Below are 118291 nucleotides of genomic sequence, written 5' to 3' on the forward strand. Positions count from 1 at the left end.
CAGAGACTGATAGCCAAGTTCCACACACATGAGGACGGTCTCAACAGGGATCTTGGGTTCATGTCGCACTATCTGTAACCCCCGTGACTTGCCTGGATTTGCAAAACCTCACTTACTGTACTGTCTGGAGACAATACACATCTCTGTAAACTGTGATCAGTGCTCCTTCCACTCATATTGTCAGCCACTTCAGGTCTTGAACAGCAGGTTAGGTGTAAGGATTCGCATTCTAATCAGTAATCTCTAAACTGTGCTTTATATGCTCTGTCTGAGGCCAGAACTCTCCATTCACCTGACGAAGAGGGAAGCCTCAAAAGCTTGTGAGTCTATTATCAAATAAATCGGTTGGACTAAAACCTGGTGTTGTCAGACTTTTTACGATGAAGAAAGCTACAGGTATGCTGGCCTTCATAGCAAGAGGATTTGAGTATAAGAGTAGGGATGTCTTGCTGCAGTTATACAGGGCTTTGGTGAGGCCACACTTTGGGTATTTGCGTGCAGTTTTGGTCTCCTAGCCTGGGGAAAGACATTCTTGCTCTTGAGGGAGTCCAGCGAATGTTCACCAGACTGATTCCCAGAATGGCAAGACTAACATATGAAGAGAGACTGGATTGATTGGGCTTGTGCTCACTGGAAGTTAAAAGAATGAGGGGATCATGTAGAAACATATAAAATCTTGATCGGATTGGACAGGCTAGATGGGGGAAGAATGTTCCCGATGTTTGGGAAGTCTAGAACTAGGGGTCACAATCTAAGAATAAGGGCTAAGCCAAAAAGCCTGAGATGAGGAAGAGCTTCTTCACTCAGAGAGTTGTGACCTTGTGGAATTCTCTACCACAGAAAGCTGTTTCAGTCATTTCATTAGATATGTTCAAGAGGGAGCTGGATGTGGCCCTTGCAGCTTGATCAAGGGGTATTGATGGAAAACGGAAGTGGGATACTGAAAGTGCATGATCAACTGTGATATTGAACGGCGGTGCAGGCTTGAATAGCCGAATGGCCTGCACCTATTTTCTATGTCTCTATGGACAAAATAATTGAACTCTAGCAGAACTGGAATAAATGGGAATCGGGGAAAACTCTCACTTTTTGGAGTCATAGTTAGCACAAAAGAAAATGGGTGTGGTGGTTGGAGATCAATCATCTCAATTCCAAGACATCACTGCAGGTGTTCCTCAGGGTAGTGTCCTAGGCCAAACCAACTTCAGATGGTCCATCAATGACCTTCCTTCCAGAAGTCTAAAATAGGAACAGTCGTTCATGACTGCAAAAGGTTCAGCACCATTCGCAACTCCTCAGATTCTGAAGCAGAGCACATCCAAATGCTACCTGGACAATATCCAGGCTTGGCCTGACAAGTGGCAAGTAACATTCATGCCACACATGTGCCAGACACTGACCACCTCCAGAAAGAAAGAATCTAACCTTGACATTCAATGACATTACCATTGTTGAATCCCCCATTGTCAACATTCAGGGATTACCCTGAATGGAGTTTAGGGGCGGCACAGTGGCACAGTGGTCAGCACTGCTGCCTCACAGCAGTAGGGACCCAGATTTGATCCCGGCTTGGGTCACTATCTGTGTGGAGTTTGCACATTCTCCCTGTGTCTGCATGGGTTTCCTCTGGATGCTCTGGTTCCCTCCCACAGTCTGGTTTGGTGCATTGGCCTGCTAAATTCTCCCTCAGGAGCATGGCGACTAGGAAATTTTTCACAGTAACTTTATTGCAGTGTTAATGTAAACCTATTTGTGACTAATAAATACATTTTAAAACTTTACCATTGACCAGAAACTGAACTAGACTAGCCATATAAATACTGTGGCTACAAGAATAGGTGAGAGGTTAGGAATTCTGTGACGAATAGCTAATCTCCTGACTCCACAAAGCCTGTCCACCTTCACAAGGCGTAAGTCAGGAGTATGATGGAATACTCACCACTTTATTAGATGAGTGCAGCTCCAACAACACTCAAGAAGCTTGACACCATCCAGGACAAAGCAGACTGCTTGATTGGCACTCTATCTATAAACATTCATTCCCTGTACCACCAATGCACAATGGCAGCAGTGTATACCAGTTGGAAGATGCACAACAGGAACTCACGATGGCTACTTAGGCAGCACCTTCCAAACCGATGACCATTACTATCTGGATTCTAGAAGGACAGGAGCAGTAGATAAATGAGAACACAGGTTACTTTAGGTTACCTTCCAACTCACTCACCATCCTGACTTGGAAATATATCTCCATTCCACCACAGTTGCTGGGTTGGGAATTCATTCCTAACAACACTATAGATGTACCTACACCATATGGAATGTAATAATTCAAGAAGGCAGCTCATCTCCACATTCTCAAGGGCAGTTAGTGTTGGTAATCAATGCTAGCCCGGCCAGTGAAGTCCACATTGCTTGAATTAATTTTTAAAATTGATAAAACATGTATGTCCAGCAAACACTATGAAAGAACATTTGAGTCCACTCCAGGAATGAACAAAGCACACATTCCCCTTGGAAGGACGGGACAAACCCACAGTGTACAGTTCAACAAATTTTTCTGAGGAAAGGGAACTGATATTTTTTCATGGTTGTGTCAGGCTCTATATACATCACAAGACAGACTTCACAAGAGCAGTTAAGGATTGGCTGTAAATGCTCCCTGTATCCTGCATAATAATTTAAAAAGTATTGGAAAGAGATAGACATAATCTGTAAGATCTGTTCCTCCAATTACCAATTCTGACTTTCCCATGTTCATTACATCAGGTCCTCCAATGACAGGTTCCCTCCCTCCCACTCCTGTTAACTCTATAGGGACAGGCTCTATAATTCGAAGAGCAATTAGATCTGGAAGGAATGAACCTGGGATTGGAGGTCTAGGTGTGGTTATCCTGGCCAGTCCCACTACTGCCATGCTGGAGGTACAAGAGTATTTGACATTTAGGAAGAATTGACAAAGAGGAAAGGAAGCCCAGCAAAGACAACTATGGTCCCATTGCAAAATCTACAATGGGGAATAAGGAAATTGCAAAGAAACTAAATATTTTGTGTTTGTTTTCACAGAGAAAGATACAAAAAAACCCTGAGAAATACCACAGTATAAATAACCACAGTATGAGCAAGAATGAGAAATTTAAAGGAACTAATAGTGGTTCAAAAAAAGTAATGCTGGAGAAATTAGTTGGACTGAAAGTTGATGAATCTGCTGAACCTGATGATCTATGTCCCACAGTGCTGAAAGTGGTGGCTATAGAAATAGTGGATGTGTTGCTGATCATCTTCCAAAATTTGAGAGATTCTGTAATAGTTCCTGCAGATTGAAAAATAGCAAATATAACTCCTTTATTTAAAAAAGGAGAGCGCAAAAAGGAAACAGGGTGGCATGGTGGCACAATGGTTAGCACTGCTGCCTCACAACCCAGATTCAATTCCAACTTTGGATTACTGTCTGTGTGGCATTTGCATGTTCTTCCTGTGTCTGTGTGGGTTTCTTCCAGGTGCTCCAGTTTCCTCCCATACTCTACAGATGTTGAGGGGAATTGGCTATGCTAAGTTGCCCCTCAGTGTCCAAAGATGTGTAGGTTAGGGGGTTAGAGGGGTAAATACATGGGGTTACGGGGCCAGAACCTGAGTAAGATGATCTATCAGTGCAGAGTCGATGGGCCAAATGGCTTCCTCCTGCACTGTAGAGGTTCTATGATTCTACAGACCTGTAGTCTGTTACTAGTAGTCAGGAAAATGCTAAGATATATTATAAAGTATGTGATAACTGAACACTTAAAAAATAATGGTGGGCAAAGTCAACATGGATTTGTGAAAGGAAAATTACATTTGTCAATAAACCTGTTAGAGATTGTTGCAGATGTAACAGACAGAGTAAATAAGTGTGAACCAGTGTTTCAAACATCCTTATTCAAAAGGAAGGAGACAACAAACACGTCTCCTACAGGAGACAACAAACACAACACTATAGGCCAGTTAGCTAAACATCTGTCATTGGAAAGAGGATTACAAAGGATTTAATGGCAGAGCATTTAGAAATATATAACATAATCAAGCAGATTCAGAAACGGGAAATCATGCCTGACAAATTTAATGAAATTGTTTGAGGTGTCAATGAATAGATGAGATAAAGAGGGAAAGGTCCCACACTGGAGGTTAGTAAGCAAAATTAGAGCACAAGGAATTAGGGTAATATAATGGCATGGATTGAGAATTGGTTAACAGACAGGAAACAGAGAGGGATAAACTGGTCATTCTCAGGTTGACAAGCTGTGACTAGTGGGGTAACACAAGGGTTAGTGCCTGGGCCTCTGCCGTTCACAACCTGATTTGATTTGAGGACCAAATGTAATGTACCAAGTTCCTGGTCTCAATGACAGTCTGTTAAAAAGGAGTCAGCAACAGTCAATGTCAGCATGAGGCCAGAGCCTAACCGTTCATAGGACAAATCCAGTAAAACTCTCTGGAAAGCAATTAAAGGTGCCATATAAATGTAAATTGTATTGAGGCAGCAGTCTTGGATTATTTCCCCTCTCCTTGTTCTATGGTTGATGATGCCAATACATATGAACCATCTGGCCCAATCCCCATCAAAATCTTGAACAACTCACAGAATGAAGACATTTATTTAAACCAGATATTTATGCTTTTTGTTGTTCCACTGCATTCAATTCCAGTACAAAACTAAGGCAAGAATGTTACTTTATCTCAATGATGTCTGTCTCACCTCTACTTTGAAACTTGTCAGTTCAAGCTGCACTCCAGACTTGCCTACATAAACCGACTGACATTTAAGTACAATACTAAGGAGAGCTTCAGTGGTGGAAGTGTCAACTTTTGGAGAAGCTGTTAAGTCTGCTGGAATAGGGTGCTGTAAAAGACTCCACACAACATTTTGTCCTGGTTAATATTTATTGTTCAACCAACACCAAAATTAGATTTGGTCATTTATTCCATTGTTGTTTGTAGAAGCTTTGGTTGCACAAATTAGCTGCCACATTTCCTAAAAGACAGCACGATCAGGTTATTGCAAGGATTTAATTGATTGCAAAGTGCTTTTGAACATCCTGAGATCATGAACAGCACTTTACAAATGCAAATCTTACTTTCTAAATTTGGGCTCAATTTATCAATGTAGAAATTGTGAATGAGGAACAAATTGTTACCAAATGAATTTCAATAGCTCTAAAATGTAGCTAGTATTTTTTACAATGGTTAAAAATTAAATAAAATGGTCCTGATTCCCAGTCAACAAATTTACCAGCAAGCTGAAAGGTTGCTATTTTCAAATCCATCAATTCATAATTTACATTCAGCAATAAATTGAGCTGGCCCATACAATGGGTCAATTTAAAAATGAGGTTTTAAATCTATTGCACTGCACATGAGAATCAACTGGGGATGACAATGGGAATATGACAAGTGCAGAACTTATTATGGAATGCAGTGCTAGCAAAGTTGGCAGTAATATTATAAAGCTGATGCAGCAAGCACTGGAGTACTGAAGGTGAACAGTGGCAAACACATAGTTGAACATATCAGTAAAAGTGACGATATGAGACACAATACAAAAATGAAAGGTGATCTTATGATGAAAGGATCCAGAATTTCAAGCTCAGCTCATGATTCATAAGGACCCTAATGTTGTGCATCACTTTGTCCAGCATAAATGAAGAGCTGAGAAGGAAATGAGACTCAAAGGAAATTCCTGTGGATGCTGGAATCTGAAACAAAAACAGAAAATGCTGGAAAGTCTCAGCAGATCTGACAGCATCTATGGAGAAAGTAGAGCCAATGTTTCGAGTTCAGATGATCCTTTGTCCAACTCTAACAACGGGTCATCTAAACTTGAAACATTGGCTCTGTTGTCTCCACAGCCACTTAGATCTGCTGAGATTTTCCAACATCTTTCTGTTTTTGCTCTTAGTTAGACTTGTCCTGCACCTTTCAGCTCTAAATGGTCTCACATTTTAAACTGTTTTAAGTGTGAACTAATAATTGAGTGGTGAGGACATCAGTATATCTGGGACTTTAATGAACTCCAAGGTGAACAGCCCGAAAGACCACCCCCCCAACCCAAGGTGAACAGCATGTCTGAGATAGCCAGTGCAATTTTAAAATTGAGAAAGGAACAGAGGAAGAAGCCATAAAATGTCAAGGATTTTTACAACACTATTTGTCTAAAAGTAGAAGTTCACATCAATTCAAATGATTTCAAAAGATTTATACCTTCAGAGACTTCAATGGCACATTGTGTGGAATAGCAGTGACTTCTGGACTTGCACAGTTAAATGTGCCTATGTGAACTGCAAGCTTTGCAGTTGTGACAATGAGCTCTGGCAGTTTTGTCATCTTTACAACCTAAAATCCAGGCTATTATGTTGTTAAAGACTACTTATGCTCATAAATTTCTGTGGTGAGTTTGATGGATAATTAGTGGGCAAATAAGCAAGTTCTTAAAAGTAACAGAGAGACCAAGGGCAAGATGCTGTTTATGTGAAGTAAACAGAAGAGTGGCATAAATTAACCAACAACATCAGGACATTTAAAGCTCATGGTACAACTCTTGATCCCCTGAACCTGCTAGCTGATTTGCACATGAATGATAGTGTGCACTGTTAAAATGCTGTTACTTTTCTATTAAGATTCAGCCTTACATAACTCATCAACAAGGACAAGGACTGGTCCTTGAAAATCCAGGCAGCATGCCTTAATGACTATCGCCCAGTGGCTCTGACATTCAACATTATAAAGTGCTTCAAAAGGTTAGTCATGGCATGGATTCGACCTCCCAGAATGCCTGGGTCACCTATAGCTGCAACAGGTCTACAGCAGATGCCATCTCCTTGGCCCTACACTCTACCCTGGAACAGCTAAATAACAAAGACACTTATGTCAGACTTCTATTTATTGACTACAGGTCAGTCTTCAATAACATTATCCCTACAAAACTCATCTCTCCTCCCTCTCCTCCCTCTGATCAGCTCCTCCCTCTGAAACTGAATTTTATACTTCCTAACCCACAGACTACAATCAGTAAGGATAAGCAACAACACCTCCTCCACGATTATCCTTAACATAGATTCCCTGCAAGGCTGTGTCCTCAGCCCTTTACTATACCCATACACTGATGACTATGTGGCCAAATTCCACTCCAAATCCATTTTCAAGTTGACTGATGACACCACTCTTATGGGTCAGATTTCAAGCAATGATGAGACAGAGTATAGAAACAAGATGGAAAATCTGGTGAAATGGTGCAATGACAATAATCTCTCCTTGTCAGTAAAAATGTCAGTCCAAAGGTGTACAGGCTTAGTATATTAGCCATGTCAAATTCTCATTCAGTTTACTCAAACAGGCGCCGGAGTGTGGCAATGAGAGGATTTTCACAGTAACTTCATTACAGTGTGAGTGTAAGCCTACTTGTGACTAATAAATAAGCTTTACTTTACTTTAAAATGAAAGACATAGAACATAGAACATAGAACATTACAGCGCAGAACAGGCCCTTCGGCCCACGATGTTGCGCCGACCAGTTACAAAAACAATGACCCACTAGCCTATACCAATCCCTTTTCGTCCATAAACCTATCCAGAGATCTCTTAAACGCCCCCAAACTAGACGCATTTACAACTGCAGCAGGCAGGGCATTCCAATCCCTCACCACCCGCTGGGTAAAGAACCTACCCCTGACATCCGTCCTGTAGCTACCCCCCCTTAATTTAAAGCCATGCCCCCTCGTGCTAGCTTTCTCCATCCGAGGAAAAAGGCTATCACTATCCACCCTATCTAAACCTCTAATTATCTTATATGTTTCAATAAGATCCCCTCTTAGCCGCCTTCTTTCCAACGAAAACAACCCTAGATCCCTCAGTCTCTCCTCATAGGACCTCCCCACCATACCAGGCAACATCCTAGTAAACCTCCTCTGCACCCTCTCCAACGCCTCCACATCCTTCTTGTAATGCGGGGACCAGAACTGCACACAGTACTCCAAGTGCGGCCGCACTAGAGTAGTGTACAGTTGCAACATTACACTGCGACTCCTAAATTCAATCCCCTACCAATAAACGCCAAGACACCGTACGCCTTCTTGACAACCTTATCTACTTGATTCCTAACTTTCAGGGATCTATGTACACACACACCTAGATCCCTCTGTTCATCCACACTATTCAAAGTCCTCCCATTAGCCCTATACTCGACACATCTGTTGCTCCTACCAAAGTGAATTACCTCACACTTCTCCGCATTAAATTCCATCCGCCACCTCTCGGCCCAGCTCTGCAACCTATCTAAGTCTCCCTGTAGACTATGACACCCTTCCTCACAATCTACCACACCTCCAACTTTGGTGTCATCAGCAAATTTACTAATCCACCCAACTATACCCTCATCCAGATCATTAATAAAAATTACAAACAACAGTGGCCCCAAAACAGATCCCTGAGGCACACCACTCGTAACTGCACTCCATGATGAATATTTACCATCCACCACCACCCTCTGTCTCCTATCTGATAGCCAATTCCTGATCCAACTTCCTAGATTACCCACAATCCCATACATCTGCATTTTCTGCAGAAGCCTACCATGGTGAACCTTATCGAACGCCTTACTAAAATCCATGTATACCACGTCAACTGCCTTACCCCCATCCACCTCTTTGGTCACCTTCTCAAAAAACTCAATAAGGTTAGTAAGGCACGACCTACCCGCTACAAAACCATGCTGACTATTTCTAATCAATTCATTACACTCCAAATAACTATAAATCCTATCCCTAATAATTTTTTCTAAAACCTTGCCCACAACAGAAGTAAGACTCACCGGTCTATAATTCCCGGCAAAGTCTCTGTTCCCCTTCTTAAACAATGGGACAACATTCGCTATCCTCCAATCCTCCGGGACTACACCAGAGACCAATGACGACCTGAAGATCTGAGCCAGAGGCTCTGCAATCACCTCTCTAGCCTCCCAGAGAATCCTAGGGTAGATCCCATCCGGACCAGGGGACTTATCTATTTTCAGCCCCTCAAGAATTTCCAGCACATCCTCTTTATCAACCGTAATACTGTCTATTTTACACCCCTGCAACCCAATGTCCTCCTCAGCTATATTCATGTCCCCCTGCGTGAACACCGAAGAGAAATATTGGTTCAATACTTCTCCAATCTCCTCGGGTTCCACACACAACTTCCCCTGCTGTCTGTAACTGGCCCTAATCTTGCCCTGACCAACCTTCTGTTCTTGACATACCTATAGAACGCCTTAGGATTCTCCTTAATCCTATCAGCCAAAGTCTTCTCATGTCCTCTTTTAGCCCTTCTCAACTCACTCTTCAACTCCCTCCTAGCCAATCTAAAGCTTTCTAGTGCACTATCTGAGCCCTCCAATCTCATCCGAACATAAGCCTCCTTTTTCTTTTTAACCATCGACTCAACTCTTTTAGTGCACCACGGTTCCCTAGATCTACCAAATCCACATCGTCTTCACTTTCAGGAAGCATAGTGGAGGACATGCCCTGATTACACCAATGGGAATGAAGTGGAAATAGTCAAGAGATTCAAGCTTATATGTGGCCAGATCACCAACAACCTGTCCTAGTCCCCCCATGCCAACATTATAGTTAAGAAAGACCATCAATGCCTCTACTTTCTCAAGAGGCTAAGGAAATTTGGCACACCCACTACGACTCTCACCAATTTTTACAGATGGACCATATTTCCAGATGTATCACAGCTTGGAATGGCTCCTACTGAGGTCCTATGAGGAGAGACTGAGGGATTGGAGGTCCTATGAGGAGAGACTGAGGGATTTGGGGTTGTTTTCGCTAGAAAGAAGGCGGCTAAGAGGGGATCTTATTGAAACATATAAGATGATTAGAGGTTTAGATAGGGTGGATAGTGATAGCCTTTTTCCTCGGATGGAGAAAGCTAGCACGAGGGGGCATGGCTTTAAATTAAGGGGGGGTAGTTATAGGACGGATGTCAGGGGTAGGTTCTTTACCCAGAGGGTGGTGAGGGATTGGAATGCCCTGCCTGCTGCGGTTGTAAATGCGCCTAGTTTGGGGGCGTTTAAGAGATCCGTGGATAGGTTTATGGATGAAAAGGGATTGGTTTAGGTTAGAGGGTCATTGTTTTTTAACTGGTCGGCGCAACATCGTGGGCTGAAGGGCCTGTTCTGCGCTGTAATGTTCTATGTCCTATGTACTCTGACCAAGACTGCAAGAAACTACAAAGGCTTTTGTGAACGTAGCCCAGTCCATCACGTAAACCAGCCTCCCATCCATTGACTCTGTCTACACTTCCTGCTGCCTTGGGAAAGCAGCCAGCATAATCAAGGACCTCACGGACCCTGGATGTACTCACGTCCACTGTCTTCCGTTGGAAAAAAGATAGAAAAGTCAGTGATCGCGTACACTGTTTAGATTAGCTGCACATCTGTAATGAATTTAATGAGTTTCATGCCTCAGGAATTAAGGTAATCATACTTAAACATTTAATGGATATCCATATCCTTACTTTCTCTCAAAAATATCTTGTATCTGTCACGAGTAAAGTCTGACATTTGGATTCTGTAGTTAACTTTTTTTTTGGAATTATCCATTTTAATGATTTATGCTTTTCATATAATCATTAAATTACATGATTTCTTATTAAAATAAATATGTTTGTACTTAAAACTTAAATAGTCTCATTCACAGAGGTTGGTGAGTGTCTGGAACACGTTGCCAGGGAGGTAGTGGAAGCAGATACGGTAATGACTTTTAAAGGGCGTCTTGACAAATACATGAATAGGATGGGAGTAGAGGGATATGGTCCCTGGAAGGGTTTTAGTTCAGTCAGGCAGCATGGTCGGTGCAGGCTTGGAGGGCCGAAGGGCCTGTTTCTGTGCTGTAATTTTCTTTGCTCTTTGTACAATTTTATGTATCAGAGACTCATGAACCCGACTATTGTTCTCTCTGGGGAATATTTACTGAATATGCACCCAGACCCTTATACTTTTCAGGAAAATTACAAAACTAATCAAAACTAGTTGTAAATAAACCTATCAGGAATAATTCTGCAGACTTCACTCTTTAAACTGAAGTTTTGAGTTGAATTCAGAAAACTCAGTTATGTGTCTTTGGGTCTGACTCCCTCTAGTGGAAGCTGAGGGAGGTGCGTCAGATCTTGGAAAACTTGATATAATGTAAAAGTCTGAAACATTATAGTACAAAAAGTGTGATGTGTTGTATTACATTACGTGTAAAAAGGAAATTTGCAGTTCTATGGGAAAAGGCAGGGACATGGCATGAAGTGAATTTGTCCTTCAGACAGCCAGCACAGACAGGAAGGTCTGAATGGCCTCCTTCTAGGCTATAACCATCCTATAATTGTATAAGAACATAAGAACATAAGAAATAGGAGCAGGAGTAGGCCATCTAGCCCTTCGAGCCTGCCCTGCCATTCAATAAGATCATGGCTGATCTGTCGTGGCTCAGTTCCACCTTCCCGCCCTCTCCCCATAACCCTTAATCCCCTCTCTTATCAAAAACCCATCAACCTGCGTCTTAAAAATATTTAGCGAGGCAGCCTCCACCACTTCAACGGGCAGAGAATTCCAGAGATTCACCACCCTTTGAGTGAAGAAGTTCCTCCTCAACTCCGTTCTAAACCGCCCCCCCTTTATCTTGAGGCTGTGCCCCCTAGTCCTACCGTCTTTTTTGAGCAGGAAGAGTCTCTCCACCTCTATCCTGTCCATCCCATTCATCATCTTATACGTCTCAATGAGATCTCCCCTCATTCTTCTAAACTCCAACGAGTACAAGCCTAGTTTATTCAGCCTCTCCTCATAGCTCAACCCCCTCAACTCCGGTATCAGCCTAGTAAACCTCCTCTGCACTCCCTCCAAGGCCAAAATATCTTTGCTCAGGTGCGGCGCCCAAAACTGCACACGGTACTCCAGCTGCGGCCTCACCAATGCCCTATACAGCTGCAGCAAGACCTCCCTACTTTTATATTCAATCCCCCTCACTATGAAGGCCAGCATCCCATTCGCCTTCCTGACCACCTGCTGCACCTGCAAGCTGGGTTTTTGCGACTCATGCACAAGGACCCCGAGGTCCCTCTGCACCGTCGCCTGCTGCAGTTTTTCGCCACGTAAGTAATAGTCCTTCCCACCATTATTCCTACCAAAGTGGACCACCTCACACTTGCCAACATTAAATTCCATTTGCCATTTCCTGGCCCATTCGCCCAGCCTATCTGGATCCTTCTGCAGACTCTCCGCACCCTCCGCACAATTTGCCATTCCCCCAATCTTGGTGTCATCAGCAAATTTCGACACCCTACACTCGGTTCCCTCCTCCAGATCATCTGTATAAATGGTAAAAAGCTGAGGCCCCAGCACCGACCCCTGGGGCACTCCACTAGTCACCATCCGCCAATCCGAATAGCACCCGTTGACCCCCACTCTCTGCCTCCTATTTGACAACCAATCCTCTATCCACGCTAACACCCTACCCCCAACTCCATGTCCCTCGACCTTCTGCAATAACCTCTTGTGAGGTACTTTGTCAAACGCCTTCTGAAAATCCAGAAAGACCACATCCACCGGCTCTCCTCTATCCACCGTGATTCTATAACAGTGGCTACACTTCAAAAAATGTACCTAATTGGCTGTAAAGTGATTTGAGATGCCTAGTGGTCATAAAATGTGCTATACAAATATAATTATTTTCTTTTTCATAAATACCTAATTTGCTAAGTGACAGCAAACAGAGTAGTGGCAAACGATTATAGCCTGGAGGAAGGAAAGAGAGGTGTTTCTCAGGGTTCAATGCCACTGCTACTGCTTTTCTCAATATATATTAATGATTTGGACTTTGGGGTACAGGGCACAATTTAAAAATTTGACACAAAACGTGCAGGATGGAGATTGTAGACGACTTTAGTACAATTTACTAAGAACCAAAATAAAACACACAATCTGCTATTACGTATATACACAGCAGAACAATCACACCAGCGTGCTCCCACCAACCCAATGAGAACGAACATTACTCTCCACCATCATGCACTGTTGTAACACTGTAAGGGAACATTTAACCATACAACATAGATTCTTAAAAATGCATAACAATGAGGAAGATAGTGATAGACTTCCAGATAGACTGCTGGAATGGATGATGACGCACGGCAAATGAAATTTAATATAAAGAAGTATAAGATGTCATATTTTGGTAAGACAAAATATAAATAGAGGCAATATAAACAAAATGGCGCAATTCTAATGGAAGTGGATGAACTACGGGTATATATTCATAAATCATAAAAGGTAGGGCAAGTTGAGAAAATGTTTATAAAAAACATACAGGATGCTGTGCAGGATAATTAGAATGATGTGGAGGTGCTGGCGTTGGACTGAGATAAGCACAGTAAGAAGTCTCACAACACCAGGTTAAAGTCCAACAAGTTTATTTAAATGTTATTTATTTACATAAACCAGTTGGACTTTAACCTCGTGTTGTGAGGCTTCTAACTGAGAATAATTAGAAGAAGAGAGCATCAAAGCAAGAAGATTATGGCCAACCTGGTTCAATCTCAACTGGAGGACTGCGTGAGATCCTGGCCATTATCATTTTATGAAGGTTTTAGAGGGTACAGAAAAAATTAAAAGAACAGTTCCGCATTGTGGAATTTCAGTTACAAGAATCAATTGGAGAAGCCGAGACTGTTCTCCACAGAGAAGAACATAGAACAGTAGAGACAGTACAGGCCCTTTGGCCCTCAGTGTTGTGCTGAGTTCATCCACCTCCTTTAGAATTGCACCATTTCGTTTATATTGCCTCTATTTATATTTTGTCTTATCAAAATATGACATCTTATACTTCTTTATATTAAATTTCATTTGCCATGCGCCACCATCCATTCCAGCAGTCTATCACTACCTTCCTCATTGTTATGCATTTTTAAGAATCTATGTTGTATGGTTAAATGTTCCCTTATACAGTGTTACAACAGTACATGATGGTGGAGAGATCAAGCTATCCCACTCCCTATAATTCTGGTGTGCTCCATGTGCCTATCTAAGAACTGCTTGAAAGTTCCTAAAGTGTCTGACTTCACTATCACAGCAGACAGTGTATTCCACACCCCAACCACTGAGTGAAGAATCTACCTCGGACATCTTTCCTATATCTCCCACCATGAACCTTATAGTTATGCCCCGAGTAACAGCTACATCCACCCAAGGAAATAGTCTCTGCACGTCCACTCTATCTATCCCCCTCATGTCTTATAAACCTCTACTAAGTCGCCTCTCATCCTCCTCCGCTCTAAAGAGAAAAGCCCCAGTTTTCTCAACCTTTCCTCATAAGACCTACCCTCCAAACCAGGCAGCATCCTGGTAAATTTCCTCTGCACTCTCTCCATGCTTCCACATCCTTCTTATACTGAGGTGACCAGAACTGAACACAATATTCCAAATGTGGTCTCACCAAGGTCCGATATAGTTGCAGCATAACCCCATGGTTGTTAAACTCAAACCCCCTGTTAATAAACGCTAACACGCTAAAAGCTTTCTTTATGGCACTATCCACTTGAGTGGCAACTTTCAGAGATCTGTGGATATGAACTCCAAGATCTCTGTGTTCCTCCACATTCCTCAGAACCCTGCCGTGGACCCTGTAATCTGCACTCAAATTTGTCCTACCAAAATGAATCACCTCGCACTTATCAGGGTTAAACTCCATCTGCCACTTTTCGGCCCAGCTCTGCATCTATCAATGTCTCTTTGCAGCCTGCAAGAGCCCCCCATCTCATCCACTACTTCACCAATCTTGGTGTCAACAGCAAATTTACTGACCCACCCTTCAGCCCCCTCTTTCAAGTCATTGATAAAAATCACAAATAGCAGAGGACTCAGCACTGACCCCTGTGGTACACTGCTGGTAACTGGCCTCCAGTCTGAAAATTTTCCTTCCACCACCACCCTCTGTCTTCTATGAGATACAGTAAAAAGTCTGACAACACCAGGTTTTAGTCCAACCTATTTATTTGATATGTCCAACGCACGCCAGTCCAACGCCGGCATACCCACATCATGACTTCTATGAGATAGCCAGTTCCTTATCCAATCAGCCAAATTTCCTTCTAGCCCACACCTCCTTACCTTCTTTGTGAGCCTACCATGGGGAACCTTATCAAACGCCTTACTAAAATCCATGTATATGACATCAACTGCACTACCTTCGTCTACACACTTAGTTACCTCCTCAAAGAATTCAACCAAATTTGTGAGGCAGGACTTATCCCTCACGAAACTGTGCTGACTATCCCAGATTAAACTGCATCTTTCCAAATGGTCATAAATCCTACCTTTCAGGATGCTTTCCATCAACTTATGGTTAAGAGGCATTTTGATAAAAGGGTTCAAAATCATGAAGGGACTGGACAGTTTTCTCACAAAACAGGATTGAGCTGATGCAGGAGGCCATTTGGCCCATTATGTCTGCACTGGGAAATTAATATCAGGAGTAGGATTTCCGTTGATAGAAGACCAATAGAAGGTGATTGGCAAAAGGACTACAGGTGACTTAGCGAAAAACTTTTTTATGAGTTCCTGAACAGCACTGATTGAGAGCTGTAGTAGGGGTAGATTCAATCGTAGATTTCAAAAGAGGATTGAGCGTGAGGAGGAAAAAAAAATTACAGGGCGACAGGGACAGGTGTGACTGGGTGAGTTGCCAGGGGATTTTCACAGAAACTTCATTGCATGTTAACGTAAGCCTGCTTGTGAAACTAATAAATAAACTTTAAACTTTGCACAGAGCTGGCATGGACATGAAAAGCCGAATGCCTTCCTTATTTGTGGTAGTGGGGCCGCAAAATCTGAGTAGTGAATGACAAAATTAAACTTCAACCAGCAGACGCCAACTGGCTGAAGCATCTGTAAGGCAGTCGTCCACGAGTTCCGTCACGGGGATGTAGCTCAGTGGTAGAGCGCATGCTTTGCATGTATGAGGCCCCGGGTTCAATCCCCGGCATCTCCACTTTTCGTCGGGAAAACAAAAGGATGTAATTTTAAACTTTCCTCCCACCAAAGCAGTATTTTTATTCCGGCTCCATCTGGGACGGGAGTGGAAGGAGGAGAGGACTGCGCAATGTTTCGGCACATCCTTCCCACATCGTCGTCGTTGTTGTCCCGTAGCGGGGCGGCCCGCCATTGCGGACCGAGAGTTCGGCCCTTTGAGCAGCTTGCTTCCCCTCTCCACCCCTTGTCTCTTTAACGGTTCATTTCAAATATAACTAACACCTTTCCTCAAGGGCGCGCGACTCGGAGTGCTCGGTCATAAAGAACCCTTACGTCATAATATATATGACGTATGATATATCACTTTACCTATGACGTTACGTCATTATGGAGGCTGCTTCCGCAGTTCGGGGGGAAGTGAAGGAAGGGGCGTGGCCTAGCGGTAACCAGGGAAACGGCGGCGGGTTCGGATCCGGAGCAGAAACAAAGGAGCCGGGGCCGGGGAAATGCAGCTGAAACACCTGAAAACTCTGCTGAGCCCTCAGGTAACAGGCAGCGAGAGAGGCCGCGGCTAAGTCACATCGCACAGAGTAGCAGTACAGCCCAACCCCTCTCCCCGCCGCCACCTTGGGTGTTTTGTTTTACTGGCCAGGGTGGGAGCGGCTGCCGTTTGTTGCGTGGTTCCCATTTTAACCGTGAATGTGGGTGGATGATCGCAGTATTCTCAGCTCCAGCCCTCCTGGGGGGTGGATTTTGTATTGGCGTGGCGCCTGTCGCAACCTCAAGACGTCCCACAGGCCTCCCAGCCTTTAGCTGTTGTGTGGTTTGAGTTTGTCACTTGCACAGTTGAATTTCACTCACTCTGTGCGGGACTATAACTCCCGGATTAATTACTCTGTTCACTGATCAATCTCACTTTTGTATAAAAACAAAATTCTGTAGATGCTGGAAATATAATGAAACAGGGTCTAATGGATGGTCGTTGAGCTGAAAGGTTAAACATCTTTCTTTCCATAGCTGCCTGTTAAGTATTTCCAGCATTCTTTGTTTTTATTTTGCATTTATGGATGTTTACTTTTTGTTAGATGGACACTCTTTCAATCATGTTTTCTGCCCACCTGATTAGTTCATTGATACCTTCCGACAAACTGCAGCTTTTGAACTCATTACGCAGCCAATGTATGCATCATCAGCAAACTTTTTAATCATGCTCCTTAAATTTAAAGCTTAGTCGTTCTATAAACCATCACTCATCCAGAACATGCCACTTCTACTATTCTCACACCCAACAATCCCTCTTCTCAATTCTCTCACTTTACCGAACCCCCATCACTGCTCATCTTGATCCCAAGACCACATTTCCATAATGATGTTGACACACTTTTCTGAATAGTACCACACATTGTACTTGCAATCTACTTGCTGCATATCTTGCACTATTCGGATATTACACTTGTAAAAATCAAAACCATCTTTAATGAAAAAGAAAGTCATTCAGTCATGCCCTGGAAATTGGCACTTAAAAGCAGGTTAAAGATTGAGAAAGGTTAATTCAGGATCAACATCAAAATAAATATGAAGATGTTTAGAAGTTTTAGTGGATTGCCAGAGAATAGAGATTGAGATGAGGGCCATATTCTCATTTGAACAATTAATGTGAAATTCAGGAAGAACAATGTGAAATGACATTAATACTCTTTTAATGTAGCCCTAACGTGGGAATTTGAGCTTTCTTTTCTCTTCACAGGATGGTGCTGCAAAAGTTACATGTATGTCATGGGCACCCAATAACAGCAAGTTTGCAGTCTGCACTGTGGACAGAGTTGTTCTTCTCTACGATGAAAATGGGGAAAGAAGAGATAAATTCTCTACTAAACCTGCTGATTCTAAGGTTAAAAAAAGCAAATTTTCAAAAGAATTATATGTAATAGCTTAGTGGGTATACAGTTATATGTTCTAGAAAAATGTCTTGACGGCTATACAATCATGTTGTTTTCCATAAATAGACATTAAGAATACCCTCGGTCTCATAAAACGAATATTCTTGTAAACCCAGTATTGGGTATGTCATGACCACTGGAAATTATGACCACTGAAAATTGTAGTAAGAAGTCTCACAACACCAGGTTAAAGTCCAACCAATTTATTTGATAGTAAACTCATAAGCTTTTGGGGTTTGCTCCTTCATCAAGTGAATGGAGAGTTCTGGCCTCAGACAGAGCATATTACAGCACACACAGTTTACAGATTACTGATTAGAATGCGAGTCTTTACAACTAACTTGCTATTCAAGTCTTAAAGATGCAGACAATGTGAGTAGAAACAGCAGTAGGCGTAGGTTAAAGAGACGTATTTTCACGACACACGACAGCGCAGAGTTGCTGAGCAGAGACTGATAGCCACGTTCTGCACATGTGAGGAGGTCTCAACCAGGATCTTGGGTTCATGTCGCACTATCTGTAACCCCCATGACTTGCCTGGGTTTGCAAAACCTCACTTACTGTACTGTCTGGAGACAATACACATCTCCTTAATCTATGCCTAATGCTCTTTCCACTCACATTGTCTGCATCTTTAAGACTTGAATAGCAGGTTATTTGTAAAGACTCTCATTCTAATCAGTAATCTGTAAACCGTGTGTGCTGTTATATGCTCTGTCTGAGGCCAGAACTCTCCATCCATCTGACGAAGGGGCAAACCCAGAAAGCTTGTGAGTTTACTATCAAATAAATTGGTTGGACTTTAACCTGGTGTTGTGAGACGTCTTACTGTGTTTACCCCAGTCCAATGCCGGCATCTCCATATTACTGAAAATTGACCAGACTTCTGTTTCATGATATTTGAATTGAAAAACATTGGACAAGGAAATTAAATGCCAGAGAAAAGTCAGAGTTCTGAACAAGCTATCTTTTCCTTAAAATTGAGTCTTGAATTTAGATGATTAATGATAAGTGGGTGGAATTTTTCTTGTGTAAATTTGGTGAAGACTGATTTTATTAAGCTGCCATTGTACATCTCTCTTGTTTAGTAAAATATTTTTCTTGCATTTATAATTTCACAAATGAAGCCACAATAATAATGTTTTAACTTAGTAGTTAAATATGACAAATGTGTTCCACATCCAAGATGTGTTTAACACCTTCTGGAGTCAGTTAGTACTGTATAAACAATCTCTTGCTCTGCGTGCTCTGCTAGTAATTAACCAGTTCTTTATTCAGCAACCTGTGCTAATATTAGTGATCATAAACTGTTGATACTTGCCCTCTGAATTTGTGATGTGGAGTCTCTTTGTTCAGCACCCATGAAACATATTATCAATAGACTTGGGTTCTTTTATAGCCATTAGTCTGAAGTGAGGTTAGAGACAATGTAAGTTATAAATGATCAGTTAACTGGTTAGCTGTACTTGTGAAATCATAAATTAAGAATGATTATCAGCATTCATCATTATAATGCTCTAAAAGAAATTCTTGTGTTCTGTTCGCACTATTTCACATTAATATTTAGAATAACTATATATCTTTTTACAGTATGGCAAGAAAAGCTATATGGTCAAAGGCATGGCCTTTTCGCCAGATTCTACCAAAATAGCCATTGGGCAGACAGACAGTATTATATATGTTTATAAAATTGGAGAAGATTGGTAAGTTCTATTTTTGTGTAGCTTTTTAATGGACCCACTCAAACTTATTGTTATGTTTTAGTTCATGGAAAGATCCACACATGTTACATTTCTCTTTGGTATATTCCACAGATATCAGGCATGTAGAACCACACAAATAAATGCAGAGGTGCTGCTGCAGTACACCCGCTAAAACATACAATTTTCTAGGCCAGGTCATTTTCCTTCTGCATAGCCAGCTACTACTTTCCCATCCTGTAGAACTTCATACTACATGGTTATTTAGAGCTGAATTTAACAAAAAAAACAGTTTCCAGTCATGTTTCTATGCCTTCCAAGTTCCATTGGTTAACCAGATTGATCAGTATTGTAGGTACTGTTGATATTGTCCTGCTTGATTCAGATATTGGATGACCTTACATGTTGATTAAATTCTGCACTTAATTTAACAAGTACATTGCCACAATTTAAATAGATTCCTCCCCCTAAAGATAGATATCCTTGGTTGTTAGATGTATGTGAGTTGAACTTTGCTCAGTTGGCAATACAAACAGGGAATCCCTCATGAGCAACACAGTGAATAGAACTATTTGATGTAAAACATACTGTCAAGATCAGTTCAATGTTGGGCATTTTTATTGTTTGAAACCACTTTGCAAACACAATAAAGCAGAGGCTGAATTAAATCCACAAGCTGATTTGTTGTTTTAAGCCATTTCTTTTAAACTTGATTACTGATTATTTTGGATTTTTTTTCTCTAGGGGTGACAAGAAGGTTATCTGCAACAAGTTTGTACAGACAGTAAGTGAACTTTCTAATATGAATGATGTGGCTCTTACATTAATTTCTGTATGCAGTTCCAATTTCATGCCAACATGTTGCAGCATTTTTTTTTGTGTGGTAGGAAAATTTATTGATCAGAATAGGCACTTAAAACAATCGTAGAATTAAACTGTTCTGTTTTTGTCTTCGTTTTTCTTATTTTCTTCCTTTAACTAATAGAGGATATTTCAATACAAACTGTCATGCATTTAATCAATCTTTGTTTATTGGTGAATATAGCAATAGTCAAGAATTCTCCCATTTTGAAATATAGTGGCATGGCAGGTGCAGCAAGGTAGCTGTGCAGCAGCTGATGGGAAAACAGGCCAAATCTTCCAACCTTGACCTTATTAATTATGCATCTAGGTGTTTTATGCCTGCTTTAGTGGCGAGGCGGCCTGGATGATGTTGAGTCTGCTGTTGTGATTGGGTGTTATATTGAAAAGACATCCAACATCACAGACCAATTATTGAAGAAAGAAGGTAGACCACCTGAAAATGAAGATTGATCTTCAGTAACATTCTGAGACTGGAAGATGGACCCCTTCTTGTGCACCTAATCTGGAAGGTCCACCTGCAGATGTTCCCCGGCCCACTGCTGTGGTATTCCCAGGTCTGGGTTGACTGCAGCCTTCATCCTGAACTCTGAAGGATGCAAATGAGGTTCATGTCAGCTTCTGGTAGGTTTTTCAATCTGCCATGGCAGACTCAAGCGTAAGGTCCTGCTGTAAATTCACACTGCCATATTCTTCCCCCAAGCTTGCCATTGAGCACACTGGTGAGAGCTTGGGAGAATTCCGCCCCTATTTATGGAGACCAATGTTTAGCAGCTACTGATGTCATCCAAGTTGATAACAGTGACGTTAGCAGAAACTGACAGCAAAATTGGTAACTCCTGAAACTAACAAATTCACATGTCTCAAAGTGGAATCTAACTTTCTATGCAGAAACAGCTATCCCATGTTAGAAATCCTAACCCACCACAGTTTTAATAACCACCTCACATGAATCAAATGCTGCTTTGACATAACTTTCACAAAAATGTAATGCACTAGACTCCAATCAAATGGCCCTACGACATAGAACATAGAACAATGCAGCACAGTACAGACCCTTCGGCCCTCGATGTTGTGCCGAGCTATGTCCGAAACCAAAATCAAGCTATCCCACTCCCTATTGTGGTGTGCTCCATGTGCCTATCCAATAACCGCTTGAAAGTTCCTAAAGTGTCTGACTCCACTATCACAGCAGGCAGTGCATTCCACACCCCAACCACTCTGAATAAAGAATGACTTGCCCACAATGTTGTAAAATTCTATATGGCTCATTTTTCTATGTAATTTGGGTAGAAAACTAGTAGTCATGGATTGGTTCCAACTATAAAGCCTGCTTGTGCAAACTTGAGTGGAGTGTATGACAGCTCATCAGTGTCCTCATGCCGCTTTCCCACCCCTGCCAAAATTGAAAATTAAGCCCCCATGTAGCAAGTCTCCAGAAACAATTTATTTTCAGCTTTACTATGCTGAAAGGGAAGACAGTTCTTTGTCAGAATCTTTCAAACTATGCTTTGCATCCCTTCTTTTACATTTTATTGCAACTTCCCTGCTGCTATTGATATTTTGTGACTTTTCCACTCAATCTCCTGTTAAAAACCAGCATCGACCCATCTATCCCCTCCACAATTAAATGTCACAATTAATATGTAGTAAGTGTAAAGTTTAGTTTAGATGAGACTCTTTATAAAGCTGTGCTTGCCTTGCCGGGTTGGAAAAATGGCAGCATGTCCAGAAGTTATACTTTGGAGTTTTGTTGTGAGTTAATTTGTGCTGGAGGACTGGCAAATTATTATTAATTTTCAAAATGTGAATTAGAGCCAACCAGGCAAACACAGACCAGTTAGTTTAACATTTCTAGTGGGAAAAGCTTTGACATCATTAATTAAAAGTGGAAGTTTTACATCAAAGGTAAAGAGAAAATACTTAAAAGTAGCTCACACAGATTCTGGAAAGGAAACTTGTGCTTGACAAACCTGATAAAGTTCTTTGAGGGGATGACATGTAATGCACAAGGACAATGAAGCGGATATGGTGTATATGGCTTTTTAAAAAGCCTTCAATAACATATTACCAAGGAAATTACTGGAGAAGATGAAGGAGAATGGATGTAGTGGATGGGCAGTAAATTTGATTAAAAGATGGTTGAGAGGAGGAAAAAGAGAGGGGGATTTCTAAAGTGTTTGGTAGTGGGTAACAATGCCCCAAGAAGTCCTGTTCTGCATGTACTTCTGATTATATCGATCAGTGATTTGCATCTAGAGCCAGAGAAGATGGAGTACAATTTTGCAAATGACAGTTGAATTGAAGGATTGAAGAGGATTAGTAAATAGTTCTGACAATCAAAGGAAGCTGAAAGGAAATATTGATAATATGGTGGAATGAGCAAAAATGTGATAGATGGAATTCAATGTCAGTAATTCAATGGGAAGTGGTATATTTTGTTTGAAAGATTGAGGATTGATTCACTAACGAAAAGCAAAGAGTGGGGATAAGTAGATGTTTTTCTGATTGAAGATCAATGACTAGTGGTGTGCCTTGGGACTTCAATTGTTTTCAATTTACATAGATGATTTGGAGTTGGGGACCAAGTGTATTGTGCCCAAGTTTGCAGATGACACAAAGATGAGTGGCAGAGCAAAGTGTGTAGAGCACACTGAAAGTCTGCAAAGGGATGTAGATAGTTTAAGTAAGTGGGCAAGGGTCTGGCAGATGGAGGACAATGTTGGTAAATGTGAGGTCATCCATTTTGGTAGGAATAACAGCAAAATGGACTTTTATTTAAATGGTAAAACATTGCAGCATGCTGCTGTGTAGGGGGATGAATTGCAAAAAGTTGGTTTGCAGGTACAGCAGGTAATTAAGAAGGCAAATGGAATTTTGTCTTTCATTGTTAGAGGGATGCACTTTAAAAACAGGGAGGTTATGTTGCAGCTGTATAAAGTGCTGGTGAGTCCACACCTGGAGTACTGTGTACGGTTTTGGTCTCTTTACTTGAGAAAGGATATACCAGCACTGGAGGGGGTGCAGAGGAGATTCACTATGTTGATTCTGGAGTTGAAACGGTTGGCTTATGAGGAGAGACTGAGTAGACTGGGACAATAGTTATTGGAATTCAGAAGGATGAGGGGCGAGCTTATAGAAACATAAGATTATGAAGGGAATACATAAGATAGAAGCAGAGAGGTTGTTTCCACTGGTGGGTGAAACTAGAACTAGAGGACATAGTCTTAAATCTGCTCTCACTTATTTTGAGGCTGAGTTGAGGAGGAACTTCTTCACCCAGAGGGTTGTGAATCTGTGGAATTTCCTGCTGAGTGAAGCAATTGAGGCTACCTCATTGAATGTTTTTAAGGGAAACATAGATAGGTTTTTGAACAGTAAAGGAATTAAGGGTTATGGTGAGTGGGTGGGTAAGTGGAGCTGAGTCCACGAAAAGATCAGCCATGACCTTATCGAATGGCGGAGCAGGCTCGAGGGGTAGATGGGCTATTCCTGCTCCTAGATCATATGTTCGTAGGTTCTTAAACACAAAATCTACTTTGAATAGGAGAATTTTGAGGAATGTGAAAAAACAAATGGATTGAGGCATTATGTTCACATGATATTAAAAATAGCACCTTCAAATTATTAAGGCCATTTAAAAAAAAGTCTATGAGAAGAGACATGAAATAGAAAAGTTAATTTTAAAAATTTGTATTGATATAGTGCCTTATACTATAGGCACTATATCAGGATCTGTCTATAGTATAAGCACTATATCAAGTGCCGCAGGATGCCACAAAGTTTCACAGCTTAGTGAAGAATTTCTGAAGTTTTATCACTTTAATATTAGGGAAAAAAGGAAGCTAGTTTGCACACATTAATGTGTCTCAGACAGCAATCAGAAGGATATGGGATAACCTTATCTTTGGTGTTGGTTAGGGAAATATTGGCCAGATTCGAGGAAAACCCCTGTCGCTTTTAATATAGTGCCATGAGATCTTTTATATCTCCTTAATGTCCAGTTGGGATCTTGGCGTCATGTTTCATTCAGAATATGGCATGTCCCCCAGTGAAACATTCTTTCAGCATGACATTGTAGTTTCAGACTAGATTCTGTACTCTGGTCTCCAGAGTGGGGCTTGAGCCCACAATCAGTTGTCTCGAAATGGATCCCTACAAAACATTAGTGAGACCATAACTTCCTGCTTTAGGCAAAATGCTGAAGCAATCAAAATAAAGATTATGGCACAGATTCATTTTGATGCTGTCTGGAAATACCAGAATGTGCACTGGCTTTAAAAAATTTTTGTTGGAACTGATGGTGGATGATTTGATGGGGGTATTTAAAATATAAAGAGATTGTAGAAAATGGACTATTTCTAATGGTTAAGGAATGTAGAGTGAGGACATGGACTTGTAAGATTAAGTGGAGCTAATTTAGGACGCAGGAGAATTATTATCCTCTGGAGCATGAAATTGTGATACAATGATAAGTTAGTGTTTGAAGTAGAGTAATTATGTTAACTTGCAAAAGTAGATTTGAAACATGATTTGAAGGATGAGTGAATAAAGAGATATAAGAATAGGATAGGCACATGGAATTCCAATTTAAAAAGTATTCTAATGCATCTCAACACTTAAAATATGCTGATCAATGTAATGGTCAAGCTTATCCTTCTAGGACAGAGCCCTACGATCAACTGCAGTAAAAATGCATCTAATTTACAATATAGCAACTAACTTCAAAATTGAAAGAACAGTTTTTTTGTATTTCAGAGCCTGTCTATTAAAGAATTCCAGGAGCAGCGACTAATTTTTGCTTTGGTTCCCCATTTGAGATTGGGCATTCCTATGGTTCACTGACTCTTCTGAAAGGTGGCAAAGCATCTATTTTTATAGAAGGGGCGCAATTACACAAAAATTACAGGCGAGTTTGAACTGCCCACACCTACAATGGAGCAGGCAAGGATGGAAGTGCTAGATGTGTGTGCACTACTGGCACCTTTCATCTGTGTCAGCAAAAAGTGTTGGAAGCAACAAAGGGAATTCTTGAATTGGGTCCCTGTTTTAAAGGGCTTTAAATTGACCTAACACTGCAAAAATTTGGGCCGTCATCTTCAGAATCATTTAGTGTTTTGCCACAATATCTGTGAGCAGTACTAAGCTCACCATTCAAGATGTATGTGTTTAACAGAAACTCAATAACTTATTCGTTTTAACTGCCATTTACCAAAATGAGGCAATTTGTTATCTTTGTGGATATTTTGGTTTGATAAGCAGTGAAGGCCTCCATCAGTATATTTTTTATTGCTTTGCAAATAATAAACTCTATTGTTCTATATTTCAGAGTGCTGTTACGTGTCTAATCTGGCCAGCAGATCAAGCAATTGTTTTTGGACTGGCTGAAGGAAAGGTATGAGTTAGTGGTTTAGTTTGCATGGGATATTTCCTGGCTCCAGAAACTCAACACTGGAGAAAATGTTATAAATGTCAGGATCTTCCTTCTGGGAGTCAGACTGGGCAACCCGAAAACTGGTGCGGAGATGTGCTGAGTGGAAGGTCTGCCTTGGTGCATTGGCACTTCAAAGGTTTTTTAAAAAGCATCAAAACAGCCTTCCAGCCCTATTCCCCATGCTGACCCCACCCCCATCCCCCAACACCCATGCCAGCAAGTACTTTCTACACACAGTGCATGTATCTTTATACCCTCCATATGCCCCACTACCCACTCCATAATATCCTCTTGCCAATTTATGACCTCCACTTACCCAATGGCCTTTTGTAGCTCTGCCAAGAGTGCCAATTCATGTTACTTTTACCCTAACAACTACCATTTGCCCTTACACCTGCCAAGCCAACTCACTCATTATCCGCCATAGGCAGACCTCAGGAGCCATGCTGAGACAAAATAAAATTGTGTTCAGTGTCTATTGCAGACTTAAAGCACTCCACTGTGATAATGGAAGGTTGTGAAATCAGTCAAGTGATACAAATCCACCAAAGATAGCCCTCGAGCTTATGTCAAAAGCAGAGTGTTGTAGTAAACAGCATTATGTTTAAATACTCCATACAGTGCTTTCAGTATTGACTGAGAAGAAGTTTTAAATATCTTGACAGTTGCTTTTGATAGTTACTTTTGCTGGTTCCTCTTGGCAGTGGCTTTTGTCACTTTTGACAGTTCCTTTTAATAGCCCTCTTAATGAATAGTTCTAATGAATTTATGCACGCTCATTTCCACTTTTAACAATCCCAGAGGGCACCTTGCCTATTCAAAAGGGCACCTGACACCCCCCAAAGATGTCCTGGGATCATATTGAATAGGATACCCTACACCTCCGAAGGATTTGACAAAGTTTAGACTTGCTTCTGCCAGGTGTATTTCATAAACCTAGATTGCCAAGATCAGACATGAGTGGAGGCAGGTGCTGAATATACAGGCGGCTACCTCTGTGAAACGTGCATGCTCAAAATGTGGCACACCTCCACAGAAATGTACCTCATCTTTGCAGTATTCAACCTGTTAATGCCTATTGTAGCTGGTGAATGTAAATTGTAAAATATTCTATTACAACAGGTGAAGTTTTGGCATAGAAACTCCTTATGGAAGGAAATCTCTCATCCTTACCCAACTTGGCCGAATGTGACTCACAGATCCACAGTAGTGTGGTTGAATCCTAACTTGCCCTCTAAAACGTCTAAATTTGTGGACAATAAAGTTGATTAATTAGTCACAAGTAGGCTTACATTAACACTGCAATGAAGTTACTTTGAAAATCCCCTAGTTGCCACACTCCGGCGTCTGTTCGGCTGCACTAGGGGAGAATTTAGTATGGCCAATGCACCTAACCAGGATGTCTTTTGGACTGTGGGTGGAAACCGGAGTACCTGGAAAAAACCCATCGAGACATGAGGGGGATGTGCAAATTCCACACAGACAGTGACCCAAGCTGGGAATCAAACCTGGATCCCTGGCGCTGTGAGGCAGCAGTGCTAACCACTGTGCCAGCTACTGTGCCACCGTGCTGCCCCAATGAGGGATGAGCAACAAAATCTGGCCTAGTCAGTGACACCCACATCCCATGAAGAAATAAATAAAGCACGACACCATGCCCCTTAATAAATATTTAAGTAAGAAAAGCATGTTTGCTTATTGTGATTCAACAAGGAGATCTAAGTTGGGAAGCTAGTTTTAACTTTCTCGCTACTATATATTTACTCATGTTTAATCGATCTTTATTGAAGTGCCCTTTTCACTTGTTTTCATTGGCTGAGATGAATCTTGCATTGATGATGCACATCTAAAATTTAACAGTTCAGCTACTCACTGTGTATTGTAAAAACGTTGAATTGGTGGTTTTGTAGGTAAAAAGAAAATTTTTAAAAACTTGCATTTTTATTGCACTTTTCATGATCACTGGCTGACTCACAAATGCTTTATAGACAATGAAGCACTTGAAGTGTAATCAGTATTGGAGTATTGGCAACGCAGCTGTGTTGCATTCAGTCAACACTCAAACATGATAATTGCTGGCATTTATGTCGGCGGGATTTTACTGTCGCACTGATGATACACTCCTGCTCTGGGTTTCCCAGTGACGAGGGTTGCACTAAAAAAAAAGCCCCATTGACAATGGCAAGACCATGAGATCCCGCTGCCAGTGAGTGGCGCAATGCTCCTTCAGTTTTGCATTGGAATGTCTGCCTCAATTTTTGTGCTGAAATCCTGGAGTAGGGCTTGAAACCTGAACCTTGTGATTTAGAGACAAGTGTACTATCAACAGAGCTATGGCTGGGACTGGACCAGCTGCCCATAGGCCATGAATCAGTTGTTGAATTGAATCAAATGTTCAGTTGTTCAGTGAAGAAAGTGTGCTACTTTTACAAAGTCTAGCTGGCCTGTGTAGTTCTAAGTTAGATAAATCTTTGATAGACAAGTGACTTGATCTGGTTGTCATCTCTCTACTTTCCTATATGCCCCACAACCGGATCAGCCATGACTCTACTTCATGACTGAACCAGCTCAAAGGGCTGAATGGCCTATTCCTCCTTTGTTCCTATGTTCTTAATGGCTGACTCTGAATACCCTTTGAAATGGCTGAGCAAGCTCCTCAGGTCTACTAGTAATTGGTACAAAGCATTAAACTAATTTTGGATCCAGGTGGTGGTTGTAAAATACTCAAACTTGACTTTTATGATGATCTCCTGATTGCTTGAAATAAAACTAGTTACAATAAATTACTCCAAGTACTCTTTTTACGTAACAGACAATTTACAACTCCTGCAGTGTGAAGAGAACACACGCATTTGCAAGAGGTCTTCCGTGAGCTTTTCCAGACATCTGGATGTGGAATATATAAATTAACTTCCATCTTAATTGTTACCAGAACAAAAAATATTCATGCAAACCTCAATCATTCTGAACACAAAATGTGAAAGTATAAATTAAGTTTTGCCACCAAATGGTGTTTTGAAGGTAATTACTTGAGTTAATGAGGAAGATCTTGTAAATATTCATGTGTTCTTAAAATCAATATTTTTAAATGTGTTTTTCTACTCTCAATCAATGTTGTTTTTGCTTAACGTAGGTTCGTTTAGCCAACACTAAAACAAACAAGTCTTCAACTATTTATGGGACTGATTCCTATGTAGTTTCATTGACTTCAAAGTAAGTACTGCTTTATCGTGGAGGAGTGATTTATTTTTGTCATGTATTGTAAACTTGCTCTTCATACGTAGGATGATTTTGTTATGGTATGGCACTGCCCTATCATGAGCCTTCCTTCAAGTTTAATATTTGATGACTGAATTGGTTTCCTGTTTTGCCAGCCACCTGATTTTCTTTTCTATTGGCTTCAAGTGGAAAATAAATCAATGTACAATGGGCTGCTGATTGATTATTGTTCGTTTTGTGGTATGGCCTAAAATTAATTTATGCCCCTTTGATTCCTGTGCAATTAGCATACATTCTTAAACAGTGATCCCAATATGATGTGTTGCATGGATTTTGGAGCTTTAATTTATATTTTGTTTTGAATTGTTATTATTGGGTGACATTACGAATTAGTTATTACTTGAATGTGTTCTTTTCTCAGTTTATCAGGTAAAGGGATTCTGTCTGGCCATGCAGATGGCACTATTGTACGATACTATTTTGATGACGAAGGGGCTGGTGACTCACAGGTATTGCATTAATTCAAGTGGTATGATTAATATGACCAGCTTTTACTAGACTCTGCTGTTGTTAGTGGTGACTGTCCAATTACTCATAAAACTGCCAGGAACAGATTCATAAAGTTATCCGAGAAGCTGAACAGTACTTGCCTACATTCAATAGATTTCAGGAAAACATTTTGGGCAGAATATGATCTGCAGAAGATCTCCATCTCACGCACTGTGCAACCAGCCCCATACAGATCTCTACCACACTAAACCTTTAAGTCATGGGCAAATTCCAAGCTGGCTAGGGTGATTATTAAGTGGGATGATACAGCATTCAGTCCATTGTACCTATTTTGGCACTTAAGCAATCCATTTATTCCTGACTGTCAACCGGCAATTCCAGATCTACAAAAATATTTATCCAAGTTCCTTTTGAGTGTCACTCTTGAATCTGTTTTCACCATCTTTCTGACATGAGTTCCAAATCATAACTCTGCTTACAAAGGAACTTGCCTCTGGTTTGTTTGCCAATTACCTTAAGTCTATGACCTCTGGCTATTGATCTTCTGCCACTGGAAAAAAGTTTCTCATTTATTCCAGTAAAACCCGTCATGATTTTGAGCACTCTTAATCTACTCTTTTAAACTTACATGTACAAAAGAGAATAATACTTACTTCTCTAGTCTTTCTACATTATTGAAGTCCCACATCCTTGACACCATTACAGTAAATCTCATCAGCATTCTCTCTAAGACCTTGGAATTACTTCTGAGGTGTTGTTTGCAGTTCTGGAAACCATTCTCCAGAATGGACCTTACCACAGGTTTGTTAAGATGATCTCTGCAAGTGCTGACAGGTTCCCAGCAAGATTGCCCCAGAGGCAGGAATAGGACAGGCGACTGATCCAATGTGTATTTCTGTTAAATTCTTCTCAATTCCAGAGATTATTGGCCCAATTTACTCAACCTTCATTCATGAAACATCCTGTTCATCCCAGACTGCCTCCAATGCAAGTATATCCCTCCTTAGATAAAAAGATCCAAAATTATAGGCAGTACTGATGGTGTGGTCTCATCAACACCCTGTAACTTGTATAAGACTTCTCTACTTTTATACTCCATCTGCCATGCAAACTTTTTGTGATTCTTGTACAAGGACACCCACATGTTGTCTATTTTTTAATAAAAGCACCACGGATGACTGACCGGTAGTAGTGGAAGTCACGAAAGCTGTCAGCCAGCTATCCAGTGGCAAAGCCCCAGGGGCAGATGCCATAACCACAGAGATGTAGAAAGCTGCTGGTTCTGTACTTATCGAGAAGCTCACCGAGTTGTTCCAGTCCTTTTGGAAGGAAGGATTCATTCCTCAGGAACTTAAAGATGCTTCCATTGTACACCTCTACAAGAGGAAGGGCAATCGGCAAGCATGTGACAACCACCGAGGAATCTCGCTGCCCCCCATCACAGGAAAGACCCTTGCAAGAGTCCTGCTAAATCGTCTGGTCATTTATCTGGAGCTGAGCCTGCTTCCAGAGTCACAGTGTGGCTTCTGCAAAGGTCGTGGAACTATTGACATGATTTTTACTGCATGCCAACTTCAGGAGAAATGTCAGGAGCAGAACCACAAGCTCTACACAACCTTTGTTGACCTCACCTTTGACACTGTCAGCTGACGAGGCCTGTGGAGGATTGTGCCAAAATTCGGCTGCCCCCCAAATTCATTCAGATGGTACACCAGTTCCATGATGGCACGATGGCCAGAGTATTGGATGCGGAGAACCCTCTGAGGCATTCCCAGTCACCAATGGCATCAAACAGGGCTGTGTGCTCGCACCCACATTGTTCAGCATGATGTTTACTGCCATGCTGAATGATGCCTTCCAGGACAGTGTTGCTGGAATCAGTCTCATTTACGCAGTGGGTGGGAAGCTCTTCAACCTGAGGAGACTTCAAGCTATTACCCAAATGAAGGAGACTGTTCTGAGAGATTTCCTCTTTGTCGATGACTGCGCCCTGTATGCTGGCTCAGAGCCAGAGGTGCAAGTCAGTATGGACAAATTTTCCACGGCTTGTGACAACTTTGGACTCGCCTTCAACATTAAAAAGACCGAAATCATGCACCAGCCTGCTCCTCATGCACCGTACACAGAACCCATAATCGCAATCAAACGGCAGAAACTAAAGGCAGTGGACCAATTCACTTATCTTTGCGGCACTCTCTCCCAAGCAGTGACTATTGATGCAGAAGTTAACTGCAGAATAGCAAAGGCAAGTTCTGCTTTCGGTAGACTGCGCTCTACTGTATGGGAATGTCAAGAAATCAGCCCAGCAACGAAACTGAAGGTCCACAATGCCGTGGTACTCACTAAACTCCGTATGCCTGTGAAATGTGGACTGTGTATCGAAGGCATGCAAGACAGCTCAATCATGAGTTGTCTTGTCTTCGTATGACTGGTCTTCGTAGAATATTACGCATCAGATGGCAAGACAAAGTACCAGACACTGAAGTTCTCTCTAGAGCAAGTCTACCATCAGTCCATGCACTGCTGATGAGAGCGCAGGCCCGGTGGGCAGGTCATGTCATCCGTACGCCAGACAAGTGCATACCCAAGCAGTTCCTTTTTGGGGAACTCTTTGTTGGAAGACACCCGCATGGAGGACAGAAGAAACATTACAAAGACACGCTCAAGGCCTCCCTGAAGTCACTTGACATTGACACAACCATCTGGGAAACGCTGGCACAAAACCGTCCTACCTAGTGCTGCCTCATCCACAAGGGCTGTCAAGCTTACGAAGCAAGGTGCATTGCTGAAGCACAACTTAAGCGCAAGCTGCGCAAGTCCAGAGCCACCAGCGCAACAACTACTGTGCCTACACAAGTCTGTCCAATATGTGCCAGGACATTCTGTGCCCGAATTGACCTGATCAGTCATCTTTGGACACACTGCATCCAGCCTCAAAATGACTAATGGTGTCAAGGTCCTCATCAATGGACGAACAACACTCTTTTTTAATAAAAAGTGTTTTTTATGCTTCTTACCAAGATGGACAACCTCATATTTTCCCACACTGTACTCCCATCTGCCAAACTTTTGTCAACTCACTTCATTTATCTGTGGTCCTTTGCAGATTCTTTGTGTGCTGTTCACAGCTTGCTTTCCCATTTATCTTTATGTCATTGACAAATTTGGCTGCATTACACTCCATCCCTTCACCCAAGTCATTAATATAAATTACAAATAGTTGAGGTATTAATCCCTATGGCATTCCACTAGTTGCAGTTTGACAACCTGAAAATGAACTATTTATCCTGACTTGCTCTTTTCTGTTTGTTAGCTAAACCTCTGTGCATGCTACTATATTACTCCCAGCACCAGGAGCTCTTATCTTGTGCTGCAATCTTTTATGTATCATCTTAGTGAATGTCTTTTGGAAATCCAAATACACTACATCATCTGGCCCCCTTTCATCAACCCTAATACATCATCAAAGAACTTGTTGTCAAACATTATTTACCTTCCATAAAACCACGTTAATTCTGATTGCATTATGATTTTTTAAAAAAAGTCCTGCTACTGCTGTCTCATTAGTGGATCCTGGTATTTTTCCTAATACAGATTTTTGAGCTAACTGGCCTATAGTTTCTTGCTTTCTGTCTCTCGTTTGTTCAATATGGGGCGGTTACATTTGCGATTTTTTCCAATTGAACCATTCCAGAATGTAAGGAATTTTGCAAGATTACAACCAATGTATTAATTGCACAAGATTTAGTGGCCTTCCAGCGGTGTGTTTCCCAGTGGTGGAAGGCAGCGCGCTATTCGCTGTTGGTGGGATTCTCTGATCCTGCTGCAGTCAATGGGATTTCCCAATGATGTCAACCTATGGGCAGTAGTGCAATGCTGGCAGGACTGGAGAATCCCACTGGCATGAATGGCTAGAGAACTCCAGCCATTAACATTTTACTAATGTTGTCTATTGGGTAAAATGGTTCCCAAATTAACTTATGCAGCTTTTTTTTTCAGGGGAAGCTAGCTACACACTGTTGTCCACCTTATGCCTTAGCCTGGGCTGTAAATAGTATTGTGGCTGCTGGATGTGATAAGAAAATCATTGCCTATGGAAAGGAGGGCCATATTATCCAACAGTTTGATTATGGCCGAGATTCCACAGAAAAGGAGTTCACAGTAGCTGCCACTAGCCCCAGTGGTCAGTCTGTCGTCATTGGCAGCTATGACAGGTAAAATGATAAAGAAAATAAGTATATTTATGAAATGTTTTGCCATTTTGTTGTATAAAATTGTGCCAGTAAAATAATTAAATAAAAATCCTGACTCTGCAAGTTATATAAAATGTACCAGCCATTTCTTCCTAGTGTTTTCCCCATGTTGAATTGAGGAAGATACTGGCTGGGTTGGAGTTGAGGGGCTTTGGTTGAGAAGATGCTAAACAATTATGTTTCCCAATTAAAATTGCCTACATTCCCATCCACATAGAATAATATTGAGAGGTTAGTGAAAATATGAGTGTGGTATGTTACATTATTTGAGTTTAGCTTCCTTTCTCACATGTTTCCTTCACCTCCTTTATGGAAAGCAATAACTGTGGTTGCTTGCTTAGTGGGCATTCTTTGTATGTGAACACAGAAAGTGAGATTTAAATGGGGAGCAAACATTACAGTCATTTTTTTTTTATATCCGTGCATGTGCATTTTATGTTTGTGTCACTGAATAATGATCAGAAGTATGGCTGACACAACTGCTTGCTCTGTTCATTTAGGCCATAGGTAATGTGTGGAAGGTGTTCACCATTTTCAGCTTGCACTTCCAACAACTTGCAATGGGCGATAACTTGCAAGCTCCAGAGCTTTGATGTTGGGGCGGGGCGGGGTGGGGGGGGTGGTGGGATGGAGGATGCCCTGGGGATTATTCTTTCAGAAGTTACCAGGTAAGGTTTGCGCAGCTAATGCCTGCAAATGCAAACCTCCCCTCGGCAACATCCCTGCACTGGGAACCATCCAGTTCAATACACCCCTCCCCCTCGTGATACCACTCTATACACTTGATCCCCAAGGGTTTTCTACCTCTACGCTTGCTTTCACAGACTGAACCCTTCAAATCCTACCCAACTCCTCAAATCCTACCCACTTAGCTTATACATTCAGCTTCTCTGTGTCACGCCAGAACTTTTAACCTTCACTAATATTTTAAGCATCCCTGTTTTATGTTAGTTAATGCAATAAAAAAGGGTGTGGCTTCCTTCCCTTCAATAAAGCTGCACTTGACACTAAGCTCCAGGAATATGTTGCAGTACGATGTCACCCAAGCTAAACTGGAAGGTCAACTGAGACATGACGTCAGGTAAGAAACTGGGAGCTGAGTGACAATCCAATGCTAATTGCCAGCCTGACGAAGTTCAGGCCCATTATCAATATTAAATGGTCGTGCATGAGTCTAACCACAACAGGTGCTGTTTATTGCCCTGTCACAGCAAAATCGACACCTAAGTTTGAATTGATCTAAGTTGTACCAGTTGTCTTTCATTCAAGTCCATTGTCCACCTCGTAACATCAGACCACCAGGAATTTATAACTCTGCAGAGCAATGATTTAGCAAAAACAAATATAGAACAAAAAAAATTCTGCCATATCTTTCAACTAAAAGGTGTATGAAATCAAATGAGTGTATGTGTCAAATGAAGGTGCATAATTGTAATATTTCATTTTCTTGTAATCAATACATGACCCAGCCCTTTGAGGTAAATTGAGATTTGATATCAAACACTGAGACTTCTTTGTACAACATGATAGTATGGTATTCCATATTCTCTTAATATGGTAACAATTAGTTTAAAGGCACAGCATTATAGAAATAACACATTGGTTAAAAAATACTTAACAGAAAATGAACTTTATATATAATAATGTGTTCAAGGCAAACAATAGACCCATTTATTTTCTCTGGATAACACTTGTGATATTACAAACCCACAGCACTTATGAAAATGAATCATTCTGGGCACATCAAACACTCTTTGACTTTAAGACAGAATATTTGACGGACTATTCTACGTTTTTGGCATTTTCTCATTGTGTTTTTACATCTAATTGTCCATTCAGTCATTTGGATGCTATGAATCTTATTTTTTTTAATTTATGAAAAATCTTACTCTAAGTTTTTGGCATTGTGAGGTATTAATATATTTTCAGTCAGTGCCCTAAATTGGGTGCTTTTCCCACAGGCTCAGAGTACTAAACTGGAGTCCTCGCAGAAATACATGGGATGAGTCTAGATCAAAGGAAATCCCAAATCTTTACACCATCACTGCCTTAGCTTGGAAGAAGGATGGTTCCAGACTATGTGCGGTTAGTGTTCAAAAATAAATCTACTGCATCAAAAATGTTTGAGTTTTTAAAATACAGTATTAAATTAATTCATCTCTGTATCTGAAACTTAAATGAGAAAGTAATATTCGCCCCACACAAGTGACATTTTCAACGAGAGAAAATCTAATCATCACTCCTTGACATTTAATGGCATTACCATCGCTGAATCCCCTACTACCAACGTTCTGGGGGTTACCATTGACCAGAAGCCTCACTGGACTGGCCATAGAAATATGGTAGCTGCAAGAGGTTAGGAATCATGTAGTAAGTAACTCACCTCCTAACTCCCCAAAGCCTGCCTACCATTTACAGGGCACAAATGAGGAGAGTGGTGGAATACTCTTCACTTGCCTGGATGAGTGTATCACCAACAACACCCGAGAAGCTCGACATCAACCAGGACAAAGCAGCCCACTTGATTGTCACCCCTTCCACAAAAATTCATTCCCTCCCCCACCAATGAACAGTGGCAGCAGTGTGTACCATCTACAAGATACACTGCAGGAACTCACCAAGGCTCCTTAGACAGTACCTTGCAAAGCCATGACTGCTATCATCTAGAAGGATAAGGGCAACAGACACATGAGGACACCATCACCTTGAAATTCCCCTTCAAGCCACTTGCCATCCTGACTTGGAAATATATTGCCACTCCATCACTGTTGTTGGATCAACATCCTGGAACTCCCTGCCTAACAGTATTGTGGGTGTACGTACAGCAAAGGGACTGCAGTGGTTCAAGAATGCAGCTCATCACCTTCTCGAGGACAGTTTGGATTGAGCAATGATGGCCTAGCTGGCAACGCCCAGCAATCCCTGCAAATGAATGGAAAAAAAAGCAATGACTAAGTGATTAACCTCCAGATAGTTTAAGACAAATGTTTAGCTTTCTACTATGTATGTTTATGATGTGACATATTTTTCAGTTTCAGCACTAAAGATAAATGTGAGTGTTCCCATTTTATACTCATCAACTTTTTTGTTAAAATTACAGAAAAGAAAACATTACATGTTCCTTGTGTTTAATGTTCAGGGCACTCTTTGTGGAGGTGTAGAACAATTTGATTGCTGTTTGCGTAGATCTATTTACAAGAACAAGTTTGAAATGACTTATGTTGGCCTCAGTCAGGTAAGTAGCAAAAATTGGCTTCACTTTGAGGTGCAGACAAAACAGGAGTGTTGGAATTTGTGTTTATAAGTGAATAGTAAAAATAATTGTATGTTACTAATACTTTTAACACAAAATACTTACTTTTATAGTAAGACGTAATCAACCAAGTCTCTTCCCCTCACATTGTACTTGGAAAAGATTATTTATAAAACATTTTGTTTTTCATATAGGTTTTGGTTAGCACTGTTTAAATAAATTGAGCACAAAAAATACAGGCTGTAATTCCAGTGCAGTGCTGAGAGAGTGCTGCACTCTTGAGTTGCTGTCCTTTAGATGAGATGTTATACCTAGGACCTGCCTGCTCTTTGACGTGGAAGCAGAAGATCCCATAGGTCTATCTTGAAGAAGAGCACCTTAATCAATGTCACAAAATAAATTATCTGGTCCATTTGTGGGAGCTTACTATGTGCATTTGTTTTTGTTCGTTCTTTTTCCTTTCATACAAACATATGAAGTAAGAATAGGCCATTTCGCCCCTCAAATCTGTTATTAGTTAAGATTGTTTGATCTGATTGTGGCCACAATTCCACTTTCCTGTCAACCCCAATGCTCTTGACTCCCTTGTTGATCAAGATCCTCTCAAAGTGAAAGCAAAATACTGCAGATTCTGGAGATCTGAAATTAAAACAAAAAGTTCTGGAAAACTCAGCAGGTCTGACTTCATCCATGGAGAGAGAGAAGCATAGTTAATGTTTTGAGTCTAATATGACTTCTTCTAAAGAGGAGTCATATTGATCTCAAATGTTAAGTCAGTTCCCAGAATCTGGGGAATTTTGAAAATAATCTGGAAAATTATAACTAATGCATCCACTATCTCTGCAGTCCTTTCTTTTAACATCCTAGTATGAAATTCATCAGGTGCAGGGGACTTGTCAGCCTTTAGTTCTAATAGTTTACTCAGTACCCTTTCCCTGGTGATTGTAATTCTTTTAAGTTCCTCCTATCACTTTCACCTCTTGATTTACAAGTATCTCTAGGATGTAACTTGTGTCTTCTACAGCGAAGACAGATAAAATATCTATTCAATGCTTCTATCACTTTTGTATTTGCCATTATTAATTCCTCAGACACTCTCAATGCTCACTTTACTTTTTCTTTTTAAATACCTGTAGGCATTCACCTGCTTTTAAATTTTTAGCTAGTTGTCAGTCGTACACGAATTCATACTTTTTAAGTCATTTTTGCTGTTTTTAAAATTCTGTCCAATTTTCTGACCTACCACTAATCTTTGCAGAATTGTTCACTTTGTTCTTTCAATTTGATACTATCTTTGAGTTCCTTACTTAGCTGTAGATGATGCATAAAAGAAACTGGGAACAGTTGTGATTGTCTTTTTATTCCAATCAGGTTATAGTAAGGAACCTTTCAACTGGGACCAGAGTAGTGCTGAAGTCTCACTATGGGTATGAAATCGATGAAGTGAAGATCATGGGTAAAGATCGATATCTGGTGGCTCATAGCACTGACACGTTACTTCTCGGAGACTTGGCAACCAACAAACTTAGTGAGGTACTGTTTGGGTTCAAACATGAATTTTGTTATATTTACCAATTTTTTTAAGCTTGTAGAGGTATAATGCACATCCTTCAATATGCATTGCTTGCCTTCTCTTGTCGTAATGCACAGCAATAATTGGTTGCTGGGTTGCAGTTCCATGGGAACCAGCAGCTTTTTGTTACCCTGTCAGTGTGAGCCAAGACGTTGTTAGCAGCATATTTAATTATAAAGGATATCACAACAGAACCTAATTCTCTTCTCAGTCCGTGTTCACATGAGAATGATTTTCCACATTGGATAGAAGTAGAATTAAACTGAACAACTGAATTAAACTGGTTCATTGACAGCAGTGTGACAAGAATATTCTTAAGATGTGGTTTTAGTATTTGAAGAGGGAATATGTTTATTTCGGTGTCTCAGGTGAGACAGCTCAAAGACATTGTACAAATGGACTGTACCTCAAAGTGGTAGGAATAGGTTACATACCTATTACATTACATACGTGACATGACACGGGTTCCTACTCTATTGTATTTGTGATTTTAGTTGAAACATCTGCTTGAAGGAAGCTGTCTTAACCATTGTGGTTTTTGAACATATTATTAGAGTGAATACCAGGGTAACGTTGAACAGAACATTGGCCTGTTGTGTTATCCTCAGAAAGAGGAATCAGCAAAGAAGTGGAAGAATTAAAATAATTCATTACTTATTTATTTTGGTTTTATAATTGTGTGGCACAGTATTAGCATGTTTAACTGGGTATTAAATTCCTCTATTTACTTTCTCAAATAAGGCATTTGCTATTTTAGTTTACTTTAAACAGGGCAGGCTCACCATCACCTTCTCAAGGGCAATTGGGGATAACATAAGAACATAAGAAATAGGAGCAGGAGTAGGCCATCTAGCCCTTCGAGCCTGCCCCGCCATTCAATAAGATCATGGCTGATCTGTCGCTGCTCAGTTCCACTTTCCCGCTTTCTCCCCATAATCCTTAATCCCCTCTCTTATCAAAAACCCATCAACCCGCGTCTTAAAAATATTTAGCGAGGCAGTCTCCACCACTTCAACGGGCAGAGAATTCCAGAGATTCACCACCCTTTGAGTGAAGAAGTTCCTCCTCAACTCCGTTCTAAACCGTCCCCCTTTTATCTTGAGGCTGTGCCCCCTAGTCCTACTGTCTTTTTTGAGCGGGAAGAGTCTCTCCACCTCTATCCTGTCCATCCCATTCATCATCTTGTACGTCTCAATGAGATCTCCCCTCATTCTTCTAAACTCTAACGAGTACAAGCCCAGTTTATTCAGCCTCTCCTCATAGCTCAACCCCCTCAACTCCGGTATCAGCCTAGTAAACCTCCTCTGCACTCCCTCCAAGGCCAAAATATCTTTGCGCAGGTGCGGTGCCCAAAACTGCACACAGTACTCCAGCTGCGGCCTCACCAATGCCCTGTACAGCTGCAGCAAGACCTCCCTACTTTTATAAAAATGCTGGCCCAGCCGACGATGCCTGCATCTCATGAAAGAATATATTTAAAAAGTTAATTCAAGGCTGTTAAGCATTTGCACATAAAGAGCTGAATTTACTCAGGCTGGCTGGGGTCCTGATGACACATTTGAAAGCTGGGGCAAGGCTAACTGATGATTTAGGAGATCATCAGTTGTATTTTAGGCCCATCCAGCAACTAATTAATTGTTGGTAAGGATTCTGTCCCTTCCAGGGATCAGAGCCCACTTTGAAAATGTGCCAACCAAATGGAGGTACTGCTCAAAGTCAAAGGACACAGCAATGGATGCACCTATTTACCATGGTGAGTGGGGTTTGGACCAGTCAGAACAGGTCCTGATCTGGGAGAGCCAAAGAGTCTGGCGGGGGGGAGGGGGGAGGTTTTGAGGTTTGAGGAGGGGTGTGGGAGTGGCTGTGTGGGGGAGAGGGCGAATTGGTATCCGTGGCGAGGGCAGAGGGAGATGGTGCATGGAGGAGACTATTGCTGCTAGGGGCATTTCTGATGGCCAAAATGCCTGATTAAGAAGATCTACGTCAAGCCCGTAGGGAGGCTACCAAGGACTCTCCACACATGGCGGAGGGCCCAGTGCAGATTGTGCTAACAGCAATGGGGAGAGGTCCTTAATTGGCCACATGGCTCAATTGGCCTTTGGGTGGGAGGGCTGTCTTCCGCCTATTCCACTGCTAGTAAAATGCCATGGCAGTAGGAAGGTAAGAGGCATTATACATCTCAATTCGCTCCCTTCCTTCATGTTCCTCACCCCCTGACTACTCTGAAGAGCTGGTAAACTCCAGCTCTAATATTGCAAGTGGTGACTTCAAGGTAGCTTATTAATTTCTATAAAATATCTGTAAACAGCAAAATTCCCTTTTGGGTTAAGTTTGGTGATAATCTAATTTTGAAGAGAAAATGTTAGTAATTTCTGATTTGTTTTAGGTTGCTTGGCAGGGGTCCGGTGGAAATGAAAAGCTTTACTTTGATAATGAAAATGTAAGTTTTGCTTCCCTTTGATATTGTGTTAATGTGTGTTCGGTCACAAAAATATAATCTTGTTTTTTACATGAACGGAACGTGCATACATATTACTGGTAAGCTTATAATGAATAGAAATTCCTCAAAATTGAACTGAATTGCTCATTTTTGACAAGAATATCTGGTATCATGTGCCTTGCAACAGAGGGAAAATTGTAATTTAAGGAAAAAATTGCTACTTACTGCATTTGGTGGCATTCAGTTTTTGGAATGAGAATAAGACCATACTGCTGGTATATGAAAGCCTTATCAGAAGGGAGTGTCTGCTTTAAATTTGATCCAGTGCTAAATTTCAAGCATGGCTTCACATCCAGCAAGCATCTTGTCCAAGTTACATGACTGCAGCAGCAGAAATCTGGAGACATTAATTTAAAAAAATATATTTTTGGCTGCTTTTTTCATTTAAGTGACCTCAAGATGCAATATAAATGCAAGTTCTGTTTGTAGCAATAGCCATAGCTATTGATTATTTGCTCACTTCTTGAGCAGTCTTGAGCCATCTGCAGTTTGTCTTCATCTGCCACTATCTTATCTTCCCTTACTACTTTGGTGTTGTCTGCAAACTTTGATATGATGTTACCAGAACTTTCCAGATCATTTATGAAAATGTGATGAATACAAATTTCAGCATCAAGCTCTCCAAGGCATCAGTCACGCCAATCCAGCATATTTCACTATCGCATAGATACCGATTCCTGTCATCCAGTTGCAATTGAACTCTCTTCAGCACCCTACTCCCAATGCCATTTCTGCAAACCTTCCACGGTACTTTTGATGAATTCCCCTATTAAAAACTTTCCCAAAATCCAATTATATTACATCTGTGTTTCCCCACCCCCCCATGTACATTGTTATGTTTCTTGTTTGACTGGCTTGCTAAGTGCATGATGTGGAGATGCCGGCATTGGACTGGGGTAAACACAGTAAGAAGTCTCACAACACCAGGTTAAAGTCCAACAGGTTTATTTGATAGTAAACACCACAAGCTTTCAGAACGCTGTTCCTTTGTCAGATGAGTGGAGAGTTCTGATCACAGACAGGGCATATAAAGACACACACAGTTTGCAGAATGCTGATTAGAATGCGAGTCTTTACAGCTAATCTGCTATTCAAGTCTTAAAGGTGCAGACAATGTGAGTGGAGATAGCATTAAGCATAGGTTAAGGAGATGTGTATTGTCTCCAGACAGGACAGTAAGTGAGATGTTGCAAGTTCAGGCAAGTCATGGGGGTTACAGATAGTGTGACATGAACCCAAGATCCCACTTGAGGCTGTCCTCATGTGTGCGGAACTTGGCTATCAGTTTCTGCTCAGTGACTCTGCGCTGTCATATGTTGTGAAGGCTACCTTGGAGAACGTTTACTCCAAGATCAGAGGCCGAATGCCCGTAGCCGCTGAAGTGTTCGCCAACAGGAAGGGAACAGTCTTGTCTAATGATTGTCGAGCGGTGTTCATTCATCTGTAGACATAGCGTCTGCATGGTCTCCCCAGTGTATCATGCTTCGGGACATCCTTTCCTGCAGCATATTGGCCGAGTTGCAAGAGCATGTGCATGCAAATGTGTGGAGGGTGGTCTCTTCTGTGCCGTACCCTTCCAAGTTGCCACTGTGAATAATAAGTCCACTATTTTGCTACTGCTTGTACTTTTATTGATTACATTTAGCTAGTTTGCTGCAGGTTATACTATCTGGGGAAGCTTTTCATGTGCCAACAGCAAATTCAAATTAGGTGGAGGGATTCATGACAAAATAGCTGCTCTTTAGCTGCCATAGTAGTTGAACCTGTGCCATTGGCCAGCTCAACATTATTTATGTCAGTTTTGCAGAATCTGATCATTGACTTTTATCCTGCAAAATATGGCCACATTGGTCAAATTTTGGCTTTTACACATTTACAACCATAAGCACAGTATTCTGAAGAAGTTGTTCAAATTACCCGACACTTTTTAAAAAAAATAGTTTAACTTTTTTCATTCAATATTGGAGGATATATAATTATTTTTAAAGTGCATTTTTCTTACAGGTGTGCATGATCTTCAATGCTGGCGAATTGACACTTGTGGAATATGGCAACAATGACATTTTGGGATCTGTTAGAACGGAGTTCATGAACCCTCACTTAATCAGGTGTGACTTATATAGAAGTTTAACCCCAGGTTCTCTGTTTTGTCTTATTAAATGACTTTTTTAAGCCACTCATTTTGTCCTAATTCATTTTTCTTTCTGGGAACAAAAAATCTTTTAACCTGCAGAAAATCCTCACAATGAAGGTTAATAAGAATGCTGCAATCTTGCGCTTTTACATTTAGCACCTTGCTCTGAATTAATGCAGCTGCCACCTTATTGATTGATTGGTTGATGTTTCCGCAGCAGAATTCTGAGATTTGAAGCTGTGTAGGATGTTGGAAATACACATGTTGTAATATTGTCAGTAATAGTGGTGATTATAGAAGATATGAATTTTTGATATTTCGTGAAAATTTCAAACCTAAAATGAATTGTTTCTCTTTCACTTCATTTTATAGTGTTAGGCTGAATGAACGCAAACAAAGTGGGGTAGAAGACAATAAGAAACTGGCATATCTAGTAGATATTAAGACAATAGCAGTTGGTAAGTTCTACATAAAGTACAACTTTTGGCATAATAACTAATCAACTGCATTTTATTGCATGGTGATTTCATATTTATCTCAATAAATAAAGTAGGTGATGTGTGTCTCCTAATACACAACTGTTATGCTAAAATGAAATTGAAATGTTGGAAATAGCCTATGTGAAATTGGTTGTGTTTTTAAAATAATTTTTCTATTCTTTTCTTAAAGTTACAAGTCAATGCTCAGAATGGACTGGGCAATCCCAAATCCATTCCTTGCTTGCTGCAAAAACCAAATTCAAGATCCAATATAATCCAAATCAGGGACCCCATGAGAGAGACAAACAAAATCCAAGCTGAACAAGATGAGGCATTGCACCCCAGCTTGGGCTTGATCTGATGCATGATCTTAGCCAAAAGGCCAAGGCCCATCAGGTCCATTATTCCCACAGGTCTTTTCTCTATCACAGATTCTACCCAATAATATTAGACTTCTGAGAGAGACTAATCAACCAAGTGTAGGTGAAACTATGAAGGAAGTTAAATTGTCCACTTGAAACCAGAACTTAATAAGGTAAAACTGAACTCGCCTCAGTTTCCGACCCACAATTTCCAGCTCTGGTCTGCCACACCATCACAGATCTAGCCACCTGGTCTATTGAAACTGCTGTGTATTTAATTAGATCAGGGATTTCACACACTAGAGTCTGTGGACCCCCAGAGGCCCATGAAGGGTCTCAAGGGGGTTGCAAAGTTGGCGGCTACTACATGACAGGTAGCGCCAGTTCAAACTTGTAAAATGTTAGAAGAATGAGAGCAAGGCTTCTTGGAGTACTGGATGCTGATATGTTGTTAAGGCATTCAATACTCCAATAGGTTTTGCTCTGATTGGATTTATTCCATCTTGCTGCTACTGGGCAGAATAGTTCATGGCCAAAAGTGAGTCTGAATCCTCCCAGATTGGCTAGAAACTGGGAAGTGACGAGGAGGGGCTGTGCCTACAGGCAGTGCAGTGGGACTTTGGGAGAAAAGAGGTGTGGTTCGGGCCTTGGGTAAGGAACTGGAGAGGTTCAGGGGAACGGAGCAGATTTTTGAGCCGTGGGAATGGAGTTGCAGAACCTCGTTAGCCCTGAAAAATTAATTTTATATTTGTATAATATCAAATACTTCCATTATCAAAGTTCCATTGTTTTAGTATAATTTTTGAAGTGTTTAGAACCTAAAATATCATAATGTATATGTCCCAAATTTATTTTGCTCTCTGTAAAATTTATTACAAAATGAAGGCTATTTGGTGCGTTTTACTTCCTGGTTTGCTTTTTGTGAGAATATTTCAGTGTGATTGTTTGCTTATTCTGCTTAATGACATTGCTGTTGTTGGATGCCTGGAGATCTCTTTAACTTAGTGCGAGATTGAAATTAATTCCAGGAAAGGTGAAATACACATCAGAGATTTCTAGAACTTTCTGGGCAACTTTCTTTTGAGGTCAGTAGTGAGTGCCATCACTTTCCTGCTAACCATAAAATCCAGGCCAATATCTTATGACTCCTTTCTTAATGTACTACTTGTGTTCTTTATGATTACAGTCTAAATCAGAGAGCCTGCTTACATCTACTTTAAAATGATAAGGTAGATAGTTAAAGGCACTGAATTGTGATTTGGCTTCACATTTCTACAATCATAGAATCCTATTGTGCAGAAGGAGGCCATTCGGCCCATTGAGTATGCACTAACCACAGTCCCACCCAGGCCCTGTTTCCATAACCCCATGCATTTGCTGTAGCTAGTTCCCCTGACACTAGGGGCAATTTAGCATGGCCAATCCACCTAACCCACACATCTTTGGACTGCAGGAGGAAACCAGAGCAGCTGGAGTAAACCCATGCAGACACAGGGAGTATATGCAAACTCTACACAAGACACTGACCCAAGCTGAGAATTGAACCCAGTCCCTGGCACTGTGAGGCAGCACTGCTAACCACTGCGCTACTGAAGTTCAAGCATACCTTCTAATTCTATCTTTTACTCTCATTCGATGCTTCTAAAACTTCATTCTAACTCTTTTGGGTTCTGTGACAATGCTCTGTGCTGTAACACTATATTCTGCACTGTTGTTTCCTTCTCTATGAATGGTGTGTTTTGTATAGGGCGCAAGGAACAATATCTTTCATTATGCTAATACATGTGACAATAATAATTCAAATATAGCAACAAATTGGCATTTTAAAAATGTTAATCTAAATGGTAAAATCAAAATTTATGAAAATGTTTTAGAACTGATATTCCAACCTGGTCAATTGCTTATAATTCAAGATATTGAAATGAAATTCCTTATTTTAAAAATTAAATCATAGAGTACAAATTGAGAAGTCTTGGTTTTTTGGTAAAATTATCAACTGAAGGATTTGTATTTTGATGTTTCATGAGCTATTGGGACTTGGGTAACAGTGATCGATTGAGAATACATTGAAATTAATAGATTAAAAACAGATTATTCCACCCAATCAATCCATGTTGTTGAGTATCCTTGGCATAATATTGTTGCTGGATCATTGATCAGTAAACAAAGACGTATTCTTCCATTTGCCTTATAAAGGTGCTTTCATTACTTGGATATAGTTGAAGGAATATGTATGAATCCTACACAGAGTTTATCAATACTTTCTCTGGATAAATAAATTAATGTGCTTTGTGAAAGGACTCAAGAAACTTCAACCTGTTTACGTTAAGTTGGCATAATCACTAAACCCTTCCTGAAATGTATTTTAGAATTATGCCCAAATAACTTCGCTAAACTAATTTGTCTATGTTGCCACATTTATAACTTAATCTGATGCTGATTAATTTTCCATTGCAATTACAAGCTTGGTCTTTCTCTGAAATTTAGAAGAAAGTTGTGCCATTTTCTACAGTTGCTGAAGAGAAAGACGAGTGTAATAAAAAAAAAGGTACATCACTGAGGAAACGTTGATGTAGTTGTAGAGAGTTATTAAGTTCCAATTCGACTATTCTCATGATGAAAAATGCATGGAGGAAATTAATCAGATGCTGAAATAACCTGAAAGAGCTGAAGATTTCTAGAATAATTTTTATGTTTCTTCTTTTCCCAGTGGATTTGTTGACTGGTTATAACTTAGCTGCCATAAGTCATGATACAAAAATTGACTGGTTAGAACTGAATGAGACTGGACACAAGTTGCTTTTCAGGGACAAAAAGCTGTGTGTAAGTTCTTGTAATTTACTGTGGAATATATAAAATGGGATAATGTATGTTTCAAATGTTGATACAGTAACTACAAATATACCTGTTTTATCAAGAACAGTCAGCTTCAGTTATGCTATGGCTGGTATGAATAAGAAATAGTGCAGCATCAGACTTGGGCTGATTTCATCAGTACTCTCCTGGACATTCTGCTCCTGGAGTAATTATTTCTTCTATGTTATAGCTGCACCTGTTTGATATAGATGACAACACAAAGACAACCGTCCTGAATTACTGCACCTATGTTCAGTGGGTACCTGGCAGTGATGTAGCTGTGGCCCAGAACCGTGGCAATCTTTGTGTTTGGTACAATATTGATGCTCCAGAGCGAGTTACAATGTTTCCACTTAAGGTAAGGAGAAGAATAGGGAAAAAAAATGACAATGTATCAAAACAACTGAGTGATGCTTGTAATGTTTTTAATTTTTTTTAACTCCATTCATAAAATTGCAAAGCCCAATGCTCAGAGTGGACCAAGGAATGAATCCATTCCTTACTTGCTCCAAAAAGCAAATTCAGATTTGAATTGAATCCAATTCGTGGTCCACACAAGTCCTGTAAGTATCTTGCTTAATTTGTGTTACATCTTGCATTATGATATTGGCAGCATTTGCTACCATTGAGGGCCACAATTGAACTACAACTTTGTGGAGTCAACTTCTGCTGGAACCCAGAAGTTAGGTTCGCCAGATAAGTCTTTGGCAGATCAGAAACATAGTGAGCTTATTGTATGGTTTATTAATTATCGTTATCCTTGAATAATATCTCATCATTACAGGTTATGTTTCTGGAAGGTGTTGACATTTCAAATGGTTTTTTTGATCTCTCAGATTTGTACCTTAAAATATGAATTGGGATATTGGCTGAAATTTTACTATCCTGCTTGCCAAGGGAATTGGAGCTTGTGAGGGGTGGACCATGGGATGGTCCATTGACCTGGGGTGGGATTTTACAGTTTCAGGACGTACGAGGTTGTAAAATCTTGCCCATTGAGATGGAGATAGAGATAAATAATTGAACCGAAAAATACTTTGTTTGACATATTGCCTTTGCTATATTTTAAAATGTTTTGCTGGTTGACTATTCTTTTTCATTCCTTTGTCTACAGGGTGATATTGTAGATCTAGAGCGGAGTAATGGTAAAACAGAAGTCATCGTCACCGAGGGAGTGAATACTATTTCTTACACTCTGGATGAAGGACTGATTGAATTTGGCACAGCAATTGATGATGGCGATTACAACAGGTTGGTATAGAGCATTCATGTTTCAGCTCCATAATATTGGAAATCACCCTCCTAAGTTGCTGAGTTTTGGGCTTTTTTTTAAAGCTACAACCTCAGCTCTGTCCAATTATATTCAGGTCAAAATGAATTGATATTTGACGTGGGATTTGCACAGCATTCTGCAGCCACAAATAAATCATTTCATAAATGCAATTTAGAAAAATATTTGCTTTGATTTGTTTCTTTTACAGCAAGCTATTTTAATATTCTCAGAATTTATTTGTTTTTCTTTTTTCATAGGCTGCATGTGTTGCCAGTTGGGCCAGTATTATTGTCCATCCCTCATCACCCTTGAACTGAATGGTTTGCTAGGCCATTTTAGAGGACAGTTAAGAGTTAACCACATGTTATGGATCTGGAGTCACATATAGGCCAGATGAGGCAAGGATGGCAAATTTCCTTCCCTAAAGGACATTATTGAACCAAATGGATTTTGGAAAGAATCAAGGAGAGTTGTGGTCGCAGTTATTGAGATTAGCTTTAATTTCAAACTTATTGAATTCAAATGTCAATAGTTGCTTATGTCCCCGAATCATATCTAGATGACTAATCCAACCCACTACCATGCCCCCATCTTCCCCAATTTAATGTAGGCGTAATGCACAATTTGTTTACACAAACAAAACTTTAAACAATAGACATTCTTTTCAAGATATAAACAAATGAGAACTTTGGTCTGGAGTTCCTTTTCTTATAAAGATCTTCAAAGAAAAAAATCAGAAGGCAAAATTGTAAGCATAACCAATATTTAGTTAATCCTCTAATTGTTGCTCAATTAATGTTCTCATTGTTGCTCAGTTATTGCGTTCACTTGGCTTACATTTAGGCCATGATTTGTAGTTCATGATGAATTGCGTAATGTGAAGTTTGATTTTGTGATGTGCAAAGCTGTGTCTGTGCTCTGATCTAGAAACATGCTGCCCTCTAGACTAGTGGTGTTCAAGAGCAAGATCATTTCACATATTCTGTGGATAAGTTCTCCTTTGCACAATTAGGTGTAGTGCAAACTTTCAGCCTCAGCTTTCTGAATATTCTCAGGCTTGGAGGATTTGAAAAGACTGTTCCCTGATTAGTGAAGTTAGGCAAATAATGGCACAAACTTTAATATGAATGAGGAATTGAGTTTTGAAGGATTAGGAAGCTTCAAAAACTAGTGCAGACCATGCAATTCTTCAAGCTACAGTAAGCAATATTGGCAGAGGACAGAGCAGGCAATGGTGGTTGCAACGATTGCAGTGAAGGGAGGCATATGTGAATAAAGTGGCAAAATGAGCAGTGGGAAATGAACACTGACCAGGACAGTGGCAGTGACTGACTGGACCTGTAAATAAAAGCAAAATAAGTCCAATGAGTATAATATTGATTTTTGTTTTCTCTCCAGGGCGACTGCCTTCCTAGAAACTTTGGAAATGTCGTCAGAGACTGAAGCCATGTGGAAAACGTTAAGCAAACTTTCACTGGAAGCCCAGCAGTTACATATTGCAGAGAGGTAATAGTAGGTGGCTGTACTATTAGGGAGACCTAAGAGGAAAAGATTATTTTCTTCTTGTGCAATGAAATGGGTGGGCCTGATCCAGTGCACTATTTAAGAATTACATTCTTTTGACTTTGAGCACTGCTGCCCCTATAGTACTATGAGGTAATAGAATAGAGTATAAAATATGAGTGAAAGAAATAGATTCAGAAAAACCATTTCCTTGGGTGCCTCACCAAAAAGCCTTTCAAGTATGAACCTAAGTGGTGAATGTGTGTAGGTTGTTTGACCTTGCCAGGGAAGGCACCGCTGTCAAACCTAATATGCCATCAGACCTGCACACATATGAACTTCCAGCAAAGAATGCTCGATAGGGATTAGAAGTACGAAACCCTGCCGATTTTTATTTTTCTCTCCCTGTTTCTCCACCCAGGTTGCCAAGTCAAATTATGATTCCTTTCTGCTGCCGCCACAACTGCAATAATGCAAGCAGATTTGACCTACATAGCTCAACTGCTCAACAGCAGTTTTCGTAGAGAATTCAAAGGAAAATAACTGCTGTACTTGAAAATGTAAATATTTCAGGATTCAATCCATATTTTAAAATGAGCTGTGCACCATCCTGATTTGGAAATATATCACTATTCCTTCACTGTCACTGGGTTAAAATTCTGGAACTCGCTTCCTAACAGCACTGCAAATGTACCTAAAGCACACGGATTGCAGTGGTTCAAGTCAGTGGCACATCTCTTCTCAAGGGCATTTAAAGATGGGAAATAATGCCCTCATCACATGAACAAATTTTAAAAAATCATAGATGCTGCAAATTTTCTTTGAAAGGCTCCACGCAGAAAAATACACCCCAACTAGATATAATCAGTGCTGTGTAATGAGAAAAAAAATGCAGATATCAGCAAGGTGAATGGTGAGTGTTATTCCTTTGCCGTTGACAAAAAATTTGAGCTATTTACATTTTGTGCTTTGGATGAGGGCCACATTTATTGCCCAGCCTTTATTGAAGTTTCATTCTTTCATTTTGACAGGGCAGTGGGTGAACTATATTGGTTCTTTTGTGGATATGACATTTCTGAGCAATTCTCCACTTTAGATAGATACAAATGTTGTAGCTTTACTGAGTTAGCTTAGTGAAGAGGTAGCTTATTCTGCTGAGTAGCTCTTTAGCACAATACTGTTGGGGGCTATAGCCTCTGCTGTGTCCAGAATCCTTAATTGTGACCTAAAGTCACAACAGCAATAGAATGTGCTAGAAAATACTCAAACACATAAAATGAAAAAATAGGGAATTGAGTCCTTGATCTCTGCACATGTATTCCTGTCTTTTAGATGTTTTGCTGCTCTTGGGGATGTAGCTAAGGCTCAATTTCTTCGTGAGACTAACCGGATTGCAGATCAAGCAGCGAAAGAATATGTAAGTAGTAAGTACAATTATTAGCAACAGACAATTTAAAAAATTAAATAAGAAAAGATGTAAATCTTTATCTAAATAAATTTGTTTTCAATGTTTAAAAAGTTCTTTAAATATGTTTATCACTATTTTTTAAATACACAGAAACAATGTGTTATACAGTTGTGTGTGTCTAGTGGGAACTACTGAACAACCTACCTCTAACAAACTGAAGAAGATTCAGATCAAAATGCGGTATTGATACAATTAGTTTCATGTATAGTCATGGGCCATATTTCCACAATTACCCAGAAAAAAACTATTCAACCCACAGTTAAAATATATTCATATGAATAACGGCCACTGGACCAGGTGATGACTTGCACTCCACAAGAACATCACATCATCTGGGGAAGGAAGAAAGTGAAGTTTGAATAAACATAATTTCAATTTGTTGATCGTTATATCCCGATCTTCATAGTCCTTCATAGCCCTGAGGGGATTGGGCTATGAAGAGAGACTAAATAGACTGGGTCTGTACTCGTTGGAGTTTAGAAGGATGAGGGGGGATCCTATAGAGACGTATAAGATAATGAAAGAGATGGATAGGGTAGAGGTAGAGAGATTCTTCCCACTTAGAAAGGATAGCAGGACTAGAGGGCACAGCCTCAAAATAAGGGGGGGTGCAGTTTAGATCGGAGTTGAGGAGGAACTTCTTCACTCAAAGGGTGGTGAATCTCTGGAATTCTCTGCCTGTTGAAGTGGTGGAGGCTACCTCGCTAAATATATTTAAGTCACGGGTAGATAGGTTTTTGACAGACAAGGGAATTAAGGGTTATGGGGAGAAAGCAGGAAAGTGGAACTGATCCACTTCAGATCAGCCATGATCTTATTGAATGGCGGGGCAGGCTCGAAGGGCTAGATGGCCTACTCCTGCTCCTATTTCTTATGTTCTTATATAGAGCATTGATATGATCCAGCCTGAAGCACTAAGTTCAAATTTGAAGAATGAGGCATTGGCTTTGGAGGCAATGCAATGCAGATTCACTGATTTGCCAAAGGGCAGAGGATTAAGCAGTGATATGGTTTGCAAAGGCATAGCTTGCATTCTCTTGAGTAGAAGATTAAAAGGTGAACTGTAATGTTGGAAGAATTGGATAGCGTAGATGCAGAGAGAAATTTTCTCCGATGGGGAATTGAGAATGAGGCAATATCTTCAAATTAGAATCAACCATTCAGGAAGCTGTCAGGGAGCACATGTACGTACAAAGGATAGTAAAAACGTGTGAGTCTGTTGCCCCAAAAGGCCATTGATACTAGGATGATCGAGTTTTCAAGACTGTGATTGATAGATTTTTGTTAGGCCTTCAAATATATATGGAGCTATTGGCAGGTAATTGAAGCTGAAGTACAGAGCAGTCGTGATATGATTGAAAAATGGGGCATGAATAGCCTCCTTCTGTTTCTATGTATTGAATCAAATGGGAATTATTGTACAATGCATTGATTAAATGCAAAATTGAATTTCATATTTATAACACCAGATGGCAGACTTTATTCGCCATGAACTGTTTTTAAATTTTCTCCTCATTGTTTACATGAGTAGCTGGAATTTATATTATATTTAATCTGAAGTAGCATTTAATGGGAATGATAGAGTGCTTACTGTATAAAGACTTCAGTATTTCTGAAATAATTGTTCTACAGCTTGTTGATTGGTAGTACAGAACTTGAGTATTGATGGAAAAAGAGACATTTATGTCAAAGTCTTTGATCTTGCACTCATTAAGACAGTCTGCAAGAATTCCAGCGCAAGGGGAAACATTGATATTCTTACAAACTGTTCTGATGAATGCAAATAAAAAGTTTTGACAAAACTTTTTATCAATACTTACATTTTATAGCTCTGATGTCAAGTGTACCAAATAGTTGGCTGTTATGTATCAGCAGTAAACCTTACAGTTGATAAAATAAGTTAAATGCTGACACCATGCTTGTTAAGGCACATGTATAGAGTACCATGACACCTGAAAGTTCCACTGTATTAATCTGTTGGACACTGTGCTTTAGCTCTTGCATGGTCAACAGTTCAGGAATTGAAAATTTGTTGGGGACAGGAGATTTGTAATTATCCAAAAATTCATGCTGCAGTCGCATGAAAAGTGATACCAGAAGGAAGATCATACAGATTCCCTAATTTTTCCCCTTCCTCTTCTCATCTTTCTCCAACTTTGTCTTGATCTGTCCCTATCCCCCAACCCCCATCCCCTGCTTTTTAGGGTATTATAACTTTGAACAAAATCAATTCTCTCCAACAATATTGCTGTCCATTTAACGTCACTGCTTCCATTTCAAGCATATGTAATGCTGGAAATTTCTTAGTCCCTTTACTGCACTCAGTAAGGGTCACTGCCTGAGCCCAAAGTCCATGATGATGTAGGCCACAGGAAAATAACATATCTTGGCCAGAATTCTCTGATATTGCCTTCAGCTGGGATTTTCCTGTCCTGCAGTGAATGAAGTTTTGGCTGAGTGCCAAGTTCTTTGTTCTTGCTGGCAGAGGTGAATGAGATGAGAGAATCCTGCCTGTTGTCTCAAAATGCATCTTCCGTGTGCTGTACTCTCAAGTGCGTGGTGGGAGATGAAGATATTCCAGCATGTACTTGCCTAAATGAATTATAAAGGAAACTCAAACTGTTTAGACAAAATACAGTTATGCTTTTCTGTAAATTGTGTTTGCATGTTTTATAATGCATCACTCAATCAATTATTTTGATAGTTTAAGCGTGCTGTAATTTCTGTTTTGTTTAGACATCAGACTAAATATTCTCGTTAAAATAACGGAACAGCAAATTCTCTTCTTTTAGGGAGGTGATGGCACAGATAATTACCTTGTTCGTGCACGATTGGCTATGTTGGAAAAAAACTACAAATTAGCAGAAAGTTACTATCTGGAACAGGTATGTGTGCAAAATTATTAAATAACTTAAAGCTATTACTAGAATGGTATTGTGCAGCTTCACTGAACTTTATGTACACTGAAACTTGCACACGTGGACAATTTTAATGTTGCTTGGTATATTTTTCCTCACTGTAGCCAGTGGTCTTTTCTAATATTTAACTTTCACATAGAACCAAATGTTCTGCTTTTTTGAAAATATTTTGAGAATTGTTATTCTACTGCATAGATTTGTAGGTTAGTAGATCTTTAAATAGGAAATGTGTGGTTTTGAATTGTGTTGGATCTTTCTGAATGTTTAACAGAGACTGTGTCGGTGCTTATACTAGCATATTTCAAACATTTATTTAAAATTTTACTGTTTATTGTTGTTTACAATGCTTTATTTTACCGCGACAAATTTCTTTTTACCAAACTTGTGACAGAACAACACACAAGTCTGAGGCCCAGACTTTATTTGTCATGCATTGTGGACTGCCCACATGTTTCTGCAGGTACTACGCAACCCTCCCAATTCAAGTGTGGGATTTCCAGTGAGCCCACTGCCCATTCAAAGGGTAACCAATTCTGAACATGTGGTGTCGTTCAGTTTAACGCACATACTATTATTGAGAGCTATGTGTCTGAGGCAAGCACATGTTGATTTTTTTCGATAGCGGTGGAGGTGCTTTTGGACCAGGGGAGGTCATTCTTCTCTCTTGGCAGGAAAGCTTCTTCCCTGCTGCCATCAGACTTTTGAATGGACCTACCTCGTATTAAGTTGATCTTTCTCTACACCCTAGCTATGACTATAACACTAAATTCTGCACTCTCTCCTTTCCTTCTCTATGTACAGTATGTTTTGTCTGTATATCAAGTAAGAAACAATACTTCTCACTATGCCAATATATATGACCATAATAGATCAAATCAAATAGATGCTGCAGCAGGCCTGGGGTGAGGTGGTTAATAATGTCAGTGCATGCAGCATTTAATCTTGACATTGATCTCCTGCAGTCCACTCTCCCATAATCAGTTTGAAGAGCTGCAGCCAACAGAAGTAAGAGTGGCATGTGAGTGATGCATTTCTCTCTCTCAAGATGGCAATATGTTTGTATAGATAGCTCGTTTGTATAGCCCAACATGATTTCAGAAAGCTGGCATACATTGATTGGCAGCTGATATGCTGCAGTCATCAACTGGCCTTTCCCTTGCTTAGACTCCCCAAGGTAATCTCAAAACACCCTTATGAACATTTGCAACCTTTCATTATCCATGCTTAAAGCACTGAGGGAATACCTCATTGGAGTGAATGAAAGGGCAAGAAATCACTTAAGGAAAGATATTTTTGTATGATGATAATAACTCTTGTAGCAGCATGAAAAATCACAGCTTTTGACTTTGCCACTTTGTCTTCAGTATTTCATTCTGGTCATAGAATCCCTACAGTACAGAAGGAGGCCATTCGGCCCATTGAGTCTTTACCTACCACATCCCACCCAGGCTCTATTCCTGTAACCCCACACATTTGCCCTGCTAATCCCCCTGACATTAGGGTCAAATTAGTAGAGCCAATCAACCTAATCTACACATCTTTGGACTGTGAGAGGAAGCTGGAGCACCCGGAGTAAACCCATGCAGACACAGGGAGAACATGCAAACTCTACACAGACAGTGATCTGAGGCCAGAATCTGGGTCTCTGGCATTGTGAGGCTGTAGTGCTAACCACTGTGCCACCGTGTTGCCCCTAGTCATGGAGCCTGAAGGTTGAGTGACATGTATATGAAAATTGGCAATTCTTCTGTGCTTGACGTACAGAAATACCAGAGGTGGTATTTTGGAGTGTTAATGTGGCAGTGGGCAGTGAGGTTAGGGAGAGAAGTAGATTAGTTGGGTAATTAGCTGTTGAATCATAATTTTGGCCGCAAGGTGCTGTTGTTGCTCCTCCTGTCCCAACTTTTGCTCTGTCCTCACCATGGCCAAGCCTTGGCAGATTGGGAAAGTTGGCTTGCTTTGCTGGCTCCATGGGCTATCCCCATTGCATTGCAAAGTTGTACAGAATGCAAAGTTAAGGTTTATTTTAAAGTTCATTTATTAGTCACAAGTTTGCATTCACATATAATGAAGTAACTGAAAATCCAGCAGGCAACCTGGGGGACTCTGAACTGTACTGCAAGTAACAGCCAGACAAGTCTGGTAAATTAAAGTATTTGATGGGTCCAATGTTGCACGCTTAATGGTATCACAAATCTCATATACAGATGATAGCCCTTGTCTCCAAGCCGCTAATCTCTGACATGCTGAGCTGGGTCAATCTTTTTTGTGCCTTCACTAAAAAACCTTCACAGCATGTCTGAAGTGTGGTGCCCAGAATTGGGTACACTACTCCAATTAAGAACGAACCAGTATTTTTATAAAGGTTCACCATTACTTCCTTGCTTTCATACACTAAGCTTCTATTTATAAATCCCAGAATGCTATATGCCTAATTAAAATATTTTTGTCAACCTGCACTGTTCCTGTCAATGACTTGAGTCTATAGCTCCAGGACCCCCTGTTCCTGCACTTGCTTTAGAAGTGTATCCTTTGGTTTACATTGCCGTTTCTCATCCTTCCTACCAAATTTAACCTACCTGCAATCAGGATGCTTGTCCCTTAAAATAACATTACTGCAGGGCCCGTGTTACGACTTTACGCTGTTTTCATGAGCGCACAATGCAGGTACTGCACTTTCGTTGCTCAGATTTAGGATTCTGACATTGTATCAGTGATTAAACTGTGGCATCAGCATAGTGAGAAATCAACATCTGTCATCCCCAAGGTGAGCAGCATTATATGGTTTATGCAGGAAACAACAGGAGGAGCATTTTGGCCTGGGAACAGGCAAACTTATTGCTACTTCTGAGTTTTACTCAGTGATATTGCCTTGAGCAACCCTATACACATATGGTTTCCTCATAGCACCTTGAAGTTCTTTAACCTATTACAGCTGCTCCTGTTGCCCCAGTTTCTTTAAACACAGTAGAATGACCAGGATGACTTCCATCTTAAGTTTTAGGTTTCTTGAAAGTTTAGAAGTGGAGGAAAGGTAAAATCAAATGACTTACAGTGGAAAAAAATGAAGAAATCCTGCAGATCACAGATCACCAGACACATGGATAGCAATAATCATAGTGTCAATAGTTGAATGCCTGTTGAAATGTCGTTTCCAACAGCCATTTAATGCTCAGACCGCCCAGTATTACTAGATTTGCCCAGCATTGCATTTTTATTTGGTAAGTGAGAATGGTGTCACAGTCCTGTTGACATCATAGGATGTCTGCTGCCTTAGTGAAGGCCTTGTCAAAAATTTGGTACTGTGCATTAAGTATAGCAGTAGGATTTAAAGGCTGCTACGACCATACTCCTGCTGGATGGAATGAGTTGTACCTACCTTTAATGTGTCTTTTCAGTCTACCTACTCACAAGCATTCATAACTTCTCCCACATAAATTTTAATAAGTTTAATGTGAAAAGATGTATTCTTATAAACTTTAGAAGCCTTTACTAGGCAGATATTTCTTGAATGAAAATATAATGCAATAATATAATTTACAATAAATGGAAAGTGCCTATCAACCTACAGTTTTAATTTTAAAACTTGTATTGTGTTTGCTCTAGATTTAATAGATCCAATGTACTTTTTATTTCCAATATAATACAAAGCATAGAGTGCTGTTAGTTCTTTTTCTATATAGTCGCATCCACAATTTGTCCATAGAATTAAAATTGATGCAATAATTTTCTCAACATGTTGGCACTTGTCTTTAAAATATTGTTTAAACAAATATCAATCTTTTTCTAGAATGCTGTTGATAAAGCCATGGATATGTATCAGGAGCTACACATGTGGGATGAATGTATTATGGTCGCTGAAGCCAAGGTAATTTGTTGTGTAGATTGGCCAGCATAGTGAAATCCTAATGTTTACAATAGTTCAGATTGGATATTAAATTGCTAGGTGAGTAATGACTGAAAATATAGCCACAAAAGAATATGGGTAAGGTGGTGAAGAAAAACAAAAGCCAAATATCGCAAATGTTGGAAATTTGAAATAAAAGAAAATGTTAAAAATACTCAGCAGGTCAGGCAGCTTCTGCGGAGAGAAGAACTGTTAATTTATACCTCAGGTCTGACCTCTCATCAGAACCTCAGTGAAGAAAAATGTGTTTGAATTGGTTGCTCTTTATCATTCTTGCCAAATGTGAAGACATTATCATTATTGAATCAATATTTTATTTTGCATTTTAAGTCTATATTGTCAGAGGTGGTGTCTTGCAGATGAGGCATTACACTGGGTCTTCATCTACTCTTTTGCTAGACATAAAAGATTCTGTGGCACTATGCAGGGAAGAACAAGGGAGTTTTCCTGATGCCCTGGTCAATATTTTTCCTTTAATCATCTTTCACTTAAAAAAAGAAATTGAGTGATTTATCTTGTTACTATTTGTGGAACCTTGTATACAAATTGGATGTCATGTTTCTAAATTCTAAAATGAAATGCAATACTGGAAAGTCATAAATATTTTACAAAACGTTTAGGGACCTAGCTAGCCTGTCTGTGTAACAAATTAAAAGTTGTTACGAAATCTAAGTTTAACAGAAAAAGCAATTATTTTGTGCTGATATGTAATATTAAGCAATGCAAAAGTAGAAACAGAAATCAATTTGCGAGATTGAAGAAATATAAAATATATAATACCAAAGAATATAAAATACCAACTTCTTCCCAATTGTAAAAGACTTGCTTTATATATTGAAAGTCATGGACATTATTAATATTATAAATCATTAAAATGCGCAATATTTCTGCAAACTGCAATTTTCTTTTCAAAAGTAGAGTTCCATTTTTAAAAAAATAGAATGAAGATTTGAATTATTTTATCTTTTCAAGAGGTATCTTATGACATTGAAAGAGACTTGAGGGAAATTGCAATAATTAAATTTGAGTAAATGACAATGTGCATTGAAAGTTTAATCCTTAATAAGCTTTGAATCCTTTTATGGCAATATCAATAAATGCAAATAACACCTACAAATAAAAATAGTTGTATTTTTTATATTCGTATTTTTCATACTAAGGAGAACTAGCAATATCTCTTTATCTTTAGATCTTGCTCAGAGCAACCTTGTGGATGTTTACAGCTGTTTTGATTTTTTTCTTTAGGGTCATCCTGAATTGGACAATCTTAGACGGAGTTATTATAAGTGGCTCATGGAGACAAATCAAGATGAGAAGGCAGGAGAAGTGAAAGAGAATGATGGAGATTATGTTGGAGCTGTTAATCTCTATCTGAAAGCTGGCCTTCCTGCAAAAGCTGCCCGTTTAGTCTTGAGTAGGAATGAACTTATGACAAGTGGTGATATTATCAATCGAATTGCTGCAGCCCTAATTAAAGGGGATTTTTATGAAAGGGTGGGTATTAAGAATAACTGTAGTTTAGTTATTATTTATTAGTTAATTAACATATGCCCCTATATTCAATAAAATTTAGGAATTGACCCACAGAATCTTTTAAACACTTATTTTCAGCAATTCTTTGGTTATGTGCAGTAAAAATATTTATCTAGTATCTTTCAGGTTTAATACTTGTTTGACTCTCACATAGAAGCCATGTAATTCATGAAATCTCAAACTACAAAATGAAACTTTATTTGTAGTTTTTATAGTTTGAACCCTGTTATAAAGAAATACAGGGAAAAGCCCTCGGCAGTACATTGAAGAGGATCCAGAGTTTACCAAGTATTTCTGTGATCAGTGGAAAAGAAGGTTCTGATTGCACTTAGGCAATTAGTGGGACATGGTATCAGTATGTTCATACCCATAGCAGTTCAGGTTGAGTATCGAAGTGCCTGATTGACTGAATACTTTTCACAAAATATGTTTTTTTAATTAAAATAATGTTTCTAAACAAAAATGGAAGGAAGGAAATTACCATGAGACAGCCTTTCTTTTGTAGCTTTCAATATCATATTGTCAAGTGGAAGCCTTTGTCATTGGAAGAAAGAAACATGTTATAGGGACTGTAGTTCTATTTTAATTGGGCTCTTACTGGCACCATCGTATTGAAGTAACCCTTGTTGTGTTTCCTTACAATCTTGTTGGAAAAAAAGTAAGGAACGGGACAACTTAGTATCACCACTGAGAATGAATTCAAGGAAGGGTGTAACCATACAAGTTATATGTTGCTTAAAATTACAGGTGAAGGAGAGATGAGTCTGAAAAAAAAGCATCGACCAAATTATGAATGGAACTAAAGTAAATGGAGCATGCAGGATGTAAATATGGTATTCAAATGAAAGCAACAGGTTCTAATTAAGCTATATTATGTTGAGTACTATAATGATGAACCACATGTTGCCAAAATATAACACCAATTATATACCAGAGGATCAGTCCTTCTAGGATTTATCTTTTTCTTTGTAGGCTGGAGATCTCTATGAAAAAATTGGAAATTACCAAAGAGCATTGGATTGCTACCGTAAGGGCAATGCTTTTAGGAAAGGTATGTCGTTCTACCACTTGGATCAGTACTTATGGTGCATAAAGAGTTATTATTCTAAACTAGTTGGGCAAATTGATGATGATATTAACTGAGAGAAGGAATAGTCTAATATCACCGCGTAAAATTGCACAAAATTTATAGGGAAGAAAAAGAAAACATTGTTTTCCATAGGTTTATAAAGATATTTATATTTCACACCACCTTTCTCCTGCCATCCTTCCTCATATCCCTCCATTTTCAATCATAATGTAAGCATTTGTATTTTAATTTTTACTGTAAATTAATATTTAAGGGAGAAATTACCCTTTTATGATAACTTGATGGTTCATTTTATGATAGTTTCTGTAAAATGATCAAATCAAATCATTTTGCCTAAAGGCTTTGTCAAATTTAATTCCTCTGATTTCAGCGGTGGAGTTGTCTAGAACAGTTTTTCCATCAGAGGTTGTGAAGTTGGAGGAGGCCTGGGGAGACTATCTGGTACAACAGAAGCAGCTGGATACTGCAATTAATCATTACATTGAGGCCGGGTAGGTTCAACTGCATGAACCTAAAAGAATATTTTCTCTATGTATTCAGAGCCCAATATTTATTGGGGTGGGATTCCCAAGATGGGCAGGGGAATTGTGTGTTGGAAATCCAGAAGTCAAGGTTCCACTGAATGCTGGGAAGTTTTGACTTCACATTTGATGTGTTATTGTTTTGACAGGCTCACCACCCTGAAGTCAGCTTGATTTGACAGGTGCGTTTCTTTGTCAGCAGGAAAAATCCAGAGGAACAGATAGGTTTCCAGTTTCCTGAGATAACAATTATTAGAGAGATGGATAATGCATAGTTTGTGGATCAAGGGGAAATCGGGGCAGAGATGAGGGTGTTAGAGGTGATCACAGGCCATTGATTGTGGGCAAGTGGGATCAGTGGTGCTAGACAGGTCTGATTGTGGGATAGAAGTAAGTTAGTTTGTGGCCTGGTTTTGGGGGGGGGCGCGGTGCGGGTGGTGTGGCAGGAGTTCTACAGTTCTGGAAAAACATTTGTCTCTTCAATGCAGCTGTCCTCACCTGCCATTAGCTTTCAGATTTCCTGAAGTCTGGAAAACTGGCTGGTCAGCTTTAAAGATGAAAAGCAAGACCGATTTCTTTCTTTGCTCAATGTGTTGTGAATTTTCTAAAATATTAACAGAGACTAAAAACTTTGGGCAGCACAGTGGTAGAGAGGTTAACACTGCTGCCTCACAGTGCCAGGGACGTAGGTTCTATTCTGGCTTCGGGTGATTATGTGAATTTTGACCATTCTCCTCATGAACTGTGGGTTTCCTCTGGGTGTTCCAGATCCTTCCACAGTCCAAAAATGTGCAGGTTAGGTTGATTGGCCATGCTAAATTGTCTCTTAGTGTCAGGGTAAATATGTGGGGTTACAGGGATACGACCTGTGTGATTGTTGTCAGTGAGAGCTCAATGGGCAAGTGACTTCCTTCTGCACTGTAGTGGTTCTATGAAATCAGAAGCATGCCGCCTCATTAAAATATACGGAGGAATGTTCTGGAAGTGGATTGCCTGCCCTCTTTGTGCCTCCATTAAAACCATTGGGATGGGAATGCTATTGAGAGGGTGCAGAGGAGATTTACAAGGATGTTGCCTGGATTGGGAGGCATGCCTTATGAGGATGGGTTGAGGGAGCTAGGTCTCTTCTCCGTGGAGAGACGAAGATTGAGAGGTGACCTGATAGAGGCTTATAAAATGTTGAGAGGTATAGATAGGGTGGATTCTCGGAAGCAATTTCCCAGGGCTGAAATGGTCGCTACGAGAGGACACAGGTTTAAGGTGCTGGGGAGCAGGTACAGAGGAGATGTCGGGTAAGTTTTTCACTGAGGGTGGTGAGTGAGTGGAATCGGCTGCCGTCGGTGGTGGTAAAGCGAACTTACTGGGGTCTTTTAAGAGACTTCTGGATTCGTACATGGGATTTAATGGGATTGAGAGTTAGAGATAGGCGTGTTAGGTAGGGAGGGATATGATCGGTGCAACTTGTGGGCCGAAGGGCCTGTTTGTGCTGTAGTGTTCTATGTTCTATGTTCGTGCGTGGGCAGGTTCGTGATGGGATCAGGTTTGGGTTTGAGATTTTTACAATGTTACCTGCCCACCCAATTTTGTGGGTTAAGATGATCCCTATGGTGCAATCCAATATATTTCAAATTTGGAAGTTGTCTGCAGTAATAACTCTTTAATTATACACCAGTATGTAATGTAAATTATACTTAAACTTTTCAATTTGTTTTCAGATGTTCTGTAAAAGCGATTGAAGCAAGCATTGGCGCTCGGCAGTGGAAAAAGGCAGTCCACATTCTAGAGCTTCAAGATGACAAAACATCTCACAAATACTATCATAAGATAGCTCAGCACTATGCCTCAGTCCAAGAGTATGAGGTCAGAAAGTCATTATCAATACAGTCTTCAATTATATAAATGGTTCTTATAGATAGTAGGAATAGAGATTGTAAGCTATTGTTTCTTTAATTATATATACCTGCTGTAAAATTGAATCCCCAGGTTAATTTTAAATGAGGACTAATGGATTTCTATTCTGTTGTTCATGATTAAAATTCTAATTCCGGTGGACACGGGTGTGGAAGGATTGGTCCAGCTTGGAGTGCGCAGCTTAAATTTAATCAATCTGGCCTTGAAATGGGAAGAGTCAGAAATGCATGCTTGCCAGAAAGTTGGTAATGCAGCATTGGACCATGAGATCAATTGAGAGAGTTGAGGGTCGTATCCTGAATAGTTCTCTGCGATTGATTTTACAGAAGAAGTTATTTTATGCTAACTGTACAAGGTCATTCACATGGTCATCATGATCCAATCAAAATCTCTCTATTTAGTGCTCAACGATCATATTGGTGCCAAACCCATTAAATGCATCTATTGTAACCACCCTTGATCTGGCAGCAATTTAGTAAGAAAAAAATTGCAATTTCTTTAAAATGTCTATGGAGACCAAGTATTTTAAGAATTTTTGAAAAATACCTTTAAAGATTTCATCAATTTGTAATGTTATTGGGTAAAAAACAAATATTGGTCCTTTTGAACTGGCAACCCTTGACTTGGTAGCAGTACCAGTAAGGAGGAAGTTAGGAAAGAAGCAATGTGGTGGACAGACACAAAGGAGAGCTGGAGAGGGAAGGTGATCAGCACCCAGGTACAAAGAGAAAGCACCAGAGTCAGAAAGAAGAACATGCTGAATTATTGTGAGGAGGAGTAGGTGGTCAGATTTTCTGTTGGTCAGAAAATGAGAAAAGGAGCCCATGGAAGTTCTGCATAAGCTGACTAAAAAGATCTAAAACATGGAAAGCTGTGTGATTTGGTTAGATACACTAAAGAGTTGAGTGTTTTCCCAGAAATTCCCAAACCCAGAGTGTTATTGGTTCGTCAGTTGAAAAGGAACTTTGGGAAGTTACACCATTAGGATTCTCATAACCAAAGGGAACAAAGATTCATGGAAGTGTGTTTTGTTGATAGTAATCATATCCATAAAACACAAAGGTGAAAGCTGTTAGAGTCATAGAGGCTTATGGCATGGAAACAGGCCCTTAGGCCCAACTTGTCCATGCCGTCCAGTTTAAGCGAGTCCCAATTGCCCACTTTTGGCCCAATCCCCTCTGTGCCCACTGTACCCATGTAACTGTCTGAATGCTTTTTAAAAGATGAAATTGTAACCGCCTCTACTAATATCTCTGGCAGTTTGTTCCAGAACTCACCACTCTCATGTGAAATAATTGTCCCTCTGGACCCTTTTGTATCTCTCCTTAAACCTATGCTCTCTAGTTTTAGACTCCCTTACCATTGGGAAAAGATGTTGACTATTTACTTTCTGTCCCTCTCAATACCTTATAGACCTCTATAAGTTCACCCCCAAGCCTCCTATGCTTCAGCAAAAATAGTCCCAGTCTATCCAGCTTCTCCTTATAACTCAAACCATCAAGTCCTGACTACATCCTAGTAAATCTTTTCTGAGCTCTTTCTAGTTTGATAATATCCTTTCTATAATAGGGTGACCAGAACTGTGCACAGTATTCCAAGCATGGTTATACCAATATCTTGTACAACGTTAACAAGATGCCACAGCTCCTCTATTCAATGTTCTGACCAATGAAAACAAGCATGCCGAATACCACCTTTACCACCCTGTCCACTTGTGACACCACTTTCAAGGAGCTATGAACCTGTACCCCTAGATCTCTTTGTTCTTTAACTCTTTCCTGTACCTTACTGTAAATTAAGTAAGTCCTGCCCTGGTTTGATTGACCAAAATGCATCACCTCGCATTTATCTAAATTAAACTCCATCTGCCATTCATCACCCCACTGGCCCGATTGATCACTGTTGTTGGATAGTACTCCTGACTTATTTGGCCTGAATAGACAAGAATGAGTGAAAACTGAAACTTATGTTCCAAAGAATAAAGAAAATTACGGCGCAGGAACAAGCCCTTCGGCCCTCCAAGCCTGCACCAACCATGCTGCCCAATTGAACTAAAACCCCCTACCCTTCTGGGGATCATATCCCTGTATTCCCAACCTATTCATGTATTTGTTAAGACGCTCCTTAAAAGTCACTATTGTATCTGCTTCCGCTACCTCCGCTGGCAGCAAGTTCTAGGCACCCACCACCCTTGCATAAAAAAACTTGCTTTGTACATTCCTTTAAACCTTGCCCCTCAAACCTTAAACTTACGCCACCTAGTAATTGACTCTTCCATTCTGGGAAAAAGCTTCTATCTACTCTGTCCATACCCCTCATAATCTTGTAGACCTCTTTCAGGTTGCCCCTCAACCTCTGTCATTCCTGTGAGAAGAAACCAAGTTTCTCCAACCTCTCCTCATAGCTAATACCGTTAGCTTGCTCATGTTGGAACATCCAGGATTAATGCACTCGTACTGGATGTGGACTCCTCAATTTTCTGTGCAACCATGTATTCTACCTCTGGAAATTCTTTCCACCAGCCTTGCTTGATTGTTCAGGGAACCTGGTGGCCTGCTCATTAATCCGTTCTGGGAAAGATCATCCGCAAAGTGTACAAATTAGGGAGTCAGGCTCCTCACCTGGAGAAGTAGATGGGATGAAAGTGGTAATATTCTGCCTGATGTATTTGCACCTCAAAATCAGCCTTTTCCTGACCATTTATGTTTGAATGCCATCCTGGTAATCTTAGATCAGATTGCATCACTGCTCCTCCATCTATCGAATTTTAAATATTCTGCTACTATTAAATGTTATTAAATATCCAAACTTTGCGCAAACAGTTTTCAACATCTTTGAATCTATGTGCAGTAACATGCAAACTCCCTTGTATAGTCTTATGGAAAAATAATCTTGTAGTTGTATGGATTCTGTGATATCATGATCTTGTACATTTGTCAACATTAAGCTTTGGAATACCATTCAGTGAGACATGAGATTGCACTAATGAGTGCCTTTCGTGGGAGAATTTAGGCTATCTTTGTGAAAGAGTGACATGGCAACATAGAAGTGACCATGTCAAAGTAGAAGTTGAGTTTATCTTTATTTTCAAGAAGAGGCACAAACCTATATCCTGAACACCTGCCCCCAGAATATTTTGGAGAAAACTTGTGAATCTGAAAATAATCCTAAGTTCATGGGATACAAGGAGGGTCCTTGACAGGAACCACTTAATTCATATTCATCATGCAAGTATGGTTATCTCTTAATTTGCAAGAAGTAAAATTACATTACATAGTTATACCTCGAGAGGGACTTGAGTTATAGTTTTATGCCATTTTTTGTGTCATTTGCTATCCAGTGTTTTTATCCAAGTTCCCCTGTAAATTGAAGCGCTTTGGTTTGTGCTTTTTTTCTGTGGATGTTTTTTAAGTTACAATTTTTAAAAAAATGTTTATTTGCTCTTTAATGGAGTGTGGGCGTTGCTGGCTAAGCCAGTACTTATTACCCATCCCTAATTGCCCTTGAAAAGATGGTGGTTTGCTGCTTTTTTGAACCGCTGCCGTCCATGTGGTATAGGTATATCCACTGTGCTGATAGGAAGGAAGTTCCAGGAATTTGACCCAGTGACAGTGATATATTTCCAACTCAGAATGGTATGTGGTTTGGAGGGGAATGTGCAAATTGCAAATCGTCCATGTATCTGCTGTGCTTGTCCTTCCATGTGGTGGAGGTGACAGGTTTGAAGTTTTGATTTATGTTATGCATTTCATTCATTGATGATTGGGCTGCATTTCTTGCCTGACTTCAGGCAGGGTGCTATTTTTGACTAGGCTCCTCCTCCCTAAAGGTGGTTGGGTTTTTGAAGGGAGAAGAAATGTAGGTTTTGGGCAAAACTTAATTTGCTCAAGATGGAGGTGAGGCATCATTTGATGCTTCATGCATGATTTTCATGCATCCCATACGATTGGGTTTATTCATACATGTGTTATGGGAAAAGCTGTACAACTGAGAGGGCTGCTTTATTGCAGCTCATTGTGTTTGGTCTTCATTGTCAGAGCTAACAGACGTAGGAGGCTATTCTGTTGTAGTTTTCATTGAAGAAGCACATATTAATGCATGGAAATTGAGGTTTTATTTGAAAACAGGGATGTCTTGTGACCATGTTCCATTAATTGAACCAAAGAAATAATTGAACATCTAACTTTTAAAAAAATCGTGTTATATACCTCCTTATAAATACTTTAAGCTATCACACCATGTAATTTTACAATTTGGAAGGGCTTCAACATGATAGCTAATATAAACTCATATAAAGCTTTTAAAATTACACAGTAACAACATGTATTAAAATTGTGTGTAAATAACCTCACTGATTTATTTAGATCTGATGTAAGTATATAGAATTATTGAAGAGTTTTTTGTCATTCATGGTTGAGTAACTTAAATCAACCTTTTTTTATCTTCAGGTTGCAGAACGGATGTACGTTAAAGCTGACCGAATCAAGGATGCCATTGACATGTACAAGCAAGTGGGATACTGGGAGCAGGCCCATAAGGTTCGGTGTTGAATAATGATTAAGAATGAAAATTTTTAAGTATGTTTCCATAGACAGCGCACACTGCACAGTTCAATTTATGTTAATTCACAACTCAAGTGCCACCTAGTCTGCTTAAGAAATTTAATGTTTTGTTCATGGGGTGTGACAGGGAAATGATCTGGCATTCAGCACCTCCTTGTTCCCTAGAACTGGCAACTTGTGCTGCAGGGTGCGGTATAGTATATGCATCATTCCTAGATGTTCCCTAGAGGTATCTGTCATTGATGTGCTAATTAAGGGAATGTACAAATTTGGTGGGCTCAAGTGATGGAGGTCTGAGGGGATGCATCCTGGCATGTCTGTTGGGAGATATGACTTCCCAACACCTGGGGATCTTTGGCTTTAAGGTATTGTTTTTAAATGTCTTAATATCTTTCCTACTTGTGACATTGACATATGTTCTGCACTTCGCAATTCCCATAATCCCTGACTCAAGTGCTGAGATGACAGCATTGAGTGACATGAAAGTTCAGTGAAAAACTAAATTTGAAAATTCCCTGGCTGATGGTAAGTTTCATCTCATTATTGGTTAACACAGCTGATTTTCAGTTGTGTATTCACCTTAGGTTTGTCTGTTCCCCCGCTAAAATGCTAAGTCAGATGGACCACAGAATCCAAATTATCATTATTCGAATGTGCTACTTTGATACTTCTTTGGTTGAGCTTTTTTTTCTGATTTAGTTCACTCTGATATATTTGTGTCTGTATGAAAAAGCCTATTTACACAAGATAAATAATTTGAGGAAATCCATTATATAGAGCCGTGTACAGTATAGAAGTGTAAAATGCCATGCTAATTAATAATTCATAAAGATATGGTTATAATTCTAAAGCAAAATTTTTCTTTCTGAACTATTATAGTTAGCTATAAAGTGCATGAAGCATGAAGATGTGGCCGTTCTGTATATTAATCAAGCGCAAGAACTAGAAAAGAAAGGAAAATACAAGGATGCTGAAAGGTGACTTGTTGAATATTATGCTGTTAGTATTATAGAACTACAGAACTTGCTTGTAATTTCTGTTTGGTACAAGAATTCCATATCGATGGTTACTTTCCACACAATCAGCAATCACAAGTCCACATACTCGCACACAACAGCCTAACCACCTCCCTGTCTATCCTCACCCATCTTTAATGTCCATTTACCCCCTACCCCCCCCCCCCCCCCCCCCGACCCTCCTCAACTGCCTAACCTACTCTTAAAGGCGTAGGGTGAGGTGAGGAAGGTGAATGGAAAGTGATGGTCCAAACATTCCCACCACCGCCCCTGCACTCCTAAACCTCCCCAGCACAGTAAATCAAGTGTCAGGTGGTCAGTTGGCAGCTGCCCGGTGGAAAGGCAGTCAATTAGTGTTGCAAAGAGGGACTCCATGCCAAACAGGGTTTTTAGTCAAAATTACTAGCAAGAGAGGGCTTATGTCAAGAATGGGAAGTTGGCTACGGCCATTAATGTAAAAGTCCCTGCCCTTTCCTCTCGTTCTCTCTCGCTCTCTCTCTTCATTTCTAATGGCAGGCTTAAAACAGTGAAGAAGTGAAGTCAAAATGCATACAAATACCTGCACCAACAGACTCTACTGCTATATTCAACCATGTTCCTGCTGACAGGCCTTTGCTTCCTCCTTGAGCAGCCTTTTGATACCTAGCATAAAGCACTTTTTTCCATCTATCACCCGAAAAATGGAATGGGCAATGAAAAATTACATAAACTAAGTTTTTAACATGGTTAGTAGCTTGTGATAAATTGGATATTAAATGGCAAATGCAACCAAGACAGATCCCATGATTTTCTGAGCAGCTACCCAGATATCAGTAATCACTGAGTTACAAAATCCTGCTATCTATCTTCCCCATGAAGGATTTCAGCTCTTCTCCTAACCTCTGATTTCCTTTCAACAGTAGCACCAACCCAGCCTGGAGGCACTCTTCTTTTGCCTGTAATGAGCTGTCAGGCAACAAGACTCGAGCTCAGAAATTTCCAATGACTGTTTACCACCCAGCTGCTTAATCTCTGCTGCCAAGATAGTGTCCCATTTGGGTTTACAAGGCTGTGCTCCAACATCTAATCACCAGAACAATCCCAGCTTCCTGCCTGCACTGAGAAAGCCACAGCTCATGGGCTTCCCTTTGACCCAATTCCCAATTTTACAGAGCTAATAACCTCTAGCTTCACTGAGCTGACACTTCTTCAGCTTCTCTGAGCTGACATAGCTCCCAGCCTTTTCCTGTACCCCAGCACACCCCTCAGTTGCATTGCTGCCAGCTTTCTTGGTGCATACCCAGCCTTGTAGTCACATTTTCACACTGCACACCAGATTGTGTGAGCAAATTGTTTGTACCATTATCCCACCCAGGTGCACTGCTGCAACTGGCCGAGTCCTTTAGCTTCTGTTCTGAAGCTGGGTCTGGAAATTTACGCCCTCTGACACCACCTAATTGAACACAATGTGAATGAAGCTGTCAGCTTGAAGTCTTCAGCAAAAAAAAGTTTCAAGCCATCCCCAAGCAGCTGTCAAAGAACACCTGAAAACAGAGCAAGTGTGGCCTGTTTCCCTGCCATGCTCTGTGGTCATGTTGGAGCCCTGAGCATGCTTGGAGTTGAAATCTTCTGTCTCTGCTCCAAAAACAAACCAACAATTTAAAGACAGATTTCTTCGCACCAATACCTCCTCAATTTTCATCCTTTTCTTGGCATCCTTGGTGGCATCCCATCATTGTTTCTTATACCCTGTAAAGGTCCAACCTCCTCAGAAATCGGTCTCAATATCCCAGGAATCTAAGTCCTGTCTCCAGCCACAAATTCATTTGCCATATTATGTTTCTGTACTCATTAGTGCATTGCTCCAGGAATAATCTTGAAATTGAAATCTTTAAGGCCTGCTTGATAATCTCCTTCCTAGCCCCCTAAAATCTATCTGCATGACATCATTCCTTTTACTACCAATTTCATTGGTACCGGTATTGACCATGATGTCTGGCTGTTTATCCTTTCTCTTCGGAATGTTTTGCAGACATGCAGTGACATCCTTGACCCGAGCCCCAGGGAAACATCACATTATCCCAGAACCACAGTGGCAGGCTCACCTGTTGTTCCATTAACCATAGAGTCACCGATCACTATTGTTTACTGAATCTTTTTACCATCCAGCTGAGTTGAATTACCTTCGATAATGTGGTGCTCTGGCTGCACTCTCCTGTAAAACCATTATTCTTCCCCTTATTCAGAACTGAACACTGCTTAGAGAGAGAGAGTTGTACTCAGACTCCTGCACTGCTTACTTGACATTCCTGTTCTGCCTGGGGCTCACCCATTCCCCTTCTGCTTTCGTACCTTTGAATTGTAAGGTGATCACATCTGGAAGTGTGCAAAGCTCTCAAACTTATCAATACACTGCAATGATGATAGCTACTGCTTATGTCCTGAAACACAGTGCTTGAGCTCCAGTTCCTCCAGCTGATGGTAGTTCCTGCATATATGGTTGTCCAGGATACAAAAAATGTCCCGGAGCCTCCACGTGAAAGAGAATGTGCATTCCATGGGACTGACGTGCTTTCCCATATCTCTGTTTATGCAGCCAGCATAATCAGGGATCCCATCCACCCCAGACATATTCTCTTTCATCTTCTTCCATTGGGAAAAAGATGCAAAAATCTAAGGACACATACCACCAACTCAAGAATAGCTCCTTGATGTCCCTGCTGCTGTCAGACTTTTGAATGGACCTACCTTACATTAATTTGATCTTTCTCTACACCCTAGCAATGACTGTAACACTACATTCTGCACCCTCCTTTCCTTTCCTATGTACGGTATGCTTTGTCTGTATAGCACGCAAGAAACAATACTTTTCATTGAACACTAATACATGTGACAATAATAAATCAAATCATTAGACTACTAACTAAACTTACCAGAACTGAAACCTATGACTTCAATACTCGCCATTAACCAACAGCTTCTGTTTTGTGCTGACTTCACTTTACTTTGTAGGGAGGGTAACTTAAATGCTTTACTTAGCTCGTGTTCTGTATAAACCTCAGGATTTAATTTAATTAAAAATTAGGAATCTTTTTGATGTCATCATTCCTCTTTATTTAATTTAAATTCATCCCCCAGACCTGGTTAATTTATTAACAGATTGTATATTGCATAATTATCATATTGCGTTATATAAAAGATGATAAATTACGGTTTATGTATTTAACCAAATTGGCTTACTTTTCCTTTTCATATGAATTGTGATATAGGATTAAACTTGAATTAAATGCTTATCTTTGTACTTAAACCACATCCCCTGCTCCACTCCATGTCTCCTTGTGCAGTGAAGTCACAATGTGTGTGTTTTTCTCTCTCAATAAAATTGCAAAGATCAGTACCCTGCTCCTGGCTTTGTTTTTTATACTGCTATTTATACTCAATGCCTGTATTCTTCTCTCTCTCCTCACAAAAACATGTGTTCGTAACAAGTTTTTTTAACGATTGCCTCAATATTTGCATTTATCTAGTTCCGAATGAATCTGTGCTTTACCCTCTCTATTGGCTTCAACATTTTCCCTATAATATGGAGTCCAAACTTGCATGCACTATGCTGTCCGTGGTCTTGCTAAAGTTTTATGCAGATTCTCCGTTACTTTTAATTTTTATATTGTTTATCCCTTACCATAAAATTTGGAACTGTATTTGTATTTTTATGGTCCTATCCACTTGTGGTGTTATTTTGTTGTTTAGTGATCTTGAACCAGCAAATTACACCACTTTAGCACATCACCCAGCTTTGTCACGGTTCAAGGTATAATTCTTGCCTCCACTTATACTAACATCTTGAAATATGGGTATCACTCCCTTTAGCCCTATATTCAATTGTTGCTGCACACAGGAAATAGAAACAGGCCCAGAACAGAAACTTGTGGGATATCACCATTCACTTCCAATCGCTGAGAAATTGCTTTCAATTTCTAACCGGTTATTAATGCAATTTGTTGCACTCCATCTAATCAATATTTCCTAATCTTTGCCAATAGTCTCCTGTGATGCACTTTGCCAAAAGCTTCCTGAAAATCCCTGCACCGACATCTGCATTTCCCACATCCATCATTTCTGCCATTTGCTTAGAAAAAGCACCTCTTTCTAAGTACCTTCCTTTCAAACGTGATTCAAAAGTTCTCAACCACGTTTGTTGTGAACTTCTAAGTTTTAACTGGGTTTTCTAATTTTACATTTGAGAATTAATGCACAAAGATCCACATTAGAGAAGTATTTTGAATAAAGTAAATTATTAAGTAAAATATAGCTACAACCCGAGTGAACAATGATGAATAACACAAGTTTCTCTCTCTTGGCCACGTAATTCCAAATTCAACCTCATGGTTTATGGTATTATACATGTGTTTATATATCTGTCATTTTTGATTTACAAAGTAGCTTTTTTAAATGTCTTGCTTTCTAAACTTATTTAAAGTCCTGTTTATTATTTTTGCACTTGTAACAGATTTTTACAAACTGTGAAAGCAGGTAATTGGTCTACAAAATGATGTATAACATCTATTCACCGTGCTCCTCTGTCACAGGGTGTATAGTTGCATAGTGCATTGTTTCCCTGCACCAGATATGGGATGGATGTACCACTGAATGAACGGGCAAAGAATTTAAAATAAACCTAGTCTCGAAGGCTTCTTCTGAGTTACATATGGTTAAATTGTAAATATCTTTTTTTACAAAGGTATTTAAATTTTGCCATATGCTATACATGGGGGAAGGGTTTCTCTATCTCTTTCCCATACGGTGTTGAATATCACGGGATTAGGTACCTGCAGCCGCAGGAATATGTAAAAGGCATTATAGCTGCTGTACTGAAATGCTGTTCAAAGTTTAATGCATTTTGGTTTGATGACCATGCTATGCTAACATGAACAAATTGATCATTTGTTTTATATGTTGTTGATAAAGTGACAATTCAATTTTGTGCAGGTTGTACATTACAGTGGATGAACCTGATTTAGCAATCACAATGTATAAGAAGCTTAAAATGTATGATGACATGATTCGACTCGTAGCAAAATATCACAAGGAACTACTCACAGACACCCACCTTCATCTTGCAAAGGTAGGTGATAGTAAATGGATACAGGTTCACTATGTTCTAGATGTATCTTTTGATATCTACTGTGCTAGCTCACTGCAAAAGTATATAGTGGGTTGTTAAAGTGTATCATATAGGTCTGAAAACTAAAATGTAAAATTGCAGTAAAATGTGAATGGTTTTAAAATGTCTTATCTCCTTTTTTAAAAGAAAAATTAGAGTTTTGCTGTAGAATGGTGCAAACCTTAAGGGCTGTTCCATCACAATCAGGTGGTTGACTGCTACAAATACTTCAGAAAAGATAGCAATGTAAACATCCAATTCACAAACGTTTGCCTTTAGCAGTATCAAACTCACATTAAAACCTTTGCAGATGCAGTTATACAAAAAACAATAAAAATTCAGAATTCAATTTCAATCTACAATTGTGTTGCTATAGGAACTGGAAAGTGAAGGCCGTTTTCGAGAAGCTGAGTACCATTATTTGGAAGCAAAAGAATGGAAGGCAATTGTGAATATGTACCGTGTCAATGATATGTGGGATGAAGCGTATAGGGTAAGAAGCTCTACTTTATAGACTTAAATTTGCTAATGACACAAAGAAAAGCAGGAAAGTAAGTTGTGACGAGGGCTTAAAGAGGCTACAAAGGGGAATAGATAGATTAAGTGATTGGGCAAAGATCTAACAAATGTGAGAAAATGTAAAATTGTCCATGTTGGCAGGAAAAATAAGAAAGAAGTGTGTTATGTAAAGGCTTAGAGATTGCAGAGCTCTGAGGTGTCCTAGTGCATGAATTACAAAAGGCTAGCTTGCTGGCAATGCAAGTAATTAGGAAAATTAGGGTGCCACAGTGACACAACGGTTAGCATTACTGTTGCACAATGCCAGGGACTCAGGTTCAACTCCAGCCTTGGGTCACTATCCTTGTGGAGTTTGCACGTTCTCCTCCTGTCTATGCAGGTTTCCTCCAGGTGCTCTGGTTTCATCCTAAAGTCAAAAGATGTGCCACTTACGCTGATTGGCCATGCTAAATTGCTGCTTAGTGTCAGGGAGGATAGCAGGGTAAATTTGTGGGCTGGAATTTTACCGCCTCGCCCATCCGAGGCTCATAAGATTCTGCCCAAGGCCAACGGAGAATGCCATTCTGCAAGCCTCGCCCACCCCTATTCTGGGGCAAACGAGGCAGTAAAATTCTGGCAGTATGATAGGGATAGGGCTAGGTGAGCTGGTTGTTGGTGCAGGCTCGATAAGCCGAATGGCCTCTTTCTGCATTGTAGGGATTCAATGATCTTATGATCATCATTTATTATGAGGAGAATTGAAGAGTGAGAGCACATTTGGAATGCTGTGTACTGTATCGGTCACTTTATTTAAGGAAAGATGTAAATACAGTGGATGCAGTTCAGAGAAGGTTTACCAAACTAATTCTGGAATGGGTGGGTTGTCTTGTGAGAAAAGGTTGGTCAGGCTAGGCTTGTATCAGCTGGAGTTTAGAAGAGGAAAGATGACTTGATTGAAACATATCCTGAGGTGCCTTGACAGGGTGGATGAAGAGAGGATGTTTCCTCTTGTGGGAGAATCTAGAACTAATGGTCACTGTTTTAAAAAAAGGGGTCACCCATTTAAAACAGGGATGAGGCATAATTTTTCACTCAAGAATTAAGTCTTTGGAACTCGCTTCATGAAAAGGCGGTGGAAGCAGAGTCTTTGAATATGTTTAAGGCAGAGGTGGTTAGATTCTTGATAAGCAAGGGGTGATAGCTTATCAGGATAGGTGGAATGCAGATTTGAGGATACGATCAAATCAGCCTTAAACTTATTAAATGGCAGAATAGGTTTGAGGTGCTGAATGGCCTACTCCAACTTCATGTTCGTATGTACTTAGGGAGGGCACATTGAAGGTTCACTAGATTGATCCCTAAATTACTGGGATGAGAAGTTTGTCCTATGAGTAGCGGTTGTATAGAATGGGTCTATACTCTCTTCGGTTTAGGACAATGAGAAATAATATCATTAAAAAATATAAGATTTGGGAAGGACTTGATACAGTAGCAACTGAGAAGCTGTTTCACCTGACTGGAGAGTCTATAACTGACACATTGGCCGGAATTTTACCGACATGCCAGCCCTGATTCCGGGGGCGGGCTTGGTTCGGAGAATGGCATTCTCTGTTGGCCTTGGGTGGGATTGTGCGAAACTTGGGAAGACGTGCCAGTAAAATTCTGTCCAATAAGCCTTGGCATAAGGAGAGGTGCCTATTATGGACTGAGAGAAGAAAAGAATATCTTCATTTGGAGGGTTATGAGTCTTTGGATTTTTTTTTCCCAAAGAGCTGTGGATGCTTAGTTGTTGAGTCTATGTGAGTGAGATAAATTAACCTCTAAAGGTATCAAGACATAGGGATTGGATGAAAAAGTGGGAGTATGATCAAAGATCCACCATGACTGACTGAATGGTGGAATAGGTTTGAGGATTTCTAAGGCTTAATCCTGCTCCAGTTTTTTATGTTCTGCTGGTACTGCTCTTTCTGCTGATCGTCTTGTTCCTCATTTAAAGTCTAAAATAACGTAAGCAGCATCCAGGATGAACTGATAGATGAGCTCCAAAGTGGAAGTCAGACACAGAGATCCAAAATTGTCAAAGATACTTTCAAAGTTGCCAAATTAATCCTCAGCACAAGTACTGTGTGCAAGTCCTTTCAAACAAGCAGGCAAGAAAGCAGTTGCTTATTGAGCTATTTCCCTCTCAATTGCTGCTTATATTCTTGCCTGACGAGTCCTAGGAAGTTCAGAAAATCTTTAGACGCACAGCTCAATTGCAGAAATCATATTTCCGTAATCAAATGATTACTATATCGCAGTTGACAGCCTGCCTCTTCTGAGGCGGTTGGTTGTACTCTGCCTAACATGCCATTTAATTGCGGAAGTTAGCATTCCAATGTGCTGTCAGTTACTGCTTCCAATCCGTTGCTTTTGCACATTCAGATTCAGCCCTGACAGTCATTGTTAAATTGATGGGGCCTTTTTACCTTGCTGTTCCTTTCTCCAGTCTTCCTCAGTGGTTCATTGCTGCCCAAGTCTGGTTCTACCCCTGTTGGCTTTCTGCTATCTGGTTGTTCTAGCCAATAAATATATAAACCATTGTGTTTTTCTTACATACATTGTACTTAAGCATTAAATTATAAAAACATAATGTAAAATATTTTCACCACGCAAGGATATTTTGGCCTTGGAGGGAGTGCAGAGGAGGTTTACTAGGCTGATACCGGAGTTGAGGGGGTTGAGCTATGAGGAGAGGCTGAATAAACTAGGCTTGTACTCGTTAGAGTTTAGAAGAATGAGGGGAGATCTCATTGAGACATATAAGATGATGAATGAGATGGATAGGATAGAGGTGGAGAGACTCTTCCCGCTCAGAAAGGACAGTAGGACTAGGGGGCACAGCCTCAAGATAAAAGGGGGGCGGTTTAGAACGGAGTTGAGGAGGAACTTCTTCACTCAAAGGGTGGTGAATCTCTGGAATTCTCTGCCCGTTGAGGTGGTGGAGGCTGCCTTGCTAAATATTTTTAAGACGCGGGTTGATGGGTTTTTGATAAGCGACGGGATTAAGGGTTATGGGGAGAGGGCGGGAATGTGGAACTGAGCCACAGCAGATCAGCCATGATCTTATTGAATGGCGGGGCAGGCTCGAAGGGCTAGATGGCTTACTCCTGCTCCTATTTCTTATGTTCTTCTGTTCTTATTCTACTGGATCATCCTCCTCTCACTTTGCCCCTTTACTTTCCCTCAAGATTGCCACCTTCAGCAGAAAAAGGTAACTAAGCACGGTAGGATATTTTTAAAGGAAAATAGAGGGGTTGTTTAATTTTGGCATGAACTGGAAGCACACATCAGGAAATTGCACACATCTGACCCATGATTTTCATTCATTCAAATTAACGGACAGAAGATCATTGGCTGGTGTTATAAGAACATAAGAAATAGGAGCAGGAGTAGGCCATCCAGCCCTTCGAGCCTGCCCCGCCATTCAATAAGATCATGGCTGATCTGTCGCTGCTCAGTTCCACTTTCCCGCCCTCTCCCTATAACCCTTAATCCCCTCTCCTATCAAAAACCAATCAACCCGCGTCTTAAAAATATTTAGCGAGGCAGCCTCCACCACTTCAACGGGCAGAGAATTCCAGAGATTCACCACCCTTTGAGTGAAGAAGTTCCTCCTCAACTCCGTTCTAAACCGCCCCCCTTTTATCTTGCGGCTGTGCCCCCTAGTCCTACTGTCTTTTTTGAGTGGGAAGAGTCTTTCCACCTCTATCCTATCCATCCCATTCATCATCTTATACATCTCAATGAGATCTCCCCTCATTCTTCTAAACTCTAACGAGTACAAGCCCAGTTTATTCAGCCTCTCCTCATAGCTCAACCCCCTCAACTCCGGTATCAGCCTAGTAAACCTCCTCTGCACTCCCTCCAAGGCCAAAATATCTTTGCGCAGGTGCGGCGCCCAAAAATGCACACAGTACTCCAGTTGCGGCCTCACCAATGCCCTATACAGCTGCAGCAAGACCTCCCTACTTTTATATTCAATCCCCCTCGCTATGAAGGCCAGCATCCCATTCGCCTTCCTGACCACCTGCTGCACCTGCAAGCTGGGTTTTTGCGACTCATGCACAAGGACCCCGAGGTCCCTCTGCACCGTCGCCTGCTGCAGTTTTTCGCCCCGTAAGTAATAGTCCTTCCTACCATTCTTCCTACCAAAGTGGACCACCTCACACTTGCCAACATTAAATTCCATTTGCCATTTCCTGGCCCATTTGCCCAGCCTATCTAGATCCTTCTGCAGACTCTCCACACCCTCCGCACAATTTGCCGTTCCCCCAATCTTGGTGTCATCAGCAAATTTCGACACTCTACACTCGGTTCCCTCCTCCAGATCATCTATATAAATGGTAAAAAGCTGAGGCCCCAGCACCGACCCCTGGGGCACTCCACTAGTCACCATCCGCCAATCCGAATAGCACCCGTTGACCCCCACTCTCTGCCTCCTATTTGACAACCAATCCTCTATCCACGCTAACACCCTACCCCCAAATCCATGTCTCTCGACCTTCTGCAATAACCTCTTGTGAGGCACTTTGTCAAACGCCTTCTGAAAATCTAGAAAGACCACATCCACCGGCTCTCCTCTATCCACCGCCCTAGACACATCCTCATAGAACTCCAGTAAATTTGTCAGACACGACTTCCCTTTAATGAAACCGTGCTGCGTCTGCTCTATCAAACAATTCCCTTCAAGATGCCTCGCCATTTCCTCCTTAATGACAGATTCTAACATTTTACCTACCACAGACGTTAAACTAACCGGCCTATAATTCCCCGCCTTTTGCCTGGCACCCTTCTTAAACAACGGCGTAACATTAGCTGTTTTCCAATCATCCGGCACTTCCCCGGAATCCAGCGACGTTTGGAAAATAACCACCAAGGCATCCACTATCACCTCCGCCATTTCTTTCAGAACCCTCGGATGCATTCCATCCGGTCCTGGGGACTTGTCCACAATCAGCCCCTCCAGTCTGTCGAGCACCGCCTTTCTAGTAACAGTAATGTCATTAAGACCCTCCAGTCCTACCACCTTTCCATCGCTAACACCCGGCAAATTATTCACGTCCTCCTCCGTGAAGACAGAAACAAAAAAGTTATTCAATACCTTAGCCATATCCCCATCCCCTACCACTAGGTCCCCTTTCTCATCCTCTAAGGGACCAACGTTCACCCTAGCCAGCCTCTTCCTTTTTATATATTTATAAAAACTCTTGCTATCCTTTTTTATATTAAGCGCTAGCCCAGCTTCATAGTTTCTCCTACCCTTCTTTATAACCCCCATGAGACCCATGGGGAATCACTGATTGTGGGCTCGTTGCGTATGAGTTTCCATGATAACAGACAATGGCATGCCTAGCTGGAACTCATTACTTAAGTCTTTTGTAAGACCCAGGACTGCGCCTGCTGAACTACTTGTCCCAGGCATGGGCTAGTGTGTATATACCACATAGTGGTTTTATTTTGCAATCTGTAAGTAAACTATGTTCCTTTCCAGTTGGGCTTCCTGAGTTATTACAGCTGGGATGCACAATTTTCTGATGTGCACTATGCACTAAAATGAACCTAAATGATTTTCCTATTTGAGGAAGTAACAATTCGTATTTGTAACTTGTCGATCTTTATTCAAAATTTAAGGATATGCAAAGGCATTTTATTTTGAGCAGGTATGGTCTAATCAGATGTATTGTTGAAAGCTGATTGAACAGGTGACAACATTGAGAAACTAGTTGTAAAATAGATGCACTCTATGTCCTACTGGATATTTAACAAAAACAGATAAAAAGGCTCATGTAGAGGTAGTAGTGGACATACGTTAGTAGATCAAATGTTATTGTATACAAAAAATTTGCTAATGTGTTTGTTTATTACATTAATAGAGTAAAGCAAATGTTGCTTTTTGTTAAAGTTTATGTAGTTTCAATTTTATTTCTTACAGGTTTCTAAAGCCCATGGGGGTGCACATGCCTATAAACAGGTAGCCTATTTGTGGGCTAAGAGCCTGGGAGGAGAGTCTGCAGTTAAGCTGCTCAATAAGTTTGGTCTTCTAGAAACAGCAATTGACTATGCAGCTGATAACTGGTAAAATACACAAATGACAGTTTTAATAAATTCATTTTAAATTATGATTTTCCTCTATCCTATCTGTGTCGTGCTCTGGCAGACAGAATAGGTAACATAATTAACTGGGATGGGGGCGCCCAATTTCATCAGAAAAAAATTCAAAGAAGAGTGGGTTAGGTGGATTGGCTATGCTCAATTGCACCTTAGTGTTAGGGAGATTAGCAGGGTGAATACTTGGGATTGGGATTATGGGGATAGGGCCTGGGTGGAATTGTTGTTGGTGCAGGCTCGATGGGCTGAATGGCCTACTTTTACACTGTAGGGATTCTATGATTCTACGAAAAATCATGAGGCTTTGGAGCAAAGTGCCTATTATTGGTAAACACATTTTCACATGTAGCTCATTTGGGCAACCTATCCCCCTTTTAGAAGCAGGACCAGTGAGATCTGGGTTGCAAGGCACTTCCCTAAAGGAAGATGCCTCCTGACCCTCTGCTCAAGAACTGTTGGCTTAGAAATTCCTTCTGGTCATGCACAGTTCTGTGTATCACCATGTGTGACTCTCTCTGACATACATTCTGATGCATCCAGAGTGTATGGGTGGGATTTTCTGCCCCAAAACCTCAGAATCCTGCCTGAGGTCAACAGACCTTTCCATGGTCTGCCCCGCGCCCACTATGATTCCCGTGGTGGGCGGAACAGGAAAATTCACCCCTATGCTTTTGAGCTGATATTTGTTTGGAAGAGGGAGAATGTAATGCGATGATGAGAGAACAGCATAAATGTCCAAGGAAATTTAATGCGTAGGATATTAACGATTGTATTTTGAGAGGAGAAATAAGTGAAAAAATCTACACAAAATGGCAAAACTTTAAAATTGAACAGTGGAGCAGAGTAAGTTCAAGTTTAAATATGTAAACCTAAGAATAGAAGAATGAGTTGATAAAGATGTGCTTTTTTGAAAAAAAGAAATATGGAATTCTGTGTTTTACAGATAAAAGTATGAAAGCAAAGTGGCTTATACAAATTATTGGTTAGACAGCAGTTAGAATATTGTGCTTTGTTTTGGGTGCTTTCAGCGAAATGATAGGGTGGAAAGAATGCAAAAGAGATTCAGTCCGATGCCAGGAATAAGAGGCTTGTTATGAGGAGAAATGAGCAAAACTGGATTACTTTCATTAGGGCAAAGAAGCTTAAGAGTAGATCCATTAAAGCTATTCAGTATTGTCAGGTTTTGATGAGGTGAAATGTAGGAGAGGCCGTGAATTTATATAAATTTAAAGATCATCAAAGAGCGGTCAGAAGATACTTTTAATGTAATAGGTGATTGGGATTGGAAATGCCCAACCAAAAGTAGTGCTGGAATCAGAATCCATGATCACATTTACAAGGACAGTGAATAAATATTTGAAAAAAGCACATAAAATAAGTCTGGGGGAAAATAATGGGAAATGGGGTTAAGTGGCTAGTTCTTTCAAAAAGCCAGCACAGATGTGATAAGCATAATAACCTGTGCTGTAAATTTCTGTGATTCCAAAATTCAGCTTATTTATTGCAATTAATATTTTTTATGGAAAATCAAGAAACCATGCAGATACATGTGCAATATTCACTTACACTATGGCAAAATTCTGTTTCAGCTCTTTCGACTTTGCTTTTGAACTGTCACGGTTGTCTATGAAAAATAAAATCCCAGATATACATCTCAAGCATGCTATGTATTTGGAAGATGAGGTAAATGGTGATTATTCTTTTTAGATATTGAATCAATTTCAGGACCACTAGCATAGCTGAGTCCCATTTGTGATTGTGTTTGTATATTTAGCAACATAGTGATAAAGTATAAAGAATTTGATCTAGTGCTGTAAATCAGATGGTTGAATAAAGTTTTGTCATTTCTGTCAGATAAAATTACAAAAAGAATTTTAAAATCCCAAGTTATTTAACATTATGCTAATTGCTGTCTTTTTCCTGTTTTTTGAAGTTTGTTGACACATAGGTACTAGGAATTGGGCATGGTTTATCTATGATTAATGTGCTAATAATTTATTAGCCGTTGGTAAGAGGAAATCAACATCTCTTTATTTTCATTTCTGGGTTAAATCCACATCTTAGTACCAGAACTATGGTACTTGCAGTTTATTGGTGTTTTTCTTAAACTTTTGATTGTATAGCATCAGAAACTTGTTGTGGAAATAAATTGAAAGCATATGAAACCAGTGTAACAGGAAGGAAGCAAAGAGGTATTCCATTTTCTTTTCTAATCTCCATTCAATCGACCATTTCAAAAATAGTTACAAATCTGGTACAAATGAACGGAAACACTTCATTTGAAGAAATGATAAACTGATAAATGCAGAAACATACAGAAGGAATGTTAATTTCTGCCAATTTTTCAGTGCTAAATTTGTCATATTTCATGATTGTAGGGTAAATTTCAAGAGGCTGAAATTGAATTTGTTAAAGCAGGAAAGTCGAAGGAGGCTGTTCTCATGTGAGTCTTTTGTTGGATAACTGATTATGTAAACTGATATTTATACTTTTCTGTAGTTTTAATATACAGTTTACTTTTGAAAGGTATGTACATAATCAGGATTGGGATGCAGCCCAAAGGGTGGCAGAGGCTCATGACTCAGACAGTGTAGCTGATGTTCTGGTTGGCCAGGCACGCTTTGCCTTTGACCAGAAGGAATATCAAAAGGCTGAGGCTTTCCTTCTGAGGGCTCAAAGACCAGAATTGGCTGTCAAATATTACAAGGTCAGAATACTTTCTGTCATCATTGTTTTGTGACTGTTTTGTCATTGAAAACTGTATTGAAATATAGCTGGGAGTCCCAATGGCTTATGACAGAGGTAACTCTAGAAGTCCCATTGGTAAAGGATAATGGGCGGAATTTTAAGGCCTCGCTCTGGTGAGATCATAAAATCCTGCCCGAGGCTAATAGAGATTTTCCTTCTGGGAACTTCACTCGTCCATGTTTCATGTGTAAATATTCTTTCCTTAACTCAACTTTGAGAATTTAAGATTCTGCACATTTCCAGTGTGTGAAGAATTGGCATAAAGATTTATCCAGCAAACAGAAGGATATGACTTATTTAACAAAAGAAAGAAAGATTTGCATATTAAAAAAGTATTTTTCCTGACTAGAGGATGCTCCAAAGTGCGTTGTAGCCAGTAAAGTATTTTTGAAGTGTGGTCACTGTTATAAATTGGTGACAGCCCATTTGTGAATTGCAAGTTCCCACAAACAGGAAAATGATAATACCAGATAATCTGTTTTTTGGGAGTCTCATTGAGAAATAAATAGTCATCCTGCTCTTAGAATAGAGGATGGGACCTTTTAAGTCCACTTGATAGGACAGGCAGGGCCTCAGTTGAACATTGCGTCTGAAAGATGGCACTTCCAACTGTGCAACCCTCCCTCAGTATTGCATTGAAATGTATCCCTAGACTTTTGTGCTCAGTAGGGCTTGAGTCCACAACCTTCTGACTCAGAGACATTGATGCTCCCACAATCGCAATTGAGACCAAAATTAAATAAAAACTCAAAATGGTGTTTTCAAAGTGTTTGAACCATTTTTACTGAATTTGTTACAGGAAATTGCAATGTGGAGTGATGCAATTAGAATTTGTAAAGAATATATCCCTAACAAACTGGAACAACTCCAGGAAGAATATGAACAGGAAACAATTAAAAAAGGAACAAAGTGAGCAAATTACCTTTATAAGTGAAAATGATTCTATTTGTAATTACAAAAATTATTACCAGTTTCATGGTTGTAAAGAAAATGATATAATTGAATATCGGGAAGAAGAATCTATAAAGTAGGATTTTCTTTTGCAATGGAAGTATTGGTTATAAATGCCCTGAGAGGGAAAAAGTAATGTTGTAATTTTACCTTCTGGTTTTACTATCACCTATTGCTGATTGAATTGATAGTGATTTGTTTGAAGGCCTTCGGTAATGATACTCAACTGAGATATAAGTGAAAATAGTCATGGGTAATCCCACTACTCATTTTTCTCTATCTCCCCTCATTTGACTCCACTTGATTTTTTTCATTTCCAGCTATGATTAAATGATTGCAACCTTGTAGATTTTGCATGCTTCTTAGGAACATGCATATTTCATAAAATAATATGTTGCCCATGCAGTGATTGTTCTTCATTATATATACATCTTCACATACATAATTCAATTGAGGAACTTGCTGGCAATTTTTGTGATGAGCAGAAGTCGAAGTTGATGTAATTAATATATTTTACAAAATTATAAATATATTGATTTTCTGCACTCATTCGCAACTCTATTATATGATTATGGAGCACAAACAGCTTGTATCATGCCCTGTAAAGCATGGGATTGTTTATTTAGGCGTTAACATATTTTCTATTTTGTTGATTTAACTTTTCTTGATTTCATAATTGTGCCTCACAGGGGAGTAGAAGGAATAGTTGAACAGGCCAGAGAATGGGAGCAATCTGGAGAATATGTCAGGGCTGTGGAATGTTACCTTAAAGTTAAAGAGACAAATAACCTGGCTCTGATGGAGAAGTGTTGGATGAAGGTGAGATATGTGCTTCAAATGTTGTATTTGCATTAAAGGGAACAACTTCTGCTCGAAGTAGATCCAATAGTTGTTTCCGTTCAAAATGTTGTCCAGGCGACCGGATGCCTAATACCAGAACTCTAGTTGGTTACAAGTATCTTCCATGGAAAAATCATTACAGTGGTGAATGGCTGCTTTACTAATCACTAATACTAATTACTACAACAAATATCATTGGTTTTGAGACTTTTAAATTTTAAAGTACATCCAGCAACTGCAGAAAGCTTACCCACAACTGCATTCTTTTTAGTACATTATTTAGTTTGATGAATGAGTAGTTGTCTCACCATCAGAAATAGTCATTTACCCATTGAGTCCATGGCAGGAAATAAAATGAAAACCAAACCAAAAGTTATTTCAAACATTTCCTCAGGTGACTTTGTCAGTGTTTCAAAGGTTTACATGTATGTGGTAGATTAAAGATGTGTCATATTGTTGTAAAGTGCAGTAATCACAGAAGCCAGGTAACGGAAACTAATGAGCATGACCTATTGGGTGGAATTCAGCAGACCTGTTCACCATCGGCGCAAATACTGTAATGGCTACAAAATCTCATGAGAGGGTCATGATGGGATCAGTACTGGCAAGAGTTCAGCACACGATCACCCAAAAAGGTGAACCTGAGTTGCATGATTTTAATCACATTTAATGTCATTAAATGGCTTTACACCATAATATAGGTGTGACGTCATGCCAGCATGAAATGGGGGTGGGCGGGGGAGGGGGTCTTTAATTTAACTTTGTGTTCAGGGCAGCCTTTAGAAAACCCTCCAGCTGGTTGTGTGTCTCACCTGATGAAGGGGCAAACCCCAAAGCTTGTGGGTTTACTATCAAATAAACTGGTTGGACTTTAACTTGGTGTTGTGAGACTTCTTATTCTGTGTGATCGTTGCCAGCACTCTGAAATTAGAGTGCTGTTAAATCGGGTGAGAAAGGGCATCTAAGAAACTGGTGAGGTTCCCACTGCTTTTCTGTCTTTGTAGTTTTGAACTCTGTGTAGTTTTGGCATAATTCTGTCCATTAATTCTAACATGGCCGATCACTTCACCAAAAAGAGAAGGGCGGGAAGGAATAGTAATGGCAACCAAATAATTTGAACTTAATTGTTCACTGATGTTGATTGATTTACTCAGTGGGTCTGATTTTTACCATTGCGTTGCATCCATTTTTGGGTGCAAAAATTTGGTAAAGTCAGGCGTGAGGCAAGTTGTGCAATCCGCGCCTGTCTCCGCACTGATCCCCCTCCTTTACCAAGGCCTGAAAATGGCCGTGGTTGGGACCGCGACCAAAATGGGTGTAACGGCCATTTAAATGCGTTTGCATGTATTTAAATTGACTTAATGAGCTGCACGCCCAACTTTACTGGCACTTCCCCCTTTATCACACTGTTTCCCCATTTGGAATCGGCGTGAAACAGACAGGCTCCACGCGAGTCCAATTCGGATGCTCTATCACTGAGGGTTAGCGTCCACTTCCTCTGTGCTTCTGATCAGTGTGGGGGGAAGGGCGTTCCTTTACCACTCTACCTGAGATTAATGGGGTGGTGGAAAAAGATGGGTCCGTTGCCAGTCTGCTGCGATCAGTGGGGACAGGGGGTCCTCTACCAGTCTGCCTGAGATCATTGGGGGCGGTGGGGGGGAGGGGGCGGAAATGGAGTCTGCTGCCACACTCCCTGAGATCGGTGGGGAGGGGGAGAAGATGGGTCTGTTGCCACTCTGCCCCTGTGATCAGTTGGGGGGGGGTGGGTTGGGGGAGGTCCCTTGCCACTATGCCCGAGATCAGTGCGGGTGTGGTTGTGGGGTCTGCTGCCACTCTGCCTGAGATCAGTTTGGAGGGGGAGGGTGCTCTGTATGTGTGTGTGTGTGGATCATTTTGCCTGAGATCGGGGGGGGCAGGGCTGGGCTGCAATCGATCTGGGTGGTGGAGGGGATGGGGGCGATAAGGGGGTTAGTAATGTTGGGGGGTGGGGCAAATTCTGTGGGGACCAGGGGAAAGCATTAACTGGCCTGGGAGGGATGCACACAGTAAGAAGTCTCACAACACCAGATTTAAGTCCAACCAGTTGATTTGATAGTAATCCCACAAGCTTTCGGAAACGATGTTCCTTTGTCAGGTGTGTGGAAGGTTGTGACAGGGGAGCGATGTTCTATCTTCTCTTTCTGCAAATGCGCGGTTGGAGTGCCTACAGGCTTATGCGGCACGATTTGGACTCACTGATATTTTTGCAGGCAGAGTGTGTATGGGGTGCCTCAGAATGGGTCTAAAAATCAGACCTGAAACACTCCCAGTTTCAAGTCCATCCAGCACTTAGAATCAAAACGGTAAAATAGGACTCAGTGTTTCCAATCTTTTCTACTTTGTTTCAGCTTTAGAGCATTTACAGTTTTTAATTTTGACTATCCCTTTTACTTCTCAGTTTCTGAAGTAATGAATCTGTCTGAATTTCTTGCCTGGCTATTATCGATGTAGCAACACATTGTGAAATTCTATATTATTTGCAGAGAGAACTAAGTCTAAAGTCTGTGCCTGACCATCTTTCACATTTTTGGGGTGTAATATTTTTCACAAGGCCTCACACAAATATTAATGGATTCTTTGCATTCCAGGCTGCTGAATTGTCCATCAAGTTCTTAAATCAAGAAAAAGCGCTTGAGGTGATTCAGACACTTGGTCCTCGGCTGATTGAAATACAGAAATACAATGCGGTATGGATTTGAATTAATCTAAATTATTTTGATTCTCTTATACATGCCGAAGTAACATTTCACTCAGATCAGAAAATGCTAGGAATGCTCAGTATATCCGTCAATATCTGAAAGAGAAAAGATAGGTTAGTATTTTGGATGGCATTCCTTCATTTGTAAGCACAAACGATCTCTACATGAAATATTAACAGATTTCCTCTTTCAGATGTAAATAGGTCTCCATGTATCAGCATTTCCCTTTTCAGTTTCCATTGTAACCAACCCATCATTGGTTTAGTAGTACAATAGTGAGGATGCTGTACTAATAATCCAGAGAGTGAATGTTCGAATCCCATGTGAATTTGAACTTAGTTTTTTAAAAGGCTGGCATCAATAAAGTTAACCTTAAAACTATGAAATTGTAACAAGTTAATTTATTTCCTTTAGGGAAGGAAAGGATTGATTCTGAAATGCCCTCTTGGCCTAACAAGCCACTCTGTTGTGTCAAACTGCTCAAGAGAGACAACTTAAGCTAAGCAATAAATGCTGACCTTTCTAGCAACACTGTCATACCAAAAATGAGTAAAAAGAAATCTTGGTAGAAATTACATGATTTGGCAAATAGCCAGACACCCCCCTGATTGTCAATGGTATGTGGTGATCTGATAACAAAATAAGGATCGCTGCACTTAATGCACGTTTTGTTAATGGAATGGTTTGTGTTGGTCTCATGGGATTTCCTTCTCATTAGAACATAAGAGCTAGGAGTAGGCCATTTGGCTCATCGAGCCATCTCCGCCCTTCAATAAGATCAGGTTGATCTTTTTGTGGACTAAGCTCCACTTACTCGCCCACTCATGATAACCCTTAATTCCTTTACTATTCAAAAATCTATCTTTGCATTAAAAACTACATTACTGGGCACGGACTTCCACAGATTCACAACCCTTTGGGTGAAGAAGTTCTTCCTCAACTCAGTCCTAAATCTGGTCCCCCTTATTTTGAGGTTGTGCCCTTTCGTTATAGTTACACCCGCAAGTGGAAACAACCTCCCTGCTTCTCTTTTCTATTCCCTTCGTAATCTTATATGTTTCTATAAGATCCCCCCTCATATTTCTAAATTCCAATGAGTATAGTTCCAGTCTACTCAGTCTCTCCTGATAAACCAACTCTCAACTCCGGAATCAACCTAGTGGATCTCCTCCACCCCTTCCAGTGCCAGTAAATCCTTCCTCAAGTAAGGAGACTAAAGCTGTCTGCAGTACTCCAGGTGCGGCCTCACCGGCACCTTATACAGCTGCACCAAAACCTCCCTGTTTTTAAACTCCATCCCTTTAACAATGAAGGATAAAATTCTATTTGCCTCCTCAATTACCTGCTGCACCTGTAAACATTTTGTGACTCATGCACAAGGACAGCCAGATCCTTCTGCACAGCAGAATGCTGCAATTTTTTTACCATGTAAATAATAGTCCATTTTGCTGTTATTCCTACCAAGATGAATAACCTCACGTTTACTAATTTTGTACTCCATCTGCCAAAGCCTTACCCACTTAATTAAAATATCTATATCCCTTTGCAGACTTTGTGTCCCCTGCACACTTCGCTGTACCATTCATCTTAGTGTCATCTGCGAACTTGAACACTGCGAACTCGGTTGCCAACTCCAAATTATCTATGTAAATCATAAACAATTGTGATCCCAACACTGATCCCTGAGGCACACCACTAGTCACTGATTGGCAACCAGAAAACACCCATTTATCCCCACTCTTTGCTTTCTGTTCGTTAATCAATTCTCTATCCATGTTAATACATACCTGTAACATGGTGCACCTTTATCTTATGCAGCAATCTTTGGTGCGGCACCTTGTTGAATGCCTTCTGGAAACCCAGACACACTACATTCACTGGTTCCCCATTGCAATATTCTCAAAGAATTCAGTAAATTAGTTAAACATGACCTTTTCATGGACTCATGCTGCATCTTCCCAATGGGACAATTACTATCCATGTGTCTAGCTATTTCTTCCTTGATAAATTCAAGCATTTTCTCCACTGCAGAAGTTAAGCTAACCAGCCTAGAGTTACCTGCCTTTTGTCTGCCTCCCTTTTTAAACAGTGGCGTCACATTTGCTGCTTTCCAATCTGCCGGAACTGCCCAGAGTCCAGGGAATTTTGATAAAGTACGAGTGCATTTGCTATTTCCCCCACCATCCCTTTTAGTACCCTGGGATGCACTCCATTCTCCTTTAACTTTGATTTTTTTTTTACATAGCATATCTTCACACCCACACTGTTTTCTACCCCTTGGGGAATACTAAGGGGAACTGATGGAAGGATTTCCGAGCTGATTATCAGCCTATTGAACTGCATTGAACATTCCCTCTGTGAACTCTGATTGTTCAGTAGTTTTGGTACATAGCAATATAACATGGTGTTGGAAAAAGAGACATCTGGATCAAATATCTTATCCTACTTTCACATCTTTGTAAATGTATAAATTTAATTCATAGTATTTAGTCCAGACTGCAGTAGCTACTTTCTGCCTAAATTTGATTCTGTGCAAGCAGAGGTAATTTCAGGAAATACTAAATTAGATTATTAATTGGAGCATTATAAATTCTGATGTAGCAGATCTAGCACTAAATCAAAGCAATATCACCTTCAAGAGTTGAAAAATTATGATCAAAGTGATGCTCTAAAGAATAGGAAAAAGCTTTGAAAGTTGTTCTTGCTTTTGTGTAATTCATTGGCTTAAAAGGGAAATGGGGAGAGATGTGAGCAGAATTTCACTCAGTACTTGCATCATCCCTCAGTATCCTGGCCTTCCTAAAAATGAAGGATTAACAAAAAATGTTTGGTTCAATTGACAGTCCACCAATTTTTAAAAAGAGGATTTTACCTGGAAAATGTAGTCAACATAATTCTTGGGCAATTCCAGAGAAATATCCTGTTATACGCCTTTAGCTCCGAAAATGAAAGTAGAATATTAATTGTGTACATTATGATTGGGAAACATTACCATTTGTAGAATTAAATGTTGGTCGTAGACATTACTTTTATTTTGTTCCAACATGTGTACAGTATTGTAACTAAAGAAATCTTTAACTATAGCGGTCAAAATGTTTCCCTTTTAAAATCAATAGAACATCTCTGGTCACTGAATTATATACAAGCAAGAACAACTTCCAAAGCCTTTTCTCTATTCTTTAAAATGCTACTTTGATCACAGGAATAGCTTCTTTTATATTCAAAAAAACTGTTAGGTAAACTCTTGACTGTGATATGTACCGTAAAATCTTAACTAGAAATTAAATTTGGCAGATCAAGTGGGGTTAAAATTTGTATGAATTTATCAGCAACCAACCCATTTTATGCGAAGTGTTTATCCTATTTCCCATAGGAAACTCTTTAATCCCCCTGTAATTGTGCGACATTATATATGATATTTTAAAAATCAATAAAATATGAACTGCAGTCAAACAATTTACAGAGAATTAAATGCAGTGAAGCCTGTGCAACCACACATTCCCAAAAATTGGACTCTCAAATAAGTACAAATTGCCCCTTGAATTATAGGTAGCCTGGGAACTGACAAACCCCTTTATAACTTAAAACAGGTATCCAGAATTGGGCGCAATCTCAGGTAAGGACAATTAAAAAGAAGAAATGCTGCAGGAGATCTGAACAATCCCAGGGTATTTGGTTCATCCAGTTTACTACACACATGATTGGTATTTTGAAAATAAGGACACCTACAAACAAAGGACTCATGATGCAAGTCCCTTAGATGGCCCTAATTTGCATGTGCCATTGTACCAGACGTGGGAAAAGCTTTGAGGTAAAAGCTGCATCTTCTGAAAGATCTATGTGCTCAGCCCAGCTAACATAATTCTATTTCTTTGCCCATTTATTTTTTAAAGTAGTTCCAGCATTTATTTCATTTTTTAACTATAATTATTTTTAAAGTTTAAAAATTGGAATAAATACAATACCAAATAACTACAATTTCAGTATCATATTCAACCAACTTGTGAATCCAATCAAACATCATGCATTTTGTACTGTTACCACTTGTATTGTGTGTAATTAGTTCAACCCTTTTTTTTTGAATGTGATATCACACTTGGAATGCTGGTCTCTTGCAAACTTAAGTTAATCAATATAATGCAACATATCATGAACCTTTTTTCAGACAGTAATCCTGACAATCGTTGTTATTTAATTATATTGTAATGCTGTGATATTTTTTCCAGGCAGCTGAATTGTACCTTAATATGGATCTCATTAAAGAAGCCATTGATTGTTTCATAGGAGGGGAAGAATGGAACAAAGCCAAACGTGTGGCAAAGGAGCTTGATCCCAGGTAACAACTTTCTGAGTTGCAATATATCAGCCCAGAGTACTCTAGACTGGTCAGAAGACAATAATCTCATCAAAAGTTTCAGTTATAATGAAATAAACCACTTCTCGATTTTATGGGAATTGATTATAAATAAGTAGAAGTCTTTCCCTTGAGAGCAAAGTTCAGTTAGGTTGATATTCATCTGAGTTCAGAGATAAGATTACATCTATTAAATTCTGTAATCCACAGCTATCCCGTTCAGTGAGGCTTAAGGTTGTAGAAAATATCATTAAAATGTTTTCATGTTGTATGTTATGGAGTTTGAATTAACAAATTTGTAGCACTTTGAGCCTGATATTTTGTACTTTTTTTCAATGAGTAGAAAGATTATGGAGCCATACAGACACAATACTCCATATAGTTATTGATCTACAGTACCCACATAGAAGACATGTTAAGGAAATTTTAAAAGAAATGTATAAATCTGATCCAAATTCCTATCAAGAAATAGTGCATTATTTTTGAAACACATTCTCCATTTCTTTCTATTGTCTTTTACATTTGTTATTTGGTTTTCCAATTGTTGTTTATCTTGTTGATCCCATAAATCTCAGTGGTATCTTGTATTTTAAGCTATATGTTTAAATTGGACAATAACTTACAAAATAGTGTGTTTTTTTTGCAACAGTTATTGTTACCAGCTTTTTAATTTTCAAATATTGTCTCTTAGAAAGCAAAAATAAAAATACATTCTATATATATTCCAAATTTTAACTTTTTACTGGAATTCTGACTTTAATGTATTTCTGTATTGCTGCATAGAAGCATTGTACTAAATTCAACTTTTACTATTATCACATATATTGGGATACATTGCAAGGTATTGTTTCTTGTGCTATGCAGACAAAATTCATAGAGTACATAGGGGAGAAGGAAAGGATAGAGTGCAGAATATGGTGTTGCAATTACAGATAAGTGAAGAGAAAGATCAGCTTAATAGAAGAATTAGAGGTCAGTTTCAAGAGCGCAGAACAGGAATAAGGGATGGAATTAAAGGGTATGCTGGGGACACCACGCAAGGAGTTGCACGCAAGGATTGATGTATGCTTTGTTCTTGCTTATGGGAGCTAAATGCAGTACAAGAATTCATCAAGGGTCCTGAGGCAGTACCTTCTAAACCCACAACCATCACCATCTTGATAGAAGGGTAAGGCAGCAACAGATGGGAACACCACCTCTTGAAAGTTTGTCTCCAAGCCACACGTCATCCTGAGTTGGAAATATATCGCTGTTCACTGTTGCTAGGTCAAAATCCCAGAACTCCCACCTTAACTGCACTGTGAGTGTACGTGCACCAGATAGATTGCCCCAGTTGAAGAAAGCAAATCACTACCACCTTCCACAGGGCAATTAAGGATGGGCAATAAATGCTGGCCTAGCCAATGATGCCCACATCCCATGAATGAATTTAAAAAAGAACACTAGCTGGTCAAAAAATGTTGTCAAAAACTTTTAGCTTAATCCTGAAGGTAGTTTAGTTTTGTAACTGTATCAATATATTAAAATAAATGAAATTACATATTTGAATTATTGTGAGTGGTTTTGGATCCTGTATCTAAGGAAGGATGTGCTGGTTTTGGAATGGGTCCAGAGGAGGTTCAAAGAATGATCCCTGGAATGACGAGCTTGTCGTATGAAGAACAATTGAGGACCTTGGGTCCGGAGTCGTTGGAGTTTAGAAGGATGAGGGGGGATCTCATTGAAACTTACAAGATACTGCAAGGCCTGGATAGAGTGAATGTAGAGAGGATGTTTCCACTAGTAGGAAAAATTAGAACCAGAGGGCACAATCTCAGGCTAAAGGGATGATCCTTTAAACAGAGGTGAGATGGAATTTCTTCAGTCAGAGAGCAGTGAATCTGTGGAACTCTTTGTCACAGAAGACTGTGGAGGCCAGGTCATTGAGTGTGTTTAGTGCAGAGAAAGGTAGGTTCTTGATTGAAAAGGGGATCAGGAGTTATAGGGAAAAGGCAGGAGAATGGAGATGAGAAAAAAAATCAGTCATGGTTGAATGGCGGAGCAGACTCGTGGGCTGAGTGGCTGAATTCTGCTCCGTTGTCTTATGGTCTTGCATATTTTTCTACAAAAGTGCCTTTGGCTCCGCTGAGCCACCAGAGGTTACAGACTGAAGTTCCACTCTAAGACTGGAATAGGTAAGGAGGGGAAAGTTTGTTTGCATAGTGTTGCTACTGGTGGTACTTTGCTCACTATATCAATTTCCCCATGAGCAGATGATGCTGCAGGTCATGCAGGTCGTGGCCCACTGTCTGCGCCCAGGGAACAAACATAGTCTGTGTATTGCTGCTTTGAACTGGAGCTACACAAACAAATGTAGCTCCCAACATCTAGAAAGCTGAAGGGAACGCTACATTGTCAAAGCTGTTATTTTCAGTTTGTTCAAGCAAACGTAAAAATACAATCAGAATTCGCTTTGTGTCCAATTGACCCCTACCCTTGGATTTTCTGACACTTAATTGTAATTAATGAGGTGCTCTATGAAAATTGGTTGTTGCATTTATATACAAAACATCAGTGACTACACTTCAAAAGCAAATCATTCTTTCTGAATTCTTTGGATCACTTTAAAAGTATTTTCTTTCTTTCTTGCATCATTTTATCCAGATATGAAGACTACGTTGATCAACGCTATAAGGAACATTTGAAAAATCAAGGCAAAGTGGATTCAGTAAGAATTTCATTTTGATTTGCGAAGAAAACTGGCATGACATTGCTTATTATTGGACATCATCCATATCTTTGTTTTATGTCTAACTACCTGAGAAATATTTGCTTTGAAGGTTAGAACTGGAGTCTGATTTTTTTTTTGAGAAAGAGTTTTAAAAATGTTAATGAAGAGATTTGAAGAAATATGTATATTTAGTAAGTTTTTAAGATTTTAATTCCTTCCCCACACCATGGGGCCAGTTTAATGAAAAAATTGTGATCCCAGCAAGGAAAATTGCCTCTTAAGAAGATATATCAAGAAATTGCTGAGGCGATCTTATTGAAATATGCAAGATTCTTTGGGCATAATTTTATTTATTTATTTATTTATTTATTTATTTATTAGTGTCACAAGTAGGTTGATACTCTCACTGCAATGAAATTACTGTGAAAATCGCCTAGTCAGCATACTCCAGCAACCGTACAGGTACACTGAGGGAGAATTTAGCATGGCCAATGCACCTAACCAACACATCCTTCGGACTGTGGGAGGAAACCTGAGCACCTGGAGGAAACCCATGCAGACATGGGGAGAATGTGCAGACTCCACACAGACAGTTACCCAAGCTTATCAGTTTGCATGACCAGAGCTTATTCAGAAATTTGATCAAATAGAGGCATCATAAGTAATGTCATAAATCATGGTACAGCCTGCAAACCACCTAGAACTCTTCGTCTCATCAGTCATACCTTTATCTTGTCCTTTGATAGAACAGAGGAAGGTCGATGACTCCTTTATCCTTGATCTTATCTTGTCATACTCATACAGCCGTAGGTTACACGGAGTCAGCCTTATCAGGTCTTGAACTTCTCCGGTCTTATTCATGTGTTAGGTTTTCCTTATTTTGTACCAAATACTTGACCAATTTTCCCATCATGCCATTCATTCATACAACTTCACAAGCTGGGAATTGAACCTGAGTCCCTGGCGCTGTGCCACCTTTGGGTAATGGGGTGCAGGGGTTGGGGGAGGTTGTTTGTGGTGGGGTTGCAGTGGGAGGTAGCCTCTGAGAGATTGTTTTTGCTTTTTGGACTTCTGAACGTGGGGGCACAGCCTCAGGATAAGGGGCTGATCATTTAAGACTGAGAAATTATTTCAGTCAAAGAATTGTGAATCTTTAGAATTCTGTTCCCCCAAGGGTTGTGGATGTTCCATCGTTGAATATACTGGGATAGACAAATATTTGGTTTCTATGACTGGAGAGATATAGGGAGTGGGTGGGAAAATAGAGTTGAAGTCAAAGATCAGCTGTCGTTGTATTGAATGGCGGAGCGGGATTGCAGGCTATATGGGCATCTACTGAGCCAATTTCTTGTGTTTTTGAGTGAGTAGGCAGTGGTGCATGTGGAGGGTCTGGTGGCTTGAGTCATGTTGTTAATCACCAAGTTATACCAGAGCTTAAACAATGCAACAGTTCAAGGGCAGATATCTGCTTAAGTAGCATATATGTAGGTGAAGTCACTGACCTTGACTTAAAGGTCAGACATTTGCAGAATGTCCCTGGCAGCACAACTGTGGAGATGCTGGCATTGGACTGGGGTAAACCCAGTAAGAAGTCTCTCAACAGGTTAAAGTCCAACAAGTTTATTTGGTAGCACAAGCCACAAGCTTTCGGAGTGCTGCTCCTTCATCAAATGAGTGGAAGTTGTGTTCACAAACAGGACATATAAAGACACAAACTCCATTTTGTAAAGTCCAACTCCCACTCACCTGATGAAGGAGCAGCACTCCAAAAGCTTGTGGCTTGTGCTACCAAATAAATTTGTTGGACTTTAACCTGGCGTTGTGAGACTTCTTACAGCACAAATGTGCCCATGGGAAGTTTAATGTTTTCCAGGTAATTACTATTCCCGTGCAGGCATCAGGACTTCTGATGGGTCCTAAATCAAAACGGTGGCAGACACCTCAGTAATTGCCATTGTTAGCATCAGAAGGTCTGGCCCTTGAGAACAGAAAACTGTTGAGAATGCCTGCAGCTTTCAGTACACATAACCAATGGGCTAATTCCCCTGCCATTAGTTCTTGGCAAAGTGAATGGCTGGAGATCTGCACTAAGTCTTCTTCCTATGTTATTCTATAGCTAAGAAGGAAATTGTGGGAAAGGTTCAGGTTTTACAGCACCATATCAAGAACACAGAAGGTAACAAACTTTTGGCAGCTCCATTTGATCATGGCAGGCTTGTTAAGGAACCAAATCATTAAAATGCTTTACCAGTATCCCTGCTAAAAGGTTACTTCAATTATAAAAGTTATACTTGAAAGTTGCACTCGTTTTGATTTTAAAGAAATAGTGACTAAAGCTAATAGTAAGCATATTATTAGTACTGTAAGATGGATTGAAGGGAAGTCAACTTTATGTGGACTGCTTTTGACTGGGTTTATAGACTGGGTAGAAGTGAAATTAAGTCTGTTAACTTTATCTTTGTTTCATCCAGTTTGGATCAGTGGTCATTCCATATGATTCATATTTTTATTTTTTTTTCAGCTGGTTGGCGTGGATGTGATAGCTGCACTTGACATGTATGTTGAACGAGGACAATGGGAAAAATGCATTGAAACTGCTAATAAGCAGGTAGAGCAGAAACAGTGTTTGAGATTATTTCCTATATTATTGATTAGAATTTTAGACACATGATTAGTATAACTTTTGCACCTTTGAATGTTTCTTAAATATTTTGAATTTTGTTTTAAAAATGAAAAGTGCTGGTTTGTTTATACAGTGTTAAATTCTCTTTATGTAAATGCATTTCAACTGAAAAAATAGGAAGTATTGGGAATACAAAGAACACTGAGAGTGGTGCATGTGCAATGGCACCCTCTAGCTGTCAGCATTCAGCTTTCTGGAGAGAATAGATTCTGTCCACTCCTCCTATTGGCATGAATCACACTTTTTCTCTTTATTTTGCACTAAGCAGCCTAAGGTAGTGCCTAAGAGTCCACTGAAAAAATGGGAATGATTCTTGTTTTCACGCTCGTTTGGCACTTAGAAATTTTTTCGTAAGATTGCCCCCAGAGTGTTGAAAACATGTATTTGTGACAGCAAGTAAAATACTTTTCACTTTTCTATATTGAATTTTCAATAGTTTGTGATAGCACAGTAAAATTTGCACTAACTGTCCTGTCTATTTTAGAATTACAAAATTCTCCACAAGTATGTGGCTCTATACGTGACACACCTTATCAAAGAAGGCCATTCAGAAAAGGCCTTAAACCTGTATGTTCAACACGGTGCTCCAGCTAATACACAAGTGAGTGAAATCATAGATTAATTATAGCAAATTTGTTCTGGTGAGGTGTTACTGATTGAATGTGAATAGTGAATGCCATTAGATGTCCTGCTAGGCTAAACTAATATATGAAGGGATTTGATGTCCTGTACCAATGTGAACATCCTACTTCAAAAAGTTTGTGCCAATGAATGAATACAACGGAACTCTATTCTTTAACAAATTATTTCCAGTTGTTGTTTACAACAACTTTATTATGTGAAGTGATATGCTAAAAATTCCTCTAAATGATAGCAGTAGTGGGAGCAGTAACTTGGTAATGGAAAACATGAGTCAAGTTTTGGGTCAAGGCACAGAAAGAGAAGAGGGAATTTTAACTCCCGACAACTAAGAAACCAGGTAAAATAGAAGTTAAAATCCAAACAGTGCAGTTGCATCTCTTTTACTATCCCATGGCTGTTTTAATATTTGACTTCAGTAGGAGCTGCACGTAGCAATAGAAATCAGGGCCCTGTGGCAGAGAACCTGAGAACTATATTAATGGCATACTGGGCAGGGCATCCAACACAGACATTATACTCTATAAACCCCAACAGACCAGTCGTCGTAGCCTTTGCACTCCCAGTGCAGCAGGAGTGCCCCTGTGGATCTTGCAAAGAAACTTTGAACTATGGTAACCCTTCTCTCCTCTCCAGTACCATATTCACAAAATCTCCAAAGCTTTCCCAATGATATGCATCAGTCCCAGTGGGATGGCCTCCAAGCTCTCTGACATTTGTTGGTCAGAAGCTATCTTACTGCACCCTACTGTTAATATGCAACGAACGTCTCATGGAATCTCCTGGGCAGCAGGCTTGTGCATTTTGTTGTCAGACCACCAAGGAGTTCGGGTCTCAAGTATTTGGCCCATGAAGTTTTCTCATTGACAGCCTGTGCTTAATAATTTGAGTCTTAAAAGCTTTTCTTGATACTGTACATGCCTATGACAATCTTTGAAAAATTAGGAAGGTTCTCAAAACTGGACATTTTTTGTATATTTCAGTGTTTTCCTTTTGTGTGCAGAATTTTAACATATACAAACGGATTTTCATGGATGTCGTAAACATGCCAGATAAAAATAGTGCAGATGCTTACAGGACGTGGGCTGATCTCCGTGATGTGCTCTTCAATTTGGTTAGTATAACATTAACTCAATTATGTATATGAGAAAAACAATATTGAAACAAATTGAGATTTATATTAAGATCTGAATGTCAGGGAGTGTTGCATCATTGTTCTTGAACCTAGATAGAAATCCAGACAGTTGAAGTTCAGATCTTTGGTCTGTCTCTTTTTGAAAAGGTTTTGTGTGGAATGAATTTTGGTTGCTTCAAATCAGTACTCTAATGTGCATGAATCCAGAGTGAAAGTCAACTATATTGCCTTCTTACTTGTGTTGGCAATTCTGCTGCATTGCTATAAAAGCAAGCTCCCCTGAGATATGAGAATGGAACATTCTAGAGCTATTTCAGAACAAATGTCTTTCATCTTTTCTATGCATAAATATGGGATCATTTTGATCTTGCCAAATGGAGAAAAATAGTATTTATCTGTACTATGATTCAGCTGTTGAGACTTTGGTTTGAGTCCAGATGATGGTTTTCTCAATTATTGCACTAATGATAATCAGGAAAATTTCTCAATCCTGATATAGCTTGTATTTGTGACCACTGTGCAAAGGTAATTCAGTCTTTAAACACTGACTCAAAAAATTATAAATGTTTTTGATTATACTGCACTTGGTGATAATTTGGATTTCTTTTCTGATTGGGCTGGAATGAAATATTTGTCACTAACAACTTTCCTGTAAAGAAATGTTATTAATTTCCCTTGACATGAGAGATTTGACTGCTGTTGGTAAGACTGAGCACTACGGGTATTTTTGACACCTCCAATTGTCTAAATTATTTACTGGAAAGAGGGATAGGTCGCTTCAGAAGAAAATAATGTACAAAGCTAGCATTCTGTTTTCATGGCGTTCCTACATATTTTATGTGAATCTTTTCTGAGTTATTTTTTCTGCTATTTTTGTCCTAAACTAATTTTTGTAACTTGACTCATATTTCTCAATAGCATGATTAATCTTTTGATGCAGCTGCTAATGTTTTGTAGAAGGCCTTGCCCTCTCTCAAAAGCACAGGCTTGGAGCTCAGATTTTTGCCCAGCGCTGTGAGCTGATTTTGGATTGTGCAGTTTGAGCATGTGAGGGATATCTCATTTCCAGGATGTATCAGTACCATTCAACCAGCTAGTCTGAAAAATCCTTTTATTTCATTCTTAGCAGCTTTGTGGGGTTATTTCAGTTTTCAAAAACATGTTGAAATTTGAAGCCAAGCAATGAACCTCCTTGTGTTTTGTTAATGATTCGAAAAGCTCAAAATTGGTTTCTAGCCATTAGACACATTCTAATTTCTAATATCTGTGAGACAACAGGAGACACAGATAGAAAAAAGGGATGGCAGACAATTTCATTCTAACATTTAAAATAATAATTTGAATTTTAAAGGTAAACAGGTTCTTTGATGGAAACAAATTAGAAAGGAAGATAGGTGGGGAAGGGGAAGAAGAAATCTGACCACCTCAAGGAGTGAATGGATGTAATGATTAGGGGATTACAGGTGGAATGAGTGAAGGGAAAGTGATGGGGTTATAGAAGCATAACTATAGGTTTTAGTTTTACATTTAAATGATATCAATGTACTTTGCGCTATTATAAATTAGAAAGTTAAAAGTTTTATTTGTCACAAGTAGGCTTACATTAGTACTGCACTGAAGTTACTGTGATAATTCCCTAGTCTCTACACTGTTTGAGTACACAGAGGAAGAATTTAGCATGGCCAGTGCACCTAACCAGCACATTTTTCAGACTGTGGGAGGAAACTTGAGAATCCAGAGGAAACCCACGCAGACTCAGGGAGAACATGCAAATTCCACACAGACAGTAACCCAAGCTAGGAATCAAACTCAGGTCCCTAGTGCTGTGAGGTAGCAGTGCTAACTACTGTGCCACCATGCTGCCCAAGAGATGTAATGGCTTTTGTTTTGAGTCTAACATTTTTAACTGTAAAAAGGGACTTTCTTCAAAATGATGAGATAGAAACATACAAGATAGGAGCAGGAGGAGGCCACTTGGTCCTTCGAGTATGCTCTGCCTTCATTAAGATCATGGTTGATTGTCCAACTCAGTAGCCTAATCCTGCCTTCTCCTTTGATCTCATTCACCCCAAGTGCTCCCTCTTGAATACATTCAATGTTTTGGCATCAACTACTTCCTGTAGTAATGAATTCCACAAGCTCACCATTCTTTAGGGGGAGAAATATGTTCTCACGTCCATCCTAAGTGGTCTACCCCAAATTCTCAGACTGTGACTCCTGGTTCTGGACTCCCCCACCATTGGGAACATCCTCCCTGAATCTACCTGGTCTAGTCCTGTTAAAATTTTAGAAGTCTCTATCAGATCCCCCCCTCTTTTGTCTGAATTCCAGTGAAAACAATCCCAATCTAGTCAATCTCTCCTCATCAGTCCCACCATTCCCAGAATCAACCTGGAAAATCTTCGCTTCACTCCCTCATGAGCAATAACATCCTTCCTCAGAAAAGGGGACACATTTCATTTGTAATCTTCCAACTTATTGTTCTCAAATCAGGAAATGAGGAGGACCCAAATCTACCTATTCCATAAATGTTCCCTGGCTCTGATCATAAATGCACCAGATCCCAAATGACTTCTATTAATCTTAAATCATAAAATACGGTTTAAAGTGTGTAACTATCCATTTCATTGTAGATAACATTTACAATGTGTTGTCTGCAATTCTGTGGTCTGTTCAGTTTTGGTTTGCACAGTAAATGAATACAGTGTTTATTTTTGGGATGTGTTTTTGAAATGTTCCAGTGTGAAAATCTGGTTAAATCTTCGGAGGCTAATTCTCCTGCCCATGAAGAGTTTGAGCAGATGCTGCTGATTTCACATTATTATGCCACTCGAGCAGGGTCATTGGGAGTCAGCCAGCTGGTAAGCTTATGTTACTGTGTGATTACTCTAATATAGAGTTCATCAAAATTTCATGTACTACCACATCTTGACACAAATAGATTGGTCTGTCTTACTACATAGTTCAAGAAGAAAAATGCTGGAAAATCTCAGCAGACCTGGCAGCATCTGTAAGGAGAGAAAAGAGCTGACATTTCAAGTCCAGATGACCCTTTGTCAAAGCTCGAAAGGTCATCTGGACTCAAACATCAGCTCTTTTCTCTCCTTATAGATGCTGCCAGACCTGCTGAGTTTTCCCAGCATTTTCTCTTTTGGCTTTAGATTCCAGCATCCGCAGTAATTTGCTTTTATAGATTAAAAAATGACTTTTCATTAGTTAAGTGTGATGAATAGTTGTTGGTTTATTGAGCATTGCTATTTTGCGTTCTGCTGTATTGTGGATATCTTACCTTATTGTTGAGCAATTTGTATTGTGACACTAATTTTTCAATGAGAAAGGTCTTTTTTGTATCTAAGTGGTCAGGTCCTCTGTGGCTGTGTAACCAAGTTAGCTATTGTCAGTGCATTATCTATTATAGAAGTGGCATTTATAAATTAACAAAGAATCCAATCATCAGTCTAGTTCAATGTTTGCTGTTCATAATGGCAATTTAACAATCTATGCTGATCTTGATGTTTTGTGAAATGGAAAATTGCACTGTTTTTAACAATGAACCACAAATGAAGAATTGCTTTGTTTTCTGACTGCCTGATCATTGGTATTGGGCCAGTGACTTGTTTACAGTAATTGGACTTTTTAAAATCTATTAATCTATTGCAGATTTAAACATTTTAAATGATTCTTGATTTCAGGACATGATTGCAGCAAAGTTATCCATTTCTCTGCTGCGTCACACAGACATCATCCCTGCTGACAAAGCATTTTATGAAGCTGGCATGGCAGCAAAGGTATAAGTTCTATCTTCACCTGTGACTTTACTTTTAATGGCAATATGACTATATTGTAAGTGTGCTACAGATCAGCTCTGCTAGTAATGAATTTTAAGAATGAAACTGGAAAATACCAGATGCATACAAAATTCCTCACCAGTTACTGTAGAAAAGGAACACTCTTGTCACTAAAATAGCACCTGAATTTTTTCTCAAAATTCTGTTAATTTTCCAGGAACGGAAAGTAACAGTATGTTGCTATTGAATTTGGTTGAGGATGTAGCAAAAAAAGGTTTGTTAATATTCAAATTAGTTTTAGGAAGTCTGGCTGAACATTTATGCCTACTATACACATAGTGCACCTCAAAAGCAACTTTGTCAGCTCCAAGTACTCTGGGGCATTCTGAGAACATAATATGGCACTTTATAAATACAAATTCTTTATTTCTAGGAAATTTACTTTTAACTTTCCTTCATAATGCAAGAATTTTAGCCTGGGACCATATTAATTAGTATGAACAGTATAATTAAATTATGCATTATTAACAGATACATTGGTGTTCAGAACTGATGTGGTTAGCCTTAATAATTTTAGAATTCAAAATCTGTATCATTCAAGCTTCAGCCAGATGTGTAGTAAGTCTGAGGTCTCAGGCTGGGAGGGTTTGGGAGTTTCAGGGAGAAGGGGGATGGAGGGAATTGAGATTAAAAATTGGCCTTCCTTCTGCGCCCTGCTGCCATGCCAGATGTATAATGGCATGGGCAGAGTACTATTAGGCTGACTAGGCTTGATAACATGCCTAATGTTCCTTAATTGGTCATTTTAATATGATAGGTGGGTCTGTCAATTTCAGCAGCCTTTCTATTATGGGGGTCAGCTCAGGGGTGGGTGGGAAGATGGTGGGATCGGTGCCTGCCCTATTTTACATGCCCCCCCATGGGAAACACACCCACCAGGGGCACATAATTCAGCCCTTTATTTCTGTTGTGTCATTTTTGTTACTTGTTTGTACTTCTGTCAGTTCATGGCACCAAAACTACTAAATTGCTGCAGCAGTTTGGATGTGGAACTGAGACTGGTCGGTGAATTCAATAGCAGACTCTGAAATGGGAATTGTAGCAAGTCACAAAACCACACGGAAATGTTAAAGCACCCTTCAAAACCTTCTCATGGTTCCAGGTTTTGACATCCATGCAGTTTTGGTTACTTAGCAACAATACTTAAGTGGACTTTTTTCCCCCCTTAATAAAACAGGCAATTGGTTGGGAGAACATGGCTTTTATATTCCTGAATCGTTTTCTGGATCTTTGTGATGTAAGTGCTCTAAACTTCTAACTTCAGTCTATTATTTAATGTTGTTTCAAAATGTTTATCTCTATAATTCAGCAAATGTAAGAAAAGAGAAGTGGAACTTAAAGCATTACCATCATTGTTAGGTAATATAAATTACCTAAAATTATATCTCTTTATATTTGTGTGTGCATAGGGCATAAGCTACAGTAGCTTTATGTTTAAGCTTAATTTATATTTCTGCAATTGTGTGTTAAGGAAACTTGTCTGGTTTCACTTTTAAATGGTTGCCTGTAAGTCTGAGGGTTTGCTTGCATATCTGCATTTTTAATGAGGTTTTATAACTCTTAAAGTAGGGGGCAAAAAACTATGATGTTGCCCAGCAACAAGAGGCCCACAGGGACAGTTTCAGTGCAATTGGAAAGAGGTGATCCAGACAGAAAACACCAATTCCACAGCAACTACTGGAACAGGCAGGACAATGTACAAGGACAGAAAGCAAGTCTCAAAGAAGAAGATAGCAAAAAACAAGGGAGGAACAGGAAAAAGTCCCAAGGTGACAGCTAAGGCAAGAAACAAGGACAGGAATCATAACCAGATCCTAGTCAGTGAAATTAAGAGTGAGAAGCAGAGACAGATGTTGCAAGTTAAAAGACAGAGCTGCAGCATGCAGACCTGAAATAATGTGGGCTTCTGAAAAGCCAGGAAATCAGTACAAACAGCCAGAGGTTGGTGACTCCTTGAAACAGTGGTGTTCTGTTGGCATGGCTGGGTATCTGATTGTGTGGAAAGCAAAACATGAATGCCTGTGACTCTTCAGGGGAGAAGAACATTGGAAAAGGGAGGGTGAAATCCTGGAGATGTATTCTTGTTGAAGACATCCAAGAGAAAGCATTGTTTGGGGAAAGAGTCTAACATGAGTTCTTACAGAATGATGATTGGAAACCCTCGTGTGAAAGGCAGAATTCAGTATGACCAGTTGGTTCACAATGTGACAAGTTTCTACTCTGTGATGGCATGTGTCTTTTGGTTTCAGATGTGATGTGTCTCACCACATCACCTATTGGTTTATGTAGATTGTGTAAAGTATAAGGTAGATTTTGTAACGTATGAATCTCTATATATTTGCAAAGTTATAGTTGGGATGAAAGAGTTGTGTAAAATGGTTCATCTTTTCTTGTTGAATAAATTTTTATTTTGTCAGAGTACATCAGCAGTCTCTGTGACTCTGTTCAGTTGCCGCACTCCACATTTCTAAACAAAAAATAAAAGTTAGGATGTATCAAGTCAGACTCCACCCTGGGGCCTGACTTGTTCAGCTGCATACATAACAACATAAGCCTAATATTTATATTCCTGGCAATTTGGGCAGTAAATTTGTTTGGTCATTCCCGTGGACTACTAGTGTAACTGGATTGGAGGAAACACTGCTCCAGTGGCAGCATTCAGACTGTGTGATTAGCCTTTTTGTCTGGCAACTACCTGTTTGAGCCATGCAGCCTCTAGTTCCAATGCTCCCAGGAAACTGCAGAGATACCACCTTCTTGAAGATGTAGGGGCAGCTCTGCCAGTGGCAAAATGCAACTAATCCAGAAAATGGCTCTTAATAGGGCCTTTAATTGTCTAAATTCGCCCCCTGCCCGCAATGAGCAGGCAGCCAAACTACTGCCATTTCCACTACTGGGTAACTTCCCTGGTGCCAAGATGCATTAGGAGATCATTCCAGTACAGTCCCAACATTCTATCAATGAATCAATAAGTAGGAGACCACACATGAGCGACAAGTATAGTTTACTGAATTGAAAGAGGTACAAGTAAGCTGCTTTCAACCCACAAGGAGTGTTTAGTGTTTGTGCTAGTATTTGCATGAGAAGGGGAGGGAACATAAGAACAGGAGTAGATTATTCGGCCTCTCAAGCCTGTTCCACCAATCAGTTAAATCTTGGCTGATCGCTTAACTCAATACCATTTTCCCACAGTCTCTCCAGATCCCTTGATATCTTTAATATCTAGAGACCTATTGATCTGGGCCAGAGTGTCATACGAGGAATGGCCCCTTCAGAATACTGAAAGAGGGAGAGGAAGAGTTGTGCTGGTGTTAGCAGACTGAAGGTGGTGGGAAGGGTGGAGGATGATTAGTTGAATGCAGAGGTTGTTGGGGTAGAAAGCGAGGACAAGGGCAGCGCTATCATGGTTCTGGAGTGAGGGAAAGAGATGAGAGCAAAAGTACAGGAAATGGAACAGATATGGTCAAGCACCATGGTGGACAGCCATCTTTGATTGAGGGGTATACATTTTGGAAGCACAGGCATATAAGGTGACAGCAGATCCGAGGCAACTGAGGCTGAGAAACTATCAGAAGAAAATAGCCCTTGCATGAATTGCAGTTGGAAAAGGTGTCAGAATAGCTGAGGAAGTTATTGGAGTTCATGAACAAAAACTGAGTTTTGCTCTAATTTACAGCAGTAGAAGGAATGTTTCATGGTCCTCACAGTGCATTATGACAGTAAGCAGTCAGATAGTTAGTTCGAAAGCTGTGGGAAGGCATTTGGGTATCTTGCAGCAACCTGAACAAGGAGCTGAGGCATCCAAGTTACGAGGTTGATATAGGTAAAAGATTGCATAGCCAAAAAATTAATGAAAGAACCCACGTAGAATCTTACCTTAGAACATAGCTGAAGGAGGATTGAAGTGAATTCTAGAGTACTGTGGCATACCTCTTTATTTCTGAGGTGTGGACATCATTGATTGTGCCAGCATTTATTACCTATCCCTAATTGTCCTTGAAAAGATATGACCAGGTGCCGCCTTGAAACACTGCAGTCCATGTTTTACAGGAATACCCACAGTGTTGTTTGGAAGTGTAGGGTTTTCAGAGGCTAAGTATTGATCTATTACAAAGGCTTGTGACATAGCGTCCTGGTGAAAGACTTTTTTTTTATTGACCAACACACGCTGGGAGAGAAGGGCTGGGCAGTCCAACTCTTTTCTGAAGTTACATCATACTGGCAACATAATTATGCAACTTCCAAAAGACATTTTACCTGCCTTCTGGCTCATCATGAGCCAGTCATCATTAGTACAGGTCACAACTGCCATGTTCCTTGGCCAATTACAGATATTCTCTGACAGCGCGGGAACAATTATTTCTGGTGGTTTCTGTCTGACTTTCCCATGGCCACCTGGCCTAAATTCTTTATCTGGCAGAATATTTGACCTATTCATTAGCTGTCATGAACCACTAGCTTGTCCTTGTTCAATGATTGTTTCATTCACAGAGTTGTCTGGCATTCGTGCTGATAAGAGTTATGCTTCTATAAGTATTATTATGAGGAATGTGGTTCACTTTACTGGCCCATTTCCCATCATGCCTTAGAACCCTGTACTATTAGCCAGTATGTCTATTCAATAATAGTTACAAAAATACATGTCTAAATTCTCTAACTGTGGTTATATGTATTTCTATGCAGACAGTACCTGTGTAAAATATATATAAGAAAGTCTGTAATTCTTATCCTAAACTAATCCACTCTGTTCTAATATTCTTCATTAGTGTTTTAAATCCCAGAGTATTTTGAAGTCCTCCAACAGAAAGGGAGTTCCAGAATTTTGTCTCAGCGACAGCAAAGCAATGATGAGATCAGACAGAATTTTTTGTGCCCCTGCACATGTTTTGCAGTGGTCAAGGCAGCCTGTCATTGGCTAGCGGTGGCAGGATCGTCTGGTCCTGCCACCATCAACAGGGGTTTTCCATTGCTTGCATCCCTTGCCACCCGGACTGCTAAATCCTGCTGGCAGATACAACTGGAATTTTGGCCATAGATCCAAGTCAGGATGATGTGTGGCTTGAAAGGGATCTTAAGGGTAGTGGTGTCCCGTGCATCTGTGTTACTTGTCCTTCTAGGTGGTTGAGGCTGCGGATTTAGAACGTGCTGTCAAACCTTTTGGGTTGGCCTCTAAGAGATTGTTGTAACTTATAAGGAAATTGTCAGGGCAGAAGTAAAAAATAAAACTGGGTTCATCAGAACTTCCTGGAATTCCCTTCCTAAACCTCACTATCTCTCAAACTCTCTTTTTTTCCTTTAAAATACTTCTTAAAACCTATCTCTTTGACCAAGCTTTTGATCATCTACCTTAATATCTCCTTACATAGCTTAGTACCATATTTTGTTTGATAATGCTCCTGTGAAGTGCCTTGGGTGGTTTGATTATGTCAAAGATGCCATATAAATGCAAATTACTGTTGCTGTTGTTATTCTTGTTTTCTCCTTGAAGCTAAAACACTGGAGTTGATTAGCTCTATGAACAAAATAGTCTTCAAAGTGCTGGCTAAATATTATAATGTTCGTGCACATCTTATGTTTATAGGCAATTGAGGAGGGGAATCTTGATGCACTTGATCATTCTGATTTTCAAGATACAGATATTCCATTTGAAATACCTGTTCCTGTAAAGCAGCACATTTTGGTAAGTTCAAAATGAATGTCATGGGTCTCTATAATATATCTGTTGGCAGTAATGTCATATGATTCCAAATCTGTACCCTGGATCTGAATTTTAATTTTTTTCTTTTCTCATGCAGCCTTAGTTTGTTTTGAGTCATAGCATTAGCAGCCGCTTACAAAAGGTCCTAAGGTAAAGAGTATCTGAAGTAGATGAAATGAATTTAGATAGGCTGGAATGTAAAAACATTTATGGGGACTCCACTTGAATGTTTAAGTGTCTTTAGAACACATCCTTGGTCATTGATGAAACCCCTTCATTCAAGTAAATGTCCCTGTCCTCTGTGGCACCAATGACATTTACTGCTGTTTATTTAAACTAATTGATGTTCCTATGTTCTCTGTGGCTCCTACCAATAGACAGTAATGCAATTAGTAACATGTATTTATATAGCACCTTTAATGTAGTAAAATATGTCAAAATGCATCACAGAAGTGTTATCATACAAAATTTGACACCACACTACATAAAGAGACATTAGAGCATAGGACCAAAAGCTTGGTCAAACGTTAATTTTAAGGAGCATCCTAAAGGACATATGAGAGGATAATGGAAGTGGAGGTGGACTTCCTCAAGATTACAGATGGGCAGAATATGGGAGTAGTCAACTCTAGAGTTAACAAAAGTATGAATGAGGGTTTAGCAACTGATGAACTGAGGTGGGGTGGAGTAGGCGATGTTAAGAAGGCAGAAATAGACAATCTATTTGTGATTGTGCAGATATGTGATCAGATGCTCATTTCGGTGACAGATTTGACACCCAAGGGCTGGATATTTAAAGCAGGTCAAGGTCTGGATTAGAGATGAGCAGGTTTGCAACTTTGTGCCACTGATTGCTGATTGGAACCAGTTCAACAATGTGGGCAGCTGGCACAGTAGCTGCGAGGCTAAGGGCCCAATGAGATACATGAGGGACCCCTCACCCGGAATTCAGAACAGCTGCTTGGCCACTGCTGCAGCTACAGGCTGTTCCTTCGTGTAATTGCCCTTCTAAGATTAAGACTGGACAGATGTGGCTTTTAAAACCAGATAAAATTTAAAACAAAAATACATTTGCTTTCACTTGTCTTTTCCAGTTTCCACCTTCAGATCAGCAGCTCCAATCTCAGGGGGGGTTTGCTGCTATTTGTGCGCTAGAGAGCCTCCCATTGACTCTTCAGAGCTGCAGATGGTGAAATCTGAATTCAATAAAAATCTAGAATTAAACATGTAATGATCACCAGGAAACCATTGTCATACAAACCCATCTGGTTTACTAATGAAATCTGCCACCTTACCTGAATTGGCCTACATGTGACTCCAGACCTACAACAATGGTTTGACTTCCATTGTTTGCTGGAGCAGACGAGTGAAGGAGCAGAGAGAGAGCTAAGATTTTACCTGTTAAAAACCAGTTTAAAATAAGTTTAAAGCACTTTGTTCTTTGTAGAACTGTTTAAAGCATTTATTTATTGTATTTACTGCTTTAAGAATTCTGAGGGAGTGGTTTGCAGGCAGTTGTGGGCCATCAGATTTAAATATCAACTGACCACAAGGTGAAGCCTTCCATTGTTTGCTGGAGCAGACGAGTGAAGGAGCAGAGAGAGAGCTAAGATTTTACCTGTTAAAAACCAGTTTAAAATAAGTTTAAAGCACTTTGTTCTTTGTAGAACTGTTTAAAGCATTTATTTATTGTATTTACTGCTTTAAGAATTCTGAGGGAGTGGTTAGCAGGCAGTTGTGGGCCATCAGATTTAAATCAGCGCCAGGTTTAAAAGGAGGCCTGGTGTAGACAGCGGGCAGCGTCTGAGCGGGCAGCGGAGTGAGAGGGAAGCAGAGTGAGCTACTAGGTGCAGAGGGACCTCAGGGTCCTTGTGCATGAGTCGCAAAAACCCAGCTTGCAGGTGCAGCAGGTGGTCAGGAAGGCGAATGGGATGCTGGCCTTCATAGTGAGGGGGATTGAATATAAAAGTAGGGAGGTCTTGCTGCAGCTGTATAGGGCATTGTGTGCATTTTTGGGCGCCGCACCTGCGCAAAGATATTTTGGCCTTGGAGGGAGTGCAGAGGAGGTTTACTAGGCTGATACCGGAGTTGAGGGGGTTGAGCTATGAGGAGAGGCTGAATAAACTGGGCTTGTACTCGTTAGAGTTTAGAAGAATGAGAGGAGATCTCATTGAGACGTATAAGATGATGAATGGGATGGATAGGATAGAGGTGGAAAGACTCTTCCCGCTCAAAAAAGACAATAGGACTAGGGGGCACAGCCTCAAGATAAAAGGGGGGCAGTTTAGAACGGAGTTGAGGAGGAACTTCTTCACTCAAAGGGTGGTGAATCTCTGGAATGCTCTGCCCGTTGAAGTGGTGGAGGCTACCTCGCTAAATATTTTTAAGACGCGGGTTGATGGGTTTTTGATAGGAGAGGGGATTAAGGGTTATGGGGAGAGGGCGGGAAAGTGGAACTGAGCAGTGACAGATCAGCCATGATCTTATTGAATGGCGGGGCAGGCTCGAAGGGCTGGATGGCCTACTCCTGCTCCTATTTCTTATGTTCTTATGTTCTTAAGTGCCCTCTGAAATGGCCCAGCAAGTCACTCTGTTCAAGGACAATTAGGGATCTGGAATAAATGCTGGTCCAGCCAGCGATGCCCACATCCCCTGAATGCATGAAGAATATTTTTGACCTTTGACAGCTGGTTTGTGACCTGGCTCATCTGGTGTTTATCTGTTTTGCAATCTTTGAATGTTTATCCAGGCCCATTCACCTCCCAATTAAGATATTAAAGAGAAAATGTTGTAATGGAGAGGCCATGTAATGTTATTGCAGTCTTGAGATTGCTCATGTAACTTCGAGAGCAGTGGTTCACCCATTTTACAGTCTGAAAGTTTCAATCATTTAACTTAATGCATTTCCTCATTCAAGTCTCATCAGAACTTCAAGTGGCAGTTGTTTTAGTCAAACTGTTAGTCTACACACATGTTCTGATATCCTGAGCTAACTGGCTGATCAGAAACAAATGCTGATGCTTTCAAATTAATGTTACATTGCAAATGTAATCTCTCTTCTTTCCAGGATGATAAACGTGAAGAAATTAGGGACTGGGTTCTCACAGTGTCAATGGATCAGCGTGTTGAGCAAGTTCTACCAGCAGATGAACGAGACACTTATGAAGCCTCTCTATTGGCTGTAAATACTGGCATCCGTTCTCTTCCTTGTATAATAACAGGTGATTATTATTGATGCTAAGTCCAGCTTTGGGTTAATTACATTTGATTTTGTTAAGGGATGCCAATTATGGGAAAATAGAACACATATTTGGGGAAACTATGGTTCTCTGTCTCTTTTCTCACGGAAATGTCTTGGTCAATGAGTCACCCAGCTGACCAATCTATGTTTGTTTGAAACTTGGCATTCTTGCATTTGTCCTACTGAATGCAAGATTACAAACTTTGGTAACTCGTCTCTCTTTTCATCTGTTTTCAAGCTCTGTACCAGCAAGTGACCACTTATTTAATCTTCTTCATCCTTAAAAACAATCCTCAGTCATTTTTAATCTGGTTAAAAACGTAGTAAAAAATCTACCCTTTCAATATCAGCATTGCCCTAACTTGTGCGATGATATGAGATTTGGGTTTAGAGTTCTTACTTAGTCACATAACTTGATTCATTGTATTGATGCAAATATGAAAAGCAACTGCTTGGAGAAGCTATGAGATGTCTGGCATTGCCAGTGGTAAATTCACTTATGACAACTGGTTGGGGCTAAATTTGATAAGTAAACAAGATTTTGATGTGGCTTTAACTCGTGCCTTTTCTTCCAAAACAGACAGCCTATGCTAGCAGTGCTATAATACCATAATGTGGCATCTGATAGCCAACATGTCAGCTTCCATTTCAACACAAGCAGAAGTCACCCAACGCATGGGTGCACTAATGCAAGCTCAGACTTCTGTAATGAAAGATCACCTCCATGCTGTAAAAGCTCAGACCAATCAACTGCAAGTTCAGATCTGTTGTTCAAAAGCTGTCACAGCAGATGAAAATCTGGCCTGTAACAGATTACTGGCATTGATGGGGCATCAAATGAGGAGTGGCAGTAGCTGTCCACTGTCAGGATGACAGCATTTATCCTCCCATTCTTACCATTTTACCAGTATCCTTACTGTTGCAATCATCTCATTCACATTCAGCAGCCTTCCACTATCCTTGCTGCAGTCATGGGACAAGCACTGCGGGGAGCACTAGACAGGCAAAGGCACATGGATGCCAGGCATTTAGGAACTGCACAGTAGGGATTAGCATGCAAAAGAGCATGGTTTGGTTTGTAAATCTGGGTGGAATTATTTTGTTAAAACAAAATGCTGAATGATAAACTCAGCAGGCCTGGCAGCATCTATGATGAGAGAAATGGTGTTAATGTTTTAAGTTCATAAGACCCTTCTACAGAACTGGAATTTTTTTGTGTTGGCTTTTATTTTTGCATTTTCACTGAGCATCACAGCATCTGCTTAGGCTCAGAGGTGCCTAAATAAAGTGTGGTGCTGTTGATCAATGAAAAAGTAGGATTGCATTTACTGGCATCACGGTCAAATGGACTATTCATGGACAGCCAAACCAGAAAGGTGTTCTTAATGTTTCTTCTTCTTTCTTCTTCCTCCTGCTCCTCAGTTGCTCAGCATATAACTAGTTGCAAGGGCTATCTCCTCAGAATGGCACGTTGTGCACTTTGCAACAGATCACCCCAAATCTTTGTATATTCTGTTGAGTATTGCAGGGCTCCACCAGAACAATCCAAGAAATAGAATTCTTCAACACAAATGGGAAGTAAACTGGGAGAGAAAAAATGGGGAGGAAATGGAGAAAAAAAAGAGTAAAATAATTGGCCAAATATTACTGGTATACTATGACTAACTGGTGATTAAAACAAAGATAGAAACAAATTACAGTGGATTCTGAAATCTGAAACAAAAACAGAAAATGCTTGAAAACCTCAGCAAGTCTGATGGCATCTGTGAATGGAAGAACCAGCTGATAAATGCACGGGAAATGGAACATTTGGAATCTTCATATAAATGAAACAGACAGTTTCTCCTTAACCAGATACATTAAACAATTTGATGGCACCAAAGAAAGGATTGAGTAGGAGAATAAATTTGAGTGGGTCAATTCAAAGTCAAATTAGTTACAAAAAGAGAAATAGAGAGGGCAGATTGGATTACTTTTTTGGAATTGTGAATTATTAAGGAAGGGGTGAGCATTATATTCTTCAAAGATTATATGTAATTGTATCATCTTCCATGAGAAACTGAGTTGAGCAGAGTCTGTACTGCCCAGATCTTCCAGTCTCCAGATTGTTGGGAGATTGGACGTGCTGCCCAAGATGTGTTTCAGGACCCTATGGAAGTCCCCTGTTTCCTGGGACTGTCCGAAAAATCTCCAGCACTTGGTGACTTCAAACAATTCCAACTTACTGTATCAGTTATCCAGGAAATGTTAGACGGAAAAATCCTAGCCTAACTCTTGAGTAAGTAAACAACTGATTATTTTCCCGCCCCCTACGTCCCAACTCCCCTCCCACTCATCACCGTCCTGACCTCTGACTCCCCCGACCTGACCTGACTAACATCAAACCATCCCAAACTGCATGTCCTGACCTGACCTGACCAGACTAGCATCAGACTAGCCAACTTCCCCCAAAGCTGTTTAAATATCTAAAAGCCCCCTCCCCTCTTCCCAGTACAACCTATGATATAAGCTAAATAGAAGACTGCCCAGTATTTCTGAAGAAACTGGGATCAGAAGACAGAGAGTGAAGTGGCTTGCATCTGTCACCCATAATTGTATGGGAATTGAATAATCCGCTTGTATCAATTGGATGGCAGTGGATGAATGAATTAAATTCACTGTTGTTTTACCCTTGGGTACTCACTACATGGTGCCTGCCAAATGATATCAACTATCTTTCTCCTGCTCTGGCCAAATATTGTATACCTCTGCCTACTTTATCTCCTTAATGCACCTCTGCCTGTTCCTCTGGGAAGTACTAATACTCTTCAGTGTTAAATCCAATAATAGCAAGTCCCGGTAAACCTTTTTGTACGTATGTTTGTTCTGGGAGGTATCATAACTAAGTCAGATGCAGCATCTGTAGGAGCCGGCCTCCTCAGCCTTGGCTGAGTCAAGTCGCATCTCACCTGCTCCCCTTACTGCTGACCAGCTGGCTCACCTTGGCTTATGGCTTTTGCCCAGCATCTTGGGCCTTGCCTCACTGTTGCTGGCTGGCCTGCCCCCAACCCTAGGTCAAGAAACCTGCTGGCTGTGTCTTATTTTGGAAAAGTAAAACACAAGATCTTCTGCTTCTGCCTCTCTCCTGCCTTGCATAGTCATCTCTCGTTCCTCGCACATGCCTCAACGTTCAGATCATTCTGTTTTTCTGCTCAAAGGGGACTAGACCAGAGTCTGATGTTGCTCTGCATTGCCTGCTGGTAGGCTCAACAAATACAAATGAGCCTATCAGGCTTTGACTGGTGCTCATGTACCATTGGTTGAGACTCTATGCTTAGGCACAGTGTGTTTTATTGCACATCTGCATCTGCGAATGCTGTCCTCTAAAGATCTTGCTGTATCCTAGCCCAGCGATATGCAGAGGTGAATTGTGAAAGTTTGTTGCCATCTGACTGAGATCGGAATTGAACCCATAAACTTCTTGCTCTAAATTGGTCAGTACCATACCACGTAGCATGTATAGCCACTGTATCATTGGGATTAATATGGAAATATGGTTTAAAAACCTAAGATGACTTCGAACCTCTTTGTCCCTATAAACATTATGAGATCTCTACAAACAGATCACCTCAAAAAGTTCAGAACTTGTGTCAAGTAAGCTACTCATTTTCATATACTTGAGTAATCGTTTATTTTATGATAACTTAGGTTATCCGGTACTTCGTAACAAAATTGAATTCAAAAAGCCCGGGAAAGCAGCAAACAAAGATGACTGGAACAAATTTCTCATGGCAGTGAAAGTAAGTCATTGCAAAGTTTCTAAATGTTCAGGATGTGTTGAGAATTCTCCCAAAAGCAGTGAGTAATTATCACAAAATATGTAGTGGGTCTGAAGATTTGAACTCGTACTGATTGCAAGTTATATTAATTCAGCTCCTGTTCTCAGTCCAGTACAAAATTAAATAAAGCATCATCTAATCTTGGTGATTGGGTTATAAACGGTTAATTCAGGAGAGAGCAATTGTTTAGGTAATAAATAGAACAAATGTTTTAGTTGCTAACAGTTCTTGCAGGGAGTACATATTTAATCTCTCTTGGTACGTGGCCATTATACTTGAGTTCCCGTATTTCCACCTGTACAACCATAGGGGGAGTGTAGTTTTAAGGTACTTGCAAAAAAGTTGACATGCAGACAAAATTATTTGTGTGGAATTTAGCATAAACAATGATTAATAATTTAAACATCCCAATTTTTAGTAGGGAAAATATAGTCAATACATTTTAATATATAATTATTAAATATTTTATTCAATTTCTAGACAACGCACAGCCCAGAGTGTCAAGATGTCTTGAAGTTTGTCAGTCAGTGGTGTGGAGGCCTCCCCAGCGCTAGCTTCTCCTTCCAATGAAAAAGATTCAAAAATGATCACCTGCTATAAAACTATATTTTATCTGTATTTCTATAAAAATCTACGGACTCACCAATATATCACCCAACAGTCTGCTTCATTATTTTCTTTCATTTTGAGGTGAGGACTTGTATTTATTTTCAGAGTTACTATATAAATAAAACTATTATAAACAAAACTGTGACAATTGGTTATTTTGCATTTGTGTCATTTTGTGTTATACATATGTTGTGGGAAATTCACCACTTTGGGGTCAGACTTGGAGTTTCAACAAACAGTTTTATTCAGGTAAAGCTTTGGGAGAAGTGCTGGCATTCCACAGTACAGGCAGCTACCTTCTCAACTACGCAATGGTAGTTGAGCATCTTTTATACTCTTTAGATAATAGACAGTAGACATTCGCCGTTAGCACATCATTACAAATTGAATAGACAATATGGACATCGACAGTTAACACATCATTATACACAATTATACACATTGACAGTTATCACATCATTGTACATAGAGTTGGTACATTTATGTCCTCTATCAATGGCTGATCCTGTTATATACATTTATGCATTTATGTTTCCATCAGTGGCTGATCTCATTATCAAACTCATTGTTCTGGGTCTGCTTTTATCTCAAGTTTAAGGTACCTCAAGGTCTGACCTGTTTCCTACAGTAATTTAAACACTACAGGTTTTAACTCTTTGTGTAATGTCCGTGGCCAAAGTCAGTGCCTCTGAATGTCCCTTCCCAGAATCCATTTTGTGTGCCAGGTAACCAATTTGTGTCCTTTACTTTGATTTAACTCCAACACATATTTCTTTATGCATGTTGACAATCGGTTTTCAGAACTTTTCAAGTACTATTTGCATCTTTGCATTGGAGCTGGGAAGTGAAACATTTTTAAATTCTGTTATCTACTGAGTTCTATTGGTGATCTGGCTGTTGCAATGGGTCATTCAGGAGAGGGTACTCTCACAGGAGCGCTCAAATGGTGTCTTGCTCTAACTTAGGTTGCTTGGGAGAGTCAGTTATGGATAACATGCTAGACAGATTCATCAGGAATAATTCTGGTCAGAGGTGGGAGCAGTGAATTTGCAGGCCAGCTTGGGAATCATACTGGAGTTTTCTGATGCTCAGAAACCATGCTAAATACTGAAAATTTCTTCCCATTGCCTTTGAGGTGGACTATCTCCAGAAGGACATTAAAACGAGTTCAAAGCCATAGGAATTTGCTGAAGCAAAGTTGATCCAAGATACCTTTTGTAATTGGCCTCACTAGAACAACAGAAAGGAAGGGCCCCAATTTATTGTCTCCAAAGAGACAACAGATTAACATTAAATTAACAACTACATTGTAGTGTTGTCTGCTGTTTGTACACTCTGCCTTGTTCTAGTGCAAAGGAAAATGGGCAACTGATCTCTATTGTCCGCCTTATACCTTTGCTGAGCTCTGATATTTTGGTGGATGTTTGCAAGCTTTTTTTTTCTTCAAAAAACGACAATGGATTTTAAGATTCCGAAGCACTCCCAATATTGATTTTCATAATAATAATGACAATAAACAAGTCAAAACCAATAGGGGTTCTTATCTGTTCTGTTTCATTGTGGGTACTAAGTGATTTAGAAGCTGAATCAGCAGCTAAAGATGTGAGGTAGCAGGTGAAAGTAATAAGAGTGATGTAGATATTGGATTAAAGAAATTAGTAAAATAATTCAAAATTATGGCTAAA

At 40.0% G+C, this 118291-nt stretch overlaps 1 protein-coding gene and 1 non-coding gene across 2 annotated transcripts; both read left to right on the plus strand.

The window, feature by feature from the left end:
* The first annotated feature begins 15974 nt into the window (after positions 1-15974).
* Positions 15975-16046, plus strand: trnaa-ugc (transfer RNA alanine (anticodon UGC)). The gene has a single exon. It is a non-coding gene; the product is annotated as a tRNA-Ala (tRNA).
* Positions 16047-16488: 442 nt separating this feature from the next.
* On the plus strand, positions 16489-116757 carry ift172 (intraflagellar transport 172). The gene is made up of 48 exons (XM_080192330.1): positions 16489-16572; positions 17775-17918; positions 19558-19670; positions 20412-20451; positions 25858-25923; positions 29096-29175; positions 29603-29690; positions 33691-33905; positions 35906-36029; positions 37084-37179; positions 38569-38730; positions 41157-41210; positions 43275-43378; positions 43777-43862; positions 46956-47068; positions 47292-47459; positions 48216-48352; positions 49773-49880; positions 51210-51294; positions 54138-54230; positions 58054-58131; positions 59416-59664; positions 60676-60754; positions 61164-61284; positions 63030-63174; positions 67674-67763; positions 68667-68764; positions 73772-73907; positions 74323-74439; positions 80419-80561; positions 82184-82277; positions 82973-83037; positions 83121-83301; positions 84142-84251; positions 84983-85112; positions 87761-87859; positions 92098-92207; positions 94869-94932; positions 97457-97543; positions 98103-98219; positions 99261-99371; positions 102134-102253; positions 103085-103180; positions 104418-104477; positions 108822-108920; positions 112006-112159; positions 115867-115958; positions 116478-116757. The coding sequence occupies exons 1-48, from the start codon at positions 16534-16536 to the stop codon at positions 116565-116567; spliced, it is 5250 nt and encodes a 1749-aa protein (XP_080048456.1). The 5' UTR covers positions 16489-16533; the 3' UTR covers positions 116568-116757.
* The last annotated feature ends 1534 nt before the right edge of the window (positions 116758-118291 follow it).

The sequence above is a fragment of the Carcharhinus amblyrhynchos genome, chromosome 7, assembly GCF_965287045.1.
Source record: "Carcharhinus amblyrhynchos chromosome 7, sCarAmb.v2.hapA, whole genome shotgun sequence".
NCBI classification, from domain to species: domain Eukaryota; kingdom Metazoa; phylum Chordata; class Chondrichthyes; order Carcharhiniformes; family Carcharhinidae; genus Carcharhinus; species Carcharhinus amblyrhynchos.

What these genes read in the sequence shown, in the direction of transcription:
- ift172 (XM_080192330.1), top strand. Translation starts at nt 16,534, where the DNA reads ATGCAGCTGAAACACCTGAAAACTCTGCTGAGCCCTCAG. An exon ending in TCAGGGACAAAAAGCTGTGT is followed by an intron (nt 47,069 to 47,291) that starts GTAAGTTCTTGT and finishes TCTATGTTATAG; the next exon opens with CTGCACCTGTTTGATATAGA. An exon ending in TTGAAACTGCTAATAAGCAG is followed by an intron (nt 97,544 to 98,102) that starts GTAGAGCAGAAA and finishes TGTCTATTTTAG; the next exon opens with AATTACAAAATTCTCCACAA.